Source organism: Ursus americanus, chromosome 33 (assembly GCF_024610735.1).
Source record: "Ursus americanus isolate L20-20 chromosome 33, mUrsAme1.1.p, whole genome shotgun sequence".
In the NCBI taxonomy this organism is placed as follows: domain Eukaryota; kingdom Metazoa; phylum Chordata; class Mammalia; order Carnivora; family Ursidae; genus Ursus; species Ursus americanus.
The window spans coordinates 31,014,497-31,158,675 of NC_142159.1; the positions used below are offsets into that span (position 1 = coordinate 31,014,497).

A 144,179-nucleotide genomic window follows, 5' to 3' on the forward strand; every position below is an offset into this window, starting at 1 on the left:
TTCCCCACTCCCCTCCACCCAGAAAGCCCTCTGTTCCTGGGGGCAGGCTGTGAGGACAGCGCCGGCTGCCTGAGGGCCCCTCCCTGGGCAGGACAGATTCCGTGGTCACTGAGTGCCTCTTCCTCCTGGCTGCCCGCCCCCTGTGGCCAGAGCTGCGAGCAGGACAAAGGCGAGGGGTTCAGGCCCTCGTGGCTCTTCTGTGTTTCAGGCTGAGGCCCTTTACTTCCTACAAGCTGAGCCTGAAAGCCACCAATGACATCGGGGACAGTGACTTCAGTGCAGAGATGGACGAGGTGACCATGCTGCAGGACGGTGAGCCAGCTGGGACCCAGGCAGGCATGCACACACGGGCATCTTCCATAGCTGCCGCCTTTGGACCTGAAGACATGGGCTCTCACAGAGAGGCCCCGCTTCATCCCGAGCCAGGAAGGGGTCACCCCGGGGAGAGAGGGCAGTGGCTGCTGAGCAGTGGGGTTCCGTGAGCAGCAGACAGCTCGGAGCACTCCGAAGCCTCTCGCTGTGAATCTACTTCAAGGGCTCACAAGTGGAACAGAGGTTCCTTTGATTGGTTTCCAAACCCCTATGATTCATTAGCATCCTAGAACTTGAATAATTTATAAGGTCAAAGGGTAACCGGGTGGTTTTTTTTTTATAAGAATCGTTTTTTATTATATTACGTTAGTCACCATACAGTACATCCCTAGTTTTCGATGTAAAGTTCCATGATTCATTAGTTGCGTATAACACCCAGTGCACCATGCAATACATGCCCTCCTTACTACCCATGACCAGCCTACCCCATTCCCCCACCTCCTCCCCTCTGAAGCCCTCAGTTTGTACTGGGTTTTGAGAGGTTTCCCCGTTTTTCTCATTCACGAACCACTCCTCAGTTTTGCCGTTTGACAGAAGCACAGGGAAGTGATTGAGTTGAGATCCCCTGAAAGCTCCAGGTGGTTCTTACCCATTGTCTCCCACCTCAGGAGCAGACCCCAAGATCCCTTGTGCTTTTGGGTGCTGATCCTGCCAGGCCCGGTGGCAGGCCAACTTTTAGGAGAGGAGGGTTGCTCTTGCTTCAAGATGCTGGGGCTCAGATCCCGGGCTGCAAACCTGAGCCCTCAGCTCACCCAGCAGCGCTGGGTACTCATTCCACACGTTTCCGTCTTCCTCTTTTATAACCTGGGAGCATGGGTCCTAACGTGAGTCCTTGGGTGGGCTGGGGACCAGCAGAGAGGTTCGGGGGACCCTTCCAGCTTCTCCGCCTCACACGGAGATTCCCCTTCTGCACACACAAGGTGCCTGTCGCCAGGACAAGCCCCTAGAGAAACTGTGGTTGTCTCTGTGGCTCATACTTTAATCTTACATTTAACACAACTGGGGTTCTGTTTGGGAGTAGCACTGATTTTTAGCACATGGAAGCAAACACAGCAAGCTGATTTTGTTGGCGAGTCTTTGAGGAAATTGCAAGCCAGTGAGCAGGACACCGCAGACTCCCTTTGCCCTTACAAGGCTCAGGCTCCAGCAGACCTGGCTTGTTTTGGAAAAAACAAAAACTAAAACATTCAAGGGCCTCTCCAGGTTCCTAAAGGCCTGTCCTAATCCTTTGATATTTAATCCTTTCTTTTGATGCACCTACCTGTTACCTTCCTCCTTTGAGATTTGCAGTTTCTCTTCACAGTTGACTGCCTTGTGTTTGCATGGTACCGCCCCCAGAACCACAGAGCCACTGAGCTGCACAGACTCCGGGGCTTGGGGGGCCCTGGGCTGGGGTGGGGCGGCGGGGGCGCTTTCCATGTGTGGGTGGTTTGCTGATAAACATTTTCTTGTTATGGTGGTTGGGATACTGAGAGGCCATCAATCCAGTGTGATCTGGAAAGCTGGGTAAGGGTCTACCATGGACTTCAGACAGACCAACAGGAGGCCAGAGAACATGCAGTAGAGGGCTCCCCAGAAGGCAGGATGGGGGGCTGCAGGTGTGCTGATACCGCCATGTCCCCGGTGCTGGGTGCCCTGGCAGGTGCAGAGGAGACTCACAGAGCAGGTGACCAAGAGGCCAAGTCTCAGACAGTCAGTGGGTATGGGGTGGGGAGAACAGCCTCAGTCATTCCACTCAGTGACTCTTGCCAAACATTGGATGTACCGTCTCAGGATCTGACAGTGGGCAGCCATGCAAGGGCCAACTCAGTATGCCTTTTGGGTTCAGTGGGAGCAGGGGTAGGGAAGGGGTGTCTGAGGAGGCCCGCGGGACAAGACGGATGGTGCAGGACTGAGTTTCCAGCATGTAGGGCACGGCCAAGGCAGAGCCAAACTGACCTTGGCCCTCCAGAGAGCAGAGCTGAGCCCCACCATTGCCCAGAACATGCAGCTGTCCCTGCACCCCCAGAAGTCAGCCTCCCTCCCTCAGAGTCTGAAACCAAGACCACTCTGGCCGGGGTTGACCCTCTATCCTGTTCAGAGCCTCTTTGAATTAAGTCCCTCCAGTAAATGATGCCTCTCCTCCAGGGATGGGTGCGTGCCCCTGAGAAGATGTGGGAGAGCAGGAAGGCTCCCCAGGCAGGGTTCCCAGGGAAGACAGCCAAGCGCCTTTGTGTGTGTCCATGTGGGTCTGCTGGGGGGTGGGGGCGATAAAGGCGTGATGTTATCTTGTCATCTGCATCAGAATCTGGTCCCTTCTATCCTGGCAGAAACAGGCTCCACAGGCAGAGAAGGGCATCCACAGGGAAGGGAGGCCAAGGCCAGAATGTTGGTTTGCCGGCTTGCTTCCCCAGCAACCCCCCGAAGCCAGTCTCTGGTCCTGCGTCCTCACCAGAACCAGGAGGGAACTGGCATTCCTGAGGAGTGGTAATGCATCCTCCCGCGTAAAGGATGAGAAGTACACCTCTACCCTCCCTGCTCTGTGGCCGTCGAAGCCCCCTCTCTAGAGGCAGCAGCTGCTTGAACACTTACAGAACACTTATTTTTTTATAATATTTTTTTATTATGTTGGATGGATAATCCTTTTAATGTACTTTTGGATCCTATTAGCCAGGATCTTGTTGAGGATTTTGGCATCCATATTCATTAGGGAAATCGGTCTGTAATTCTCCTTTTTGATGGGGTCTTTGCCTGGTTTGGGGATCAAGGTAATATTGGCCTCATAGAATGAGTTTGGTAGCTGACCTTCTGTTTCTATTTTTTGTAATAGCTTTAGGAGAATAGGTATTATTTCTTCTTTGAATGTTTGGTAGAATTCCCCAGGAAAACCATCCGGGCCTGGAGTTTTGTTATTTGGAAGGTTGTTTATCACTGACTCAATCTCTTCATAATTAATTGGCCTGTTTAAGAAATCAATTTTTTCCTGTTTCAGTCTTGGTAGTTTATAGGTTTCCAGGAAGGCCTCCATCTCTTCCAGATTGCTTAATTTATTGGCGTATAGCTGTTGGTAAAAGTTTCTAATAATCCTTCCAATTTCCTTGGTGTTGATTGTGACCTCTCCTTTTTCATTGATAATTTTATTAATTTGGGTCCTTTCTCTATTCTTCTGGAGAAGTTTGCCAGTGGTTTGTCAGTTTTATTGATTCTTTCAAAGAACCAGCTTCTAGTTCTGGTGATCTGCTCTACTGTACTCCTGGTTTCCTGCCTCTCATGGGGCCCAGCACCATTTGAAATCTAAGGATTGGAGTGTGTTTTCTAGACAGTGGCGGTATTGTGGTCACACTGAGTACAACTCATAACAGACACCAGTGTTTCTCAATTGGTCACAACATTTAATCCGGCTGTTCTGAAACTTGCAGTGGCTCATACGGTCTGTCGCTCAAGTGCAGTTCCCTTTCTGTGGCTGTAGACTCTCCTAAGTGGATTTTGAGGCCATTTTTAAGCAGCGGCAGCAACAACAATAACAACAACAACAAAACCCCAAAAAACAAAACAAAACCACACAAAATCTTAGCAATAGATCACATCACGCACATTGGCCTCAGCAGAGGGTGGACCCAGTGTTGTAAGAGGCACCTTCCTAAGAGGAGCACGACTGCCACCTGGATGGGGGGGAGCAGCAGCGGGGCCTCTCAGGATGTATTTGGGGTTTGTTTCTTCTCTCACGCGGGCTCCATCACATGCAGAAGACCAGGTCCTGTGTAGGGTGCCGATCGACCAGAGGTGGACAAGACAGACGCCAGGCCTTAAAGAGCTCCTGTTTCCTGGGCTGAGCCCTAGGACACATCAATGGGAAGACAGTGGAGGAGGAGCTGGGAGGAGACCCTGAGCGGGTTTGTTCACCTCCCTGAGCCTCGGATTTCTCACCTATACACAGCACTCACACCTCCAGAGCCACAGGGGACTGAATGGCAACGTGGCCGTGGGGCACATATAAAGTGCCCTGCATGGTGTGCTCTCAGGGGACAGGTAAATGCAGGTGCTGCTGTGGCCGTGATGCTTCTGGTAATGGGCTGCTTTTTTCCACCTCTTTTTCCCCACAGGGCCATCAAGGAGATCCTGCTCACCAGCTCAGAAGGCCTGTGCCCTGGAGCCTCGAGTGAGAGGAGCCGTTTTGATAGTGACTCGCAGCTGGCCATGGAGCTGTCTGCCAAAGAGCTGGAGGAGTGGGAGCTCCGGCTCCAGGGGAGGAGGAGGAGCTCCAGTAAGTCTTACAGCTGTCTCTCACAGAGAAATAGACCTTTCTGCTCATGGGCTGCACAAAGCAGGGCTTCTGGGCTGCACGCAGGTGCTGCATCACTCGTGCCCTGGGGCTGAAACAAATCAACAAATCATAAAATGGGCAGAAGATATGAACAGACACTTTTCCAATGAAGACATACAAATGGCTAACAGACACATGAAAAAATGTTCAAAATCATTAGCCATCAGGGAAATTCAAATCAAGACCACACTAAGATACCACCTTATTCCAGTTAGAATGGCAAAAATTGACAAGGCAAGAAACAACAACTGCTGGAGAGGATGTGGAGAAAGGGGATCCCCCTACATTGTTGGTGGGAATGCAAGTTGGTACAGCCACTCTGGAAAACAGTGTGGAGGTCCCTTAAAAAGTTAAGAATTGAGCTACCCTATGATCCAGCCATTGCACTACTGGGTATTTACCCCAAAGATACAGACGTAGTAAAGAGAAGGGCCATATGCACCCCAATGTTCATAGCAGCACTGTCCACAATAGCTAAATTGTGGAAGGAACCGAGATGCCCTTCAACAGATGACTGGATTCAGAAGTTGTGGTCCATATATACAATGGACTATTACTAAGCTATCAGAAGGAACGAGTTCTCAACATTTGCTGCAACATGGACGGCACTGGAGGAGATAATGCTAAGTGAAATAAGTCAAGCAGAGAAAGACAACTATCATATGATTTCTCTCATCTATGGAACATAAGAACTAGAATGATCAGTAGGGGAAGAAAGGGATAAAGAAAGGGGGGTAATCAGAAGGGGGAATGAAACATGAGAGACTATGGACTCTGAGAAACAAACTGAGGGCTTCAGAGGGGAGGGGGGTGGGAGAATGGGACAGACTGGTGATGGGTAGTAAGGAGGGCACGTATTGCATGGTGCACTGGGTGTTATATGCAACTAATGAATCATCGAATTTTACATCGGAAACCGGGGATGTACTGTATGGTGACTAACATAATAAAAAACCATTAAAAAATAGAATGACAATAAATAGAGGTCCATAAAACTATAAAACTCAGCCCTGGGGGTGCCTGGGTGGTTCATCGGCTAAGCGACTGCCTTCAGCTCAGGTCATGATCCTAGGGTCCTAGGATGGAACGCCACATGGGGCTCCCTCCTCAGCGGGGAATCTACTTCTCCCTCTCCGTCTCTTCTCCCACTTGTGCTCTCTCTCTCAAATAAATAAATAAAGACTTTAAAAAATTTAAAAAAAAACACTTAGCCCTGGCCTTTACTGTTTGGGGGGAGCATCAGAATGACTCAATATGGGATGTGAACAATCTCAAAAGCAGACCAGAATTCCCCTTCCTTATAAGTGCTCACAATAGGAAAGGGAAAGCGATGGATGTGACCATGCCTTTGAGGAAGAATCCAATGAAGTTAGTTCTTGGCACTGTGCTAGGCACTTTGGAGGAACAGGAAGGTCAGAGGGGCTGCCCAGAGGGACCCTCGGCTCTGTCAGAGGGAAAGAAGATGACACAAAGGGAACAACTAAGTGCTAACCTGACTAGCACAATCTCGAGAAATGTTAGTAAAGCACAGGATGAGCTGGGCCCTGAAGGATGTGCCATATTAAAACATCAAGCACACAGGAAGGAAACTTGTGGCATCAGGGCAGAGAGGGACACACCTCTTGAGGGATGGGAGAAAGCAATCCTGACACCATCCGAGGATACTGGAGACCAATGACGATTCATGGTTACTGGGAAAAGGTGGAGCTGAGCGTGGAAGACTCTGGAAACTACCCATGAGGCATGAAAAGGTTTGGGGTCAACCCACATGTGCTGATGTAGAACAATCTTCAAGAGGTAGGAGTGAATGAAGAGCACAAAATACAAAACGTTGACTGGACACCACATACCACTTCTTTAACAAGGAAAGGGGCCTGTATGTTTCCACGTACAGAGGAATTTCTGAAAAACCCCAAGCAAACTATTAATCATGGCTGCTTCAGAGGAGCAGTGCCAGGAGTATGGGGTGGGAGCAGGAGACTTATTTTTTTTACCTATTTGAAGGCAAGGGGTGGAGGCAGAGAAAGGGAAGGAAGAGGTTGGGGGCGAGACGCCAGCAAAGGAGTTTGGGCTTGAAGCAGTAGGCTGGTAACCTTCCCTCTCCACTTCATCACAAATGTTGAAGATCGGTAAGTCGAGTAGCAGGTTAGATCAGAAAGCTCTAGAAATGGATGAAAGAAATGTGATGAGAGAGGCATGAAAGAGCAAATTTGGGTTAAGTGAGTATAAGGATTGAAAAGAAACAAGTTCTCTTATTTTAATATAGAAGAAAAGACCACTGTCTTACATTAGTGGTCACGCACAGAAACTGCAATTTATCAAAGCAACAAAAAAAGGGGGAAACAGTAATATTGAAATCATTACCAAAAGACATTTTATTTTTGCTGCTTTTTCAGTTTTGTAGGCCACATTATTTAGAGTTTGACAGAAGGAAAATGAAGAGTATAGAAGTAACGTCTACAGGGCAGATCTTCCCTCTTAGAAGGAAATGTATACACATACGAGTTATCATTCAGGATTTGAAGCAGGAATTACCATTCTCAAACACAACCCTCCAACCACCTGAACAATCCTGGAAGGATCCATTTGATGACAACACGTAGAATGATTCAGCAGACCACCAAGTGCAGCTCTGTCTTGTCAATCCCACGGCAAATGCTAACATGCTCTCGGGTTTCGGTCAAGCTGAACTTCGCTGGGGCATGCTGGTCTCAGCAAAGACATCGCAACAAGGATCTTATCGTGTACCCACACATGAGCATTCAAGAAGGCAAACCCTCAATGGTTTACAGTATTTGGCCCAGTGTTCTAAAGACCGCCACATCCAAGGCAAATCAGGAGGTATAGAATAGGGTGACGGGGCTGTTGCTGTGGCTTTACAGGAGATCCCCCAACCCATGGCTGAGCCCTGGGACTTCCTGTCTGGGTGCCAGTGATTATCTTCAAAGCTGGAGGCCAGCTGGGAGGAAAAGTGGTCTGTTGGGCCACTTGATTAAGTGTTAATTGGAGAATTTTCCACTGAGCATACATTTTGCAGTGCAGCTAAGGAAGGAGGAAAAAAAACAATGTCACTCTTGCAAATAGTCTATGGGGAAACGCCTGTTCTATGAAGAAGCCCACTGCCCACAGGCCCACCAAAATGGACAAAGCGTTAGTCTACAAATGTGCAAGGAGTGGGCTCCTAATCCATCCCGGATGGTGGCGTTCTTCCCCTGCCGCTGTGAGAGAGCTGCCTGCATATGACAGTCCTGCCCTCTATTAAGACTTCAGAAGCTTCCAGGGGCAACAGTTGGCCCTAATGAGGATTTGAGCAAGGTAAGCAGATATCTGTTCTCTTTTATTCCCGGATCTTGGTCCGTATAGTCAGAAGGGTGCTTCATTGGCCATGTTTCTGTGGAGCCAGCGGGGGTGGGATGGTCTAGAGCAGGGGCAGCCAATGGTAGCCCACAGCGCCCACCACCTATCTGCATAAATACACTTTCACTGGGAACACAGACACTGCCGTTCGTTTACATGTTGTCCGTGGCTGCTTTCACAATACAATGACCAAGCTGAACTGTGACAGGACCATATGGCCTGCCAAGATTAAGATCGTTTTTATTAGTCCCTTTCCAGAAAAAGTCTGCCGACCTCTGGCTTAGAGGCTGGTAGCAGGACTGGTAAGTTCCTACTTCATCAAATCCCACCCTACCCGTCACAACTTCTACCTCCACTTTCATAGAATGGAGGTGGCCCTCCATCTGGGGAACAAAAGAGTCCAGGAACAGCATATTGGGAAAAAGTCTAAACTGTGCTGCCGTCACTTAGAAGAAGTTGGCTGGTTCCCTCTGACCCGTCCACCACATGGTCAGGACTGTGCTTGGCTGTTGGAGACCAGCTCAAACCCCGTGGTTTGATGTAAAATGAGAATACAGCACAGGTGCTCTAGGCTTTTGGTGCTATAAATGTGGGGGTCCCTAGGGGGACTGACTCACATGGCCAGGCTTACACGAACAGATACTGTAGAGTTATGGGGTGCCCTCACTGCAATGAGAAAGACAAAGAAATGAGCTCTTATTTTATTTTAGTCATGCAGGATTGGGGAGGGGGGTCAGATTCACCAGTGGACAAGGATGGTTGTACCTGGCTGGGAGGCTGGAGAGAGTCAGTCATTTGAAATGAGAAGTTTGGAGAAGAACAAGCCACTGTTCTGGCCAGCACCAAAGAACTTTCACGGGCCATGAGCTGACTTGGTCTTGGCTTGGGCTCAGCCTGGAACACTGGGTTTGTCTGGCCCAGCAAGGAATTTTTCCCAGAACTAAAGAGTGTAACCACCTCATGGGAAGGGACACAGAAACCAGGAAGAGGTTCCACTGGGCCCTGTTCCATTCTGCTGGCCACTGACATGACTTCTCCCGATCTTTGAGTATGAAAAGGAGCACCTGCATTACTGTGACTTCACAGGGTGAGCACACTGAGATCTGGCAACTTTAGGTTTTATTCCCTCAGCAAGATATAAATCTCCTAATTAATCATCAATCAAATCATCAAAGCCTAACAGAGAGGTGGGTTTAGTTTACACTCTCATAAAAGGAGCTCAACTTTTCCAGAGTCAATTTTGAGATCAGTCCTAGGTGTCTGACAGCATCTTTCTCCTGCATGTAATAGCTACAGATGAGGGGCGCCTGGGTGGCTCAGGTGGCTAAGCAACCGTCTTTGGCTTGGGTCATGATCCCAGGACCCTTGGATCGAGCCCCACATCTGCCCGGCTCAGCGGAGAGTCTGCTTCTCTCCCTGCCTCTGCCCCTTCCCCCGTTGTGCTTTCTCTCTCACTTGCTCTCTCTCAAATAAATTAATTAAACTCTTTAAAATAAAAAAAAGCTACGGATGAACACTTGATTTCCTACCAAAATCAAAATAGGAGCAAACAGTAACATAAAATTTACAAAGCTTTTATTTATTTATTTATTTTAAGATTTTTATTTATTTATTTGGCGGTGAGAGAGGAAACACAAGCAGGGGGAGTGGGAGAGGGAGAAGCAGGCTTCCCGCTGAGCAGGGAGCCCGACCTGGGGCTTGATCCCAGAACTCTGGGATCATGACCTGAGCCGAAGGCAGACACTTAATGACTGAGCCACCCAGGTGCCCCCAAAGCTTTTACTTTCTTGTTAATAAAAGAGTGTGCTTAATATTTAAAATGATCACAATTAATACAGTAGAGTTTTTTCCTTGAACTGGTGAAGCTGATCCACTGGACAGGTGTGTATATAGTGGTGCGTGTTAAAAGCCTTCAATAAATTACTGACCTTAGAACCGAAGCTACAAACACCGTATGTCAGAAAATACCTTCTGCTTTCTGTCTTACATTTAATTTCATTGGACACAGAAGATTCAAAAAGAATGTCTTTCTTCTTAATGAGCAGAAAACTGTAAAACTTTTCAGAGAGAGAAATTTTTTCTGCTTAGAAGTTTTTTTTACATAAATGATTAAACAAGACATACATAATATAAAATACCTAAAGAGAAGAAAAAGTATTAAAATATTAAAGTGTTTAATTCTGACTTAATATATTCTTTAGCAATTCTTATCGGCCAGATTCCTTCACAAACACCCTCACTTAAGTATCACAGAACCCTTGTGAAATGGGCTCCAGGCGCCCGTTTTACAGATGAGAAAACAAAATCTTATTAAATTTGCCCAGGGTCATCTACGTATTAAGTAGACTTCCCATTAAATCACACTGATTCAAAAACGATTCTGTAAAACCCAAACATGAAGAAAATCCAGAAACGTAATGTCTAAAAACCAACAGAATATTTAGATGTAATTTGCCTTCATTTTCCCAATTAATACTTCCCAATTCATAATTGTAAAGATTGCAAGTGCCAATACAAAGGATCAAATAACTGAACTCTGCCACTGTTAAAAACTATTATTGTTAATACCTGAGAGACCACTAGGTGAGAGAATGCAGAAAAACTGTAAAGGGCGTCTATTTCAACCATTTCATGGGCCTGTTGTGCTCTGCCCCTGGAGACCACTAGTCTTGTCCTGTTGCAAGAGACTGGGGGCTTCTTGCTCCCGCTGCTGGCCGATGAGCGCCCTCTAGGGGTAGTTTATGAAAGCTCGTCAGTCCTTAACATGGGGAGGAAATTCTATACCCCATTAATATGAAAGCCTCAAATCACTCTCCTCCAAAACCGTGCTACTGAAAACGGTGCACTTATTACTGAAAATTTGTAAATAAGGAGCTCAATGAAAGTACAAATCCGCAGGCAAGATGTGAAAAAAAACAAAAACAAAAAACCATAGACCGTTCCCCACTCCTTGTGGAAGCTGGACTGGGCAAGTAATCTGGTCATTGGCTAACTGAATAGCTTAAATAACACTTAATTTGAAGATTAGAAAGGGGTCACTGGTTATGGAAATGATAAAACCAGTTTTCAAGGGGTCCAAAATCACATCAAATCTCAGTAGCTACAGAGCATGTTTTCAGAAATAAAAAATGCCTTTCATTTTAGCAAATACCTTATTTCCTTCCTACCAGTTCTGAAACTACTTTACCATGAAACAGCCCTACAAGTGTTTTCTTTTTATTTCATAAAAGTAAATTCAATTTCTAAACATAAAAATAACTTTAGATCTCCCTTTCAGACTCCTGTACTCAGTTCGTCATTAAAGTTATGTATTTAAAGTTTAAACCTGTGTTTAAATACTCACGTAGTTTTTATTAAACAGAGCTTTAAAAAACACCTGGCAGCAATGCATTTTTTTCCTGAAAAAAAAAAAAAAGATTATTTTCAAACCATTCAAAAATTCTAAAACCCCTATTTATTTAAAACTCTTGGCAATTTGCATCCTCAAATTCCACAGGATAAGAGAGAAAAGAGAAAAAGAATAGGAGAAAACATTTTAAACTGTACAAATCCAGGAAATAAAAACACATATTAGACGAGAAGCTGTCTTTATCTTCCTGTTTATCTACATACCTTTCCCTTCAGAACTTGAGGTCAAAAATCATGTCTTCCTTATCTGTTGTTTCTGGAGGGTTCACTGGTGACAGAGTAACTCTAAGATGCCATTGGAAGTCTTCAGCAGAAAGCTAATGTTATTGGGAAAATCCTAATTTCAGTAGCTCCCCACGGCTCTATAGCTGCTCTGAGCAACCCTCTCTTCTTCCTGTTGTCTATATGCTAAACATGAGGTTTCCCACATTTTCACACCATTTAACGCTGCCTCTCGCGTAATTTTTCAGTCACAAATACTGCAGTGTGGTACTTATATATATGTGTATATGCCAATTAGTATTCCTCTAATACTTCTTATTATCATAAATTATTTTCTTCCTGTTATTATTGTTATTTTTTTCTCTTTAAGCGATTTCCTTTAAAAACAAAAAATCAAAAGACATCCCTTGAGGTAAGTTCAGGATAAGCCCACATGACTGCCTACTGCTCTACTCCCAGTCACCACACTGGACCTCCATCTCTTTTCCAACAGACATTTTGAGGTTCCTGGCATTTCTAGCAATCGCTATACGCAGGAAGCAACACGTCCTGAGTGAGAACGTTTGCTCTGTTTTCCTTAAGTAAATGAGGAGACTCCTAAGCAAGAGGGTGGCATTCTCATATTTTTGTCCCCTAACAGGAAAATAATTAGAGCCATTTTCCTTCATTTCCCTGAACTACCTTTCCAAATAGATACACTAAAGTGGGTGCCTTCGAGTTGCATGCCTGTGTCTGTAACCGTGCACCTGTACTGGCAATTTAATCAAGAGGGCTTCTGGAAAAGAAACCTATGACAGGTTGAAATCAGTGCCCTTCCCTTCCTTCAATTCTTCAGAAAGTTGCACAGAAATGGGGTCCTTATGCCCTGCACTTCAGTACCAGCAACCAAGACAAAGACACCAGACACACATTTATATGTGTATTTTATTCTAATTCTGGCTTTCCATTCCAAGAAGCAGGGATCATGCCCACTGCCTGCCCCCCATACATACCCCACCCCCACCCCTGAGGACTGCGAGGGGGAGAATGCCCACCTCTGGGTCCAGTCACTTAGGAATTTCTTATCCTAAGAAACTCAATAGATCAGTTGTCCATGATATCCCTGACCAGGTTCCTCTTCCTTCCTCACTTCTCAGCCATACCCCACAAGGGGCCATCACTCCCAAATTCCCATCTCTAGGTCAGACATTCACGCAGAGTTCCAATCCCGATGTCGGTCATTCAGGTGTCCCAAAAGCACCTCCAACTCCATGCGTCTCCACAGGCTCACTTGTGTCTCTGAGCCAGGGAGTGGCATCAACCTTCCAGAAAGTATCTTTCCACTAGAAACCTCCTTTCCCCACCTGACATTGTCAGCTCATCACCACATCCTGTGAACTTAAAATTCTAAGCATACTAGGAATCCCTCATTCTCTACCTCTCTATAGCCACCTCCCTAGGCCAAGTTTCAATTATGAGACAATTGGCCAACTGAAACACCCCCTAAGTCTGCCCAAAACCTGCCTCCCAAAACCTGTTGATGCTAAACCAGCATGTTCTCCTGCTGCCTTCACCTGCAGCCCTTTGCTTTTAAGGTGAAATCCTCAAGTGACCCGGATGCTTTGCATGGCTTCATGTGATTCATTCTCTTCTTGCTTCCAACCCACACACCCTGTCAATGCCTCATGCCCTCTTTCCCTTCCTCTCTAAGTCCTTCCTCTTACCACTCCATTTCTCTTGTCAGCTGCTACTCATCCATCAGACCCCAGCGTGAGAATTATTCCCGAAAATTCCCTTCCCTTGAGACCCTCAGACGCTTACAGCCCCGGCTACTTCTCCTCCATGGGATTGTCACAGCTGGCAAATGCAAACCAAAAAACTGATCCAGCTGACTATTCAGCTGATGTGTTTCCCCTCCATTCGACTGGAGGTCCTGTGAGGAGCGACCACGTCCGTCTTACTCACCGTTGTAGGCTATCTAGCCCAAAGTCTATACATAACTGCTGTGTGATGAATATTTGTTCAAAAAAATGTTTTTGTATGAGCAAAGTGTAGAGCTCATGAAACAAAATTGCTAATACGTGAAAAATAAGGAGATGGTGTTCTTGACCTCTTTTATAACTGCACCGTATACCCAACACACAGACCAAAGAGAAAAATTTGCTTAATTGTCAGAAGAAAATATTGATTCCTCACTAAATTCCAAGCATTATGTGCATTCTGCTATATGCTAAGCAGGCACTATCTTATTGAATCAGTTCAGGGTAGACTAACATTTGGGGGCACCAATCAGTATGCATGGCAGGGACACTGTACAAGTTTCCCTGTGTCATCACAGATGGACACAGCAGCTCTTTGGGACAGGAACCCTCTCCGTTCACCAAGTGATTAAACTGAAGCTCAGAAAGTTCATGAGCTGCTGAAGTGCATGCAAGCAGTGAAGTGGCAAAGCCCACGTGTCATCTTTGATCAGATCATTCGACGACTTCCAGCACTCGTTCCAATGCAACCGCTGGCCGAAACTGCGACAAATCATAGAAATGCGCGTCTTGGACTGCTAGCTAGACTCCCTAGAAGACTGATTTGGATGATCCAAAATACTTTATGTCCTAATTTGTGTTATCTACTATGGGAAGAGGACAGAGTCCTTTATAAACCCCAGCAAAACAATTAAACAGACCCATCGCCTCCCCCCAGAAGCCTTGATAGTCTCCCCAGGGCTGGGTGGGGCACCCACCACAGCCTTGTGTGGTGCTCTACGCTCTGCCATGCCCTGGGAGTTATAACAACGCTGGGTTATAAATGTTTCTAGGAAATTTGCTTCCTGGGCTCAATCACTATATTTTTATAACTCTTTTCAACTTACTCAAAAATCTTACAGAAAAGTTACTATTTTTTCTGCTTTCTAGACTTGGCAATTTATTTTCAGTCTGAGACCAGGTACAAAGAGACCAATTCAAAAAATATATTTATTCATCTGAAGCCGAAACACCTTTGGGATGTTTGGGTTTTGGCATTCCGAACAGGGCTGAACATTTCTTCATATTTAAATGCTCTTATAAAAAACAATCTGGTGCTTTAAAATCCAGGATGATTTTTAAAATGCCCTGTGAACTTTGGTGATATTTTTAACCAATTTTTTAAACAAATCAAATGAAATAAATGACAGGATTCAGGAGAAAATAGTATTTTCAAGAGATTTCTTTTACACATTAAGATTGTCTTACCGAAAACGATAGGAAGAAACAGCCACAGCTGTCTATGAGAGATGTGGGGCTGGTCAAGGAGGCATCCCTCATGTGCCTCTGCAACCCGAGCGAAGAAATGTCAACTCACTCTGCACCCAGGTTCAGAGCCCCATCATTAAATTGTTTGTCATTGTATCAATATCCCTCAATTGACAACCTTCCTATCTAGCCTGCTGTGGGGCTTTTGCCCAAATCTCTGTCACTGTTTTTAGTACTTGATCTACTGGGACTTTCTCCAAATATCAATTCTGACAAGGGAGCAAATAAACATGTTTTCCAACATATGACCTTTAATTTTCTGTCCTAGTTGTATTTGCTGTGGATATTTGGCTGAGCCACTTACTACTCCAGTCCTTGCTGATGGAGATCTTTCTGGAATTACTCTACTTCCCTACCTCAGCTAGAGCACAAGCAGTTTCCAACTTAATACAAACAAGCTTATTCCAAAAATTCTATTTTAATGGATTATTTAGAACTTTAACCATATTATCCCATAGAAACACAAATAGAAAGTGTTGCTTTTTCAAATTAGCCACCAAGTGATCATTTTTTCATCACATACCTGAGGTGATGTACTGTAACACAGAAGATGTCCACCCCAGGTCCTCCTCTCAGGAAGGACTTGTTATAACTCCTGACCTTCACTTAAATGAGAGGCTCCAAAAGGAGTGAGCCCAGCTTAGACTTGAGAGAAGAATTTGACCAAGCCAATCAAGCCAGACTGCTCCCTGAGTCCTGATTACCTATTATTCCAGCCTTGTAGTCATTCAAAAATTTCCGTTCAATAAATCCTTAGCACTGACTATGTGGTCATGTTGCCATTGCCTGTCCCGTGGTCACTGTCAGAAATAAGTCTGCTTTAGAGCTGCAATCTCAGACTTCCCAGATCGTGGTCTGTGCATTGTCCCAGTTGACTGCTTATTCTTGTCACGAGTATGTATACCACTAACCCAACTGAAGGATGGGCAGTAAATCCTGTTGGACACCAACCAGCTTTCTCTTCAGGGCTGCGACAATCTTTCTCCTGCTGCCAGGATGTTGTTGGTTTCTTGCTGGACCATAGCCAAGTCCTCCCCAGCAATTGCCTTTGGCTAAAGGGAGCTGCCTTGCCCAAGGTCATGACTCCTTGCCGGGGACACCCTGCTTACAGGGGCACAAAGGCCCAGGGCTCATCATTACTCAATCTGGAACATGGCCATTCCAGAGCTCCCTGAAGGGTTGGCTGAGGACAGTTCAACTTCTCCTTTTGCCCAAACCTGCTTCCCTCACCCCTAACAGGTATTGTTCCAGAGAGAACTGCCCATCCTCTAAAAAAATAAGACAAAATCCTGCATATGAATATGTGCCTCAGAGTCCTTTCCCAGGAGAGCTCAAACTAAGGCAACTGGAGATCTGGAGCCAGGAATAATCCTGGCAGGTCACTGGCACTCACTCATCTGCTGTCTGGTTGGCACTGAGGCCCCAGTGGAACCCTGCTGACCCCATCCAGTTGTAGCTGGGCACCTGCCAGAGGTTCCACTGGAGGTGATGTAGGCTGGCACCCCTGTGAAGGGGAGGCCGATGGAGATGCTAATTCACATGAATTCCAGAGGTTCCAATGAAATCAGTTCTGATGCTCTGTGGAATGAGGGAGCCACCAATGCACTGCAGAAAGACAATAAAGCTTGCTTTAAATTGACCTTCTATCTAAAGTAAAATCTGAAAGCTCCTGGGCCGCTATAGCAACACAGAAAGACTTCCATGTCCTCCAGACAGAGGGCAGGACAGGCAAAAGATCAGGTGCAGGACTTCATTTAAAATAAGCAAAGACTGAATGCTCAGCCCTGGCTCTGAAATATCAAAGTCAAGGCCCTAAATGGAAAGGGGGATCCTGAGATTGAGATGGAATCATCTTGGAGAACTTTGAATCCTCATGTTTCCCTGAGCCCCTGGGGCATGCAGAACTGATCGCTTCTCCCTATTGATGACTATGCTCCCAATTGCTTAAAATTGATGCTGGGGCCTCTGGCTTATGAGACAATATGTACCACCCACAAAATTTATCCCCAGATGTCACCCAACCAACAGGTCAGCAATAAAGTATCAAGTCACAACATAACAAGTGCTCTGCTGCTCTGCTGATGAAGTATGGTAGCTTAACGATGGCAGCAAACGCTTTGCTATTCTTCCCATTACAAAATGATGCCTTATCTCTTCTCCTTGAATCTGAGCTGGCCTCAGTGACTCACTTGATCAATAGGCTGTAGAAAAAGAGACACAATCATAGACTTCTGAGGCTAAGCCAGAAGAAGCCTTGTAGCTTCTGCTCTCTTGTAACACGCTGCCTGGGATACACGTAAGAAGTCTGCTACCCAGTGACACCATGCTGGGGAGGCCACTGTAGGCCCGCAGCCATCACTGTTAAGACATCAGGCACATGACTGAAGCTGTCTCAGATCCTCAAGACCAACCCACTATCTAGCTACATACCTCTGGAACCTATAGAATTAATGAGCCACCTGGCTGAGCCCTATCTGTATTCCTAACCCAGAAAACATGAGATATAATAAAAGAGTTGTTGTCTGAAACCACTAAGTTCAAGGACCATGAGCTGAGGTTGCCAGAGGACATGGACAACTTGTACAAGCAAGAGCCAGGAGAGCATATATGGGACTGGATACTGGGGGTGCTGGATCAAGAATGGTAGAGAATGAAGCTGGCAGTGAGAGAGTTCAGTACGATGAGAAAACTTTCCTGTTACACAGAATTAAACATCGAGCAAGGAACTTTGTAGGATAGTTCTTAGAAGCTTGGGTAGCAATGGCCCCACTAAATGAAGTAAAAATGTCAGATCTGCTGCAGCAGAGAATAAAGAACCCATTAGAAGTCTTGTGGAGGTCATCTCCAAAGGCAAGAGAAACAAAAGAAAAAATGAACTTGTGGGACTTCATCAAGATAAAAAGCTTCTGCACAGCCAAGGAAACAGTCCCAAAAACTAAGAGGCAGCCCACGGAATGGGAGAAGATATTTGCAAATGACACTACAGATAAAAGACTGGTATCCAAGATCTACAAAGAACTTCTCAAACTCAATACACAAGAAACAAATAAATCGACAAATGGGCAGAAGATATGAACAGACACTTTTCCAATGAAGACATACAAATGGCTAACAGACACATGAAAACATGTTCAAAATCATTAGCCATCGGGGAAATACATGGAGATACCACCTTATGTCAGTTAGAATGGCAAAAATGGACAAGGCTGGAAACAACAAATGTTGGAGAGGATGTGGAGAAAGGGGATCCCTCCTACATTGTTGGTGGGAATGCAAGTTGGTACAGCCACTCTGGAAAACAGGATGGCGGTCCCTTAAAAAGTTAAAAATAGAGCTACCCTATGATCCAGCAATTACACTACTGGGTATTTACCCCAAAGAGACAGGCGTAGTGAAGAGAAGGGCCTTACGCACCCCAGTGTTCATAGCAGCATTGTCCACGATAGCTAAATTGTGAAAAGAACCGAGATGATCTTCAACAGATGACTGGATTAAGAAGATGTGGTTCATAGATACAATGGAATATTTCTCAGCCATCCGAAAGAACAATTACACCACATTTGCAGCAACATGGACGGGACTGAAGGAGATTATGCTAAGTGAAATAAGTCAAGCAGAGAAAGACAATTATCATATGGTTTCACTCACTTATGGAACCTAAGAAATAGCAGGGAGATCAGTAGGAGAAGGGAGGGAAGAATGAAGGGGGGGGTAAACAGAAGGGGGAATGAACCACGAGAGACTGTGGACTCTGGGAAAGAAACTGAGGGCTTCAGAGGGGAGCAGCATGGGGGATTGGGATAGGCCAGTGATGGGTATTAAGAAGGGCACATATTGCATGGAGCACTGGGTGTTATACACAATCAATGAATCATGGAACACTATATCAAAAACTAAGGATGTACGGTATGGTGACTAACATAACATAATAAAAAATTTTAAAAAATAAATAAAACTGTCTGTTGGGGCGCCTGGGTGGCTCAATCGGTTAAGCATCTGAGTCTTGATTTCGCCTCAGGTCATGATCTCAGAGTCGTGAGATGAGCCCTGAGTCGGGCTTGTGCTGGGCATGGAACTGCTTAATATTCACTCTTTTCCTCTCCCTCTGTTTCTCCACCACACCCCTCTCCACAATAAATAAGTAAAAGAAAAAATAAATAAAACTGTCTGTCTTATTAATGGGACCATGTACCTGCTTCTCCGCACTAGAATGTCTGGCCCATAAAGGCACTGAATCCTGTTGTATCCTTAATACAGGGTTGCCTGGAAGACAGCGGTGCTCAGTAAATAGCTGCATGGGATGGATGGATGGATGGTTGGATGGGTGAGGAGTAAATAGGTGGGTGAATGGATGGATGCATACACGGGTACGTGGATGGATGGGTGAATGGGCAGAGGATAAAAGAGTAGATGTTTGGATATATGGATGCATGATGTATACACTGATGGACAGACAGGTGGGTAAATTAATGGGTGGGTGCATGGAAGGATGGAAGGATGTATGGGAGGATGGCTGGATGGCTGGATGGATCGATCGGTGGACAGAAAAGAATAGATGGGTAGATATAAGGATGGAGAGGAGAAGGAATGGAAAAGTAGACGGAGGGCAGATGGAAGAATCAATGGGGGACCACATCCTTTGGGTGCTTCTGACCATGTGTTCGTGAGTTCAAGGTCCTGAATTCAAATCTCTCATGAATACGGTTTTCTGAATGAGTGAAATGAAATAAAACATGTAAAGCATCTAGCAAGGGCTCAATAAACATTAATCCTATTATTTTAGTTATTGTTAAGCACTGTAATATATGTCTTGGTTCACATTTGGGTTGATTTCTGTGGGGTGTTTTGTTGTTTGTGTTGCTTGTGTTCCACGATGAATCTGGATTGTTTTTGCAATAAGAACCACCCTCTACAATAATTCTATATTGGTTTTGTAAGAAGAACCACCCACACAGTTACACTTAGAGCTTAGCATCTCTCTCCAGCATCATCTCGGGTTTCAGGCCTGGTCCAGCCATGTACCCTTCACACTACACGCACGTTGGAAGCTGAAATCCCCCAGGATTGTGTTCCCCGTGGAAACACTGTCGAAGAATCCTGTCTGGAGACAGTGGCATGTAAAGGCACAGCCAGGTCAAGGAGATGCCCAGGGCACAGCCCAAGCCGGCAGCACATAAGGCCAGGTGTCCTCCAAACACTGCCTACAAGCCAGACTCCCCTCTGTGGTCCACCCTCCAAAAAATACAGTTTCTGGCTGCGAATTCAGTACCACATCCCACAAGAAGAGCCAGATCACTCATTCCCAAGTTTGGGAGACATTTGGGATGTGCCAAGCTGTGGGTACAATATCTGATCTGGAGAACCCCAGGGGTACCCCCAGGATTCAGCAGCCATCCTCCAGAGCAGCTGAGGTGGGTGAACGGGGCCTGGGGGACCACTAAAGGGGGGCAAGGGATGATGCAAACTAGTAGTGGTTTTCAGGATCAGCCCCAGAAGAAACCCTCCCAGGGGTAGGTGCTCTCAATCACAGACGTTGGGTTGGGTTGTCTGCCTCGCGTACAAACAGCCCCGCGTGGCACCAGGAAAATAAAAATCGTGAACCACTATGGCTGCCTGTCATCGACCACTTCCTATGCACGGGATGTTCCATCACACAGTCAAAGGCGTGGAGCTCTGGTTAAACGTATTCTCAACCAGGGGCCCCCGGGTGGCTCAGTCGGTCGAGCTTCTGACTCGTGATTTTGGCCCAGGTCACAATCTCAGGGTCGTGGGGTGAAGCCCTGCATCAGGCTCCCTGCGTGGACTCTGCATGAGATTCTCTCTCTCCCTTCTCCCTCTGTCCCTCCCCCTGCTCATGCTCTTTCTCTATCTCAAATAAATAAATAAAATTGTAAAACAAAAACAAAAACAAAAAACTCCCAAGCAATGCGGAATCAGACGGCAATACAGTAGCGTTATCAGGAATTTCAACTACCGTTTATTACGAGGATTCAGGGTGACAATCACAGTAAGTACCCAGCACTTCTTGTTACAAACGTCCTAAATGACAATCATCGGAAGGAGGCCCTGACTGTGTGCCTGGCTCTGCCAGCAGCCTTCACAGACTGTGCCACAACTGTCTTATAAGAGGGGGGGAACCTCCTACTAGCCCCATTTTACAGACAAGGAAACTGAGGGTCAAACAAGTTGCCTAAATTACCCACGGTCCCAGAGCAAGTCAGGGATGACATCACCTCCGTCCATGGCTATCTCCAACCGGAAACTCACCTCTGAAAACCCTCCGAAAACCAGGCCCCATTAACCCCTTCCTCTCTCCAGCCCTCCGGGTCCCACTGGCATCCAGGTGACTTCCTAGTTTTCAGACCTTCTTAGAGGCAGCCAGCTGACCCTGCCTCTTGTTCCAGGGGTGGGGGGTGGAGGGGTGCTGAGCCCATCCCAAAGCCACAGCTGCAGCCAGGGGAGGAGGTGGAAGGGTTCCTGGTGAGCTCATCTTCCAGGGGCCACTTCCAGGCCCAGGGACCATCCAGCTGCTTTAACTTGGACAACACCCAGGCCTCCGTGGGGACAGGAAACATCCCTGAGTGATAAGGATCAGGATTGGCTTGTAAGAGCGTCCAGAATGCTTTGTGTGGGCCAACACACCTGGCCCAAGCCCCATCCTGAGCAGTCCCCATCTCCAACATGAATTGGAGCAGCACGGGGCACTCCCTGGAGGAGATGGTCTGGGGGACGGACCCCCAGCTTAATGTCCAAATCCACCAGCTGCACACTGCAACCTTCCTAGAAAGGGGCTCCCCGCCCAACCCCAGAAAAAAACACACATACATATAAAATGATTGCTAGGAGAAATTATGCACTTGCTATGTGCCAGGCACCTCTAATCCCTTCACATACATTAACTCACCGAATCCTCATGCAGCCTCCCTTTACAGAGGAGAAAGGGAGGCTCAGAGAGGGGATGTGACCTGCCTAAGGTCACACAGCTAGGAGGTCCCAGAGCCAGGATTTGAACCAAGCCAGCTGAAAATAAAGCCAACATTCTGAAACCCAAGACATGGTGCTGACAGCTTTCAATCATCGGTTCGTACACACGGTGTGACTGCCAAGCCTAGAAATCATACTTCAGAATATTACCACTGGTTATCTTTAGAAGTGGGGTTATAAGAGTTTTATCTCCTCCTTCTAGGTTACCTGTATTTCTAAACGTTCAACAATGGAAAAAAATGTATTGTATTATAATGTAAACATATATAATGTGTGTTATAATAAGGACAAAGAGGATAAAAATTATTTATTTGGAAAATGAAACGAGAGTCACGTAACAAGCAGTAATCTCAAGCCACTGCATGCCAGGCGTGGGCAGCCGAATAAGGCAGAAGGACCCACCAAGTGTAACTACAAAGGTATGAGAACCCCACAGTACTCTGGGGAGACCATGCACATGGTGGGGGCCTCACCTAACAGGGCCATACCCCCCCAAAGGGACAGCACAGACAGCGACTCGCCTTTCACCCTATGTTCACCCATGTGACCTCGCTGAGAGCTCCCCCCCCCAAGCTGGGAGGCAGGCATCGGCATCCCCATTCCACAGGTGTGAACACTGAGGCAGAGAAGGGAAGTCACGCCCGCGGCTAGGGACCCAACAGCCAGAGCCCCATGGCTCCAAACCTGGGCAGTGTCTTCAGACTGCTGCCGCCGTCCACAGAAGAGCCACCTTTTGGGGGTGACTCAGGCCTCAGAACAGGAACTGGGAGACACCCACAGAGCCTCCACAGAAGCCCAGCCGACCCCGACTAAAGCCAGGACAGATGGCTCACACTTGTGCTGCTGGGTCAGCCAGCATGCTGGGCATTCCAAAAATTCCTCCAAAGCTTTTTGCTATCCCCCCTTTTCCAACAAAACCCCCATTTTTAATGAACCGGAGGAAGGAAAAGCAGAGGGGCTGTGACTAAGGCCTGTGGAAAAGGCAATCCTGGGAGGCTTGACAGCCTTTCCAGGGTTAGTGCCAACAGTAATTGGGTGCCTGTCGCCTCTCCAAGAAGAAGGTGGTCTGCTAGATGCCAACACTTCCCCTCGCATCCAAATCCCACGTGCATCATGGGAACAGGTTTGGCTGCCAAGCTGACAGAAGGGTGACCAGGAGAACTGTGCCCCTGGGGCCCCCGCTCCCCCATCACACCCTGAGCACACCTCTCTCTGCCTCCTCTTCTCTCTCCCCTGAGAGGGCAGGGACCCGGCACAGGCCCTGGTATACAGGGGGTGCTTAATAAATAACAAAGATGGAAAAGATCAACTGTCCCAGGGGAGAAAAGGAAGCACTGCACTGAAATTCTCAGGGGAGGGATGGTATTTCCCACAGGGTCAGCGGAAGATGGGGAGAAGGCATCAGGCTGCCTTGAGTGTTATTATAGGGAGTCTGGGTTTGCAGGAGGCAGGCCTGAGTTCAAATCCAGACTCTGCCACTTCTACCTCAAGCCGAGTGAGTAAGAGGCTCTAGGAGCTACCCATCCAGTTCCCCTTCCCCAATGAAAGAGGCCCAGAGAGGAGAAGGGGCTCACCCAAGGACACACAGCAGAGTAGCTGGCATTAGAACCCAGAGTCCTGACTTCTGGCTCAGAACTCACTCTACTACACTCTGTGTTCTCTCCCATGAGCTAGGATCCCTTCACATGCCAAGTACAGTCCCTGGCATGCAGGTAATCAGTTCCAGAAACAAAGGCAAGAGTTCCCAGGGCTGGGGCCTAAAATGAAAGAAACGATCATGGGCAGCTTCCTAGACCAAAGGGTCCTGGGAGTTCCCCCACCAGTGATGGCCAACCCAGGGCCCAGGGCCCTGGGCAGCGCTCCACAGGCACAGCGCCAACCGAGGCCCAGCCTTCATGTCCGGGCAGGTCGGGCAGTGCCAGTTCACACGGTGACCTCAGTGTCCCCAATGCACCCACTGGCATCTCCTTCTGCCGGGAGGCCCCGCACACCCCGAGTTTCCCTCCCCCAGCAGTGTCGCCCCCCCCCCCCCCGGCCCAGGTAGACAGCCCGTTCCCAGAAAGGGCTTTCGTCACTGAGGACACAAAACAAAAAGAAAAGAATTATAAACAGTTGGTGGGGAGCTACAGCCTGACCCGGAGCCTTTGAAAGTACAGCTGGACACCACTGACGAGGACGACATTCACACACGAAGGGCCTCCAGTGCACCCTGCCTGCCACTAGCTGTGAAAGGGGTGGGGGGACAGGCGCTCCAGCTCTCAGAGGCTCAGCTTCCTCATCTGTAAAATGGGAATGACCCTAACATCTGTCTTCATAGGCTGAGGAAAGGATTCCGTAAAGGATGAGATAAAATAATGCACCAACCCACGTGTCCATCCAGGGAGCTGGAATATAGGAGCTGGAATATAGGAAGAAATATATTTATTATAGCTCCTGTGACTATTTCTGCTGCTACAACCAGCAAGAGAGATTTGGATCATGATTTATAAAGCAAGTACTTGGTGTATCTTACACACATTTGTTTTCAAGACCCTAAGGTGATCTTTTTGGTGGGAAGGGTTCCCATCTTTCAAGGGCCTACTACGTGCAGGAAGCTTTATATGGTTATCTTACCCAGTCCCACAAGGACCTCACAGGGAAAATCATAGCATTTTCTTTCTGCAGAGGAGGACTGAGACTCAGAGAGGCCAAGTCACTTGTCCAAAGTCATACAGCAATGAAGTGATGGAGAGAGGACAGAATGTTGGGACTGCCCAGCTCTGTCCTGCTTTACCACCAGGGAGATGGTAGGGGTTGGGGGTCACTACCCAGGGGCTAAAGTCAGGCTCCCTGGGCCTGCATTCACGCTTCCCAGGAGGGAACCTGGGCATGTGACTCCCTCTTTGAGTCTCAGTTTTCTCTTCTGTAAAATGGGGGCATGAGAATCAAATGAAACACAGATGAACACCATGCCTAGGAGAGAATGAATACTCTCTACTTCTTGGTTTTATTTTACTCTAAATAATAGCACTGTTCTCAAAAGCCGATCCTCAGCAAGTAGAACAAAGGCAGCCTCAGTCATTCACCCCTAACTTTTTTTTTTCTTTAAAGATTTTATTTATTTATTTTTTGGGGGAAGCATGCACAAGCAGGGGGAAGGGCAGGGGGAGAAGGAGAGGGAGAGAATCCCAAGTAGGCTCCCCACTGAGCATGGAGCCCGATGTGAGGCTTGATCTCACAACCCTGAGATCATGACCTGAGCCAAAACCAAGAGTCAGATGCTTACCTGACTGAGCACCTGGGTGCCCCAACCCCAAACTTCTGAAGGCACAGAGGCCTGGGCTGAAAGCCACCAGGCTCACACAGGTGAAAGACTAGCCTTTCGTGCCTCCAGTGACACCTTGGCCCTTCCGAGACTCACCTTACAGATGAGGAAACGCTCAGAGAGGTGAAGCAACCTGCGTGGGGTCACACAGGAATCCCATGTGTGGGGCACCCCAGAACCTCTACCTGCCACCCAGCTTCCTTCAGAAACCCACCCCTGACACCCAGCAGAAGCCTCTATAAATGGGGACCCATTAACAGACAGCCCTCTAACTGCAGCAAAGGGGGCAGAGGTCCCAGAAACATCCCTTTCCTCAACCCTTACCCCAAGGCCCTGCAGGTACCCAGGACCAGAAGCAACCCCTCGGGCCTTTTCAGACTAATAATTAGTTGAGATAATAATGAAGATAATGCTGACGCATGTACATTCACTAGCACGCACCATGTATTATCCCAGTGAATAAGGCAGACGCTAGTATTATTCCCATTTTACAGATGAGGAAACTAATGGAACAAAAGGTTTAACTGCCAGGCCCAAAGTCACACAGCTGGAGAGTGGTGGCGCTGGGGTTTGAACCCAGGCAGTCTGAATGCAGATTCCCCACAATATTCCCAAGGGGTACTCGGAATATCCCATTCTGCAGAATTCCACGTTCCACCCCAGTCCGGACTGCATTAGCTCCACGCTCACAGGCACCAGCAGCAGAGCGGCCACGTCGTGCCAAGTGTTGCACAGCCCTTCCTGCTAACAGTCAAAAGCGTGGATCCTACACTCACTTTACAGATGGGAAAACTGAGGCTCAGAGAGGTCAGGAGACTGGTGGAAGGTCACATGACCCACAAGGCCAGAGCTGGGATCTGACTGGAAATCTGACCCCTCCACAGCCTCCCCCTGGCCTCATGGGCTCCTGCCCCACTGGCTGCACGTACCACAGCCTGAGGAACTGTAAACCAAATCCAAAGCAAAAATCAATCAAGGGGCACCTGGGTGGGTTAAGTGTCCGACTCTTGATTTCAGTTCCGGGTCGTGGGATTGAGCCCTACGTCTGAGCCTGCTTGAGACCCTCTCTCCCTCTCCCTCTGCCCTTCCCCCTGTGCACTCTCTCTCTCAAATAAATAAATAAATCTTTTAAAAAAATCAGTCAAGACAATGGTGCCTCACCTTCACACCTCACATCACAGACACGAAATACCTGTTTACACATCTTGCTTGTGCTTCACAGCAGCTCTGCCAGAGGGGGCACATTATGCCCATTTTCCAGATGGGTAAACTAAGGCTCACCCACATGAACTGCCTGTTCAGGGTCATCAACTCTAACCAGGTCTCCTCCTGCAGAGAGAGCCCTGCTCTGATGTGTCCCACACAAATCAGGCTCCACAAGGCTCAACGCCCTCTCTGGGCAGACCCTCCACCTGGACTCCATCCTGCCCCCTCCAAAACCTGATTGTGATAGGCCATGTCACTGCTCGGGAAACATGTATTCCCGCCCTCTCAGCTGCCGTCGGGGCAGTACACGTCTTTGTGCCTGACGTTGGGCTTGGCCGTGTGACTTGCTTGGACCAACAGAGAGCAGAAGGAACACCACCCGAGTTCATAAAAGAGACTTTCTGACACACCACGGGTTCCCATTGAACTCCCGAGCATCTGCCGTCCACCAGAGAAAAGCCACTGCCCATCGGCCTGGTTATCATGATGAAGATATGTAGGGCAGATACGCACCCAACTCAAAGCCTGATGCCCAGCCTGTGCCCCAAAACCCAGCCAAGTTCAGCGGAGTCATCTGCAACCCGGTAGCATGAAACAAATGGTTCACTATTGAAGTTGAGAACTTGGAAGGAAGTTGGGAGATACTCGTTACACAGTATTGTCACATGAAAACGGGACTAATACACAGCCACCTATCTGTAGAGAGAAGCAGGTGGACGTGTGTGTACAATAGGCAAACATCTTCCAGGACAGGCCCCAGCAGGCTGGATTCAAACCCAAGGGCTGCGAAATGTGCTGCCTGCAGGAACGATCACCCTCCCTACAGTCACCCCAAATGCTACTCCGTGACCACCAGTAAGACGGAGCCATCCACCGTTCCCTCCCCCTGAAATGCACCAATCGGCTCTCTCTCTCCCTTGGCCTCAGGAGGAATGTGAAACGTTCAACAGCTCAGGAGGGAAACGGGGCAGGCGAGATCCAAATCCCAAACCCCCTTTACTCCAACAGCTCCACACCCTGGAATCTGCCGTCTGTTGGGAAGGCAGGAAGCGTGCAAACACACAGGAAAGCGATGTCTATTACACCCCTGGGCGTCACAGCAAAAGCAAGCCACTCAACGCCCATCCACAGAGGATCCGTCCGATAACCAACACCGCCCTCAGGCATTGGGGTATTATTCAGCTTTTTAAAGAGTAGGGTCAGTCAACACATTCTGAAATGGGAAAGGACCCAAATCTATTTTTAATTTATGTGTGAAATTCTTTGTTTTATCATCGCTGTGGTTAAAAGAGTATGTCTACATGTACGGATTCATTGTTTCTTCCACCACCATCTGCAGAGCAAACAAGTGAAGACAGATAGGGTCTCTGCTTTCCTGGAGCGTGAAGTCTAGAGGCGGAGGAAGGCAAGGGTAAGAACTCCACTACAACATGTTAACAAGTACAGTAACAATCAAGGCATACTCAGCACTGACCACGAGCCAGGCCCTTCTCCATTACTCTGCACAAAAACCCTCCGAAGGAAGACCTGCGGTTTACCCCTGGTCACTAACGAGGAAACTGGGGCTCAAAGAGGTTACAACAGCTGCCCAGGGTCACGGAGCAAATAAGTGGTAAAACCAAGATTCGATTCCTTCCATGTGGCTCCAGGGTGAACATAAAAATAACTTAATTAGCAGAATGTGATAAGGACTGACTGACATAAGCCATTACAAGGAAAGACATTTTGGCAAATCCTGAAGTTCTTAGACAAGGGGAGCCACGGACATTATCAGACCATTTAACAAGAGGCATCTGGCCAATCACTTTAGGAAAATGGGCTGTTTCATCAGAAGGTTTGCAAAAGGTTTCATACTTCCCAAACACAGTGCCTGAGAACAGTTCCACCTCGACACAGAACCAAACCCTTAAAACCCACTATGAACATCACAGAAGCTGGCAACCAATGCACTGAATTTCAGTTTTCTGGGTTCACATGCTGAGGCCTTGTCACCAACCTCCAAACCTCTTCTCGCTTTGCCTTTTTGTGATGCTGGGGGGCTCGGTGCCTGAGGTCAGAACCGAGGTGAATAGAGCCCGGGAAGAATCACCTCGGATGTTCAGGAGGTAGAGGCCAAGGGGTCAAGGGTCAGCTCAGGCCCTCTGGCTTCTCTCTCCTCCAGGCAGATGCCCCGTGAGGTGCACTGGCGGGGCTGACAGGGGACGCCCCAGCCTGCTGGTCGGGGTCAGAGCTGCGGCTGTGAGCAGGAGGGCCAACAAGCTGGAAGGTGAGTGGGCAGGAAGGCTCTGGCTCTGAGTGCTCATGGGCATGAGTCAACACCAAATACTCTGGCAGGGTACACGTAGCAATGCTGACCTCCAGAGCTGGGCCCCCAACAGGCTGTGGCCATTTAGAATCGGTTTATGATTTTCATTGAGTTTTTCTCTTTTTTTTTTTTTTTGGTTCCCAAAATACCTCAAATTACAAAAGCACACATTGGGCTTCCATCCATAGCTGACAGCAAATAAGGCCCTGCCTTGGTTGGAGAATCTTTTCTGGAACGACGCACCGTTTGTCTTATCCATAAGCCCTGTGCCACCATCTTTCTGCTGAGCCCAGGCAGCAGTGTGGGTGCTACTCCCCGGCCTGAGGGCTCTAACCCGGGCTGGGCTCCTGAAGCCTCTGCAGCCCCACAAGCTGGACCCTTTTGGGATGCCACACTGCCATCCCTCAGAGCTCAGTCTCTAAGGCGGGGAGGTTCACCCCTCTTCTCTCCAGGTACAAGAAGCAGGGTTCTCCCGCTGCATGGAGGTATACAGTCTCAGGCTAACCAACGCAAATGGAACTCATGCACGGAACCACCGGAGCTTGCACCATTCGCAGGAACAGTTTGGAAACTGGCACAAAACAAGGTGATCTCTCAGAAGGCCATCAGAGGTGCTTCCAGCTTGCCCGTCTGCAGCTGGAGACTCAAGCTGCGGGGGACGGGGGGTGGCCACACCAACTCCAGCCTAGGCTGGGCACTTGTGGACTGGGAGGCTGCCCTGTAGAGTGTGGCCTGGAGGAGAGATGATGCCCCGGAGGTGGTGGGGGCACAGGTGTGCAGGGAAAGGCAGCCAATGTATGAATGACCCCTCTGCATTATCTTGGATAGGGGACCCAGTCTGCTCAAAGGCACTTTTGCAAGGGTCGTGCCAGAGGCTCAAGCCCCCAAGAGAGGCTCAGGTCCCCATTATCCTGTGGATGGGGTATCAGTGAAGAAGAGGACCCAGAGCCCCAGGTTCCTTCAGTGGAATCCTAACTGGTAGAGATGCAGGTCCCTGCTGCCCCTGTGACCCCTGCTGCTTCTGTGCCCACTGATTTTCACTCTGGGCCTTCTGGGGCTGGACTCTGTAGGACTCAGGATGCAGGAATCCCCCAGTGTGTTGTGCTCCTCTCCTGCCCCTTCCCTGAGCCCAGGGCTGTCCTCAATGAGTAAGGAAATGCATTCAGGGCTCCGAGGCTGGGACTCTCACCCATGCTGCTTTTCCGGTCTGGGGAAGTCGACCTGGCTGGTGAGCCGAGTCTCATTGCCAGGCAGCGGGCATGAACATGGCGCTCTGCGCGGTGACCACGTTGTGCAGGTGCGGCCCTGCCTCCCTATGTGCCACTGCCTCGTACCTGTACCGGGCTTGCCCGCCCACGGCCTGCTGCTTCCACAAGTTGTAGTAGGTAGGGTGAGGAGTAGTGGCACCTGGAGCTTAGCAGCCTCGACGACAAGCACCACCACGGGCACACTAGCCGGGCTCTCACCAGTGATGTCGTACGCCATCCGGATGAGCTCATAGTGCCGCTATTTCTTCACACCTACAGGTGGAAGGAAACAGGGGTCAGCTGGCCCAGGACCACCTCCCTCTCTTGGAACCACACCGAGGGGCTGCGGGGCAAGCCGTGGGTGTCACCAGAGGGTCACTGAAATGTTCTCGTCCTCCTTGCCTGGCCCCAGGGTAACAGCCACCATGCGCCACAGCAGACCCGTCCCACTCTGAGCTCACGGTAAAAGTGGCAGCAGGTCACTTATAAGGCCACTTTAACAAACTAAAACTTAAATAAAAATCTGAAAAGAAATAACAAAGAAAAACCTTACGGACAATACATTTAGAGCAACGTCTCTTTACTGAAAAAAATCCACGTAATAAGCAGACTGCCCAGTTCAGACCCACGTTGGCCAAGCATCAACTGCAATACTGGAAATCCTAGCCAGAGCAATTACACAAGAAAACTAAATCAATAAAAGGCATCCAAACTGGAAAACAAGAAGTGAAGGTCACTCTTTTCAGATGACATGATATTATATGTAGAAAACCCCAAACACAACCACAAAAAAAACTACTGAACAAATTCAGTAAAGTGGCAGGGTACAAAATGCATAAAAATGTGTTGCATTTTTATACACTAACAATGACGTATCAGAGACATAAACGTAAAAAAACAATCATATTTACTACTGCCTCAAAAACCCGAAAGACTTAGGGACAAATTTAACTGAGGAGATGAAAGCCTCTCTACTGACAACTCTAAGATATTAAGGAGAGACACCAAAGACAACAGAAGTTAATGGACACTCCACGCCCATGGATTAGAAGAATTAATAGTGTTCACATGTCTATACCACCCAAAGCCATTTACAGATTCAATGCAATTCCCATAAAAATTCCAATCATATTTTTCACAGACATAATTATAGCACAGAATCTTTAAAATGTGTATGGAACCACAAAAGACTCTGAAGAGTCAAAGCCATCTTAAGAAAGAACAAAGCTGGAGGCATCATGCTCCTTGGTTTCAGATTCTATTACAAAGGTCTACTGATTGCTGGCATATTGGCATCAAAGCAGACACACAGCTCACCAGAACAGAAGACAGAGCCCAGAAGTAAACCCACACATCTACAGTCCAGTACTTTATGACCAATGAGCCAAGAATATGCAAGGGGGAAAGGACAGTCCCTTTACTAAGCGGTGCTGGAAAAACCGAACAGACCCATGCAAAAGAATGAATCCGTACCACTATCTTACACTTGACACAAACATTAACTCAAAATGAATTCAAGGCCTGAAACCTTACAACTCTTAGCAGGAAACATAGGGACAAAGCTGCCCTACGTACTACTCAGGCGTCATTTTTTTTTTTTTTTTGGATCATGTTCCAAAAGCCGAGGCAATAAAAGCAAAAGTAAATAAGCGAAGCTACAAGAAACTAAAAAGCTCCTGCCCAACCATGAAAATCACCAACTAAATAAAGAGGCAACCTACCGCCTGGGAGAAAAGACTTGCTACTCATAAATCTCATAAAAGGTGACTTTCCAATATATAGAATGAATTCCTACAACTCAATCACAACAACAACAAAAAACAAAGTGGAAGGATTTTCCAAACGGACATGCAGAGAAGACACAGAGACGTCAACAGTTCCGTGAAAAGATCCTCCACATCAATAATCATCAGGGAAATGCAAAGCGAAACAACACTGAGGTATCGCCTCACGCTGCTTAGAAGGTTCAGTATCAAAAAGACAGAAATAACAAACGTTAGCTAAGATGTGAAGGAAAGGGATCCCTGGTGCACTGTTGGTGGGTACAGAAGTAGGTGCACACGCTGTGGAAAACAGTATGCAGCCTCCGCAAACAAAAGAAAAATTAAAAAGAGAACTACCCTACAATTCAGTAACTTCTCTTTTTAGTTTTTAACCATAGAAAATGAAAATACCTATTTGAAAACATATTTACACCTGCATCTTTACACCTGCATCTTCATTGCAGCATTAATCATATGTAACTAATTTAACATATAAAGCATCATATTGAAGTATACAATATGGGTAGAATTGTCAGCTGTACCTTTGTAATTGTTTATGTGAATTTTAATAAATTAGAATTATCTTCAATGCAAAGTTCATTGGCACAGATCTTTTTAAGCTCCTTACAAAGTTCTGGGGAATGAATTAAGTTAAAAGAAGATAAAATAATCTTTAAGTATTTCCTTCTTCCAGTTTTGGCACACCTAAGCTATAATACATAGCAATGTATTCCAAGCAAATTACTGCAAAGAGAACTGCTCTAAATCCCTCTGTCTTCTGTTTAACATATTTTAAGTATCATGTGTAAAGTGACCAGGTATTACATAGATTAATTCAGAGTACCAAAAATAATCTGTTAAACATTAGTAAAGCTTACTTATTTTTTGAAATTAAAAGACACATAAATAGATGTTCTCATTTTTAACCTACACTTGATCAATTGGCTACAGACAGCTTAAAATGTGTTCACCCTCCTTTGGGACAATGGATTTAAATAACTTTTAATGACTATTTATTGCACTCTTCTCTTTTGGTTCAACAATGGATCTGACCCAATTAATACAGGCCCATACTTTCCACAGTCATAGTTCTTTACTTCTTGATTCCATATTCACCCTACATTGCTAACCAGGGTAAAATTATGTAATTCCTCAAGTATTCCTTTCTTGTCCTCAAATGTTTAATATTTCCAATTTCTGTTAGGTCACTGTGTATTCCTTGGTGGTAGGGATTGTATTTAGCATTCTCCCTTCATTTAATTTCTTACTTTTGACGAATTTATTGAGTAAATTTTCTTTCTGTTCTCTAATATCCTTCAACTCTCTCGTGTTGAATGTATGGTTCTTTGATTTCCTCTAAAGAATATTCTGGGGACAAAATTTTGGCGTTCTGTCTTTAAATTTGTTTAATAGCAGCATAAGTACTTATAGTGCAGATATTGCTCTAAGATATAAGGAAACTCTTTATTTACTACTAGCTCTCAAGTGAGTAAAATGAAGCCTTGAAATAGGTATTGAAGTCAGCTAGTCTCAAACTTTCTTGGGCCCATAATGTATGTCAGGAACCTGTCCTCAAGGATCTCAGAATCTTACTCTTCAACACTGACTCCAAATAACCCATTGCTAAGTGTGATGATACAGGTATGCAGTAAGGCAAATGTTGTTTTATGGAGTTTGCAAATTTCTCCTAAAAGAAGCTACCTTTCCCCAAAGAGGCAACTTTGTCTTTAATGATAGGCATTGATTGGCTGCACAGAGGAGCAAGAAGAAAATTTTAGGCAGAGATAATTATATGTAGGGAGGTATGGAAGCATAGAGTATTCTGACATATTGAGTGAACAGAAAATAGCTAGTATGTTTGAATTATGGTATAGCTTGGATGGTGAAGAAGGGAGAATTTTTGATGAGGACAGAAAGGTTAGAATGATAGCTTTGAAGGGTCTTAAATATGATTCAAAGTAGTTTGAAATATATTCTGTAATTACTTAGGAGTGCTTGAAATGGTAAAACAGAGACTGAAAAGTATTGAGGTTTTACAGGTTGATGGTAGTAACACCGTGAAGTAACTCCTATATTATTTTAATAACCTAGGTAAGAAATGATGAAGGTCTGGGGCACCTTGGGTGGCTCAGTCAGTTAAGCGTCTGTCTTCTGCTTAGGTCATGATCCTAGGGTCCTGGGATTGAGCTCCTTGTCTGGCTCCCTGTTCAGCAGGGAGCCTGCTTCTTCCCTCTCTCCCAGCTCTTGCTCTCTGTTGCTATCTTTGTCTCTGTATCTCTCTCTCAAATAAATAAATAAAAATCTTTTAAAAAATAAATAAATATTTAAAAAAAAAAAAGAAAGAAAAAGAAATGATGGAACTCTGACCTAAGGCCATGGAAGGTAATGAAGAAGAGGTTCAGATTAACTTGTCAGGTAGAATTGTGAAACTTTGGTAACAGAGGTTGTACAAAGGATGACACACGACAAAAGCACAATCTCTAACCAAATACTGTCTGAAAAATAAGCAACACCAACCCAAAGGCAACTCCTAGGGATCCAAGTTTTAAAAAGTTACACAAATTCATATTAGACTAGAAGAGAATATCAGCACCCAAGCCTGTGTACCTCCCTGGAAACACAGCAGAGTTAGCATCCAGGTATTAGTCCCTGGCTGAAGGTGAGACACAGATGAAAATCTTTGCACTGTGATAGCAGCTTCTAAGCCACACACACGTCTCCTAGTAAAGGATAAAATTCTACCTGGTCTAGGAGACTTAAGCAAAACCATTGACTGATAAGTGGCTTATGATGTCCCAATGGTAGCCAAATGGCAAGATGAGAAACAAGGAAAAAAAATGTCTCAGCAGGGACCTCAGAGGCAACACACTGCAGGGGCAATAGACTTCTGAGTTCATTCAGCCAAGGAACTAGACAAATCAAACAACTACAACCAACCAATCACATAATTACAAGAGCATCAACGTTGGAGAGAAGAGAGATCAGTTACCAGAGTCACTGCAATACATTATAAAAAGTGTCCAGTTTTAATCAAAACTAATGCGACATTGGAAGAAACACAGTTATGTCCGTACATGAAATAAAAGGTCAAGAGAAATTGCTTTTGTGGAGACTCAGCTGTTGCACTTAGCAGACAAAAACTTTTAAGTAGCTATTATAATTATTTTCTGAGAACTAAAGGAAAGCGTGCCTAGAGAAGTAGAGGACGGTATGAAAATATCAAGTAGAGGGTATCAAAAGAGATAGAAATTATTTTTTAAAAATGGAGATTCTGTTGTTGCAAAGTACAGTAACTCAAATGTGGAACTCACCAGAGGAACTTACCAGTCAATGTGAGCCGTCAGAAGAAAGAACCAGAGAATTTGAAGATATATCTGTAGCAGTGATGCAATCTCAAGAACAAATAGTACAATAGAAAATGAGGAAAAATTACAAAGCATTAGGAGAACGTGTGACACCATTAAATACACCAATATATATGTCATAGGATGTAAATTTTGACTTCTAGATTGGACCATTAATCTCATCAAGATATTATAAATTCAAATAGGGAGTTCAGGAAGAATAACAGGTTTGGGAAAGTAGGTAACTAATTTAGTTTTTACATATTGGACTTGAGATGTCTTCAAGATACCCAGGGAATGGTTCATTAGGAAGTTGAAAATAAAAATTTGCAGCTCAGAAATGAGCAGAAAGGAGAAAATGATATTACTGAGAGTAAGTATAAATAGTAACTACCACCTTGAAGGCCGGATGAGCAAGAGGAAGAGGCATTACCCAGAACCCATAAATGCTGCTGGGACAGTGTCACCATTTCTGATGTTGGAACCTCTATCCTATTACTGAATAAGAAGATAAGATGGGGCGCCTGGGTGGCACAGCGGTTAAGCGTCTGCCTGCGGCTCAGGGCGTGATCCCTGAGTTCTGGGATCGAGCCCCACATCAGGCTCCTCCGCTATGAGCCTGCTTCTTCATCTCCCACTCCCCCTGCTGTGTTCCTTCTCTCACTGGCTGTCTCTATCTCTGTTGAATAAATAAGTAAAATCTTTAAAAAGAAGATAAGAGCCCATGCACTTGATAAAACTTTAGGAGCCTTGAACCCTTCAACATTGCTGATGCTGCTGAGCCCCCCAAAATAATTCTGGAATCCACAGTTGCCCAATACTGCTGCTGCCTGATCCCAAAGCAGAGGAATACAAAGGCTCTCCTCTCTTCCTGCCATCCAGTATCACATTAGTGTCTTCCACTGATAGAACCTGATAGGCATATGACTGCAAGGGAGTTCAGGAAATGTAATTTTCAGAACTGTAGCTATCTCCTCTAGAGAGAGGACTATAGGAGAGCTAATATGGGGCTGAGAGTCAAAAGAGAAATAATCAGAATCATCTTCCCATTTGGTTGCTCAGCATCCATGCACATCACTCCACCTTTATTTAAATTTCCAATCAATGACAGTTGCTTCAGCATAAAGACTCATCTGTCCTGCCTACAAATTAAGATATTGTCCCTTTTTTCTCCAAAAGGAAAGCTAAACATTCTCATAGGTTACTATATTCATCTCAGGTTAGTGTTGGGATTTCCTCTAGTTTAGTTATAATCCCACAGGAATATTCTGTAACTTAGAGACTAAGTGGTAAAGTTAATCACCAACATCTCCTTGGTGAGGAAAAATCAAAGAAAGAAAGTGAATTTGAAAATTCTTAATAAATATCATAAATACACAATTTTACCATGGTACACAATTCAGGAGGAAAATATTCTTAGTTAATATAATCATCATTTTCCTACCAATGAGTCATGAGACCCAGTTATCCATTGTTGTCTTCTTTTACTGCAAGTCCAGTGCAAACACGATGGCTCATGATAGTTTTGTAATGGAGGGGTTTGCATACAGCACTGAATCTATCACTTGCCATGGCTACAAGCAACATCATCTCACTTCCACCTAAAAGGTGAAGAAAGAACATCTGGACCATGGAGACTTCGTAGGAGATAGCCTTATATTCACTAATTAGGTCACAGATCATTTTAGGAGTAGCAAAGGAGGCCAGGGTCATATCAATAAAGGAGAGGTTGACCAGTAAGAAGTACATGGGAGAGTGTAAGTGAGGGTCCAGTTTTACTCCAAAGGTAATAATGAGTTTACCTAATACAGTGGCTATGTAGATAATTGAAAAAAAATAAGAAAAAGCAAATCTGTAACTCATGAAACTCTGTGACTCCCAGGAAAATAAACTCAGACTCCATGGAGTGATTTTATTTCTCCATTTGTTTGAATATTGGCATATGTTACCTAAAACAAAACAAAACAAAACAAAACAAATTAGAATAAAGTCTGTGAATTAAAGTTGAGAGATGCAATACATATTCACTTAACTCTCCTCCTAAAATCCACTGAAATGTGCAAAAAGAATCAAAAGTGTTGAATAATATTGAATTAAAATTTTTTTGAATGAAACATGGACACAATTTCTTAGCAAAGGTTATGAGGGATTTCTGCCAAAAACTGAGACGTTTGAACAAGATTGATGCTGACAATACCTAAGTCATATCTGCACTAATCTTGAGAAAAGTGGTACGTGAGTTGGTGAAAGAATTTAGAAATTCCTTGCCCCTTTCTTTAGAGAATAAAAAAGATTTTTATAGATCTATCAGTCCATGGGAAAAGAAGAGGTTTCATCTTGAAATCTATTTCTACACTGCAAAATAGTGAGGGGCATAGCAGTGGAGGAGAGGCCAAATGGTTTTCTAACTAAAAAGCAGGACCAAGAAAAATGAAATTAAGTAGATGAAATATAGAACATGCAGAATGTAGGAGTCAGCTGGAAGTCAGCTGAGCAGCAGTAATAAACACTGAATTTTAGACAGTTGAATCTATTGTTGGCCAAATTAAGGTGGCTTCTCACCTTTTTCCATAAGGTGGAAAAAAGACTCAGATGTTTGGGTCTTCTCCCATGGGCTCTGACTTTACCTCCAGGCCTATGAACTTAGTAGATGGGAAGGTAGAGTGCTCAGTGATGGCACAAATGGATGCTTGTTGCTAGCTTACTACTGCCTTGTTTAAGTTACTTGCTTTGTCGAGTGGTTAAATATCCTAATGGATTTGGTATAACATCCAGATTATTTATAAGAGTATGATTGTAGAGTTCTTTTTTTAGATGGTTATTTATCTTCTTTAAAATTTTTTTATTTTAGTGTTTTTTTTATTATATTATGTTAGTGACCATACAGTACATCCCTAGTTTCTGATGTAAAGTTCGATGATTCATTAGTTGCATGTAACACCCAGTGCACCATGAAATACATGCCCTCCTTACTACCCATCACCAATCTATCCCATTCCCCCACCCCCCTCCCCTCTGAAGCCCTCAGTTTGTTTCTCAGAGTCCATAGTCTATCATGCTTCATTCCCCCTTCTGATTACTCCCCCTTTCTTTATCCCTTTCTTCCCCTATCGAACTTCCTAGTTCTTATGTTCCATAGATGAGAGAAATCATATGATAATTGTCTTTCCCTGCTTGACTTATTTCACTTAGCATTCTCTCCTCCAGTGCCATCCATGTTGCAGCAAATGTTGAGAACTCGTTCTCTCTGATAGCTGAGTAATATTCCATTGTATATATGGACCACAGCTTCTTAATCCAGTCGTCTGTTGAAGGGCATCTCGGTTCCTTCCACAATTTAGCTATTGTGGACAGTGCTGCTATGAACATTGGGGTGCATATGGCCCTTCTCTTCACTATGTCTGTATCTTTGGGGTAAATACTCAGTAGTGCAATGGCTGGGTCATAGGGTAGCTCCATTTTTAACTTTTTAAGGGACTCCACACTGTTTTCCAGAGTGGCTGTACCAACTTGCATTCCCACCAACAATGTAGGAGGGATCCCCTTTCTCCACATCCTCTCCAGCAATTGTTGTTTCTTACCTTGTCAATTTTTGCCATTCTAACTGGTGTAAGGTGGTATCTTAGTGTGGTTTTGATTTGAATTTCCCTGATGGCTAAGGATTTTGAACATTTTTTCATGTGTCTGTTAGCCATTTGTATGTCCTCATTGGAAAAGTGTCTGTTCATATCTTCTGCCATTTTAGGATTTATTTGTTTCTCATGTATTGAGTTTGAGAAGTTCTTTGTAGATCTTGGATACCAGTCTTTTATCTGTAGCATCATTTCCAAATATATTCTCCCATTCCGTGGGCTGCCTCTTAGTTCTTTTGACTGTTTCCTTGGCTGTGCAGAAGCTTTTTATCTTGATTAAGTCCCACAAGTTCATTTTATCTTTTGTTTCTCTTGCCTTTGGAGATGTGTCATGAAAAAGGTTGCTTTGGCCGATGTCGTAGAGGTTGCTGCTTATGTTTTCCTCCAGGATTTTGATGGATTCCTGTCTCACATTGAGGTCTTTCATCCATTTGGAGTTTATCTTTGTGTATGGTGTGAGAGAGTGGTCAAGTTTCATTCTTTTGCATATAGCGGTCCAATTTTCCCAGCACCATTTATTGACATTTATTGAATATGTCATCTGCAAAAGCAATTTATCTTTTTTTTTCTGATTTGATCCCTTTTATTTATTGTTTTGACTGATTGCTCTGGCTAGGACTTCCAGTACTATGTTGAATAGAAATGGTAAGCATGGACACCCTGACCTTGCTTCTGACTTTAGCAGAAAAGCTTTTGACCTTTTACCATTGAGTATGATGTTTGCTGTGGGCTTGTCATATATGGCTTTTATTATGTTGAGGTATGTTTCTTCTCCACTCACATTTTATGAGTTTTTTTTTTAAACCATGAAAGGGTGTTGTATTTTGCCAAATGCTTTTTCTACATCTATTGAGATTATCATATGGTTTTTATCCCTCATTTTTTAAATATAGTGTCTCACATATATTGATTTACATATGTTGAACTTTTCTTGTATTCTAGGGGTGATTCCCACTTGATCATGACATATTATCCTTTTAATTTGTTGTTGAATTTGGTTCCTAATATTTTGTTGAAAATGTTTGCATGTATATTCATCAGTGATATTGGCAGTTTTCTTTTTGTGTAGTGTCTTTTTTTTTTAAAGATTTTACTTATTTTAGACAGTGAGGAAGAGAGGAGAGGGAGGGACACAGGGGAAAGGAGAAGGACAAACAGACTCCACACTGAACGCAGAGCTCAACACATAGCTCTATCCCAAGACCCTGAGATCATGCCTGAGCCAAAACCAAGAGTTGGACACTCATCAGACTGAGCCACCCAGGTGCTTCTTGTGGTGTGTTTTTTGGCTTTGGTAATGCTGGCCTTGTATCCCCCCTCAGTAACAATAATTTGGCAGCCAACCATGGACAAAAGTGCCTTTGTGGGAGCTTTGGGATCTAGTTAAGAGATTGTGAAAATCCCAGTGTAACCCATGATCAATGAGGGCCATTTTGAGTAGGCAGACCATGCCCAGGTGGCAGACTCACTGATCTAGTGTCTGGGTACAGATTCAGAAACAGCTGCAGTCTCCCTGTGGACTTGGCTAAACCATATTTGGTCTTGGTCTCCCCACCAACACCATCTATCCACCAGGACCACTAAGAGTCACACTCGCCTGTGCCACAGGTAGCAGTCCTGAGAACCTCAGACCTTGAAGTGGCCTCTGACCCAATTCTGGTCCCTTTTAGCCACTAGTTGTGTATGCCAAGGGACCAGGTGGTAGACACATCTGTCCGTGTCCCTGAGGCAGGCCCCCTGAGCTTGGTCCAACTGTAGATCCTGATATGGCCCTTTAATTCAGTCACAGGCTGGGAACACTCCTGCTGCCAAGCATCAAAAAGTAAAAGTACTTAGGAATAAATTGAATCAAGGAGGTGAAAGATGTGTACACTGAAAACTGTAGGACATTGATGAAAGAACTTGAAGACACAAGCAAATGGAAAGATACCTTGTTCCTGGATTAGGAGAATTAATATTATTACAATGTCCATACTACTAAAAGTCATCTATAGATCTAATGCAATCCCTGTCAAAATTCCAATGGCATTTTTCACAGAAGTAGATAAAACAACCTTGAATTTTGTATGAAACCACAAAAGACCCAAATAGCCAAAACTATGGAATACCGTTCAGCCATAAGAAAAAGGAAATTCTATTTGTGACAACATGAATGAAACTGGAGGACATTATGCTGAGTGAAATAAGCCAAACACAGAAAGAGAAATATTGTGTGATTTCACTTACATGTGGAATCTAAAAAAGTTGAATTCATCAAACCAGACAGTAACATGGTAACTGCCAGGGGCTGGTGGCCAAGGATGGGGGTGGTGGTGGAATGGGGAGATGTTGGTAAGATGATAAGTTCTGGGGCTTTAATATGTAGCATGGTGACTATAATTAATAGTATTGTATTGCATACTTAAAATATGCCAAGAGAATAGATCCTAAGTGTTCTCACCACACAAAAAGTGTAATTGTGAAAGGTGATAAATGTGTTAATCAACTTGAGGTGGTACTCATTTCCTCACAATGTATATATATATTAAGGCATCATTACTTGTATAACCTCAAAAAATTCACTGTACAACTTAAATACATATAATTATTGTCGTTCATACCTCAATAAAGCAGGAAGAAGAATGAAGGAGAAATCTATACTTTCTCATAAGAACAAAACCGAGGGAATTCACTGCCAAGTAGACTTGCACTATGAATAATATTTAATGTTTTCAGGCAGAAGTAGTGTGATACCAGACCGACACATGGATCCACCAAAGAAATGAAAAGCAGTGGGAGAGGAATAAAAGAAATATGTATAGTAGCAATATGTTTTGTTGATGGCATAAGTAAAAGTAGAATTTATGACAAAAAAAAAAATCACCCAAAGGATGAGAGTGAGGAATTGGGGATATACTGGTGTAAATCTCTTTTACGACACATCAGGTAGTGATATTATTTGAAGTTAGACTTCGATTAAATGTTTTTAATCCTAGAACAACAATTTAAAATATTTTAAAAAGATATAAATAATAGGGAAATGATGAAGTTAAAATGGATTCATAAAAACTAACACAAAAGGGGGCAGAAAAAGAACTGATTAGATAGAATAAATAGAATGCAATTAGCAAAATGGTAATTTTAATCTAACCATATCAGAAATTGGATTCAATATAAATGATCTAAAGAAACCAAGAGACTGGGATTATAAATTAGAAATAAAAGGAAGACCCAACAATATGCTGTCTACTTAAAAAAAAAAGACTAAAAGTAAAATAAAATCTAAAAAATAATTAAAAAAGTAAAATACATACTATTCAAACATTAAACAAAAGAAAGTTGGAGTAGCTACATTATATTAGACAAAATAGACTTCAGAATGAGGAACATTACCAGAGAGGACATCTCATGATTCAAAAGGGGTCGTTTGCATTTGAGCAAAAGAGCAATTAATGACATCAAGAAAAACAAAACTTTATGCAAGAAATTGTAGCAAACTCTGCAGCTACAGATACTATTTACAAGGTCATAATAATATAAATGTGAACACGGATCTAACAAAATCATATTACTGAACTGGGAGGCTCCCAGGTCCTATATATATAGGCTTTCCATGAAAAAGTCATTCCAACCCCTCAGGAACGCTGGTCCCATTAAAACCACGGGAAAGCACGTGTGTCTCGGCACATACCAGTTTGCTTCTCTTAAAGGCGGTTTCCGATGCTCGTGCAGGTGGAGCAGCGAGAAGGGACGCTATTCACGTGCTCAGTAACCTCAGCAAGCGGCCCTACTGGTTCCACTTGGAGTAGCTGAAGAGTCCGAAGGCAGTTCACCTCGAGGCTGGCTGGTGGAAGCGATCTTATGCTGGAAGAGAGCACATCCCGCATGTGGAGCGTGTATCACAGACCCTACTTCATGTTACTCAGTGGGACCCCGAGGGTGAAGCTGATATCTTGATATTTGGTCGGCCTTATTACCAGAAAGATGTAGCCAAGATGATCATGAATTTAGCCGACTATCACCACCAACTCAGGGCACAAAGCTCAGAGGAGGTCCCTGCCCAGGACGCATCCACCCAGCGGTCCCCTGAGGCTGCCCGCGAGGCTGCGACCCCGCGGTCCCCTGAAGGCTGCCTGTGAGGCAGCCACCCGGAGCCCCCCCCCCCCCCCCCCCCCGCACTGCCAGCAAGGCAGCCACTGGGAGCTACCCCCCGCCTGCCTGCCAGGAAGCTACCGGGAGCTACACCCTCCCACCCTGCACTGCCCGCCAGGAGGCCACCTGGAGCTCCCCCGCCCCGGCGCTGCCCGCCAGGCTGCGACCCAGAGCTCCCCCGGCGCTACCCTCGAGGATCCCCACCCCCCCCACCCCCCCCACCCCCAACCCCCCCCCCCCCCGCGCTGCCCGCAAGGCGTCCACCCAGAGCTCCCCCCAGCGAAGCCCGCGAGGCTGCGACCCGGAGTTCCCCCCCGGTGCTGCCTACGAGGCTCCCCTCAGCGCTGCCCGTGAGGCGGCCACCCGGAGCTCCCCCCAGCGCTGCCTGAGAGGCGGCCACCCGGGGCTACCCCCCCCCCACCCGCGCTGCCCACGAGGCGGCCACCCGGAGCTCTCCCCCCTCCCCCCGCGCAGCCTGCCAGGAGGCTATCCGGAGCTCCCCCCGCCCCGGCGCTGCCCTCGAGGCGGCGACCCAAAGCTCCCCCCAGCGAAGCCCGCGAAGAGGCGACCCGGAGTTCCCCCCGGTGCTGCCTATGAGGCTCCCCTCAGCGCTGCCCGAGAGGTGGCCACCCGGGGCTACCCCCCCCACCCGCGCTGCCCACCAGGAGACTACCTGAAGCTTACCGCTGGCGCAGCCCATGAGGCGGCCACCCGGAGCTCTCCCCCTTCCCCCCCCCCCACCACAGCCCGCCAGGAGGCTACCGGGAGCTCCCCCAGGCGCAACCCGCCAGGAGGCTACCCGGAGCTCCCCCTGCCCCGGCGCTGCCCGCAAGGCGGCGACCCTAAGCTCCCCCCAGCGAAGCCCGCGAGGCGGTGACCCAGAGTTCCCCCCCGGTGCTGCCTGTGAGGCTCCCTTCAGCGCTGCCCGGGAGGCGGCGACCCGGAGCTCCCCCCCACCCCCCCACCCCCGCGCAGCCTGCCTGCCAGGAAGCTACCTGGAGCTCCCCCGCGGCACAGCCGGCGAGGCGGCTACCCCGAGCTCCCCCCCTGCGCAGCCCGCCAGGAGGCTACCCGGAGCTCCCCCGCGGCACAGCCCGCGAGGCGGCCACCTGGAGCTACCCTGCAGCAGCCCTGGAGGCAGCGACCCAGAGGTCCACCAACGCTACCCAGGACCCGGTTACCAGGTCATAAAAGCACTTCAGGCCCGGGAGCAGGAGCCAGGCAATGATAAAGTGGAAGACCTTGCTGCTACTCTATTCATCTAAGTCCCGCTTCTTCAGGCAGAAGCTGGGGAAAGAATGGTGTGGGTAGTTCTCAGTCCCTGTCCCCAGGTAAATGTTTGCAAACACTGATCTAAAGAGTTCTAACAAAGAATCGAATTTCCCTTAAAAATAAAATAGGTGATGGGGATTAAGGAGGACATGTGATGAGCACCAGGTGTTGAATAAGTGTTGAATCACTAAATTCTACACCTGAAACTAATATTACACTACGTTAACTGAAATTTAAATAAAAACTTTAAAAAAGAGAAAGAAATGAGCTATCAAACAATGAAAAAACATGGAGGAACCTTAAATGCTATTACTAAGTGGAATAAACCAGTCTGGAAAGGCTACAAACTGTATGATTCCAACTATGACATTCTGGAAAGAGCAAAACTATGGAGACAATAAAAAGATTTATACAGGGTAAGAGGGAAAAAACGACCCACACAGAAGCATTTCCACCATGTTTCCCAAGATTCAAACTTTACCGCTTAGGTTTGATACATTCAGCAGGAGAATATCAGGGACAAGAAGGAAACCTTAAAAGTGTTCAAACAGCAAGATTAAAAATTCAAACAGTGAGTTGATGTGGCTGGCCATGCCTCCCTACCTTGGGCTGACCGAGTCTCTCCCTGGAGATTTACTTGGGGCTCAGGAGCCCGGCTCGGCGCTGCAGGACCGGAGGCCATTCCCCACGCCAAAGTGGACTCCAGAGCCAGGCGCCAGGCGGGGGGCGGGGAAGTCTGTGCCTGAGCATGCGCCTTATTAGCTCCTGCCCGGAAGCCGTTGGGGAGAGTGCACCTGCAGCCAGTTAGCTTGCAACCGTGTGCATGTGCTCTTGGTGCTAGGGAGGCCTGCAGGCAGCTGTGCTGCTTCCTTGTTTGTTACTAAGGCACTGTGATTGGCAGCCCTGGAGAGTCTACTTTTTCCAACTGTATTAAGGAGACCCAGGGAAAAAAAAATAACGCTTGCCAGGGGTGGAGGTGGAGGAAAGATTAACAGAGGACACAGGATTTTTAGGGCAGTGAGAATACCCTGTATGCTATTATAAGGATGGCTGGATCATTATATATTTGTCCAAAACCATGGAATGTACTCCAAGAGTGAACTTTAAGGTAAACTGTGGACTTTGGGTGCTTATGATGATGTCAATGTCCACTCATCCTTGGTAACAATGTACCATTCTGGTGAGTGGTCAGTAATGGGGAGGCAATGGAGGAGTGTGTGTGTGTGTGTGTGTGTGTGTGCACTCACGCAGGGGATATATGGGAAAATCTCTGTGCCTTCCTCTCAATTTTGTTGTAAACCTGAAACTGCTCTAAAAAAATGGATGTCTTAAAAAAAGAATGCTGTTAGATGTCTGTTAGAAGATATAGTAGGTATAAATACACACCCAAATAAAGTACAAAAAAGCTTAATAAAATATATGACACACCAGCACACTCATCATACATAAGAAACATAATATTGTGAGAAACAACAGATCAGTAAATAAAACTTCAATTTCAGAATAAACATCTTTGAGCATCCCAGAATCGAAAGCAAGAAAGGAAGCTAAATAAATTATAGTGTTCTAATTGTATAATGAGACAATATAAATCAGAGAAGCAAAATTTTACATAGCATGATACTTGGAAAAGAATTGATTCAATTGGGTTCCCCATGGTTTTATTTTAAAAATTATTTTACAACTTTCCTATAAAATACAACATGCAGCATAAAATGCACAAAACATATATGTAAAGTATAATAAATATACAGCAAACATCCAATAGCCACTACCAAAGACAAGTAGGGCATCGCAAGAACTCTGGAAGTCCCTTTGTTTTTATCACCCCTAATTCTCCCCCTAACTTCTCGTGTAAACTTCTTTGCTTTATACTTTTTATTCATCCACTAAAAAATAGATTTACCTGTTTTAAAACTTATATAAGTGGAATCATCTTTAATATATTCTATTTTAAATGTATTTCTTTTTACTTTATATACAGTAAAATTCACTCTTTGAATTAATTTCACCTTGATCAGATTTTGCAGAAACGTGGATGCGTCCTGGGCAGGGACCTCCTCTGAGCTTTGTGCCCAGAGTTGGTGGTGATAGTCGGCTAAATTCATGATCATCTTGGCTACATCTTTCTGGTAATAAGGCCGACCAAATATCAAGATATCAGCTTCACCCTCGGGGTCCCACTGAGTAACATGAAGTAGGGTCTGTGACACACACTCCACATGCGGGATGTGCTCTCTTCCAGCATAAGATCGCTTCCACCAGCCAGCCTCGAGGTGAACTGCCTTCGGACTCTTCAGCTACTCCAAGTGGAACCAGTAGGGCCGCTTGCTGAGGTTACTGAGCACGTGAATAGCGTCCCTTCTCGCTGCTCCACCTGCACGAGCATCGGAAACCGCCTTTAAGAGAAGCAAACTGGTATGTGCCGAGACACACGTGCTTTCCCGTGGTTTTAATGGGACCAGCGTTCCTGAGGGGTTGGAATGACTTTTTCATGGAAAGCCTATATATATAGGACCTGGGAGCCTCCCAGTTCAGTAATATGATTTTGTTAGATCCGTGTTCACATTTATATTATTATGACCTTGTAAATAGTATCTGTAGCTGCAGAGTTTGCTACAATTTCTTGCATAAAGTTTTGTTTTTCTTGATGTCATTAATTGCTCTTTTGCTCAAATGCTTCTTTTTCTTTTAAAATGCTTATTTTTCTACCTCCTCCTCTATCTCCATACTTCCCAGCTGTGTAAATTTCTTCTCTGGACCTTCACGCACAGCAGGAACTTTATCATTTCATCTTGAGAGTACTGCTCCTTCAGTCTTGACTGCTCCAGTCTGGGTTAGCTGCTTTCAGGCCCACAGTCCTGTGGGTTACTATAGCCTTTCCTGGTCTTAGATCCTGGGCTCTCTGGATCCCGTGACTTCCTTTCTTTTGTGTGCGTGCATATTTGGTTTTGTTGTTGTTTGTGAAGTAGATTTTACAGTAGTAGCAAGAGCACCCAGGCAATGATTCCTGAGTTACTCTGTGATCATCTCCAAGAGGACCCTCGTTTTTACTATAGTTCTCTTTCCCACTTTATTTCTGATTAGCTTCCAGGAAGCTGAGGATGAGGTAGCTGAATTCCAGGAGGGAAGCAGAAAATGAGAGACAGAGTTGTGGGCACAATTAGTTTAGGCTGAATGAAGAAATAGAGACTTGCAGGCTGGTAAGGAGACTGCAGCTTGAAGTGGAAGCTTTGAAGGCAGTGGTGGCAGTGGGTGCCGATGCCTAATGTGCTAGGTTTATCAAAATGAGAAATATACTTTTTCAGGTGAACTGAAGAGCGGTCATCAACAGCAACAACAACAACAACAGAATAAGCGTCAAGTAAATTTTTGAAATAAAATGTTTTCTTTCACGGAACCAAGGGAAAGTGGTTTAGAGTTTAGAAGTTCACTTAGAAACTTCATAGCTGTCAGTTTTCTAGCTATAATGTTCCTATAATTTTCAAAGGCTGATTGTTTTGACAGAGTGCTTCCTTCTACAGGACTTTATTTTTTTATTTTTATTTTTTTAATTTTTTTTATTACATTATATTAGTCACCATACAGTACATCCCTGGTTTCTGATGCGAGGTTCGATGATTCATTAGTTGAGTATAACACCCAGTGCACCATGCAATATGTGCCCTCCTTACTACCCATCACCAGTCTATCCCATTCCCCCACCCCCCTCCCCTCTGTAGCCCTCAGTTTGTTTCTCTGAGTCCATAGTCTCCCATGCTTCACTCCCCCTTCTGATTACCCCCCTTTCTTTATCCCTTTCTTCCCCTACCCATCTTCCTAGTTCTTAATGTTCCATAGATAAGAGAAATCATATGATAATTGTCTTTCTCTGCTTGACTTCTTTCACTTAGCATTATCTCCTCCAGTGCCGTCCATGTTGCAGCAAATGTTGAGAACTCGTTCTTTCTGATAGCTGAGTAATATTCCATTGTATATATGGACCACAGCTTCTTAATCAAGTCATCTCTTGAAGGGCATCTTTGTTCCTTCCGTGATTTAGCTATTGTGGATAATGCTGCTATGAACATTGGGGTGCATATGGCCCTTCTCTTCACTATGTCTGTATCTTGGGGTAAAGACCCAGTAGTGCAATGGCTGGGTCATAGGGTAGCTCAATTTTTTAATCATGACATTTGCTTACCATCATATTGTTTCACTCATTACTTAGTAACACTAAATATAATTTTAAATTTAATGTGTTACAGGTTGAATTGTGTCCTCTCCAAAAGATATGTTCTCGTCCTAACCCCTGATGTCTCAGAATATAGCCTTATTTGCAGATGGGGTCTTTACAGAGGCAATCAAGTTAAAATGAGATCGTTAGGGCTGCCCTAATCCAGTACGATGATGTCCTTTTAAAAAGGGAAAATTCAGACCTAGAGACAAACATGCGTAGGAAGAAGAAAAAATTAAGACCTAGGGAGAAAACAACTGTCTATAAGCCAAAAAGAAAGGCCTGGATCAATTCTTTCCCTCATGACATTCAGAAGGAACCAAACCTGCCAACATCTTTATCTTGACTTCTAGCCTCCAGAAATATGAGACAATTTCTGTTGGCTAACCCACTCAGTTTGCAGTAATCTGTTACAACAGCCTTAGGAAAGTAATACAAGTATATTCGTTCCAATTTTATATGAAAACTTTCCATTCTAAAATCCAGTATTTTATATTATCTTAATTTTTAATTCTTTAAAATATCAGTTCATAATGATTAGTGGTTTAGTACTGTATAAACATTGTTTAAACATATTTATAGACATGAAATTTTTCCTTGCCTTTCTTCCATGATATTTGCCTTTACCTGTTATAATTCTTCCTCTCTGCCCATTTATTTCCTAAATCTTTTACTGACTTCTTTACTAAACAATTCATGTGAGAATTCCTGTCTTGTCCATCTCCTCTTTCCCTTAGGCCATCTTGTATATATATCAACTACGTCCGTATAGCTGTGTAGGTATATAGTCAAGTTATTAGTAGGTCACCTAGGCAACCCCAAATACTGACTCATCTAATGGCGTGACAGAGCAGCAGGGCCAAAGATTTCATAGAAATGTGAATGTACCCCGAGTGACTCAGTACCAGAAGCATATGAAGAATGGAGGAGAAATAAATTTTGAAATGTACATAACTGAAAATTCTTCTAATGTTCAATGAATAACATGCAATTAGAGAATTTGGTTCTCAAGTAATAGAAGTTCTTTCTTTTTGGGTATATGCAAAGATAAGCACACTATTTTTTAGTGGCAATTACACAAAATAGAATTTATCAGAATTCCTGTGTTTGTAGGGTACAAACCTGTGAAGTCAGTGAGTATGAAAGTAACAACTTGTGTGAAGGAAACTTGAGATTTTTCCCAAATTTGAAAACAATCCTTAAAGTTATATGATATTGCATTAACAAGTTATAATGCTAAAAATATTTTTTTAAACAACCAATGTTTTAAAAAATCAACCATGCTAGTGGAAAAGTAGAATTTTCTTTTTATTATGTGTATAGAAAATTATACTGAGGCACCAAGGTGGCTTAGTTGGTTAAGTGTCTGATTTTTGATCTCAGCTCAGATCTTGATCTCAGGGTCATGAGTTCAAGGCTCGTGTTGTGCTCTAGCTGGGCTGGAGTCTAGAAGGAAGGGAGGGAGGGAGGGAAGGAGGAAGGAAAGAAGGAAGGAAAGGGAAGGGGAAGGGGCAAGGGAAAGGGAAAGGAAGGAAAAAGGGAAGGGAAGGGAAGGAGGGAGGGAGGAGGGAAGGAGGGAAGGAAGGAAGGAGGGAAGGAAGGATGAAAGAAAGAAAGAAAGAAAGAAAGAGAGAAAGAAAGAAAGAAAGAAAGAAAGAAAGAAAGAAAGAAGAAAGAAAGAAAATTATATCACCAAAGCACTGGAATTTGAAGAGGAGGTCAAAGAGTACCCAGCCAAAAATATCAGAAAAGAAGTGTTACAGAAGTACGTCAGAAATAAATAGCATAAAAATACGTTATTTCTCTGGACTTTGTGATGTTTAAGGTATTAGTTTTTTAAAATTTGTAATTTATTATTTCTTTTCTCATTCTAAGTAAATATCCCTGTCTGTATGTAATTCTGCATTTATGTTTTTTTATTTTGCGAACTATATAGTATCATCCTTTAAAAACCAAACTAAATGTATCCCAACTTAACTTTTCAAGCCAGATTTCAAATATGCCTTTTTCTTTTTAGACTTTTTTTTTTTTAAGATTTTATTTATTTATGTGACAGAGACAGCCAGCGAGAGAGGGAACACAGCAGGGGGAGTGGGAGAGGAAGAAGCAGGCTCATAGCGGAGGAGCCTGATGTGGGACTTGATCCCGGTACGCCGGGATCACGTCCTGAGCCGAAGGCAGACGCTTTAACGACTGCGCTACCCAGGCGCCCTCAAATATGCCTTTTTCAACATCACCTGACATGAGGAGGGTAGAGTAGAAAAGGTCAGAGTTAAAAAAAGATAGTACTTTTACCATGGTTAAAATATCTTATTTTGTGAATTTCACACACACACAAAATCTGATTGTGTGAACCCATTGCTAGCAGCTCTCCCAGAGCTGTAGAAGGGGCTTGGACAATTGAAACTCCCCAGTAAGTCTTCTTGTGCCCCCCACTGAGTATCAGCCCATCCTTTCTCCATAATTCCATGGCCATAGGTTCAGTCATTCATTGAATAAATTTTGGCAGGGCATTTAGTACATATGAGGCTCTGTTCTAGATGTGGGTGTAGAAACAGCGAATAACAATCCATGTTCCCACAGAGCTTTTTTGTCAGGTGGGGAGAGGGCAACAACCAATTAGCAAGTAAATACATAAATAACCAAGACTATTTTAGATAGTCATATAAGCAATGCAGGAAATAAAATAGGAATTGATAAAGATGACTGGGGTAATGAGCAACCTGAGATAGTACTAGAAGGTGATTCTAAGAAGAAAATATTCTGAGACATAATAATAAACATAAACCATTGCTATAAATATTTTAGGAGAAATAATTTTAGAGAGAGAGAGAGTGAGCACACATGTGAGTGGGGAAGAGGGGCTGAGGCAGAGTGAGAGAAAGAATCTCAAGCTGACTCTCTGCTCAGCTGGGAGCCCTATGTGGGACTGGATCCCAGGATCCTGAGATCATGACCGGAGCTGAAATCTAGAGTCAGACACTCAACAGACTGAGCCACCCAGGCACCTTAGAAATTATTTTTTTAAATAATTTGTTATTTATTTGAGAGAGAGCAAGCATGAGCAGCAGGGTGGAGAAACAGAGGAAAAGAAGCATGCTCCCCGCTGAGCAGGAAGCCTGACGTGGGGCTTGATCCCAGGACCTCAAATTCATGACCTGAACTGAAGGCAGATACTTAACCGACTGAGCCACCCAGAAAATGTGCTCTTTGCACACCAGAAAGTCACAGAGAAATAAAACACATGATCATAATACTAAAGCAAAGTTAGAAAAGCCATACTGAAAGTGTGAATAAATCAAGAAGTGCATGATTCTGGAAATCTCTTAGGAAAGAGTCACCAAGATTTTTAGAGAAGATTATATTTGAGCTATACATTCCTTCATTTATTCATTCATTATTATTCATTTATTTATTATTAATGAGCACTTAGCTTGTTAATAACAAATTTTTTAAGAAGACGAAACTAAAAGATGAATCATTAAATAACTGCTCAATCAGTGTTATTTTTAGGGGCAGCTTGACTTAATCTCATTGACAGTGCTGCTTTATTCATCACACCATGAAACTAGATTCAAGTCAGTGATATTCATATGCCTATAAAATTCAGAATTATTTCAATTTTTATTTTATTTTTTTATTTTTATTTTTTTTAAGATTTTATTTATTTATTTGAAAGAGATAGAGACAGTCAGCGAGAGAGGGAACACAAGCAGGGGGAGTGGGAGAGGAAGAAGCAGGCTCATAGCGGAGGAGCCTGATGTGGGGCTCGATCCCAGAACTCAGGGATCACGCCCTGAGCCGCAGGCAGACGCTTAACCGCTGTGCCACCCAGGCGCCCCTATTTCAATTTTTAAAATCGTATGTTTTATTACTTTAGTCTTGAGTGTTTCACCTTTAAAGTTTAATTTTAATTTTCTCTCTGTGGTCTCTGAAACTGGAGTAAGTCCAGAATTCTTTTGTGATTCCCCCTCTACCGATATGAACAACATGCTCATTTCGCTTGCCACAAGAATGCTGCTACGATGAGTTCTACAAAGAATAGTTTGGGAAATTGAAATAAAGTAAAAATCTTCTGCTCTTATAATGAGACTATCTCCTATTTCACAGTATAACAAATTTGACAAATGGCTATTTCATTCGGCTTTTCATATTTGTTTGCTTGGTCTGTGTCTAAAGGTAAATACGTACATGTGCAAACATATTCTTACTGTGTCTCTTAGTCATCCAAACCCTGGATTTCTGGAAGGCTAAAAAAGAAGCAATCATTCGATGTTGCCAGTTTGATTTCCAAACATAAAAGTTTATAAGGTTTTACAAAAACATCCCAAAGTTCTAGCCATGCATTTTAATTTGTTTTGTTTACGGTAAAAATTCTCTGATAGCTTTTCAACATTTTTCAACTGTCATTTTAAAATTTTGAACAAATCTGCCTCTTGTTATTACTCTTGGAAGAGAAGATCCTATAGGACTTTTCTTCCTTTGATATGAAGAATATTTCATAATATTATAAAATATAATCAAATCTAAAAATTAAATTTTTTATAAGTACATGTATACTTGTGTTTAACATGGAAATAGGAAAGTATAGCCATCATTAGTTATGTAAATAACTCCTGTCTATACATATAGATGTAGGGATATAAAGATATCTTACAATTTTTAAAATAAGGTATCATGGACTTGCTTTGTTATTTTTATGATTGTTGAATACATGCCTCACTGTACCCTCACAAGTCAGTTATTTATATGCGCACACTGAAACTAAATGACTCACCCAAGATCACACAGCTAGATTACTTACTAAACTGGGTTGCAATAAAGCAACATTTAGGCCATGTGATAGATTATTTTTTTGCATGTAAATTTACTCCTTAGGCATGATCTTTTGTTTTGTGATTAAATTTCCAAAGGGCATTTTTGACATTCACATTACCTTATTTCAAGTGGAAATTAATTTCCCCTTGACAAGTGTTGTGAGTTTCAAAATATCCCTGTGCACACGTTTGCTGAAAAGGTTATTTATATTACAAATGTTTGCGTCAAAGATATCTAAGCTTTTATTATGCACACATATCTTTATATACATAGTACTCATTATAAGTTTATGAGATTAGTTTTTTCTTTTTTTTTTTAAGATTTTTTTTATTTATTTGACAGAGATAGAGACAGCCAGTGAGAGAGGGAACACAAGCAGGGGGAGTGGGAGAGGAAGAAGCAGGCTCATACCAGAAGAGCCTGATGTGGGGCTCGATCCCAGATCGCCGGGATCACGCCCTGAGCCGAAGGCAGAAGCTTAACCGCTGTGCCACCCAGGCGCCCCATGAGATTAGTTTTCTGTAGTGACTTTTGGAAACTAGTCTACTGCTTTATGATTATGCTGTGTATTTTGCATCCTATTTAAATGTTATTTTGGCCTTTAATTTTTAACCTTGTAAGTTTCATTACCATGTTATACAATTTCATCTGAATAACAACGCCAAAAAAAAAAAATTAGAGATCTTCAGCTCTAAATTCCTGTAACTGAAAGTAGCTCTCCTTGTCTTTGTTATTATGATCAGCACATTGAAACTCGAGGCAAGGTTGTTGATGGGCAGAGATCCTGAGGGCGGGAACTGCAGGCAGCTCTGTGGCTGGAGGAAAGCATCTGAATGCAGGCCCTGGCACTTCTGCAGAGCAAGTTTCTTCATTCCGAATCTGTGGAATAGACCAAAAACCCGAAGCATCTGGCAGGATATGTGGCAGCTGGAAAATCCCCTAACCACATATTTTAAAGCCCGTAAGATGCTTGTGGTTTAACACGTATATGTCGTTATTCTAACATTCACTAAAATAAAATGCAATTACACATTACTGAGTACTATTGATTTTCTCTTATATCAGGATAATTTCGGCTGTCTTAATTCCCTCAAATAATATCTTAGAACTCACTTGTGTGCTAAATGGAAACCCAGAGAATAATTTACATTTTTCTTTTTAGTGAAGATATAAATGAATTAAAACTTTAGAAAAAATAACCCAAGGCCCTCAAGAACTGATTATCCCCCTTGCTTTAACCTGAATTCTCCTTTTATTAAGAAAGATTCACCATTCAAGGAACATTTTATCTTCATTCATAAAATGGAGTCTTTCATTTCTCTGGACTCATGACAAATGAACAAATGAAGGGACAGATGAAGACTCATTAAGGGACTTGTTTGAATTTAAATGGGGGAAAAGATTTCAAATAGGTAAATTAAATATGCAGATATATGTGCATATATGTATCTGCATATACATATACTTGCCTGTGGTTTTCTTCAGTAAGTTAATTTATAGCTTTTTTTTGTTTTACTTTAAGGAATAGGAAATGGGTGTGTATATGAATGGGTTTTAATCTTTGCAGCAGTTCCACGATGTCTCCATTGCTTTTCACTTAAGAAAACATATCCAGCCTTTGCCCACCTAAATCAGGATATTTCCATTAGAAGAAGGAGGAGGAGGGGAAGAAGAAGGAGGAGGAAAAGGGGGAGAAGAAACACCTCACCAGGTCCAGTGTGATGCCTTGTTTTACATTAGGTGTTATAGAAATCTGTACAAATGTGTGCAGCTGTTTCCCTTCAGTCAGTGATAGTATTTATTCGGAGACCTCCTGCAATTTCATGGCCAATGACTCCTGTTGCCATAAACCATTCAGAGGGAAAGGAAAACCCAATGAGTAATCACTGTGCACTGAAAATGTCATTGTAAAAGTAAGGTGGCAGAGACAAGGCCTCTAGAGTTGAACTCTGAAGACCCAAACCAAGTCTAATCAATCTGTTAGATTTTGTTACTCAAACTTGGTAGCATTTTTATGCTGCTTGAGCCATTTAATATTATTTTAAACTGAATGCCTTTACTTTAACATGAAATACTAATTAACCATTGTTAATTCCATAAGATATTTTTTTTATCCCCTTTCCCTTCCATTGGCTATATAACAGTGATTATAGTTCTGTAAAATGCCTTGTTTTCTTCATTTTTATTAGAAAAACTAAATTAATAAACTTGAAAACTTTCATTAAAAGAAGTTCTTCAAAATTTAGTATCTTAATGTTCAAAATAAGTAACTAAAGGGTAGCATAAGAAAAATTTTTAAAAAAGGGATAATCCTTGATATATAATGTGTGTGCATATATACACAAAAATGATAGATAGATGATAGATAGTCATAACATTATTAAAGCAACATTTTCTAGCCTGGGATATATTTTCAAAAGAAAATAGAAGCATACGCACCTAATTTTATTTACATGGTAATTTTTCACTTTTTTATATTAGGCGAAAAGGTAATAGGTTTTTTTGTAGAGTTTTTTCAAAAGAAATAATTAAGGGGCACCTGGGTGGCTCAGTTGGTTAAGCATCTGCTTTAAGCTCAGGTCATGATCCTGGAGTCCCAGGATCCAGCCCTGCATCAGTCTCTCTGCTCATCAGGGAGTCTGCTTCACCCTCTCCCACTCCCGCTGCTCATGTTCTCTCTTTCTCTCTCACTCTCTCTCAAATAAATAAAATCTTTTAAAAAAATAAAAATAAAGTAAAAAAAAAGTTAAAACCCATGTTAAGAAATCCCCTTTCTTTTAATATGAAAGTGACTTTTTATTTTATTCTATTTTAGTTCAATATAGTTAACATACAGTGTTATATTAGTTTCAGGTGTACAATATAGTGATTCAGCAATTCCATACATTACTCAGTGCTCATTGTGATAAATGTACTCTTAATCCTTGTCACCTATTTCACCCATCCCCCCACCCAACTCCCTTCTGATAACCATCAGTTTGTTCCCTGTAGTTAAGAGTCTGTTTTTGGTTAGTTACTTTTTTCCTTTGTTTTGTTTCTTAAATTCCACATATGAGTGAAATCATATGGTATTTGTCTTTCTCTGACTTATTGCACTGAGCATTTTACTCTCTAGATCCATTCATGTTGCAAATGGCTAGATTTCATTCTTTTCTATGGCTGAGTAATATTACGTTGTATATATATATCCCACTTCTTTATCTATTCATCTAGTGTTGGACACTTGACGATATTTGGCTATTGTAAATAATGCTGCAATAAACATAGGGGTACATATATCTAGCCGAATTGGTGTTTTTGTATTACTACATCATATGGTAGTTCTATTTTTAATTTTTTGAGTAACTTCCCATGTCTTCTGCCAATTTTTAATTGGATTATTTGTTTTTTTGGTGTTGAGTTGTATCATTTCTTTATATATCTTGGATACTAGCCCTTTGTTGATTATGTCATTTGTAAATATCTTCTCCCAGTCATTAGGTTGTCTTTTAGTTTTGTTGGTCATTTCCTTTGCTTTTCATTTTGATGTAGTTCCAATAGTTTATTTTTGCTTTTATTTCCCTTGCCTTAGGAGAAATATCTAGAAAATGTTTGTATGGCCAGTGTTAGAGAAATCACTGCTTGTGCTTTCTTCTAGAATTTTTATGTTTCAGGTTTCACATTTAGGTCTTTAACCCATTTTGAGTTTATTTTTGTGTACCAAGTAAAAAAGTGGTCCAGTTTCATTCTTTTGCATAGAGATTTCCCAACATCATTTGTTGAAGAGACTCTCTTTTCCCCTTTGCATATTCTTGCCTCCTTTGTCAAAGATTAATTGACCATATAATTACAGGTTTATTTCTGAGCTCTCTATTCTGTTCCATTGATCTATGTGTTTATTTTTATGCTGATACCATACTGTTTTGACTACTACAATTTTGTAGTATAACTTGAAATCTGGGATTGTGATACTTCCTCTTTGTTTTTCTTTTTCATGATTGCTTTGGCTATTCAGGGTCTTTTGTGGTTCCATACAAATTTTAGGTTGGTTTGTTCTACTTCTGTAAAAAATGCTGTTGGTATTTTGATAGGGTTTGCACTTAATGTGTAGATTTCTTTGGGTAGTATGGACATTTAAACAATATTTGTCCTTCCAATTCATGAGCATGGAATATCTTTCCATTTGTGTTGTCTTTGATATCTTTTATCAATGTTTTCTAGTTTTCAGAGTATAGACTTTCATCACTTTGGTTAAGTTTATTCCTAGATATATTTTTTTAAAGATTTACTTATTTATTTGCCAGAGAGAGCGCACAAACAAGGGGGAGGAGCAGAGGTAGAGGGAGAAGCAGGCTCCTCACTGAGCAAGAAGCCCGATATGGGCCTCCATCTCAGGACCCTGGGATCATGACCTGAGCCAAAGACAGACGCTTAACTGACTGAGTCACCTGGGGGTCCCTAGTCCTAGATATTTTATTATTTTTGGTGCAGTTGTAAATGGGATTATTTTCTCAATCTCTCTTTCTGCTGCTTTATTGTGTATAGAAATGTAATGGATTTTTGTATATTGATTTTTATATCCTGTGATCTTACTGAATTCCTTTATTAGTCCAATAGATTTTTGGTAGTCTTTTGGGTTTTCTGTATGTGGTATCATAAGACATTCCTTTCTTCTGAGAGGAACTGAAATAATCATCATACTTGCGTTTTCTATAGCTAAATAATTCCTTAGTTCTATTTTCTCTCACATAAAGCATTGGGTTATTTTCCTTAGAGAAGATAGGTTTTTTGTTTTGTCTTAGTTTCATTATTAAGCAATTGAGAGAATCACTTGTATTCTCTGTATCTCCGTCATCAGATGGATCTTCTCAGAAGATGATTATTCCCCAAAGGTGGTGCATGGTTACAGAGATGTTAAGGAGTGAAGGGACCATACCTTCTATTTTTTGTAACTCCCAGACTTTCCAGTTCAGATTCCTGTATCTAAAGAGAGTGCAATTTCAAAGCATCCCAATGATATTGTGCTAACTAACTTTTTGTGCTGTTTTAACTTCAACTAGTGCTTATTAGGTCTGTAGGAAGCTCTATTTTTAAAAACTATCTTTTGCCATTCCAGTATGAACTTCCCCAGATGGAGTTCTTCATCCCCTCTCAAAAATAATCATACCTACTTCTCTATTGTTGTTGATAGTTCCGTTTGTCTCTCCTTCTCTGCAACATCATTTCATTTATTTATCGATAACCTAATATTTCAGGTCCAGTTTGCAGTTTTGAAAACACAAAGATGAATGGGCCATATTCTCTGACTTTAAAGAATTCATGGAATAGTCAGAACCAAAACACATGGTCAAAATCCAATACCGTAAGGATGATGGCATGTGTAGATCAAGGGGTATGACGGGAACAAGGATGCAGAATACAAACTAAGATTTGAATAATCAGGAATTGCTAAGTAAAATCACCAGTTGTGTTTTAAAGAATGAAGAGTAATTATTCAAGTAAGGCAGAAGGAGGAGATAGGGCATTCTAAACTAAGGATAAAGCTTTTCTTTCTCTTTTTTTTAATGAACATGAAGTACAGAGCTTGTATCGAGTATAAAAAATTGCACATATAACTAGTGTATCAAATCCATCCTCCTTGGAATGAAAGTATACATGACCCTGATCCTCCTCTTATTATTCTTTATATTCATTTGATGAAGCTAATCATTTCTCTTTTCTCCAGCTGAAACTCAGATGGAGTTTCCCTCATGATTTTTCTAGTCAGTTCCTTCAGTCAATTATTAAAATGCCCAGTCCCATAAAATAGTCAAGATTCCTAGTTGATTTAAAGTTAAAATTTCCCTTTCCCATCTTTTTCTTCCAGTTGAAGAAGGGGATGTGGAAGTATCTTCTCTTTTGCACATAATATAGGAAGATTGGAGTTAATTCAAAGGATATGTAGAGTCATTGAAAATACCTGATCATAACCGTAGTATAGTTATATTTCAGTTTGTAACTATGCTTTGTTTAGAGAATGGATTTAAAGAAATAAGACCAGAGGGAGAAGAGAACAAAGGAGATTTCCCCCCAATTACCCATGATAGATCTAGTAGTGATGCAGAAGAAAGAAAAGGGAAACTAAGAAAGTAAGATCTGTGTGCACTGGGTGATTGTTTAGATGTGAGTGGGGAAGAAAAATGTGAGATCAAAGGTAAATCTCAGTTTCCATATTGGATGGGATGGGTGGAATCTGTTGTTTCTGTGGAGGTATATAGAAGGTGGAGTTTTAGACAAGATGTTAAGCTCAGTTTTAAATGTGTTGACTTCAAGGTGCATATGAGAGAAAGTGAAGATGGCCATTGGACCCTTGTATCTATTACGGAAGTCTCAAGTAGAGAATGATTATGGTTGAAAACTTTACTATAGATAGTTATAAATGTAGATATAAGTACATGGAGTATACATACACATAAGATCTATGTATCTATACTTTTTTCTAGAATTTCCATTTGGTTCTTCAATGAACATTTCAGTTTATCTGCTAAGATTTATGTGTTTAATCATTATGTGTGTATTTTAATTTACATACTGAGCCTAGTTATTATAAATGCTTTTAAAATCTTGTCTGCTAATTACATATGGATCATCTCAGAAACCCCAGTGATTGCTTGTTATTGCTGAAATAGTTTGAGAAATTACTCATATGATAGAATTTATCATTTAAAGTCTATAATTTAGTGGGTTTTAGTATATTTATAGAGTTGTTCATTGATTGCCTTTTATTCTGAGTATTAGTTACATTTTAAGGTTTCTTTGTATAGCTAATAATACGGGATTATATCCAACATTGTGAATGATACCTTACAGAGACACTGGATTCTGATATATTCTATATCTGTATGTATACACACACACACACACACACACACACACACACACACACATATGGCTAAAGTGTTAAATCCACAGAATGGGAAAAACAAGTAGTCAAGGGAAGAAGACACACCTGGGCAATGCCAATGTGTATAATGAGTGGTCTACACAAAGAAGACAGAAAAGAAAATGAGAATAAGTAGAGGTTATGTTATCACAGAAACAAGACGTATTATTTCTAACTTAGAAGTTTTGATTTATTAAAAATCTTAACTTCTCAATTCTGTCAAGATTACTTATTTCCATTTCATTACAAATATCATATACGTTTGCTAAAACTTATTGTAAGTGCATTCATCCTTCCAGAAATTAAAAGAAAATGCAATATAAATAAATTAAAAACAAAAAACAAAAAAAAAACTTCCTTTAAAAAAAATGTCCATGACTGCCTGATAAATCTGGATTACTCCTTTTTTTTTGGTGGGGGCGGGGCAGTGAAGGGAGTGTTGGTAACTATGTTGTGATCAACGTCTTTTCATTCTCTGCTCCCTGCTTAGCCATTTAGGATGCAGGGTTTCTGCCAGAGTTATAATGCGGGTGTTCTCTGGCACATTATCATTCCATGATTATGTATACAGACCTTGGATTTACCTCTGTTTCTGGAACTCTCTGTCATTAGGAACATAAGTTTATCACTTTGACCTTTATCTGTGATGGAGTTTTGTTGAAATCCCCACCATAAATCATACTGGTGTTAACTATTTGTCTTAAAGTCTTTGGGGCCATTATTTTATAAATGGAAATTGAAAGCATCTTTATCTCAGTTAAATGAGGTACGCATTTTTGTATATGAGAAGAGATATTTAGAGTCACCTAACAGAAATCTTTGAGTAAGATTGGGATAAGTCAACTACTTTTCTGGTTGAGTAAGTATTGTCAGCTTTATTGTTACTACTAAGAATTTTATCAGCTTAGAACTTGAATTTTGATTTTAACCATGTTTTCAGAAGAAATTTATATCTTTTCTCCTATAATTTTTTGAATGAATTATTGTAAAATGAAGTATTTACTGAGTGAGCTATAGTAGTGGCATCTACTATTTATATAGCACTTACTATAATTTTGTTCAAGTATTTAAGGAATAAAATACCAAATTTAACAATAAATACAGAAATATTGAAGTTCACTTGTATCCATATCAGGTATAGAAGATCTGGGATGGATGGATGGATAGATAGATGATAGGCAGATAGGCATAAATGAAACAATGAGAGAACCAGTCTATTTCTCAAACTGGTAAGTAGTATTTCCAGACCACAGTGTTATAACTGACTGAAAACTGGTACTAAGGAGAAGACTAAGACCTTATTATTGTCCTCAAGGATATTTTTTCCAACTGTACTGAGATATAATTGACATATAACATTGTATAAGGTTAAGATGTACAAGGTGATTGTTTGAACACATATTTTGTGAAATGACTACTATAATAAAGTTAGTTAACACCTCCATTATCTCACATAATTACCATTTTGTTTTTTTGGTGAGAACACTTAAGATCTACTCTCTTAGCAACTTTGAAGTGTATAACACAGTATTGCTAACTGTAATCATCATTAGATGCCCAGAATTTATTAATCTTATAACTAGAAGTCTGTACTCCTTGACCAACTCCTCCCATTTCCCATCCTGTGGCAACCGCCATTCTATTCTCTGATTCTGAATTTGGCTTTTTCAGATTGCACATATGAGTATTTGTTTTTCCCTGTCTGATTTATTTTACTTAGCATAATGTCCTCAAAGTCCATATAGGTTGTCATACATGGCAAGATTTCTTTCCTTTTTATGTTTGCATAATATTCCACATTGATCAATTTATATGGAATATATATATATATTATAATATATATATAATATATGTATATATATATTCCATATATATGGAATATTTGCTATTTTTCTATCCATTCATCTATTTACATGGAATATATATATATGGAATATATAAATAAATAAATAAATAAATATATATATATATATGTATATTTGCTATTTTTCTATCCATTCATCTCTCATTGCTTTAGGCTGTTTCTATATCTTGGTTATTGTAAATAAGGATGCTATGAACACAGGAGGGCAAATATCTCTTTAAGATAGAGATTTCATTTCCTTTGGCTGCATGCCAGAAGTGGAATTGCTGGATCATATGGTAGTTCTATTTCTAGTTTTTTGAGGAAACTCTAAACTGTTTCCCATAGTGTTTGAACCGATTTACATTCCTGCCAACAGTGTATGGGGGGCTTCCCTTTCCTCCACATCCTCACCAACACTTGTTACCTCTTTTCTTTTTGATGACAGCCATTCTAACAGATGTGAAGTAATATCTCATTGTGGTTTTGATTTGCATTTCCCTGATGGTTAGTGATTTTTTCCCACGTAACTCTTGGCCATTTCCTCAATTATATGTTAACCCAATAGAAAGACAAAGCTAATGTATGAAATGAAAGACAATTTCTGTTAAACTCTGTGGAAACAACTATAAGAACAACAGAAGACTAGACTTCATTTTTACTAAAAATCTAATTGCTGAGAGCTTTCACATGCATTCTCTTATTTAATCTTCACAAGAATGCTCTGTGGCGACATTATTAAGGCCATTTTGTAGGTGAGAAACTAAGAAACCTGTGCTAATTCACAAACATGACTCAAATGCAGATTTATCTCATTCAAAAACCTGTGATCTTTCCATTATTCCACGGAAGTAGTGCTGAAGGACACAGACTATAGTTTCTTTGCTCTGTTTTTAACATGAAAGTAGATTCTGCATGCTAAACTCTGTTTTGTATCAGTGAAGCTCCTTTAGGTGGCATTATTTTACATTTGTAAAGGTTAAAGTAATCTGTTTTTTCTGGGGGGGGGGAGGAAACTTTTCTCTTTCCAAGGATGGGTGATAACACTCTCAATTTAACCCAAAAGTAGTAGACCAGGAAGGTTTTACATAACACAACTTCCCAGCTTTGCCAACCATGGATATCTTTAGGAAAGTTAAGTCAATATTTAGACCTCAAATATATAATCCCACTATGAAGTTTCAGACTTCTAATATGAAGTTTCAGAATTTCTAATACATGTTCAAGCAAATGCAGATATCTCTATTTTTTCCTTGCAGAAAACAAAATTGTGATCGTCATAAAAACAGACTGCATTATGCACTTTTTATACCACTCATCGAATCTAATATGATGCTAAGAGAGTAAAAGTTATGGTAGTTGCTAAATAAGTCTGGAGGCAAGAGCCTCACTACTGTCTAACCAAGTAAGTATTTTACATTAAGGAACTTCAAGCCAGGCAGGAACTGTAGACAATCATGAAATGCTATTGGTGAGAAACGTAGGCCTGTCTCATATGTCTAAACTTGGAGTTATCTTTCTCACCCAAATATATGTAGTTATTTTCCATATTTTTCTTTTCAAACTGTTGTTACCATCAAAACATACTGAATATATACAGAGCTTGGTAGCCTCGCCAGAAGTGCTGCAAACGATGAAGAGGTCAAAGTTTCAAGAGGTGGTTTATACCATTGAAAGGTGTTAATAATTTTTAGAGCAAACTAGGCCTGAAGACATCTCAGATCACACTACGTGTTAACTTCAGTATCCCCTAAAAATAGTGACAGAGCCAATCTCAGTGGACATTCAAGATTTGGCTCATTTGTAAATACTATCTGGACTATGTGTGTAGAGTGAATAAGAGATTGATGTTTACAGACTTCTGTTAGATGCCTCTCCAACTAGATTATACTGCTTATTATCATCACCCTTAAGATGTTTTTAAGTCAACTTTTAGAGAAAAACTGATCCATTTGTTCAACACATATATATTTTTTAAATTTTTATTGAAATTCCAGTTAACATACGGTGTAATATTAGTTTCAGGTGTACAATTTAGTGAGACAACACTTATATACAACACCTGGTGCTTATCCCCAGTGCATGTCTTAATCCCCATCACCTGTGTAACCCATTCCTGCACCCTCAACACATATTTTTGAGCACTATGAAATAAACCTTAATCTCAGTGCAAAAGATACCACAGAGAACAAGATACACAAAGTTCACACTCTCATAGGGTTTATGTTCCTATGTAATACCCACGTCTGCATTGCATCTTCCCTGAAAGTCGGTATTTATTTTTATTGACTGATATTATAAATATCTTTAACAAAATATATCAAGTGAATTATAATGAAAGAAAATTAACTTTTGTCACCTCATTGGTATATGATATTGATCAATGAATAAGTGAATTAATTACTTTCATCAAATATGACTGTTAACATAGTTCTGCTTTCATTTTAGGTTTGGAGTACGAGTCAAAATTTACATCCATGCTGGATTTTACTAAAACTATAACCTCATTTGTGGCAATTAGTTTCATGTACCATCCAGTTTCTACTAAAGGACATTCTGGAAGGTATTCTGACAAAGAGTGGAGCATTACTTCTTTTCATCTGACCGCTAATAATCAAATTCCAGCCAGTCTGCAAACTTTGGTCAAAAGTAAGTGTCACTTAATTTTCTAATAAATTATTTTCTGTGGTGTTTCTTCCCCTCATAGTTGTTTGTTTTTTTTTTTTTCCCCACTATGAACTTTTCCCGCTTTTCAGTTTTTCCTTATCTTAGTAGTCAAGTTAGTGTTATAGGAAGGGTGTATTTCTTAACTGCAACCCAAAAGACTAAAAATAAGACTGATAGTGGAATTCTTAATAGAATGTTTTTTAAAAAATGGCAATTATCACTTTAAACAAAATAATTTAAAATATATAATTCTATGCCTACTAAAAATATCCTTCAAAGTAAAGGTGAAATAAAGACATGTCCACAAAATTATAGTGAAGAGAATTCACTAGTAGTAGATACTAAAAGGAAGTCTTCAAGAAGAAGGAAAATACTCCTAGAAATAAATACAGAAAAGAGTAAAAGTGCTAAAAAAACTAAAGAATGGAAAAACATGTTATTTCAGCAGTATCCAAAAGAAGTCTTATGTAGTTATGCCAATGTCAAATAGGGAATATTTTAAGGCAAGAAGTATCACTAGAAATAAAGAGAGAGCAAAAAAATAAATAAATAGAAGAAAAACATTTCATAATGAAAAAGGTCAATCTACCAAGAAGATTTAATAATTCTAAAATTGTGTGCATCCAACAATATAAGTTCCAAATATATACAGAACAAAGTGGCAAAAGTAAAAGGTGGAGTGCAAAAATCCACAATGAAGAAGATTTTAACACACATTTCTCATAACTAAGTCCAAGCAGGAAAAAAATTCAATAAGCACATAGAAGATCTGTAGAAGTTATTAAGATATTTACCTAATTGATATATATGAAGTGCTGCAGAACAAAATAGATGAATGCACAGATTCTCTTGACATTCACATGAACATTTATCAAAGTGTATTGTAAAAAATTTTATATAGGCTGGAGTAAAAAGAAAATCTCAACAAATGTTAAAGTACTAGATAATTCAGAAAGTCCTTTGACCCCAATGTAGTGAAACTGGAATTCAGTCATAAAAGATGACTAGAATATGTCCTTATATTTGAAAATAAAGCTATATATTACTAAATAATCCACAGATCAAGCATTATACAGTAAAGCTATATATTACTAAATAATCCACAGACAATATTTTGAACTGAATTACAATTTTTTAAAAATCTAGTATTGCCTGCAGAGGCAGGCAAAATTGTTTAGACAGAAGGTGTTACATTAAATGTATATATACAAAAAATGAAAGGCTAAAAATGATTATTCTAAAGGAGTTAGATAATATCAAATTAATTCTAAGAAAATGGAAGAAAAACATAAAGAGCAGAAATAAAAATTTAAAAATCTTAGTCAATAAAAGTATTAAACAGCCAAAAGTTGATTTCTCTATAAATTATAGACTAATAGATTTGATACACTCCTAATAAGATCTACTAAGAGGGGCATCTGTGTGGCTCGGTCAGTTAAGCGTCCTACTCTTAATCTGGGCTCAGGTCATGACTTGAAGCTTGTGAGATCAAGCTCCGTGACAGGTCTGTGCTCAGCGTGGAGTCCGCTTGAGATTCTCTGTCTCCCTCTTCCTATGCCCCTCCCCCACCCTTAAAACTATAATCTGTGTGACTATATAAAGGAAGAAATGTTTTCTCTAAACAAAACTTCGTTCAAGCTAAAAGACATCACAGACCAGCTACAAAAAAAACACAAAAAACAAAAACAAAAAAACCCCAAAAACCAAAAAAAACGAAAATAGTTTAAATTATGTTCTATTTCAAGAAAACAAAGTAAGAGATTCATCTAGCATTCAGCAGTTAGAGATTAGGAATATAATAATAAAACTATTTATGGAAATCTGTATCAAAAACTGATTTTCAACCTTTCCAGTTTCATGGCGGTCTCATAAATAGCTACCGTATTTTCATCCTTGCAGATGCGAGAATGCTCAATGCCTATCAAAAAGGAATGATGAGGCAGAACAGATGAATGAAGTAGGGAAGTCTTTTGAAAAAACAAATCAATACGAAAGACTTTCTTTAATAATAGAGTGTAAATCCAACCAGGAAGGCAGTTGTGCCAGAGCCGCCTTGGAATTCCCCCGGGAAAGACAAGGCAAGAAGGAGTCAACACTTTAGGCTCAGCCGGTTCGAATTACTCTGGTGCGTCTGGGGCCACAGAGGTGGTCTCTAGTTGCCTGAAATCCATTCAGGGCAGAGAAAGCACCAGGCTCTGCATCTTCAGCTCCCCACTCGCACCTGCATCAGGGAGCAGCTGTGGCTCCGCCTCCTTCCGGTCGGAGCGTGAATAGTCGGTTGCCCACGCTGCATCACATGGCGCGCCCGCCTCGTTCGTCCCACTTCCTGTCCTGCTGTGGATGTTTCATAGTACATCACAGAGACAAGGGTGAGTGCAGTGTAATAAGGGATTTGGGGAGAGGGGGACCACGTTCGTGAGCTTTTGTGAACGTATATTGCTATAATGACGCTATTTTATTACTGGGTACTGCTGTGTCTCTTCCGGTGCCTCCTGTAGGCATTAAGCTTTGTCAGAGGGGCTTAGGTATAGGAAAGGGCGTCGTGTCCGCGGGGTTCGGTACTCTCCACGGTTTCCGGCACCGCTGCGGTCCTGGCACGTGTGCTCCCCAGCAAGGGGACACGACCCTACGGGCGTGGGAGGGAGAGCTGGGTAAGAGGTAGTTGGGGCAGGGACAGTGCGCTGCTTGGTGTGTACGTGAAAACGTGCTTGTGGGAAGGTTGTCGTTATCTTCAGGAATCCTCTAGCTCCGGGAAGGGCAGTTTCTTCCTGGGTCTGAAGGCTCCCAAGAGAGGTCAGAACGTCATAATATACAGAAAATAACCAAGCACAATTAATACACATACTGAGTATTGACAAGGGTGTGGAGGAACTGGAATTCTCATACACTTGGGAAAACAGTTTGGTAGTTCCTTTACAATGTAAACATTTACCTGCTTTGTGACCCGGTGATTCCACAGTTAGGGGTCTCTCTACCCAAGGGAAGTGAAAGTGTAACTCCATACAGATATTTGTACACTCGTATGAGGTATATAGCTGGTGTATTTCGGATAGCCAGGATTTTGTAAACCATCTAAATGTATGTCAGCAGGTGAGTGAATGAACTGATGGTGGTAAAGTCATGTAATGGAATACTGTTTGTTAACACAAAGGAGCAACAAGTGAATGTGCACGTGAATGAACAACACCATGAATGAGTCTCAGAATAATTACACTGAAAGAATCCAGTGCATGCCATATGTCTATATTTCATATCATTCTAGAATTCTTATAAATTTATGTAAAATATATGTAAAATTGTAGAAAATGCAATCTAGGATGACAGAAAAATGTTCAGTGGTTTCACGGGGATGGGGTGAGTGTTAGGGAGATGTCAATGGCAAGGGGATCATGTAACTTTTTGAGGTGATGCATTTGTTTGCTATTTTTGTTGTCAGTTTCCTGACTGCAAATTTTATTAGTTTCCTAGGGCTACTATAATAAATTACCACAAACTGGTTGGCTTAAAGTAACAGAATTTTATGACGTCAGTTCTGGAGACTAGGAGTCCAAACTCAATGTGTTCCAGGGTCATGCTTCCTCTGAGGTGTCTACGGGAGGATCCTTCCTTGCTTCTTCCAGTCTGTAATAGTCCTGGGTGTTTCTGGCTTTGGGGCAACATCCCTGCAGTCTCTGCCTCCATCTTCATATGGCCATCTTCCCTGCATCTGTGTCTTTTTCCGAAGTTCCCACTTCTTAAAGGAAGGGAAAAATGAAGGGGGGGGTCATCAGAGGGGAGACGAACCATGAGAGACTATGAATTCCGGGAAACAATGTGAGGGTTTCAGAGGGGAGGGGGGTGGGGGGATGGGTTAGCCCGGTGATGGGTATTAAGGAGGGCAGGTATTGCATGGAGCACCGGGCGTGATACACAATGAATCATGGAACAGTACATCAAAAACTAATGGTATACTGTATGGTGACTAACATAAAAAAAAAAAAAATAAAAAATAAAAAAAAAACAAAAAAAAACACTAGTCATATTGGAATTCCAATACGACCTCATATTAACTGATTACATCTGCAGTTACCCTATTTCCAAATAAGGTCACATCCTGAAGAAACAAATATTTCAACGTATCTTTTTAGAATTTGACCAATATATGTTTATTTACATACTCAGAACTTATCAAATTGTATTCTTCAACAGGTGTGGTTAATTGTATGTCAATTAAACCTCAATAATCTGTTCAGAGTTGCTGAAAAGAGAGTCCTATAAGCAATACACTACAGTAGGCCAAATTCTAGATCTGAATTTTTACAAAAGAAAAAGAAAACAGCATAATAAGAATAGGCTGTGTATCATATGAAGGAAATTGAAAAAAACATTCAAGACACTGGAGTCATCCCATTAGAAGTTCCCTCAGGAGAGAAGAGAATGCTGTCAGGAAGATGAAGCATCATGATTTTATCCACAGGGTGTCCATTACATGGGTGAAGTGTGGCAGGCTTACTGCTTAGAAGACATTCAGTTAAAAAGGGTCATAGGCAACACCAAGTTTTGAAAGTACAAAATAATAGCTATGTTTTCAAAGTTTAAAGGGTCCTTTAAATTTACAGAAATGTGTTTCAAATACCCACCCACAGGAAGGAAATAGGACTATTGGCATATTTAAGTATCTTTACAAATTAACATATTCGAGTGTTAATTAAAATTCAAATAAATAGATTTAATAAGAAAATGTATATTTTAAAATAAAAGAGATTTAAGCACGGTGGCCATTGAAATAATTTTCATATAAATTTCTGAATACATTTTAGAAATTGGCAGAGTGAAATTTAAAATACCTTTTATTTGATTCAAAAATTGTATTTCTTTTAGTAGGGTACATTCGAAGACTAAAATATATTATTGAATATGACTTAATTAGACAGTACCTGCAGTGATTTAGTACAATTTTTTTCTTACACTGGACATAGAAAAATAAGAGAAATCAAATATAATTTTTCTGGTATACAAACCTATTCAAAACTGCATCTAGATTCATTTTCTAGAAATACTTGAAATAGGGGAAAGATTTCTTCTGAAAATTGCTGAATTTTTAAAATCATTATTAGCATTTCTGCCCATTAATAATTACCAAACCCTTTTTTCTCCCTTCAAGACCTCCTCTGTTCTAATTTTATGATGTTACTCCTAAAATCTTTGTGTATCTACTAACCTAGTTCTTGGGCTGGTAGTGAATTTATTTTCTAATTATAGGTGGCCTGGTTTAGGTCAGACAGTGATGGGTCTCCACCTATATGTTGAGTCAGGAATGAAGTCTTATCATCCTGGTGTGCTAGCATGGAGTCCAGTGAGCTATCCAAAGATACGCTTTTTTTCCTAAATGAATTGAAGCCAAGGGGATGAGTGTCTAGCTCTCATTTGGTTGGAGGTCTAGTGTGGAACCATGCTGAGCTGATCACTGAATGAGTCTTTGTGGAACATCCTTCCATGTGCCACTTTCACTGGACAAAAATCCCCTGGGGGTTACATGAGAATAAATGGAAAAAGTATTTTACCTTTATTAGTCTTATGAGACTAAATTTTAGATTCAGCATTATTTTCTTTTCCTAGTTCTTCTAAACTTAAGTGATCATGAAAGTCAATTTGTTCCACTTCTCATTCATTTACCAATGGAAAACAATCCTTGGGGGCCCTTTTAAGATTACATTAAACGTAATTATCTGGTTTCAGGTGAGTAAGACCCTAATTACTTTTGAAAGAAGGTGCCTGAATGATATACCTTGAACCTACGTCCAATTTGTTTTACTCAGACAACCATCAAGGAAAACATTCAGTGACAGAAATACAATGTGTAGTCTAATTTGGTATGGAATGAATATTTTCTGCAAGGCTAATTACAACCTCCTGGAAAAAAAGACTAATCTCTTGTCACTGACACAGTAGGTCAATAACTATATTTACATTCCCCATTGGCACCTGCTATGTTCTCTGGTAATCAACTCACCAGTAGATAGGACACACTTACCATGCATAATGTGGTTTTAAATGTACTATTATATTTTATTTTTTTATTAAAACATTTTTAATTTAAATTCAATTAATTAACATGTAATGTATTATTTGTTTCAGGGATACAGTCTGTGATTCATCAGTCTTATATAATACCCAGTGCTCATTACAACACATACTCTCCCCAGTGTCCATCACCCATGTACTATTACCTTTTATTTATATCTATTTTTCAAAGCAAGCACATAAGCTAAACTATTTATTTTCATTCATTAATTACATTTAGGTACAGAGAACTCATGAATTCATCTAAACAAAACATAAATTACAACTAGCGCTAAGACTAAGCAAATTTTATTGCAGCAAATACTGCTATAAAATCTGCAGTTTAGTGTGAAACTGTGATTAATGCCCACGTTTGCCAGGTAATACCTAGGGAAGTTGTTTGGTGGGGTTGTTTGTTTGTTTGTTTTTATTGACATTGGATTTTTAGTCCTTGTCTATAAGAAATTGAAAGATTTTTATATTTCTTTTATTTTTGCTTGTTTATATTCTTTTTACTTTTTCTGGTTTAGTCTCACAGACTGATTTGGTCTTACAGCCAGCAATCATGTGTGAGTGTACATCTGCATGATAGCAAAGGAGTGACTTTTCCTTCCTTTGAGTATTAACCTTAATGTGTCTTATTTTAGTTTTCGTTTTCCCTTGGGCAATGTTCTGAGTGCATACTTTGACGTCTACAAATTCTCTTGCAAAACTACATGTGGCTCCTTTCAAATTGAGTCTTCCCCTCCCCAGCCTCCCAAAGATAATTTCAAAAATTTGATCAGAAGTCATAAACTGGCAGCCTGTAAGCCAAATTCATTCAGCAGATTTGTTTCTATTGCAATGACTGTTGTGAGTTGTACTGTTTTGTTTTTAACCTCTGTAGTATTTTTTAATTGAATAACTTTTAAAAATCAGGAAATTTCATGTAACCTGGCTTTTGAAAATTGTGGGATTTGCCAACATGGAGTTCACTTTCTACAGGGAAGAAATCTTCTGGAGTTGAGTCCTTTTAGCCATGGCAAGTACACATCAGTTTACCATAGATTTCAACAATCATGATTTTTCTTATCTTGGCTTGTTTCATTCATGTATTACTTGCTTGGTCCAAGTAGCCATTTGAGAGTGTAATATGTGATTAATATGCATTCAAAGAGCATATATATTGGAGGACCATGCTTGTGCTTATGGCTACAGTTTGGCTTAGTTTCCACTAAATGATGTAGCTGCTTGACAGACAAAAGCAGTGCTCTGAGAAAGTGTCCTTTATATGGTCATAGTTTACTAAAATTCAAAGTGTTTTACCTATATAAAAATAGCTGTTTATTAAATATAAAGGCAGATATGGATAAAACATATATACATTTCCATTACAAGACAAAATGATGTTAAAGCAAGATGTGAGAGGCACCTCACCCCGCAGTTGGTTAAGCATCTGACTGGCTCCGGGCACATTCTCTGAGTCCTGGGATCGAGCCCCCACATCAGGCTGCATGCTCGGTGGGGAGTCTGCTTCTCCCCCTCTCCCGTTGCCCCTCCTGCTCACTCTCTATCTGTCTCTCAAATAGTCTTTTAAAAAATAAAAGAAAGCAAGATGTGAAAATAAAAAGATATAAGTCTAGTTTTAACTTGCCCACTATGAGTGAAGTTTTTTTCTTACTGGTTTATGAAGACAGATTTACTTTCAAGTACACCTTGGCTATATACAGCCCTGGGGCAAGTCTTGTCTCTCTCCCCTATGCAATAGTTCTTCTGCTGTTAGCCAAGTGCCAGAACCCACCCATGGAGAGCACAGCAGTACCGGTTTTACCTCTGAATCTCAGAACTGAGACCAAGTCCTCACTGAATCTGTAGGGACTGAGCTGTGTCTCATTCTTCTCCTGTCATCTGACTCAGAAGCTGCCCTTAAGGGTGGTAGCTGAGCCCACTAAGGTTGGCATGTCATACCAAGTCCGCCTTCTTCTTGCTGTCTCTCTCTCCAGCTTCTCTTTGTGCCTTATCCCAGTGCTCCGCTCTCTTTACCCTGAATGCTCACATGAAATCTAAACCCTTCGAACCCTACATCTTCCATTGTTACATTTCTAAGTAGCAAAGCATCAAAACAGCTGTTTCTGGAGAAGTTTTTAATGATACTCTCTTGTATGCTTTAAACAGGATTAAACAGTGTTAAACAATTTTTTAAAATTCGGTGTAATTTTTTTTATTTTTTTATTTTTTTTTATTTTTTTTTAAAGATTTTATTTATTTTATTTGACAGAGATAGAGACAGCCAGCGAGAGAGGGAACACAAGCAGGGGGAGCGGGAGAGGAAGAAGCAGGCTCATAGCGGAGGAGCCTGATGTGGGGCTCGATCCCATAACGCCAGGATCACGCCCTGAGCCGAAGGCAGACGCTTAACCGCTGTGCCACCCAGGCGCCCCTAATTTTTTTTAAAGCATTTCCTACTTCATCTTTCCCATAGCGCTAAGGGATGTAGGGACACAGCTGCAATCTTCACTTGCTCCAGCTCTACCTTTGTTGTTACTGTTGGGTTTCCCCAGATGCCGCCTCCTGTCTACAGTGGCTCTCCCTACTACTTTTCATAATGAGTTGGGTTTTAGTATTCTCTGTAGGTGTCACCGATGGCCTAAGTGGCCTTGAGAAGAACTCCATGAAAGGAGAGGATGTCTGAAGTGGAGGAGAAAGGGACGCCATTGAAGTTAATCACACGTGATGGCGATTCAACCTTCCTGTAATTAGTATTATTTGCTAGAATGAAGCTGAGAGTAGAGAGGACGATAGTGATCCTTTCGTAAAATCCCAATATAGGTAAAAATACAACTTTATTTCTATCAGTACAAGGTGTATGTAGAAACATCACATAATCCCTGATACTTCATGTAGCTGATGAAGTGAAATATGCCTGATTTCAAATTACCACTTCAGCGCATGTTTTCAATATGTGTTTTCATCTAGAACTTTTATTTCTTGAAATCGAGATGTCAGAGAGTGGCCAAGCAGGATGATTAGCTCAGATCATTTAAGGAGTAGACCTTGGGCAACCTTGTTAACATTTTGAAGATAATTTTTTTAAAATATAGCTTTATAATAATGTGGATTGAAATAATAGAAGCACTTCATTTTAAAAATTGAACATATCTGTACTTTAATGATTTTTCTTCAGTATTGCAAATTAAATTTTTATTTGTAGAATTTAGTAAAAGCAGAGTGGGGCATAGTACTTAAGCCTACAGTCTTATTCAAATTAAAATACCCGGATCTTTTAATTGATAATATCACTTAGAAAGGGTGTGATCTAATTAGTAACGTTGCTGTGCCTGGTTTTCTGATTTGAGAGATGGAAATGATAATAGTCATATATTAATACTAACAATGGAAAAAGAGGCTTTGCAGATGGGAAATACTCCTATCCATTTGACTGATGCCCTGATTTAGTTAATTCTAGGTCCTTCTTGCAATTAACAAATATTTACCAGCACATAGGTGTTCTGGTGCCTGCTATGGAATGTGTACTGCGTAGACCTCCCATCTCTCCTCATGTGACTGCCTGGTAGGTGGCAGGGTAGAGGAGCCCCTTATGACTGGGTTGCAAAGAGGAGTTCATGGGGAATTTGGCATTGACAAAGCAGTTACTAAGAATTTCTTATCTTCCAATCCCACGTCAGTTCCCACGGTTTATTGTCTCCGGTCAATATTATTTGCTGTGGATTAGGTACACGTGGCTTTTATTATTTAGCTAGTAATGTGGACATTTTCCTGCTTTACACATTGGCAAATGTACATCACATTCTGTTTCCTGATGGCCTCAAATGTCTCCACTAATTCCTTAATGTAAAAGTCAGCAGTGGGAACAAGGCTGACCACACTACTATGTCAGGAGGAATCCTAAAATTCCTAAGAAAGATGACATAAAGGTATTGTAGCTTATTCAAGAAGAGCGTGGGGATTGGAATTGTATCCCAGTTTGAACACAGAAGCTTCCATTGGGTGACTAGCTGGGCTTCTTTAAACAAATCAGTCAAACTTATCTATGACTGATTTTTCTTGTTCTTAGAATAAAGCAAATCTGGACAGATTGAGAGTGATGTTGGATAGGCGAGGAAAGTTAATATATGAAAAGCACCTAGCAAAACACCTGGCATACAGCACTCATCCAAGGAATGATAACAAACTTTATCATCATCAAAATCATCTTGGGGATAAAGATCAACATTACAATGACTTGCAATTTTATGCCTTTTAAGGCCTGGCTTTTCAGAGATCCTGTTACCCTGTTTCAGGTCTTTTATTTACAATATTAAAACAAGCGGTGTTTTGGGTTTTCTCTGTACGAACCAGCTTTAAAAAGTGGTAACAAGATTGGTAGATCATAGGGTGTGAAAGGGTGAGCCATCATTCTAAATGGTGTATCCACATTTCATCAAAAGAAATTGAGATGTAATGTTTTTCCTGCTTTAATCAATATAAATACCAAAGTCAATATTTGCATTCTTGAAATAGAAGCAGACAAAGGACCCTAACACTTCCCTGGTAAGGTGGCCTTTAAGTTCCAGTTAGCCTGAAATAGGCCCAGATTATGTTTGTTTTCCCGGTATCCTTATTATCGGTGTCCCTTTTACTCTTAAAAGTTCAGTTTGGAAAATAGTATATAACTTACATGGTTGCAACGTAAAATGGTAGACTTGTTAGGCTGTGGCAAATTTATGTAGCAAACTGAGAAAAGCACCTGACTGTCCAAATGTGATTTTTGAAATTCTGCTACCTACCTGTCTGACATGAGGACCTCCATAGTTCTCCTGGATCTAGTTGAAAACCTTTGTTATTCTGAGAACCTCCAACATAGGAGGAAGAACTGTAAACCTAAAAGGTGATGTCGTGATTGAGATCTAGTGGTTTTAGTGATTGACTAGGATTTAATGCTTTGATGGCGATCAGATTCCCATACGAAATAGTTTTTTTGTAAACCACAGTAAAGTGCTCCATGCATATCCCACTTAAAGAAAACATATGAACTTGACTCAAAAAGAAATCAAGGTTATTTTATGAACTAATAATTGCTAAAATACTTCCCATTCTGATAGCCCTACTGCTGCATTTAATTGCCAAAGTACATGTTCTTGGGAACGCAAGGACAGATTTTGATTTTTTTTTAAATAAAAGATAATTATCCCAAGTTACACAGAAAAGCATCTCTTTTATTTTAGACAGAGTCACAGTTTAAAAAAATGAGTAGTTACATTCACATTCAATGTGTATTAACTTTTGAGAGACTCTTAATATGTTTGTATTTTCTTTCTATTCCTTCTAGGCAAACTCTTACCTTCACTACCTATCCACCTGTTTTCTAGCTAGTATTTTTATTTATTACTTACAGCTCACTTACTTGATCCCAAAGAAAGATCAGATTTAATTGGGAAATTGAGCAGAAGAAATGCACTGGCTTAGAAGCAAGCAGTGGATACTAGCCAACTTCAGGGAGTTAGGCGGCCTTTCGCTTACAAAAGTTGTGGCCAAGAGGCAGGTAAACTACTCCGTAGTCATCGTCTAAGGAAGTACTGCCTAATAGGGTTCTTCTGTACTTGCAATTAACCATCTTGCTGTGGATCGAAAGTAGAGTCCCTTTATGTCAAAGCTACACTCTGCTATGGAATGTTAAAGTGAAGTTCCATCACACTTACAGTATAAAATCCTGCACAGGATATGTCTGGGAGTGGTAGGTGCCAATCACCCACCCAGTCTACCCCACACTCCCAGCCACAGGGCTTCTCTCCTGCTTTTCCCACCTGGGTTGAAAGACCTACCAGATCATACTCATGGATAAACAATGCCATATACAATTACTCCTCAAAACTTCCTATTTTTTGGAAATATTTGATTTTATTCCTTCTGTTGTTTAAAATCTTATCTCTGTATGTAATAATAAAAATAGAAGTAAAAGACAAGATTTTCCTGCATCTCCATTTATATGTCACTAACACTGGAAATTTGTTTCATTCAAAGCAATTCATTATATAAAAAGGTATTTATTTGAAGTCTCTTATTTAGGGTCTTCCATATTGCTCCGTGTGGGATAAATGTTCGAATTTTCCATTTTACTTTCCACATTATTATAGGGACATCAATGAAATTGAAATCTTGGTTAAAAGTACATCATTTAAGTAAATTATAGGGACAAATGAACTTTTGGGTAGAATTACACATTTTAAGTAAGTGAATACAATTTACAATTGGTATGGGTGGACTGTTTAGATAACTATATTGGAATTTTATTATTTTTTTTATTTTTTATTTTTTAAAGATTTTATTTATTTATTTGACAGAGAGAGAGAGACAGCCAGGGAGAGAGGGAACACAAGCAGGGGGAGTGGGAGAGGAAGAAGCAGGCTCATAGAGGAAGAGCCTGATGTGGGGCTCGATCCCAGAACTCCGGGATCACGCCCTGAGCCGAAGGCAGACGCTTAACCACTGTGCCACCCAGGTGCCCCTATATTGGAATTTTAAAATCTGATTATATTATTCATGTACAAACCCAACTCCTCTCTTTTATGTTGAGAATTCTTGGTATGCTTTGACTTGCTCTGGAGATTCACATGAAGTCCTTGGACTTGAGATAATTACTTTACTTACACTAACTCACGTATACTAACTGCAAGACTACGTTGTAGTCTCTCCTGAAAGAGTTCTCTAAAACTTACAAAATGTTCTTTCTCTGATTTAACTACACAGAGTTGCCTTACCGAGAAATGTGAGTATAGTTTTCTTTTTTAAAAAGGGAAAATCTTTTCTCACAAAAGAGCAAAGCCATGAATCTATAGAATATCCCTTCAAAATATTACTGTTGGATATTTCTTGTATACTTTTTGGACTAAATGTATATATCAATATAAAAAGAGCATATAGGTTTATGTATAGATACTCCCCATTTAAGTCACTCAAAAAAATACAGTTTCATGTCATGAAGAACATATGTAAGGCGTTTTCAACATACATGATTAATTACGAGGCTATGAGTCCACAGATAGAAATATCACCAGAAAACTGTAAAATCTCAGTAAAGATACAAAACCACAAATGCTTTTACTTCATGAGAAGTAGCTTCTAGTTTCAGCTAGAATAAACATAGGAAAAATATTTTGACAAATACAATTCTAATTCTGGTCAAAGGGATGTAAACTACATCTCCTACATCTTAATTACAGTTGGATCCTTTAGGGTAACTACTAGATGACTTGGAGGCTGTCAGTTTCTACTGAAAATGAGAACAAAGTATCCTTGTTTGTGTCAAAGATGTGGTTTTATCATTTAGAACCAGAAATAGCTTTAGAAACAATTAGGCCTGTTTTCCAATGCCTGTGCATTTGAATATTAACCATGCAAAAAGCAAAATGTTGACTATCTCAAACTCCAAAATTTAAATAGGAGATATTTTTTTCCAATAGGATAATTCATTCATCTGCATGATACATTTTATATAAAACATACCACTAGTTAACTTATCAAGGCAAAGCTCAACTCAAATGCTATGGTGTTGGATTGGAGAAAGCTTTTTTAAAATGACAAAAAGCTCAAAAATATATAAATAGCTGTGTTTAATTACATTAAAGTAAAACTGCATATAAAATTCTACAAACAAAAGATAAAACTGGAAAAAATTATAATTCCTTTAACAGTTAAGGAATTCATATTCTTAACATGTCCAGCATCCATGTGAATCAGTTGGGAAAAGACCAATGTCCAATGAAGGACTGGGAAGATGACATGCATGTGGGGAAAAATCTCATCCTCACTTATACAAATTGAAATTCAGCTATGTAACATACCTATCCTATTCCTATAGTTAAAAAAAAAATTACTGACACAATGTATCAATGGGGTGTCAGGAAAGCATGCATTTTCATGCATTGCTGGTGGAAATATAGATTAATACAATACAACAGGCAGTTTGGCAATATTTCTCAAAATTGAAATGTATAATTCATTTTGCTTAATAATTCACCTTCTAGGAATTTATCCAGTGACATACATGCTATCTAAATGATGTCTGTGCAAGATTTATTTGGAAATAACTTAAATGTCTCTGTAATAACTCTGCCTCAGTCCGAGGAGCCCACTGAGGCTCCGGGAAGTTGGGTGGCATTCCCCAGACTCCCAGGCAGGAGGTGGGCAAATCCCACTGGGCTGTGGAGGGGCACGGTGCTCACCTTGTCACCAGCTGGTCCAGCACCTCCTGGGTGGTAGCATAAGCTCTGTATGTGGCCAGGAACATGGAGACGTAGCCGAGGTCTCTGTCTAGGAAGGCGGGCAGCAGGTGTTCTACTCACTTCTTCAGCAGCTCTGCCCGTTGGGGCCGCACCACGCAGGTCCCATTGCTCTTCACGGTTGAGGCCTTTCTAGCCTGAGGTGGGACAGGGGAGACATGCGGTCTTCACTGCAGTCACCGGGAGGGTTGGGGGTTGGAGCCCAGAGCAAACCCCCAGGCTCTCGGTGATGTAGGCAAAGAGGTGGGACAGGAGGGCCCACAGTAGACAAAAGGAGCAAGGTGCCTGGCTGGTTCCGTGGGTTCAGGGTCCGCCTCTTGGTTTCGGCTGAGCTCCTGATGCACGCGCCCTGAGATCGAGTCCGTCGTCAGGCTTCGCACTTAGGGCAGGGTCTGCTTGAGGATCCTGTCTCTCCCTCTGTGTCTCCAACCCCCGTCTCTGTCTCTATCTCTGTCTGTCTCTCAAAAAAATAACTCGTGCAATCTTTTTAGGGAAAAAGGAGAATGGCAACAATACGGGGATGTGAGGTGGGGGGTGTGTGAATGGACGTCAGTATCTCAGGTCAGATCGTTAGCTGAGTATTGACAGCCGCTGCCTGCACTAACGGCATCGTCCCTGTGATTTCTGACGATGTATCTCAGGCTTGAGAACACAGAGACTGCTTCATGGGTGGGGGTGCTCAGGATTTTAGGGCACGTAGGATGTTCCGTGCAGCGCTGTGAGTTGGCAACAGAAGGGAATCACATGAACGTCCTGCATCTGTGAAGGGCTCAATGGCTGCGGTAACAGATGGGCCTTCTGGAATGTTGTGCAGCACAAGGAGGCGCCTGCTCCGGACCCTGGAGGGGCCCCAGGGATGGGTTCCTTCACAACCAAAGGGCAGAGCAATAGGCATAGTACCATGAGCCCCATGCCCCTTTGGGGAAAAGTCTCCCAGCTCACCAGGATCTCGAGCAAGGGATGAGAGGTGGTTTAAGGTGGCTTTTCTGATATTCGTACAGATATGTGGATAGGGACTGTGCATGGGGCCAAGGCCGTTGGCAGGGCCCTGAGGGCAGGTTTGGGGAGGAGATGTGGATCCAGGTTCACATGGGAGCAGGAGTCTAGGAGGGAGCCCCGAGGAGCCCAGAGGCTGGTTTCTGGGATCTGGGTCCCTTATGTGCCGCATCAGTGCCCTGGGTGCTGGGTCCCTCCGGCACCTCCACTCACCCTGAGCCAGCGCTGGACTTTGTTGGCAGTAGGGGACTCCTTCCTGTCCTTCAAGGAGGTGGGGCAGGGGATCCCATCGTTCAGCTCCTGTCCTGTCTCCTGTGTGGAGCTCTGTAAAGACAGTGCCCGGCAGCCAGGTGGGAGGCCTCAGAGGTCTGTCTGGCTGCCTTTGCTGGTCCTCAGACCCAGGGGACTCCCTTGCAGACCCACCACACCCCAGGATGCACGCAGCTCCACCATGGAGAAAAAAGTGACACAGCTCGAGGGCCTTGGATTCACTCTGGCCCTGGTGAGAGGCACCTCAGGAATCCTCTTTCCACCCTGCCCACCGTGGCATTGGTGTGAACATGAAGGCATCCCCAGGGTATCCACTGCCCTGCAACCTCCTCCAGCCCAGGGCGGGACCTCCGCCACATACCCCTCTTTCCCTGAAACTGGGGGGATGGGGCTGCCCAGGGATGGCTCGGAGAGGTGGCCTGGCCTGGCCTGGCCTAGGCCGCTCGGTATTACCTTCCGGCACCTCCTGGCAAAGGCCCTGCGGCGTCGGGGGCGCGGGTTGAGCCAGTGTCTGCAGCATGTGAAAAGTCCCTCAGCTTGGGGTTTCTGGAAGCCAGAGCCCCGGAAAATGGGCACACAGCAAGAGAACATCTTTCACTATCGAATGTCTCCGGCCAAGTGAGCCTGATACGGGACCGCACTAGAATGTGGGTGCCTGGTGACTGGGGTTCCAAGTTCTGTGGGGGTCGGTTATCAGGGAAGTGACTTCACTTCCTGGGATCCCCTCCCCGAGTCCACACCTGGACTAGCACCTACACAAACAGTGCTCTGGGCTGCCGACTGCTCATCCCCTTTCTGCATGCCATGCCACATGCGTACCCAGTGACACCAACACAACCCTCTCCACAGGCCCTAGGGAAGGTCTGGGTGCAGCCAGGGCCCCAGCTTAGAAACACCCCGGGCTCTGATGCAAGTCTCCATCTTCCCTGTTTTGGACCCTGGAGAAGCCGTTGTGCCCGTCTGGGATGGTCGGTGTCTTGCCTGTGCCATAGGGATTATTCCAGCATGTACTTCTTGCATAAGTCCACAGGCATAGGTGGGATACCATCTAAGAAATTGGGGGAGTGGTGTCGCATGTAGGGAATACCTGCCACCACATTTTCTTCCTTTCTCACCTTCTCTTGAGTCTGTAGCTCCTCCGATGCCACCCGCAGTCCCTATTGTGTTGTGTGTGTATCTGTGCACATGTGTGTGCCCCAATACTATTGTGCAGGCCCAGAAGATGAGAGTCCCACCTAGCAGTGGATGGGAAATAGCTTTCCCAGGTCTTAGGCTTTCTAATTTCCAAGGCAAACCCTGCAGAAGGCATTGGAGCCTTGGCTTAGAGGGGCTGAGCCCACCCTTACCCCTAGACGCTGCCAGTAGTGTGTCACGAGCCATCCCTCCTTTCCTCTGGGTGTCATGCAGGCAGGGGTGCCGTCAGTGGGTTGCCCTGGCCTGGGCTCCTCCTCAGACGGGTATGTGCTGGGATGCCTCCTGCCTGGGATGTCTATGCTTCTTCTCACCCCCATACCATGTCCAGGTCTACAGCCAGTTCCAAAACACAACCTCTTCCCGAGCTCCCAGTGAGTAGCTAGGTCCAGCCATGGCCCCAACGTTGAGGACACTCGGAGAGCTGGTTTGAGACCTGGTTCTGCCTTCTTACCAGTCTGTGATTCTGGGCAAGGCACGGACCCTGCTGGGGACTTCCCGTTCTCTCCCCAGTGGCTCCCTGTGATCCCCATCTCAAGTGTGCACTCCTTGTGTAAACCCTCCCATGAAGTGTAGCCTGGACTTAGTGATTCACTTCCATCACACCAAAGATGGCAGCTTGACCGAAAGCCCCTTCCGAGATTTGGTTCTAATAGCTCAGTGCCTATCCGTGAATCACTCTGACCCCTGTCCTCGCTCAGATGCCCACCCAGGGGCTGGAACCATGACACAGACCCGTGTGTGTGGCCTGGCCCTGAGAGATAACAGACAGAGAACTCAGGCCTTCGATGGGGACTGAATCCTACCAACACCACTGAGTGAGCTGAGGTTTTAAGTGAAGTAGGTCATGTTTCGCAATTGACAACAGCCCCAACCTCCTGAGAGGCTCTGGCAGGAGCCCCCAGCTGAGCACTTCTTTATTCCTGGTCCTCTTAGACTGTGAGACAGTAAGGGTTTGTGGGTTAAGGCACTGAGTGTGGGGAAAAAGGGGTCTCACAGCAGGAGGAGCAGGGCACTGTGAGTGTCCAGCTGCTCTGACCCTGCCCCTCTGCTCCCCCCCCACCCCGTTCTCCTCCTCAGCTTCCTCCAGCCACCCTGGCCTCCTGTCTAACCTCCACTCCGGCAACATCAAGTTCTGCCTCCAACAGTCTTCTGCACCACGGTGCCCTCTGCCGGGCTACGTAGAATGGGATTGGTGCAGGGCTGGCTTCTCCTTCCCCACTGCAGGAAATCTCACTGTGGCCTCAGCACAGCCTTTTCAGACCCCTCACCTGGCGGGAGTTCAGGACCCAGTTGTCGCACTTTGCTCTTTTTCTATGGAACAATTGCTCTTTTCGTTCACGTTTTTGTTTCATGTTTTGTCCATCTTCCCCTCTAGACCCTGAGCTCCTTGAGGGAGGACCTGGTTGGCTTAGCAGCATTAGCACTGAGTCCTCAGGGCCCAGTGGCTGAATGAACAGGGGAGAGCATCCATCCCACCACTGACTAGCTCAATTGTTAGAGCCCAAGTGACTTTGGTCATTTGTATGTATTCTTCTTTTCTTTTCTTTTGTTCTTCAAGAAAACTCTGTTCCTGTTGTGGGACTCAAACTCATGACCCCGAGATCAACAGCCATATACCCGACTGACTGAGCCAGCCAGGTGCCCCTCTGGTCATTTTTTTTTTTTTGGTTATGTTTGAAATTTTTTATTATAAAAAGAAAAAATAAGGAACAAAGCACATTGGATTATTTTTACAAAGTCATTTTAAATTAGTAAAACAAAGCAAATCTTCCTTCTCCAGACTTTTTTGTAAGTAGATGGAGCCAAGTGAGAAATTCCTTTTTTTATAATAATATTTTTTTATTATATTATGTTAATCACCATACAGTGCATCCCTGGTTTTTGATGTAAAGTTAGATGATTCATTAGTTGCGTATAACACACAGTGCACCATGCAATACGTGCCCTCCTTACTACCCATCACCAACCTATCCCATTCCCCCACCCCCCTCCCCTCTGAAGCCCTCAGTGTGTTTCTCAGAGTCCATAGTCTCTCATGGTTCATTCCCCCTTCTGTTTACCCACCTTTCTTCTTCCCTTTCTTCTTCTACCAATCTTCCTAGTTCTTACGTTTCATAGATGAGAGAAAACATATGATAATTGTCTTTCTCTGCTTGACTTATTTCACTTAGCATTATCTCCTCCAGTGCCGTCCATTTTTAAATAATAATATTTTTTATTATGTTAGTCACCATACAGTACATCCCTAGTTTTTGATGTAAAGTTCCATGATTCATTACTTGCATATAATACCCAGTGCACCATGTAATACGTGCCCTCCTTACTACCCATCACCAGCCCATCCCATTTCCCCACCCGTCTCCCCTCTGAAACCCTCAGTTTGTTTCCCAGAGTTCATAGTCTCTCATGGTTCATTCCCCCTTCTGTTTACCCGCCTTTCTTCTTCCCTTTCTTCTTCTACCAATCTTCCTACTTCTTATGTTCCATAAATGAGTGAAACCGTATGATAATTGTCTTTCTCTGCTTGACTTACTTCACTTAAGAAGATGTGGTCCATATATACAGTGGAATATTACTCAGGCATCAGAAAGAACGATTACCCAACATTTGCAGCAACATGGACGGGACTAGAGGAGAGTATGCTAAATGAAAGCAATCTCTTGATTCTTTTCCCGACGTGTCTTCAGGTAGCAGATGCTCTTCCAATTTTCGTTGGGAGAACACTGTTCCGGGAGACCAGAGTCTAGACCTGGATCAGTCACACACTTTCTGTGTGACCATAAACAAGTTGTATATCTTTCTGCAGCATCTGCTTTCTCTCCTGCAAAGTGAATGGACAAAGCAGGTACTATGGGTTCTTCTAGCTCCAACTTTCTGAGATGATAAGAATTTATTATCTTGAATCTCCTCCCTAATTAGACCTCAGATGACAGACCATTTCAGCTGGAAATGAAGAGAGTAAGTGAATTGTATGGACGAACTACCCTTCCAGGGCCCTGGTGAAGTATTCAGCTGTAACGTAGATTAAAAATTCTCTGTGCACACTGTGTTTTCTCTTCATAATGAAGGGAGCTGTGCACAAAGGAATAGGGTTGTAGGGTATTAATTTGCTTCTGTTCTGCTGGGTCAAATGGCACTCAAGAGGTTAGGTGTTTGTAATCTAAACATGCACAAAGTTCAGGAAAGGAAGAAGCCTAGAGTTTGGTTACTTTGGACAAATTACAGGTCCATAGGTACCACTTCTTAAGATGACCCAGAGGAGAATTCAACTTTTTAATGGTCCTCTTGCTCATGCCAATATCACATAAAGACCAGAGGTTGTCTCTAGAGAGCCATGATAACTCTTGTCTCACTGATTACTCTATTGCTAAATGTTTCTCTGTGGTAAGGATAAGTAGTTAACAAAGGCATGTTGGATATTTCAGTGAACCTTCTGAAAACTGTTGTGGTTACAAAGTGATTAACTTATGTAAATGAATCAATGTGGCCAGTGAACCAAGCTATGCACACAGAATGTATGCAGAAGGCGGAGAATCCCAAAGCTTAGTCACACTCAGGAGAGCAATGTGTAGTATTTAAAGGTGAATTCCAGAAGAAAAATGAAAAAAAGAACCTTGAGAATGATGTCTTTGATTCAAAAAGGCTTAACGTGAGATGACAGACTGTTGAAAGATGGTTCTAGAATTTGTACATGTTGCTTTCGCATAGATTCCTGGAGCAAAAGTAAAAAATCCTTGCGTTTACGGGAAGCTGGTCAGCTCAAGAGGCTGTCCTCAAGCTTCCACTGTGTACCTGGTACCCATCCTATCTGCAGTCAGCAAATGTCACCAGCCCCTTTCTTGTGCCAGTTGTTATGTCCCAGGGGCAGATGAATTTTACTCTGCTATGTAGAATAATAGATCGGAGGGGTGAGTGAGTTAGCCTGAGATTTAAAATCTACGTGATTGTTGGAAACAGTTATAGAGGGGAAGGTCAGAAAGAGAGATTTCGTGTGAAAAGGATAAGTTAGATTTGGCCTGTTTCATAATAATCATATGTCTTGAGTATAGAGCATCAAATTTTTTCCATTAAGAGATCATTAGTTTCCTTCTTAGCCCTAACTCACTAGGAATATCAAAATCAGGGTCATTGTGGCACTTTTATATGAATTACAATTAGTTATGATGTGGTTGCAATTACTGATTTTTGGGAAATAATGTAGCTTTACTACCATTAGGTGAAAAATCGGAACGGGGATCCACATCTGTAGGTGTGTGATGTGAATAGTTCTCCTGGGGTTGGGCAGTGCACACCTGTATGATCTTGTACAGAGCCCTGTCAGAGGAGATAGTGATTTAAAAAGAAATGGCTTACCTACTTCCCCAGAGCTTTATCTTTGAAATGACTACCAGAGATATAGGTACTGCTAAGAGATCAAGGCAAGAGGGAAAGGTCTGGAAATGGGACCTTATGAGATGCCCAAGCAAAGAGAGAAAGTCGGGGAAGGAGAATAAAGAGGAAGAGCCTGTGAAGTTTTAGGGGAATTACTTTTGGGCAGTATCATGAGTGTCTCAGGATTCATAATCATGAAGATGGAAAGCATTACCTTCTGTTTTGCTTTTTAGAAGTGTTTGTGTGGGATTGGAATTGATTCTTTAAGTGTTTAGTATAATGCACTGTGAAGGCATCTGGGTCTGCGTTGTTCTTTCTGGGATATACTTTAAAAATATATTAGTAGTAGTATTTTTTAGGAGGCTTGTTTTATTTTAGGAAGTCAACACAAAGGAACAAAGTCAACACAGAGGAACAACCAACAAAAAGTAGCAGGAAAGAGACCCAGTTAAGAGCAGCTTCCCGAGCCCAGCAGTTCTTTCAGTCATGGTTAACATGGGACCCAGCGTGGGGGTCCATCTGTCCAGTCTGTCTGTCCATCCTAGATGCATCTGGTATCTGCTCTAACACAGAAAACCTGCAGATGTCATCAAGTAGCTCCATCTGCACATTAACAGGGCAAACAAACGGAAATCATTCCATGGCTGAGAACAGAAAACAAAAACAGAACTACATTGTGTCTTTTCCCCAAATGAAATCAAGAGTGAAGGTCCTGTGTAATTCCAAAATCTCCAGGGTACAAATGGAGTGAGATGAAAGGTCAAAGACCCCGTTGTTTTGTAAAGACAGTACACCTCAAAATATTGTAATTGCACGTGTGAACCACGAACTACTGTCTCATCTACCCTTGCCAGCCCCAAGGGTCCTGGGAGGGTGGTGGAGACTGTCCCTGCCTGTCCCAGCATCTTGCTGTGGAGTGACAAGCTGAGCTGGGGATGGGGAGACACTGCCGAACCAGGTTTTGTTGTCTGAGGTTTTGTTCAGGTGTGACTTCTGTCTTTTAGGAGTTTTGAGGCCACCTCAGTTGTGTGTTTTCAGTGCTGAGGTGAAGTCCAACGGCAGGACCCTCTACCCACCGAGACAACATGCTCCGAGTGTCAGTGGGAGGTGGTGTCTCCTTTTGGCACCACGGAGTTGAATATTAAAGTGAGAAAAGCTGTCCCAGTCGCTGGTTTTGGACACCTTTCTCCCTGCCGGCTGCCACACACAGGGTGATGATGATGATGTCGCCGCCGTCTTCCGTCTGGACCTGCCTCAGCTCCTGCTGTTCCGTCTTGTCGCCATTCTGGCGCTTTGTGGGCAGGGAGGTCGACACCGATGCACGTGTGGCCATCGTGTCCAGAGGACTTGCCACATTGTTCACCTGGTTACGGCCAGTGTCAGGGATTGGCATCAGGCGAGTCCCGTTTCGCGGGACAGTTTTTGTTGGTTGCTGGTGCTGACCTAGAGGTGCCTGCTGCACTGTGGTGACCGTGTGGACAGGGGTGGTCTGTGGCTCCTGAATGATCCGGCCGGCAGCGCCCGCTGTGGCATGGGTAATGGCAGGAATAGGTTCCACTTTCACTTTTACTTCTTTGTGATCTCCATTGTCTTGCGGCTCTGCCTTAGGAGGGGCCAGCACGGCCACCTGAGTGACCAGAGCCTGGATGGCAACAGTGTCCGTGCTTCCCAGGGCCAGGCCTGCCATGCTGATGACAGACACCGTGGGGATCTGGTGGGCGACGTGCGCCATCTGCACTACAGGCTGCTGGGAGGTCGAGGTGGTCATGGGAGCAGCGACTGTGTAGGTGATGGGATCGATCGATCGTCGGTGGCAGCTGCCACTGCCCGGCCATTAAAATGGGCTGACGAGACAGAGGGGAGCCTGGTGCACCCTGGGCAAACCGTGCCTCCTGGATGATGGCCAGTTTGGGCTGTGAGGCACTGGGCTCAGGCTCCAGGGGGGCCGATGAAACTTCCCTTGATAGGCTCTTGGGGGTCTGGGCACCACTGGTGAGTGCAGACAGCACTCCAGCGTGATTGGGAGGGGCTGGGCCACTTCTGGAGAAGAGGGGTCCCAGAGGGTTTCTAAAGCAAGGCATGCCCGTGGACCGTCTTTTCCTAAAAGCCTGCTCTATGAATTTGCTTTCAGAGGCAGGATCTATCCTCCAGAATGATCCCTTTTGCCTGGTTCTTCCTGGGAACGTGGTGCTATGATGAAATAAGGATTCAGAGAGAGATTGTGGTGAATTGGATTCGGCCAGCTCTTGTCCGCTGTCTTGTAGTAAGGATAATTTTTAGTGATGTGAGTATAAATTCCATTTAGCGTAAGTTGCTTCTCAGGAGCCATTGTAGTTTTCTGTCCTATGAATTCTGCATAGGAATAAGGTGGCTTTGAATCATTCTTGGGGCTGTCTCCACCAGAAGCTTCCTTTTCATTTTCTGGCTGCCAGTTGTCGGCCATTCACTTGAGGTCAGCTGGTATCACCCTGCTCCCCGGGGGCTGGATGGGCAGGAGTTGGCAGCACTGGGTTCCGGTGGGGGAAGGAAGGGGGCTGATGAGGGAAGGGGGCCATGGCATTTGGAATGTGGATGGTCAGGGCCAAGATGTGGGCCTGCACAAGCTTCACCCGGGACCCGGGAGCCTCCTACTTCTCCATCTTCTCACTGGACGGGGCAGTGAACGGGATCCTGAGATTTGTGCTCGGGAACCTGGAGGTGCATGCGCGCGGCCGTTATCCGGTGGTGCCCTGCGCCTCTGGAACACGGCGTCCACCAACGGGACAAACATCCATTCTCGCCGGGGCAGCGCAGGTAGAAGTCGCTGCTGGCGTTGGGCCTGGGCTGGCCTGGAACGCTCTGGGGCGCCCAGCCATGGCCGCTGCTGCCGCTGCCGATTCGGGGTGGGGGAGGGAGGGCGTGAAGATCTCGAGGTGCCCCGCGAGATGAAGCTCAAGGGCAGGTGCTCACATCAACCGAGGCCTGCCAGGAGTTGCGCCGGCTGGTCACCCAGCGTGTCTTCCTCAGGTACTCCAACACCTCCTGGCCCTCCAGGCGCGCCGTGGCCCAGCCACCCCATGGGGACCCGACGCCTGCCCCCGGGCCGCCCCCTGGCGCCACCGCCTGCGGGAGGCCGGCCTAGGGCCCTGGAGCACGGGACCTAGCGCCCTGGGCCCATGAGAGCCAGGCCGTCCCCGCCGCCGCCACCGCAGCCATGGTGCTGAGGGTCAGGCGAGGCTGCTGGCCGAGGAGTTCCAGGCCTGGGATATACTCTTTTCATTGCTCACTTGATCTTTTCGCTTGTTACAGGTCTGTTCAGATTATCTGTTTCTACTTGAGTCAGGTTTGGTAGTTTGTGTCTTCTTAGAAATATGTCCATTTCATAGAGGTGACCTACTTTGCTGGCTGTTCATAGCATTCCCTTATAATCCTTTTTATTTTTGTAAGGTGGACAGTAATGCTCCCATTCCAAAATTTAATCATTTTAATGATCTCTCTCTTCCTTCTTGGTCAGTCTAGTGAAAGGTTTGTCATTTTTGTTGATTTTTACAAAGAACCAACTTTTGGTTTTGTTTGCTCATCTCTCTTGTTTTATACTATTTCATTTATGTTTACTCTGTTATTTCCTTCCTTATGCTTGTTTTATCCCCCTTATGCTTGTTTTAACTTAATTTGCTCTTTTTTTAAAAGATTATTTATTTATTTATTTGACAGAGATAGACAGCCAGCGAGAGAGGGAACACAAGCAGGGGGAGTGGGAGAGGAAGAAGCAGGCTCCCAGCGGAGGAGCCCGATGTGGGACTCGATCTTGGAATGCCGGGATCACGCCCGGAGCCGAAGACAGACGCCTAATGACTGCGCTACCCAGGCGCCCCTAGTTTGCTCTTTTTACTTTACTCTTCCTATACTGGAAAGTTAGGTTCTTGACTGGAGATTTTTTTTTAATACATCTGTAACTATATAAACACATCTGTAACTATAAACACTATAGGTGTTTGTTTACAGAGAGAAATTTGATGAGATGTACATAGACCATTTCGTAGATTCTGTTGAGTGTATTCCAAGGCATTCTGGCTGGCTAATCCCCATGAAATCATCCACATCTCCCTCTTCCTCCTTTCTTTTTCCTTCCCCTCCATATCTGAATTCCTTTTTCTCCATTCATAAATGCGAGACTGTTTTTCATGATTTGGAGCATGTAGCATCTATCATGGCTACAGTCTGCCGTATGTTTACTCTCCTGCGACGATGGAACTCCGCCAGGGCCTGGGACACTTGCTGCCTCCGTATCCTTTTCTCCTCAATATCATCAAACCTCACGGTCTCTTCATCCTCACTGCAGAGGTGGATACATGTTGTATCATGGGTCGCTATCTCATTCCTTTGTATTACTGAACAATATTCCACTTTATGGACATGCCACTTTGGTTTAACCATTTGTCAATGGATAGACTTGTTGGTTTTTTCCACTTTTTGGATCATATGAATTATGCTGCCATGAATATGTACAAATTTTTGTGTGGACATATACTTTCCTTTTTCTTTGAGAGAGAGAGTATGAGTTGGGGGGGAGAGGCTGAGAGAGAGGGTAAGGAAGAATCTTTTTTTATTATTTTTATGTTAAAATTTTATTTTATTTATTTTATAAATTAATTTATATTATATTTATAGTGTATCAATTAATGAACATATAGTGTAATATTCGTTTCAGAGGTAGAGTTTAGTGATTCATCAGTTGCATACAACACCCAGTGCTCATTCCATCAAGTACCCTCCTTAATGCCCATCGCCAGTTACCCCATCCCCCCACTGACCTCCCCTCCAGCGACCTTTGGTTTGCTTCCTATAGTTAAAAGTTACTTTAGTTTGTCTCCCTCTCTGATTCCATGTTATTTTATTTTTCCTTTCCTTCCTCTATGATCTTCTGTTTTGTTTCTTGAATTCCACATATGAGTGAAATCATAGGATTGTCTTTCTGTGATTGACTTATTTCAATTAGCCCAATACCCTCTAGTTCCATCCACGTCATTGCAAATGGTGAAATTTCATTTTCTTTCACAACTGAATAACATTCCATTGCATATCTACACCACATATTTTTTTAAATTTTATTTTCTGAAGATTTCATTTGTTTATTTAAAAGAGAGAGAGAGAGAATGAGTGGAGGGAGAGGCAGAGGGAGAAGGAGAAGCAGACTCCCTGCTGAGCAGGGAGCCTGATGTGGGGCTTCATCCCCGCCCCGGACCCTGGGATCATGACCTGAACCCAAGGCAGACACTTAACCGATGGAGCCACCCAAGCACCCTGTACCACATCTTTATGCATTCATTTGTGGATGGACATCTGGGCTCTCTCCATAGTTCGGCTATTGTGGACATTGCTGCTATAAACATTGGGGTGCAGGTGCTCCTTCAGATCAGTATATTTGTATCCTCTGGGTAAATACCTAGTAGTGCAATTGCTGGGTTGTAGGGTAGGTCTATTTTTAACTTTTTGAGGAACCTCCATACTGTTTTCCAGAGTGGCTGTATGGGAAAGAATCTTAAGCACGCTCCACACTCAATGAGAGGTCATAACCTGAGCCAAAATCAAGAGTCTGATGCTGAACAGACTGAGCCACCCAGGAGCTCCGAACATATGTTTTCAGCTCTCTTCAGTATAGGAGTGGCTCTGCTGGATTATGATAACTTGTGTCTTTAACATTTTGAAGGGCTGCCATTTTTTTTTTTTTTGCAAAATGCCTGCATCATTTTATCTTCCTACCAATAATTATTGAGGGTTCTAATTTCTCCACATCCTTTCTGACACTTGTCATTTTCTGTCTTTTTGGTTACAGTTATCCTAGAGCATGTGAAGTGGTATCTTATGGCTTTGCTTTGCATTTCCCTGAAGGCTACTAATGTTGAAAAGTTTTTCATGGGTTTACTGGCCATTTGTCTATCTTCTTTGGAACAATGTCTATTAGAGTCCTTTGCCTATTCTTCAGTTGGGTTGTCTTTTTATTGAGTTTTAAGAGTTCTTTATCTATTTTGGGAACAAGGTAGACCATATACATTTAATGTGATTATCGATGGGGTTTGGTTTAAAACTACCATTTTGCTCTTTGTTTTCTATTCTCATTTTCTTTTACATATATATTTATCATTTGGATTCCCTGAGCTTTTTTTTTTACTATTTTTTTATAATATTTTTTTCTTATGTTATGTTAGTCACCACACAGTACCTCCCTAGTTTTTGATGTGCTGCTCTATGATTCATTACTTGCGTATAAAACCCAGCGCACCATGTGATAGGTGCCATCCTTAATACCCATCACTGACTGGCCTATCACTGAGCTTTTAAAAAAATGTTTTATTTCATCTTCAGTATTGCCTTATTAGCCATGTCACTTTATTTGAGCTGTTTGTCAAGCATTTAGAGAATACATCTTTAATGGAGTACATCATCAAATAATGTTATACCACTGCCTGCATAATATAAGAATCTTTCCAACTTCCATCTTCTTCCTCCCAGTCTCTTGGTTATTATTTTCATATGTTTTATCCCTGCATGTTATCAGTTCCACAACGCATTACTATTGTTTCTGCTTTAGGTAGTCACAGCTGCTTTTTGGGAGATTGAAAACCCACTGGTACAAACATTATGATATTTTTGCCTTATGTAAAGAGGTTATCCTATGTGGACAATCTGTTAAGAACAGATTGTAATTTTTTGCTTTGAATTTTCCTGAAACAGTAGAAAAGACAAATGATGAGGTGTTGAGTCAGATATTTCTGGAAACTTACTGAGTTCCAGGCTGCCTGTTGGGCATTTTGGGAGCCCGTGGATTGATAGCAGTTCATTTAGGATTCACGGGTGAGGTTTCATTTGTCAGTGGACTTGGACTCTCTGGTGGATGTTGCAGTGGTTAGTACAGTGGCAGAACAAACCGATGTCCTGCTAATTGCCAAAGGTTTGGAACTCTGTCCATATTTGGAGGCTGCCGGTTTTATTGTCTACTTATTAAATTGCTAAATGATGGAGATTAATAACAGGAAATTCATTGAAATGGAAAACTCATAATAGTACCCCTGGGTATTCATTGATGGCAAATTCCATTCTAGTCATCCAGTGATCACTTCAAAATGCTGTGTCAGGCAGAGGCAGATAAAAATCCCAAAGCTTTCAGGACTGCAATTCACCCTGTGTAAAATGGTGTGCTCTAGGATTTTCCATCCTGGGCTTCTGTAACAGGGCATAAGAGGACAATTGAATCAGGAGGAGATATAAGAGGACAATTGATGTCAGTGGGAAGTCTCTTTCAAACAAGCAAGATAAGTCTGTGAGGTAATGTGACTGATCATACGTTGGAGAATATTGCTTTGGCCTTTAAAAGAGAACCAGAGTTTAATAGAGTTAGTGGGTTGATCGATTTGGTTGATGACACTGAGTTTTCCTATCCTCTTCCTGCCTCCCCTTTATAAAGTAATAATGACTACTGTTGCTTATTTAAGGTAGATGTTGAGGGAGGGAGAGAGAGTATAATAAGATCTTCAGGAGAAATTTATCCTGGGAGTGATAAATGAACAGTGGTCTTCCTCTCTACCTTAACTTTCCTAAACCTAAACCACATTCCCGTCTTTAAGACAATTGCAAGGGAGGAAATTGTATTAGTCAGGGTTGTCCAGAGAAGCATAACCAATAGACCCTCTTTCTGACTATCTCTCTATCTCCAAAATAAATTGTATATACAGAAAGAGAGAAAGAGAAAGAAAGAATGAGAGAGAGACTGAGAGAGAGAGATTGATTGGGATTATGGACGTAGTGGAAGAAAGAACATGATAACAGTTAGCTACATCAGCCCTGTGTCATTGAAGAACATTGGTGAGTTTTACCACCTCTTCACTTGCATTGCCTGCCATGCCTTCTATGGGGTATGTACCCGTATGCATGTGTGTTCATGGTCCTGAGCAAGACCCATTCTCAAACACTTGTCTGTTATGTTGCAAGAGTGTGTAGTATTTATACATTTAGTAGAAGGCCTTTTAACTTATGAGAATTATTTTAACCTCTTTGCTGTCTCAGGACTCAGTATACTTTTTCAATATGTTGCTTTCTGCAGAGGCACCCCCGCACCCCCAAGATACCACAAATACACACACCCTCTAAGATTCCTCAAAATGTCTAGGATCATGCCTTGCCACCTTTTAGATTTTGCCACAGCACCTGTTCCTTCTCTCTAGTCATCAACAAAGTCATAGAATTATGGAGTGTTGAGGTTGGAAGGGATCAATACCATCACTAGCACAGTGCCTGCTAGGCATTCACAAATGTTTGTGGAATGAATGTCGAGTAAGATACACTGTCAAAGAGAGAAGGAGCCTCTTCTACTGGCAGACGGTCATTCAGTCTTTGCTTGTTTGTGGAAACAAGGGAGTCTTTATTACCACCAGAGAAAGCCTGTCTTTCCTGAGCTCTGAAAGTCAGCATACAGATTCGATTTGGGCTGTTCTGGAGAAGAAATGGCAGAGTACAGCTGAAGCATGAGAGTTCTGCTCCCCTGGGCTTCCCGATCCAGTGTCACTCTCTGAGACATAACTCACCAGGACCGCATCCTTGGAATATCCGAGGGAGGTGCTTTTGAGTCTTTCTCTAGGCACAGAGAAGAGGACACTATTTGGTTCTTACCTTAAAGCATCCTCACCTTTAAAAGCCTCAGAGAAGGGGCACCTGGGTAATTCAGTGGGTTAAGCATCTGACTCTTGATCTCAGCTCGGGTCTTGATCTCAGGGTTGTGAGATTGCGCCCCACATCAGGCTCTGCCCTGGCGTGGAGTCTGCTTAAGATTCTCTCTCTCCCTCCCCCTCTGCCCCTCTGTCCCACCACCCTTAGAAAACAACAACAACAACAACAACAACAACAACAACAACAACAACAACTTAAGAGCCCCAGAGAAGTTTTCTTTCTCCACTTGTTTTGGTTGGCAGCTAGGTAGATATCATAATATACTATGAAGAATAAGATCTTTTTTAAAGAAAAGATTTAGTTACTCCTGTGAGAGAGAGAGAGAGAGAGAGAGAGACATGGGGCTTGATCTCACAACCCTGACATCATGACCTGAGCCAAAACCAAAAGTCACACACGTGACCGACTGAGCTACCTAGGTGCCCCAGTAGTTATTGATTTTTAGGAAAATTTCAATGCAATGGAAAACAGAAAGAAGTGGTTTTTTTTTTTTTAATATTTCAGTACCATAAAATAGGCATGAAAGACTAGACATAGGATTTGATTGTATCAGCAAAGTTTTCTTTTTTTTTTTTTAAAGATTTTATTTATTTATTTGACAGAGACAGCCAGCGAGAGAGGGAACACAAGCAGGGGGAGTGGGAGAGGAAGAAGCAGGCTCCTAACTGAGGAACCTGATGTGGGACTCGGTCCCAGAACGCCGGGATCACTCCCTGAGCCAAAGGCAGAGGCTTAACGACTGTGCCACCCAGGCGCCCCCAGCAAAGTTTTCTTAAAGGTGGGGGTAACATGGCAGAAACAGTAACCAACCGGCTTGCAAAGAGGAGTAAGTAGCGGAAAAAGGAGGATTCCAGACTGGAAAAATAAACAGGTATTAGTCTGTTCCAGTCTTTGGATGTACATTTAATTTGATGGGAAGAGTGAAATGGTGAAAGACTTTAGTTGGATGTCATATTTTGGAAGATTAATTTGGTGTTATCTGTGGGTTAGACCGAAATGAAAAAAGCCAGCTAACTAGTGGCTAAGAGTTTTGGCAACTTAACTTATTCTTGTCAGATTCATGTATCTCATCTGCAAGCCAGGAATAGTAATGCCTATGCTATGGTGCAGTTGTGGTTAATAGAAATGTGTATATAAAACGCTGGGAATGGCTCCTGGTACGTAATGGGTGTATTGTAACAGTCGCTATTAGGTTGCTCTTCTATTTTATATGCCCTGATAATAAATAAGCAATTCATAATGGAATGTAGAATCACTTCAGTGAGTTCTAGTCCTGTAATCTTAAAGCTAAATTAGCTTTCATGGTCCCCCCCCCAAGGTCCTTTGACAATTCATTGAATGGATGCTCTAAATCAAACAAGAGTGATTGAATTTGTCTCCTTGGGACTCACTGAGAACTGGGTGCTGGAGGTACTATTTTCTGTAGCATTCTCCATCACATATATACTGACCCTTTTGGGGAACACTCTCATCATAGTTACTATAGTTTTTAGTCTGCGTCTCCATACCCCCATGTACTTCTTCCTGATGAATCTGTCCTTTATTGACATCTGCCACTCATCTGTCACTGTGCCCAAGATGCTAGAGGGCTTGCTTTTGGAGAGAAAGACGATTTCCTTTGATAATTGCATCACACAGCTGTTCTTTCTACATCTGTTTGCTTGTGCTGAGATCTTTCTGCTGACCATCATGGCTTAGATCGTTATGGAGTGTGCTCCGCTGCACTATCCCAGTGTGATGAACATCAGGTCTGTGTGCAGCTCGTGTTTGCTCTCTGGTTGGGAGCTACTGTCCACTCTCTGGTGCAGACCTTCCTGACCATTCATCTACCTTACTGCGGCCCCAACATTATTGATAGCTACTTCTGCGACGTGCCCTCTGTCATCAAGCTGGCGTGCACAGATACGTACTTCACGGGAATGCTCATTGTGTCTAACAGTGGAACCGTCTCCCTCACCTGTTTCCTCGCTTTGGTCACCTCTTACACGGTCATCCTGGTTTCTCTTCGAAAACAGTCAGCTGAGGGGTGCCGGAAAGCCCTATCTACCTGCTCAGCCCACTTCATAGTGGTTGGCTTCTTCTTCGGACCATGTATCTTCCTCTACACTCGGGCAGACACCAACTTCTCCATGGACAAGGTGGTGTCCGTCTTCTACACGGTGGTCACCCCTCAGCTAAATCCCCTCATTTACACCTTGAGGAATGAGGAGGTAAAAAGTGTCATCAAGCATTTCAGATAGTAACAGGTTTTTTCATGAAGTCAGGCACACAATGGATTTGGAGTCACAAGTATAATTATGGCCATATCTTTAACGAGACAGTGGAAGTGAAAAAACAGAATCAGTAGATGAAATGGCACAGAGCAGAACTTCTTTTTAAAGGGAAGGACTTATTAACTTTTACTTACATAGAGGAAACGATCATGGTGGAACCTAAAGGAAAAAGAATCTGGGGCTTCCTTGGTGGCTCACTCGGTTAAGTGTCTGCCTTCGGTTCAGGTCAGGATCCCGGAGTCCTAGGATGGAGCCTGGAGTGCAGCTCCCTGCTCAGACGGGACTCTGCTTCTCCCTCTGCCCCTCACCCTGCTCGTGACGCTCTCTCACTCTCTCAAATAAATAAAATCTGGAAAAAAAAAGAATCTGGAAAACTTTAAAGAAGCCTTCTGGTTTCACTAGTAAAAGATCACAATTTGGGGCATGGACTGAGTTTCAGGAACAGGTACACTTGTGAGAGAACTTATTTTCTTGATTTGTGGATTCTGTGGGTTATTGCCTCTGGGAAGCGATATCACACTTAGGTTCTATAAATTAAAGTGGTTTTAATTTTGCCTTTAAATGTAGATTCAAGGTGTTTATTTAAGCCGTCAATGATTTATAGTGAATTAAACTGTTACTTTGAACGTGATTCCTCATTCCTGCATCTATTTTGTATTTTTCATAATACTTTGATAAGATCAAGGTGGAAATGTATAAAGAACTTACTGTAAAATAACGTTAATTGGTGTAGAATTTAGTTCCATAACATGCATGCATTTTAATTGGACGGTTTGAGAAATTTTGACAAAGGTATGTATACACCCACGTAACCATGTGTCCTGTCAAGATATAGGGCATTTCCATCACCCAGAGAGTTTCTTCAGTCCCTTCCCAGCCAATCCCTCTATCTCCACCCAAGCATGCAAGCATCTGATTTTTGTCGCTATGAATTAGATGTGTCTTTCCTAGAGCTTCATATCCATTGAATCGTACAGTACGAACTTTTCTGTGCCTGACTTCTTTAGCTCTGCATGCTGCTTCTGAGATTAACCTACGTCTTTTGTGGGTATTAGCAGTTTGTTTCTTCTTATTGGTGAATAATATCTCATGGTATGGGTATGCCACAGTTGTTTATTCAATCATTTACTGGTGGACATTTGGGTGTTTTCAGTTTTTGGCAGTTGTGAATAAAGTAGATATAAATGTTTACTTACAGGTTATTTTGGCCACAGGTCTTCATTTCTCCTGGGTAAATACCTAGGAGTAGAATTCTTGGATCATATAGTAAGTGTATGTTCAACTCATAAGAAACTAGAAGGCTGTTTTTCCAAGTGGTTGTATGATTTTTTGAAGTTGTTTATTTTTAAATAAGCTCTCCCCCTGCTGTGGGGCTCAAACTCATGACCCTGAGATGAAGAGTCTCATGCTCCACTGACTGAGCCAGCCAGGTGCCCCCAAAGTGGTTGTAAGATTTTATGTTCTCATCAGAAGTTGAAGAGTTTAGCATCCAATAACTGTTATTGTCAATATTTAATTTTGGGCCTGAAATTCCTGTGGTTTACTCTTCATTTTCCTAATTACTGATGATGCTGAGAATCTTTTCATCTGCTTATTATCCTTTCCTATATCTTGTGTTGTGATGTGTCTGTTCAAAAATATTACTCATTTATTATGATTAGTTTTTTCTTCTTGTCACTATGTTGTAAGAGTAAACAAAGTATTCTTTGTATATTCTGGATACAAGACCTTTGTTGGATATATGTCTTGGTAATATTTTTTCTCATGCTGTGGCTTGCAGTTTTATTTTCTGTATGATATATTTTGAAGAGCAGAAGTTTATATTTGGATTAAGTCTTACTTATCATTCTTTTACTTTTAAGATTGATGCTTTTTGTGTCCTAAGAAATCTTCACGTCCCCCGAAGTCTCAAAGATTTTCTCCTAGTTTCTTTTAGAAATTTTACAGTCGGCTTTAAATTTTAGGTTTGTGATCCATCTTAAGTTTCCTTTGATACATGGCGTGAGATGAGGGTTGAGATTAATTTTTCCCATCTACCTAGATGATCCAGTACCATTTAAAAAGACTTTCTTCCCCCTTGTCTTGTCTTGGCACCATTTTGAAAGTTGGTTGACCCTTGAGAGGACACGAAAGTATTCTTTTGACCTCTTCACCGTCATCTCTCACCATTCTCTGCCTTAGGGTCTAAGCTGTAACCACACTACCCTTTCTGTGCTTGGACCAAGCCAGGGTCTTTCCCAACACCTGCCATTTCCTCTGCCTAGAATGTTCATCACCTGTCTTTTTTCATGCAGGCCTCCTCTTTATCTTTCCGATCTTAGCTTCTATGTCATTTGTCAAAGAGACCCTCTTAGCTTCCCCACTCTGAAGACAGTCTTTTCTGAAACTCTCTATCAACATTCAGTGTGTGTGTGTGTGTGTGTGTGTGTGTGTGTGTGTGTTTTATATGATTTGTTAGGATCTGTAATTAAATGTATTTGCTTATATTTTTGTTTCCTATTTTCACTAGACTCTAAACTACATAAAGGAGGGACGTGTGTGTGTGTGTGTGTGTGTGTGTGTGTGTGTGTGTGTGTGTTATTGTAAGCCTGGTCCTTAGCACATAATAGGTGCTTGGTAAAAATTTGTCAAATGAATGAATAGTAAGATATCCCCATTTCATTGCTCTGATGACAGATTTTTCCTGGTCACTTGAGGATATCAGTACCTTCAGTGACTCAAAGTCTTCTTTCTACATGACTGAAGTCATAAGCAAACTCACTTGGTCTGAGTCACTGGTGTTTGCTGAGCCGTTTAGGCAAGCATCTGAGTGAATGATGTAGTCAAGTGCTGCCCAGCAATCTAAAGGTTCATTTCAACATTAGTTACCACCCTAAGACAAAAGCCCGGAGAGGCGACACGGTGTAGTGAGAATAGCATGATTTTGTGTTGATGCACTTGGCTTAATACCTGCTTCCAGCATTTCCTAGCTGGGTGACCTTGGGCATGCCGTTGGCTCTCTCTGAGCTTCCGTTCCATCATTGTAAACAAGCATAAAACCTACCTCTCAAGTGGCTGTGGGCATGGAGTAAATATAGAGTGCCTAGAACAATTTCCAGCATATGGAAGGTCCTGAAAATCAAAGCTACTGGTACGATTGTTAGATATTGGACCGAAGAGAATTTATAAGTCGTAAAGCCCGATAAATGTTAGGTGACTTATTCTTTGCAAGGCATTTCTTGGATGTGGAGCAACAGGCCTCTTAAGAGCCTAGACATTGTCATTTTTTCCTCTCCCCTCCAACCTCCCCATGAACTTGTTCAAGGCATTCTTCATGTCTTCATTCCTGAGAGTATAGATGATGGGGTTCCACAGAGGGGGCGCTGCGGTGAAGAACACAGACACCACCTTGTCCTCCAGGAGGCTGGTGGATGGACGGGAATAGATGAAGATGCAGTGTCCCAGGAAGAGTGTGATGACGGCGAGGTGTGCTGCACAGGTGGATAAGGCCTTCCGCCTGCCTTCGGAGATCTGCTGCCTCAGGCTCACCAGGATGCCCACATAGGACACCACGAGGACCACGAAACAGACCACCGAGATCAGCCCACTGTTGGAGACGATGAGGATTTCAATGATGTGGGTGTCTGTACAGGCCAGTTTGATCACCTGAGGCACATCCCAGAAGAAGCTGTCAATCTCATCAGGACCACAGTGGGGCAGTTTGATGGTGAGGGAGGTCAGCGATATGGAGTGGATGGTGCCCCCCGTCCAGAGGGCCACAGCCAGCAGCACACATACTTTCCAGTTCATCACTGTCATGTACTGCAGGGGTTTGCATATGGCCACGTACCAATCGTAGGCCATGACAGTGAGAAGAAAGATCTCGGTGCAGGCAAAGAGGTGCAGGATAAACATCTGGGTGACACAGGCCTCAAAGGAGATGAGCTTCTCTTCTGACCATGTATCTTTGAGCATCTTGGGGACAGTGACCGTGGAGTGGCAGACATCAATAAAAGATAGGTTACTGTGGAAGAAATACATAGGGGTATGGAGCCGGCGGTCATAGATAATAGTTATGACAATGAGGATATTCCCAATTAGTGTGAGGACATAGAGTGTGAGAAACAGGACAAACACAGCCATCTGCACCTTCTGATTGACAGATAAGCCTCTAAGCCGAATGTATGTCACGGAAGTGGTTTGATTGAGTAGGTCCGCCTCTTCCATTCTCTTTATTGGACACTCTGCAAAGAATTAGGAAAAAAAATAACATTTAGCATCTGTATCAATCATCTGGTCACTTAATTTCTTCTGTGTTTGCTTTTCCCTCCATCTGGAGCTTACAGTCCACTATCTTATTTTAAAAACCCCATTCAGCATCTTCAATCATGCTGCATACACAGTAGGCACCACACAGACGTTTTTGGGAAAATAGTGCAGAGAACCATGATTCACCAAGAGATATAAGGCGGCCTTGGAGAGCGGAGGGCTTATATTTACTCATAAATCTTTAGCAGAGAAGAAACCAGGCTTTTTCTACCCCAAGCCAGTAACATGTTCAAAGTTGTACACAGCCTGGCCTTGAGCATGGTTTTCTCTATTGCCTGCATTTTTCACTCGTCCAAAGGACTTCCACCCCTGTGGGCTCTGCTGTGACGCCCTGGGACTGTCATGGCAATGACCTGGTCTGCGGCCAGCAGAGGCTTTTCCCCAGTCGGCTGGACAACAGGCAGTGTGGTTGGGGTGTCTTAGAAAGGGCTGAGAGTTTTCCTCATTTCTTTCTTTTCTTTCTTTTTCTTTCTTCCCTTCTTCCTTCCTTCCTTCCTTCCTTCCTTCCTTCCTTCCTTCCTTCCTTCCTTCCTTCTTCCCTCTTCCCTCTCCCCTCCCTCCCTCCCTCCCTCCCTCCCTCCCTCCCTCTCTCCATCTTCTCTCTTTGTTTGTTTGTTTCTTTTTTTCATTTTATAGAAAGAGAAAATGAGGCACAGAGAGGTAATGCAATGGGCCTTAGTTCACAGAGAATTGCAGTAATAGCTGTGTCCGGAGCACAGGCCTCCTGAGTCCCGGCCCAGGCTCTCTGTGCCCCCACTCTGACCTGAATCACTTATGTGACGGTTGGCATAATTAGGGCGCTAAGTGGAATGTGTCTTGGTGAGTTGCCTCTTCCTCTGCTGGGTACACCCCACCAGCCTGGTTGGGCTCTGTGGGGAGTCTCTCTTCTCTCGCTTGTCTTCATGTCACGGCCTGGATGCACAGTCTTCCAGGGGTGCCCACCATGCATGCCGCTCTCTTGCTTCCTGGGGTCCACTCATCCTGTGCTATCTTCTTCCCATCACTGGTCACTACTGGAGCGTTCCCTCATTCCTCAAGGGCAGGCTCTCTGCCAGACAAATGAATCAGCTCCACATTGCTTATGAAAAAGGACTAGAGAACTCTTTCTCTTCTGCTTCTAGTCATCTCTTCCTTCTCCAGCATTTCCTATTACTCATCATGCTGGTCTTCTGCAGACAGTGGCCCCTGTGATAGTCTATATCAATAGAGGGGAGATTAAGTTAGTGTCAAACTAGGAAACTAGCAAAGTAGAGCCATGGGAAAAGAAGGTATTTCTGAGCCAGGAGAAGTCTTTTAGTTAACATTTGAATTAAACTCATGGTGTCTAGAGCTTAGATTAATATTTATTGTAACATCTTAATGTAGTGATGGATTAACTTTACTCTTAAGCAGTTTTTCTTAGTGGGGGTGCCTGGGTGGCTCCGTTAGCTAAGCGTCTGCCTTCGGCTCAGGTCATGATCCCAGAGTCCCGGGATTGAGTCCAGCATCCGGTTCCCGGCTCAGCGGGGAGTCTGCTTCTCCCTCTGACCATCTCCCCTGTCCCCTCTCATGCTCTCTCTCACTCTGTCTCTCAAATAAAGAAATAAAATCTTTAAAAAGAGAAATATTTCTTAGTATTCACTTAAAGCTTCTGCTCTAGAAAGCTACTTTATTTCATTGTTTTCTAGATTTATTTATTTTTAGAGAAAGAGAGAGACAGTGTGTGTGTGTGTGTGTGTGTGTGTGTATGTATGTATGTGTGTGAGTGAGGGGGGAGGGGCAGAGGGAAAAGGAGAGAGAGAATCTCAAGCCGACTCCACACCTAGCACAGAGCCCGCTAGGGGCTTGATCCCACAGCCGTGTTTTCATACTTGAGCTGAAACCGAGAGTTAGATGCTCAACCAGCTTAGCCATTCAGGTGTCCCCAGAAAGCTATTTTAAAAGTTGAATGATTTACATCTGTTCCCTTTTTAATTTACTAATCAACCGAAAGGATGATTGCAAACTTGAAAACTAAAGAACTGAGCAAGAATAGAGCCAGGGGTTTATTTTAAATTAATCTGGAGAATTTCCCCCACACAGAGTGTGTGGATGGAGAACTAGGTCTGTAATGAAGACTTGTGTTCCATCATCATCACTTTTTTTTTTCTATTTCTTTGGAGCTGCAGGAAGAAATTCTTTGAGAAATGGAGATGTGCCCAACTGCAGTAGAAATTTGGTGTCAGTTTATGTTGAGGATATGGTGCACAAAAAGAAAATCGAATGTCTGTGGCATACGCTTCCGAAAAATGTAGGAAAATAATTAAGAACAAAACCAGAGTAAGACAGAGTGTCTGTAAAACTCACCCTGGGTTGTTTCCGGTGCTCCCGGCCCCTCCAAAGAGAACTGAATTGTCACGGTCTGGTAGTTTCAATGTCAAGTTTTGATAGTGAATTATTTTCCAGTGGAAAGAACTAATCAGACAGATTTAAAGTTGGGCACATCAGAACCCTGTTTACCTTGATTTTTCCATAAGCATGGCCAGAGCCCTCAAAGTTCTCCTGGGTCTTGTTCAGTTTTTGGTGATCAGTCACAGTAAATACATTTGGTGATACTTTACCAGAAGTGCTCCAGGGTTTTTGCAAAATTTTACACCTTAGCGCCTATATTATTATCATCGTTTTCAGTATGTAGAGCATGTAACTCTGCCTTAAGATTTTCTAGAATTGGTTTCCAGTCAGCTGTAGATGTGGCATAAGAATGGTATATTTTTTTTGCAGTTTTTCAGATGATATTGGTGGCAGAATGATTCAAAGTGTCTTTAAACCACTTTTATAGGCCATGCTAGCTTACCAGGAGATTTCTACACAAACTTGTCCTAATTATTCACAACCAGTGTGATGGAGGCATTGTTTCCTTGGCAGCACACTCTCTGGGTGTAAGTTTTATATGGCTAGTTTCAGACGGATTATTCTACCGATTACTGAAGGGAAATGTGTACAGAAAGAGGGCAGCTGGGGCTGGCAGCTGCAGGGTTGGCTGTTTTGTTTTGTTTTGTTTTGTTTTTTACCTGAATTATATAGGTTTTATGTCCTTGGGACCTTTTAAGCAATGTCGTCAGCTTACCCTAGTCACTAGTTAGAAAAAGTTAATTCTGTGGGGACTAAAGTTACAGACTTTGAAATTGTCACTAGGGGAATTTAAAGGGAAAGCAGGGCTTCCACATCTAAACCTTTAGGATGTGTTTAGACATGATTAAATGAACTACTAGTGTGTGCTAAGTATTAGGTGAGGGGCTTTCATGGTTTCTCATGTAATCCACATACAAACAGAGAGATGAGGCATGGGCCATGGAGTTAAGATTTTAATCAGCTCTCTGCCAGAGAGGTCAAGGGTTTGGCCTTGAGGGTCAGGTTGTGTGAGTGCAAATTCTAGATGTGTAAGTTTGGGCAAGTTCCTTAACCTTTCTTGGCCTCAGCTCCTCATCCATAAAACATAAAGAACAATGGTCCTCTCTTTCTTAGAACTCTTGAAATCTTTGCAAAGCCTGTGGCACTTAGTGCATATGTTGCTTAAGTTAATGCAGTTACACAATATGCAATTCAAACAAACAAGAAAGCCACCACCCTGTAACAGCCAACTCTTTTGGCATCACTATTCATCGTTTTGTCTACAGTGAAAATCGAGATCCTCTTGCTCTAATGAACCTTGGCTTTCTCTGTTTAGATGTAAGAGCTTGGTAGTTTGAGTTGGAGAAAGAAGAATCCCAAGGGGAAGACTACAGATCATACTTGGGGTTTTTCTTTTCATTTTTACTTACTTAAGTAATCCCTACACCGGACATGGGGCTCGAACTCACCTCCCTGAGATCAAGAGCCACACACTGTTCCGACCGGGCTCGTCAGGTGCCCCTATAGTTTGAGTTTGAATTTAAGATTGAAGAGTTCTGTGGATTGGTTAGGATATATGAAATCAAAGGTGTGGAAGGAGGCCTTATAGCTGATTCTTCAGGAAACAGTGTGTAGAAGAGAAGATGGTAATGGGGGAATGCGTCAGAAATTACCAAAAATTCTTACTCCTAAGAACTTGTGTCTTGGCCTCCTTTCCCCCAGTTTTCTTGTTGCGTTTGTTACCATTGATCAGAGGCCAGACTTGAAGGTATTGCAAAACTCAGAGCTTCTAGAACATAGAGATACTGCTACTTGATCCATGTGGGGCTTGCATTATATTGTGACGTTGGCAACTAGGGTATGCATAAGGAAGAGGGCTATACTGCCCGTACTCATTCTCAGGTAGTTTTGGAATTGAGATCTTTTATCCTAGGCATAGTACACCAAGGATAATATAGAAAATGATGTTCAGTTGATTATAGGGCAATTCCTATCACCACCATCACTGATAATATACAAGGGTGAGAAATTAATTTTTGGCCTAACCTACAGTGTCTATTTCTCACTTCTTCTGGGTAGCCCTCTCCCCTGGCCCACTACTTCCCTCTCTGACTGTATACTGAATGTCCCACTCAGGCTTTTTCTCCCAGGAAGTCCCTCATGCTCCAAAAATTGTGTGTTCCCATTTCCTCTGCAGAATAAATGAGAAGAATTGTGGACACTGGCATAGCACTTGCGAGCTTTAAAGCTCTTTCACACTCATTAACTTATTTGATCTTCACAATATCCCTGTGATATAATGGGGAGCTTTATAGAAAAATTAGACTTGGCATTAAGTGATTTTCAGAGATTATATATCAGGGAAGCAGCTGAACCAGGTCTTCTGCTGCTGATTCTGATATTTACTCCATTACTTCACTTGGATGCTGTATTTCTGAGAGAAGCCACACTTAAAAGAGTTGCTTGTTGAATCACCTAGAAATGTTTCATTGGTTTTGGGATAGGTAACTTCTTGGTATTTTTTTTAAAAAGATTATGTATTTATTTTTTGGAGAGAGCATGGTGGGGGAGGGAGATGGAGAGGGACCAGGAGACTCCCACTCTGGTCTCATCAGGGGGCCGGATCCGGGTACCCTGAGATCATGGCCTGAACGAAATCCGATGCTTAATCGACTGAACCACCCAGGTGCCCCACTTTTTGGTATTTTTGATCCTCCTGACTGACTCTTTCCTTCTTCCCATTCCATTCTGTCCACTCCAAAAGATCAAAGTGCCCTACTCCTCCCTTCTAAAAGGTCACTGACTCTCTGCTAAAAGCAGACAATAAGGGGTTTATAATCTAGGGTGTGTGCAATATCGCACTTATTGTAGAATGAGATAAAAAGATCCTATGTGGAATTTACAATACAGTGAATTAAGGTGACTTATATTTTAGGAATTTGAGTTGAGAGTTCTGTCCCCTATAACTGGAACCATCCTGACTGAGAAAACATTTGATCAGTTTTGACTCACTGGACAATGTTATTGTAAAGAATGCATTGGAGACAGTGAAGAATACTGTTACTGTGGGTTTCATTCTGATTGATAAGGAAGAATTTTTTAATGTCATGTGTGGTGGGCAGAATAATTCCCCCAAAGATGTTGCTTTTGGAATCTGGGGAATCTGTGAAAAGGGACTTTGCAGATGTGATTAGGTTATGGACCTTGAGGTGGGGAGATTCTCCTGGAATATCTGGGTGGGCTCAAAATAATGAGAAGGGTCTTCCTGAGTGAAAGAGGGAGGCTGGAGAAGCAGAGTTCAAGAAGGAGATGTGACCACAGAAGCAGAGGTAGGAATGATGAGATTGCCGGTTGGAGGTGGGGGAGAGAAGCCAAGGAATGTAGGGTACATTCATTCTAGAAGCTGGGAAACTCAAACAAACAGATTTTCTCCTAGAGTCTTCAGAAGGACTGTAGCCCTATTGACATCTTAGTTTTAGCCTCATGAAACTGATTTAGACTTCTGATCTGCAGGACGGTAAGATAATACATTTGTGTTGCTTTAAGCCACTGAATTTGAGGTAATTTGTTATAGCAGCAATCAGAAACTAACACATTATGGAAATTGTCAGAAACATAGAAGAGATTATGTATAGAAGGGAAGGAAAAATTCTCCCTCTACCCCATGGTATTCTGGCTGGACCAAGAATTAAATTTACATGAGACAGATTAAGAAAAAAAAATCAAAGTTTTATTACAGGTGCATGGCAAATTGAGACCAAAAGAAATAACCAAAGCAGGCAGTTTTATGCTTTTTAGACAAAGACAGTAAATCAGAGAGGAATTGGCAGGAATAGGAAACTTAACATTAGGAGCTTCGATTCGTAAGGAATTTGAACAGAATTTGGGCTAGTGTAGTAAATTAGTAAAAAGGAACAAGGTTGTTTATGCAGCTTTCTTGGCTCTTAATTTCCTATCTCTTGTGATAAGGATATTTCTTTGCCTCCTGGAACAGGAAGGATGTCTTTCACATGGTAGATTTATATCCTGCTTTCAACAGGAAAAGAGAAGGGTATGAATGTCCTTCTTACATAACCTGTCTCTTAAGTGACTTATTTTATTTTATTTGAAAGATTTTCTGTGTTGGTTTGAGAGAAAGAGTGTGTGTGGGGGAGGGCAGAAGGAGAGGGGAGAGAGAATCGCAAGCCTACTCTGTGCTGAATGTGATGCCCAATGCTGGTCTTGATCCCAAGACGTGGATTTCATGATCTGAGTCCAGATCACGAGTCGGAGGCTTAAGCAACTGAGCTACCCAGGCGCCCTGGGAAAAGAACACTTTCGATATATTTCCAGGCAATGCAGGGAAGTGACTAAGGCAAGAGGAAAGACAAACATGGGGGACTCTGCATTTCCCTAACTTACTGCCTAAAGAGATTTAGTTTCCAGTCTACGGGTCAGGGATGAAGAATACAGGCGAAGCTCAGCCATTTCCATGAGTTGGAGACAGCAAGGTGGAAGTTTGGAGAAGTCAGTATGGCTGTGGTTTACAGTACAGAATACTGAGGAGAGCTGCACAGAGAAAGAGGACCTCAGAAAGCCATCTAGGATCACTTTTGAGTTTTCATAGAATTCCGCAGTAGGGCACGTGTGAGGAACGTAGGTGGCATGGGGAAAATAATAGCCCAGGGGAAGCAGAGAGGAAAATGTCACTAGCCTTCACACACAATCAGGAAAAGTCTGTGCTACCGGCAGCAGGCAGAGTGGAAAACCTCGTAATTCGTGGGACGTTGCAAAGAGAGCTCAGAATACCAACAGAATAGTAGCAAAATACATTGAAGACTACTGTGATACCACCTACCAAACCTTTGGAAAGCTAGTCTGGAAGGATAAAATAGTTTTCCAGGAACCTCCCCATCAGAACAATCCTCAAGAGTATGTGTAGAAATAGAAGCCATAGTTAATATCTAACAATTAAAATTCACGATACCTGCCTTCCAACAAAAGATTACCAGGATGCAAAGCAGGAGAAAAGTTCACCTCGTACTGAGGAGAAAGATTAAACAATAGAAACCTACCCAGAAATGAAAAAGAAGATGGAAGTATTGCACATGGGCATTCAAACAACTGTTAGAAAGAGGTTTTATATACGTAAGAATGTACACAAAGGAGGAAGTGAAACAGAGATATAGAAAATATGAAAACAAGGAAAACCCAACTTCTGGAGCTGAACAGTAGCACGTCTAAGATGAAAAATGTAGTAGATGGCCTTTCTCTCACGTTAAACACTAAATAGCAAAAAGAGAGAGAGAGACAGAGAGAGAGAGAGAGAGAACGTGAATGTATGATCATTGCAGTTGTCCAGAATAAAGCAGAGAAAAGGAAGGGTGCAAACCACGCCCTGCACACAAACACTAGAGTATGTGTGAGCTTTGTAGCAATTTCACGTGGCCTGGTAGATAAGAAATTGGCTGAGGTACAGAAAAAAACTGTTTGAAGAAGTAATGTCTGGTTATTATCTGAATTGTATGAACCCTCTACACCCAGAGATTCAAGAATTCAGGAATCCAGCCAACAAAACCCCCAAACATAAAGATCATGAAAAAAACCCTCCTTATCAACCTACATCCCAATAAAATTGCTTCAGACCAATGATAAAGAAAAAATCTAAAAAGCAGATGGAGATGAGTCCATTGCATTACCTGTCACGTCCCTAATTCTGTAGATGGTCTCTGTTTCTTTCTGGTCTGTGGTACTCTTGGAGTGTCTCTTCACTTATAGGATCCCCCTTCCTATTTCTTGCAGGGTGGTTTAGCGGCCAAACCCTTTGAGTTCCTTTCTGTCCTGGAAGCTCTTTATCTCTGCTCCTATTCGGAATGCCTCCTTGCTGGGTAAAGTATTCTTGGCTGCATGTTTTTCTCATTTAGTACCCTGACTCGATCACGCCAGCCCTTTCTGGTGTGCCAGGTCTCTGTGGATAGGTATGTGGCTAGAAGACCCTCTTGTCTCAAGCTGCTTTCAGGATTTTCTCTTTCTGTCTGAAATTGCAAACGTCACTGTATGTGTTAGGGTGTTCCTCTATTCCTGTGGATTTGGGGAAGAGTCCTCTCTACCTCTTGGACTTGAATGCCCGTTTCCCTCCCAGATTGGGGAAGTTCTCAGCTACGATCTACACAGATAGATCTTCTGTCCCTCTGTGTCTTCTCCCTCGGGGCCAGAAGTAATTCCAATATTGTTTCCTTTTGTGGCATCACTGATTTTTCGATTCCTCCACCCATGGTCCATTCGTTGGCTTTCTCTCTTTTCCTCAGATTTCTTCCTTTCTGTCAGCTTGTCTTTGGTGTCACTGACTCTGTCTTCTGCCTCATTGACCCTGGCCGTTAGAGCATCCACATCCAATGTAGACTGCATCTCAGTTAGAGCCTTTGGAATTTGGGCCTGATTCGATTTCATTTCTGCACTATGAGAGTCTCTCGTGTCATTTAAACTTTTTTCAAGCCCAGCTAGCAACTTTGTAATTGTCATCCTGAGTTCCAGCTCTGACATCTTACTTAAAACTGTATGCATTAGATCAGTGGCAGAGAGTGTTACCTCTGGCTCTTTCTTTTGCTGTGAATCCCTCCCTCTAGTCACTTTTCCCAGAGAAGAATGGATGGGGGAGAGAGAGATTAGGATCTCACAGGGTGGACAAAACAGGGTGAGCCACTTGGTCCCGAGTGTCTGTTGGTCCGTGTGTTGGAAGTCACTAAATCCCAAAATGGTAAAGAAAGCCAAACTCATATATACACCAAAATCAAATTGAATATAGCGACAGGAATCCAAGAATGAAGAATATGTGTATCAAATGTCAATGTAAAAAATGAAAGTTAAGAAAAGATTGAACAATGAAGAGTTGCTAAAATAAAAAAAAAAGTAGTTGGAAAAAAGAAAGAAAAAATGAAATGGAAAATTTTGAATGGAGAGAGAAATGAATCATGAGAAAAAGCCTCGAGCTCTAGGTGCTATTTTCCCCTAGCGCTGGAGTTTGGCCATCCTCTTTGGTCTGTAAACTTGCTGTTCACTTGTTCTTTCACCTCGTTTTCGGGGGGCAGGGGCCTAGTGCCCTGTTTCTCAGGTGTTTTTGCCTGGACGGGGATGCACTGCCCCTTGCCAGGGGGCCCGGTGGGGCTCAGGGTCAGCGGGTTGCTCTGTGTGCCTTGCGTTCCCAGAGGGCTTTCCCCGCCTCTTGAGAGGGTGAGAATAAAAACGGCCGCCCGCATCTGTAGGCGCGGAGGTGTGATGCTGTTGTGCGCCAAGTTCTGTAGACGTCTGCGGTGCTCCCCACACCAAAGCTCCTGGGGGAAGGCGGAGGGTCACAGCATTCCTGTCCTTTGCAGGGCTCCCAGATGGAGAGCTTCTGATCAAGTAGTGGACTCCCCGTCAAGTGACTTCGTGTGAGGAGAGGGATCTCTCCCTTCTCCTCACTTGGGTCTCGAGCAGGAAGCGTAGGCACTGCTCTCACAACAACTGAACTGGAGGGTTATCAGGAATTGGGGCTGGCAGGGGCAGGGGGTCACTGCTGGAGGAGCCTGAGGGGTGTGGAGGGGCTATGCCCAGTGCAAAAGCCGCCGGTTGAGGCTCTGTCCATCCTGCAGCTTCCACGAGCACCCAGTGTGCTTTGGAAATGAGGAGGTTGTGGAATATAGGTGAGGTTCAGTGGGGTGGAACCCGGAGCCGACGACCAGGAGAGAATTCTTGAGACGTCTTTGGTGCAAAATTGGTGGTTTATGACAGGACCCGTGGCAGAAAGAGCTGCTGCCCCGGCTTGTGAGGGGTGGCTGATGATAAGACTATGGGGTTGGGGAAGGTAAGGAAAAAGGGAGGTTGAGATAATACTTGCATATGTTAAAGAAGACTCCCAAGGTACAGAGGCCTTGCCATTGTCTAGGGAAGGTGGTTTTGCCCTCTAGCAAGGCATGAACATTAAGACGGTTGGAACTTCCTGGAGGCTGCAGATTAGAAGGACATTTCATTGTATCTACTTTCCCTTCAGGAAGCTAAGTAATTGATAGAAAGGCTTGGTTCTTGGAAAGTGCTAAGACATTGGGAAACTGAGGGAGACTTAAGTCTTGCAGGATTGTGGTGTCTGTAGGTGAACTATTTCTTTGCCCTTTAGGGCAGCCGGGAGTGCCTGAGGAATGTCACGTCCACCCCATGGTGGGGGGTGGGTGTGGGGTGTCAGTTCCGGCTTTGTCCTCAGCTAGCCTTCTCTTGCCTCCTCAGTAAAGGTCCCTCCTGTTCACAGAGGTTCAAGCAGTTCTCGCTGTTGCCACCTAGTGGACATATGGATGAACACATTCAGGTCATGTCTGTGACTCACTGAGCTGAGCTGCCATGAGAGGTTGGTTCCTTCCTGGAGGACAGGGCCCAAAAAGGATGGACCCGGAGCAAGCAGACAAGTGTGGCCCAGCCGACGCCCCTCTGCTGGCCTGGAAGCAGGACCCGGTTGCTCTACTTAGAAGCTGAGTTCTAGAGCAAGAGGGGCTGGAGTGGCTGGGGTGTGTCCCGGGACGGGGTCTGGATGAGGGGTGTTCCAGGACGGGGGTGGGGGGGGTGGGGGGGCAGGGCTGCTTGTGGAGGGAGGATCCATGAGGGCGGTATGGACAGGCTCTTTCCTGCTCCACGGGTCCCGCCCAGGTAGCCTGATGGCCTTACTGCTGGCTTGTCTTCCTCATGATTTCAGGGTTCATCTCTAGTCTCCGGGGACCCTCCTTTCCCGAGCAAGGCTCCACGGAAAGAAAGAGAGTATAGCTAGAGGACCCTACAGCCAATACTCCAACAAGGGGACTAGCGTGTGTTCCAGAAATTGTGCTTTTAGGAAACAGCCCTAAAGCAAAAGAGATTTACGGCACATTGTACTCTTCACTTTAAGGAGGAGACTCAAAGAATTGGAGAGGTCTCAGTTGTTGGGCAGGTGGTGCTGCTGAGTAAATGATGTGTAGCCCCTGAAAATGCAGAAGGGGACAGGAGAGGAGTAGCAGTGCCTGTCCACTGTGGGGACCTCAGGCCGAACAAGAGCCCAGCTGTGGAACCCTCCCTGCCCCACCCTGTCCCCCACACAGGCAAACCCCCTCCCCCGCTCTCACTCACCCATACACTCCGAGGGAAAGGACTGGAAGAGGGACGCCATGTGTTATGGGCTATCATGGTAGAAGGTAGAAGGAACGTGTCTTCCTTTCTTCATATTTACATCACTCTTTTGCTACCAAAACGTAATCTGGCTGAAACCTTAGAGAACTTTTAAATTACCTGATACGTTTGTAATAAGGAGGAAGATTTAATATGCAGTCTTAATATTTTTATAATATGCACATTAGAATCATTGAAACCTGGCCTATCCAGGAAAATGAAAGATTTTGAAGGTGTCTCCTGGACCCAGATATTTCTGGCTCCTGGGTCACACTTACAAAAGGGAAGCCTATCCCAGATCATGAAAACATTTCATTTTGGGGCTTCACATGTGCAGTATTGTGTCAGGAATATTCCTTTGTAGTAAAATGGGGTTTTTTTGTTTCTGTTTATGTTTTTGTGTGTTTGTTTGTTAAGAGAAAACAACCTGAAAAAAAAATGAATCACTCATAGGTTACGTAGCTAGATATAAAAAGGCCACACTGCCTGATCCCACACACATGAAAACCCAGAAGTAACTCACAGAGGCGGAGAGGAGAGGGGAGCCGTGGCTGCAGGGACTGGGCTGAGGGAATGAGCAGTATCTGACGAGTGGCACGGGAGTCTCTGGGAGGGAAATATTGTAGAAGGAGGAGGTTGTGAAACACTGTGTACCTAGTGACACCTGGATGTACAATTTAAAAGGATCAGAGTAAAATTCCACGAAAACTCAATTTATCCTTTATTTATAGACAAGAATATATTAAGCTATGAAATAGGTGCATGAACAATGCAAAAATTAGAAAGACTGGAATGACAAGGGAGGGGAAGCCATCCTTTGGGAATTCAGTGAGCAGGAACTGCTGCTCCGGGGCCGAGGCCGGATGCTCCACTGAGATAGGTGGTTGATGGCGCCCTTCAGCAACCCCGATAACTGGTGCTGTAGCCTGCTTGGACTCCGGGGCTGCCAAAGGTGCAGGTGGCTCTTGTAGCTGCTGACAGGGAGTCAGAGCTCTGTGTATATCCTCCGCTGGCTCTGACAGGCAAGTGACATCAGGGGCCCTTCAGGGACCTCCATAGCTAGTGCTGCAGCGTGCGCAGGCACCGGGGCTGCCAAAGGTGCAGGTGGGTCTTCAAGTTCCTGACAGGGAGTCAGAGCACTGAGTATATCCTGCCGTGGCTCTGAAATGGGAGGTGTCATCACGGGCTCTTCAGGGACCTCCATGGCTGGTGCCGCAGCCTGCTCGGGCTCCGGTGCTGCCAAGGGCGGTGGTTGCTCTTGGAGCTCCTGACAGGGACTCAGAGCAGTGATTATGCCCTGCCTGGCACCGACAGGGCAGGTGGCATCAGGGTCCCCTCAGGGACCTCCATAGCTAGTGCTGGAGCCTGCTCGGGCTCCAGGCTTTCCAAAGGTGCAGGTGACTCTTCTAGCTCCCGACAGAGAGTCAGAGCTGTGAGTATATCCTGCTGTGCCTCTGAAGTGGCAGGTGTCATCACGGGCTCTTCAGGGACATCCATGGCTGGTGCCGTAGCCTGCTCAGGATCCCGCGCTGTCAAAGGTGCAGGTGACTCTTCTAGCATCTGACAGTGAGAGCTGTGAGTATATCCTCCGCTGGCTCTGACATGTCACGTGGCCTAAGGGGCTCTTCAGGGACCTCCATAGCTAGGACTGCAGCCTGCTCGGGCTCTGGGGCTGTCAAGGGTGCAAGTGGCTCTTGGAGCTTCTGACAGGGAGTCAGAGCTGTGAGTATATCCTGCGCCAGCTCCGACAGGGCAGGTGGCATCAGGGGCCCTTCAGGGTCCTTCATAGCTGGAGCTGGAGCCTGCTCGGGCTCTGGGGCTGCCATAGATGCCAGTGGATCTTCCAGCTCATGACTGTTCGTCAGAGTTGTGAGTGTATCCTCCGCTTCCTCTGACATGGCAAGTGGCATCAGGGGCCCTTCAGGGACCTCCAGAGCTAGTGCTGCAGCGTGCTCAGGCGCTGGGGCTGCGAAAAGTGCAGGTGGGTCTTCAAGCTCCTGACAGGGAGTCCGAGCTGTGAGTATATCCTGCCGTGGCTCTGAAGTGGCAGTTGTCATCACGGGCTCTTCAGGGACCTCCATGGCTGGTGCCAGAGCCTGCTCAGACTCCCGCGCTGTCAAAGGTGCAGGTGACCTTTCTAGCTCCGGACAGAGAGTCAGAGTTGTGAGTATATCCACTGCTGTCTCTGACATGTCACGTGGCCTAAGGGGCTCTTCAGGGACCTCCATAGCTAGGACTGCAGCCTGCTCGGGCTCTGGGGCTGTCAAGGGTGCAAGTGGCTCTTGGAGCTTCTGACAGGGAGTCAGAGCTGTGAGTATATCCTGCGCCAGCTCCGACAGGGCAGGTGGCATCAGGGGCCCTTCAGGGTCCTTCATAGCTGGAGCTGGAGCCTGCTCGGGCTCTGGGGCTGCCATAGATGCCAGTGGATCTTCCAGCTCATGACCGTTCGTCAGAGTTGTGAGTGTATCCTCCGCTTCCTCTGACATGGCAAGTGGCATCAGGGGCCCTTCAGGGACCTCCAGAGCTAGTGCTGCAGCGTGCTCGGGCGCTGGGGCTGCGAAAAGTGCAGGTGGGTCTTCAAGCTCCTGACAGGGAGTCCGAGCTGTGAGTATATCCTGCCGTGGCTCTGAAGTGGCAGTTGTCATCACGGGCTCTTCAGGGACCTCCATGGCTGGTGCCAGAGCCTGCTCAGACTCCCGCGCTGTCAAAGGTGCAGGTGACCTTTCTAGCTCCGGACAGAGAGTCAGAGTTGTGAGTATATCCACTGCTGTCTCTGACATGTCACGTGGCCTAAGGGGCTCTTCAGGGACCTCCATAGCTAGGACTGCAGCCTGCTCAGGCTCTGGGGCTGTCAAGGGCGCAAGTGGCTCTTGGAGCTTCTGACAGGGAGTCAGAGCTGTGAGTATATCCTGCGCCAGCTCCGACAGGGCAGGTGGCATCAGGGGCCCTTCATGGACCTCCATAGCTGGAGTTGGAGCCTGCTGGGGCTCTGGGGCTGCCATAGATGCTGGTGGCTCTTGCAGCTCTTGACCGTTCATCAGAGCTGTGAGTGTATCCTCCGCTGCCTGTGACATGGCATGTGGCATCAGTGGCCCTTCAGGGACCTCCATAGCCAGTGCTGGAGCCTGCTCAGGCTCCAGGCTTTCCAAAGGTGCAGTTGACTCATATAGCTCCCGACAGGGAGTCAGAGCTGTGAGTATATCCTGCCGTGGCTCTGACATGGGAGGTGTCATCACGGGCTCTTCAGGGACCTCCATGGCTGGTGCTGGGGCCTGCTGAGGCTCCTGGCTTTCCGAGGGCGCAGGTGACTCTTGCACGTCCTCACGGTGGATCAGAGCCCTGACCACCAGCTGCACCGGGCCTGACATGGCAGGAGACGTCCGTGCTCTTTTGAGTTGCTGAGCTCCAGCAGCAGTGATGGGATTTTCCAGCTCAGGCTCTGAAGCTGCAGCAGGCACCACTGTGGGAGCTGGGACTAGCTTTCTGCGCAGTTCTGGATCTCGCTCTGGGGCTGCTGCTGTCGCTCCAAGAAGAGAAAGTATGGTCATCGTGATTGTCTTTCCATGTCCCTTCCAAATGAAGGCAACTTTGCCCACCACTCAATATTGTCTAAGAACCCATCCCTGGGTGCTCTCCCCAAACTGTAGCCCATGGGGACAGTGATCTGAGACCACTCCTTGCTCCCAGCCACACTGCAGTCTGTGGAGGCTTGCTCTGTGTGGCCCACTCTCTCCCCTCCACAGGCCTCCATCAGTCACCCCCAGTCCTCCTCACCCCCACCGTCTGGCTCAGCGGGCTTGAGGTGTCGCAGCTGAGAGAGGAGGAGCCAGGTACGTTGCTCCAGGTCTGAGCCTGGCACGAGGAGCTCTACGTATGCCAGTAGTGTCTTTAGGCAGGGAAATTCTGGGGGCTGGAAGAAATCTTCAGGGTAGCGGCCCAGCCAGGTGCCCAGGATGGAGGAGATGGCCCTGGGGACAGACAGGTGGGCAGAGGAGTCAGAGGACAGGGCAACTCCCACACGGATGCCCCAGGGAACCCCTGTGGGAACCTGGGCCCCTGGGTCCCTGGCTCCTGGCTGTCAGAGCCCATTCCTACTCCATGTCCACCTGTGATGTGGCAGTCCTGCCTGAGGTAGGCCTGGTCACTGAGGAGGGGCTGGCCCAAAGCCTCTGTGAGGGGGAGCCCTTGACCCCTGGTGTGACCATTTCTGTCCTCCAAGCGGAACCTGGACCCCCTGCTCAGTCTCCCTGCCCACTTGCCGTGTGACTTCCACTGCATGTGGGCAGGGAGAGTTGGCGTGTCTGGCATGGTCATTGCCCTCAGTGCACACTAGTGTTCTGTGACTATCCAACCAAGGAGGGAACTAAGGGACTCTGTCCCATCCCTGACCATCCCAGGACCCTCCCGATACCTCCCACTTCCCCTCCCGTGCCTACGTGGTGCCTCGTTCAGTAGGTTCCAGGAGAGGGTGTCCTTCCATGGACACTAATCTCCCACTGGGTGGGGGATGTCTAGTCCCCGAGCCCTCCCTGGGCCTCTGAGTACCTGCTGAGTACCCAGTGTCGACGTTCCACCCGATGTGTGGAAGCCATGCCCTTTGTTCTGGCTCCCAGGATTGGGGTAGAGACAGGGCTGGGAGTCGGCGGGGATGGGGAATGACTCTGTTAGGGGCTGAGGCTGTCCCTCAGCCCCCTCTGCTCTCCTACAGTGCCCACACCCCACCCAGGCCTTCCAGGACCCCTTTCCTCTCCTGCAGAAGCAGCTCTCAGACCTGGACCCTCTCACAGGAATTGCAGATGTGTGGGATGAGGGTCCAGCAGCCCCCAGATCGCAGTCCCCTCACTGCCCTCTCGAAGAAGGAAGGGCCCTGTGCATTAGCCAAAGCTCACTCACATTCCCTGCTGCTCCTGGGCTCCGCCGATCTCGTCCCAGGAGGAGAGGACGCATCTGTAGCTAGAGGAGGCTGGAGGGGTGGTGGGGGGATTGCATGAAATGCCCTGTGAACCCTCCCTCTCATCATATCTTGTGTCACTATCTGACTGCCGACTAGAATGGAGCCCTGGGGTGCTCCTGGGTGCTGTCTGCTGTGTGCGTGGGATCACAGTCAGCGCCCAGGGAAGCGTCTGCAGGTCTGCACCTAGAAGGGCATCCTTTATGCTCCCTGAATGAAAGGGCCCCCACCAGCCCCATCCCAGAGAGCTGAGTGGGCCTGGGGTCCCCTGCTCATCCCTGGGCATCCCTGCTCTGGTCTCACGCAGGACACAGACCCTAGATGAAGTGTCAGATGTCCTTTTCCAATGGGGAAAGAGCCCAGTTCAAGACCGTGGTGATGGTGAAGGGTGAGGCCGAAGTTTCTTCATGGGGAGTGAGATGATGGTACATGAGTATGACCACAGCCCCTGTAGTGGACCTTTCCACAGGGCCAGGCACCCAGGTGTCCTTACCCTACAGGACCCCACTGAGTCCCTATAATAACTCTGTCCCAGTCAGAGGAGCCAACCGAGGCTCCAGGAAGTTGGGTGGCATTCCCCAGCCTCCCAAACAGGAAGTGGGCAAATCCCACTGGGCTGTGGAGGGGCAGGGTGCTCACCTTGTCAACAGCTGGTCCAGCACCTCCTTGGTGGTAGCAAAAGCTCTGTATGTGGCCAGGAACATGGAGACGTAGCTGAGGTCTCTGTCTAGGAAGGCGGGCAGCAGGTGTTCTACTCGCTTCTTCAGCAGCTCCGCCCATTGGGGCCGCACCACGCAGATCCCATTGCTCTTCACGGTTGAGGCCTTTCTAGCCTGAGGTGGGATGGGAGACATGCGGTCTTCAGTGCGGTCACCAGGAGGGTTAGGGATTGGAGCTCAGCACAAACCCCCAGGCTCTTGATGACGTAGGCAAAGATTTGGGACAGGAGGGCCCACAGTAGCCAAAAGGAGCAAGGTGCCTGGCTGGTTCCATGGGTTCAGGGTCTGCCTCTTGGTTTCAGCTGATGTCATGATTTGCACGTCCTGAGATCAAGTCACTCATCAGGCTTCACAATTAGTGATGAGGGAATAGAAGGTGGCTGAAGACAAAGGAGAAGCTGACATTCTGCAACCCCCCCTCATGTATGCAACATTCCTCGGCACTCCTGGCTGCCCTAAAACTAAGGAAAGGAAAAAAGAAATGCTTAACTGACAGAGATCACAGCCCTGCAAGACCCATAATTCAGTTTCCTGAAGCCCTAACGTTACCACCCCCTCCATAAAATTGAGGGAGGGTGAGGCAGAAGGAAATGTAAATTAAATGGAATTTCTTTTAAACCTGGAGCCCATTGACAGGGACATGTGATAGGAGGAAAGTAACATTGTCCTGGGAAGCTCCCAACCATCTTATTATTAACACTTTCTAGAGGGGTCAACAACCTTAATTTGACAATAGCAAGGCCTCCAGTGTCCTGGGAGTCTTCTTTAACATATGAAAGTTCTTTGTCAAACTCCCTTTTTTCCTTACCTCCCCATGGTATATAATAACCTAGCCCTCACAACCTGGGGCAGCAGTTCTTTCTGCCCACAGGTCCTGTCCCCTGAAAACACCCCTGGGCTCTGACACAACTCTCCATCTTACCTGTTTTTGACCCCAGAGAAGCCGTTGGGCCTGTCAGGGATGGCCTGTGTCTTGCCTGTGCAATAGGGAGTGTTCCAGCATGTACTTCTTGCAGAAGTCCACAGGCATAGGTGGGAAACCATCTAAGAATTTGGGGGAGTGGTGTCCCATATAGGGAATACCTCCCACCACATTTTCTTCCTTTCTCACCTTCTCTGAGTCTGTAGGTAATCAGATCCCACCCAGACCCTAGTGTTGTGAGTGTACACATGTGTGCCCCAATGCTCATATTTTGCAGGCCCAAAAGATGACAGCCCCGCCTAGGGGTGGATGCTAAATAGCTTTCCCAGGCCTTAGGCTTTCTAATTTCCAAGGCAAACCCTGCAGAAGGTATTGGAGCCTTGGCTTAGAGGGGCTGAGCCCACCCTTACCCCTAGACGCTGCCAGTCGTGTGTCACGAGTCATCCCTCCTTTCCTCTGGGTGTCATCTGGACAGGGCTCAGAAGAAGTAACTCACAGAGGCAGAGAGGGGAGCTGTGGCTGCAGGGACTGGGCTGAGGGAATGAGTAGTATCTGACGAGTGGCACGGGAGTCTCTGGGAGGGAAATATTTTAGAAGGGCAAGGTTGTGAAACACTCTGTACCTAATGACACCTGGATGTACAATTTAAAAGGATCAGAGTAGGAGGGAGTTAAGATGGCAGAGGAGTGGGGGACCCCTTTTTCAGCCAGCACACTGAGTCGAGCTGGATAGGTACCAGACCAGCCTGAACATCCACGGAATCAGCCTGAGATGCAGGAAGATACATCTGGATCTCTACAAATGAACATCTCCAGTGCTGAGTATTGAGGTACGATGCGGGGAGCCGTGAAACCGCGCACAGATATTGGAAGATAAACGGAAGGGGGAGGGAGCTGCCGCAATCGGGCGCCAGGAAGCGCTAGCCACCTGCACGGAGCGGGCGGACTCGCGGAACAGCACCTGCGAGAGAGCAGACTGAGAACATGAGCCAGGAGCACGCGCCACCAGACTTCTCACGGAACTCCGTTGTGCTGACTGGAACCAGACTGAGACCGGGAGCAAGCAGGGGTGGCTGGCGGCTGGCGGTGTTAGAAACACAAAGGACAGAGACGTGCCGGCCCTGGAAGTGAGGGCAGGGACGCCTGGTGTGGGGCGCACATCCCGGGGCACTGCAGGGTTGAGCAGCACCAACAGTAACAGAGTTAAAGTGGCCAGAATATTGGTGGAGAACGGGCCACAATCCCTCTGTTCTGAGACAGAGGCTGGGATTCGGCCGCTGCTTCTCTGACTCAGAAGAGGCACAGCAAACCGCCAGGGAAAGCCGCCAGAGAACAAAAGCCTGGAAAGACCAGCTCACAGCGTGCCCATCCCCATCCCCCCTCGCAGGGGACACGGAGACTCTACCCAAACAGGGTTGCCTGAGTTTCGGCGTGGCAGGCACCTCCCCCAGAAGGCAGGCTGAAAAATCAAGAAGTGCACATCCCGGGGTGTCTGGGTGATGCAGTCATTGAGCGCCTGTCTTCGGCTCAGGGTGTGATTCCAGCATTCCAGAAAGGAGTCCCTCATTGGGCTCCTCTGCTGGGAGCCTGCTTCTTCCTCTCCCACTCCCCTGCATGTGTTCCCTCTCTCGCTGGTTGGCTCTCTGCCACATAAACAAATAAAATCTTTAAAGAAGGAGCCCACAACCCTAAGATCCCTATAAAACAAGGGCGCACGGCCTGGGTCCCAGTCAATAATTTGGGCTTTGGACAACCCCGCAACCTCTCCTCATCAGAATGATGAGAAGCAGAAGTCCCCCCCAGCAAAGAAAAGACACTGAGTCTGTGGCCTCTGCCACAGAAATAATGGATATGGATGTAACCAAATTATCAGAAATGGAATTCAGAGTAACAATGGTCAAGATGATGAGTAGACTTGAAAAAAGTATTAATGAAAATGTTACTAAGAATATAGAATCCCTAAGGGTGGAAATGAGAGCAAATCTGACAGAAATTAAAAATTCTATGAGCCAAATGCAATCAAAACTAGAGGCTCTGATGGCCAGGGTCACCAAGACAGAGGAACGTATTAGTGAATTGGAGGATTGGTTAGTAGAAGAAAAAATGAAAATAGAAGCTGGACTTAAAAACATCCATGCCCATTAATGTAGGTTACGGGAGATTACTGACTCAATGAAACGATCCAATGTCAGAATCATCGGCATCCCCGAGGGGGTGGAGAAAAACAGAGGTCTAGAAGAGATATTTGAACAAATTGTAGATGAAAACTTCCCTAATCTAGCGAGGGAAACAAACATTCGTGTCCAAGAGGCAGAGAGGACCCCTCCCAAGCTCAACCATGACAAACCTACGCTACGCCACGTCATAGTGCAATTCGCAAATATTAGATCCAAGGATACAGTATTGAAAGCGGCCAGGGCAAAGAAATTTCTCACGTACCAAGGCAAAGGCATCAGAATTACGTCAGACCTGTCTACACAGACCTGGAATGAGAGAAAGGGTTGGGGAAGCATTTTTAAAGCTCTTTCAGAGAAAAACATTCAGCCAAGGATCCTTTATCCAGCAAGGCTGTCATTCAGAATTGATGGAGAAATAAAGACGTTCCAGAATCGCCAGTCATTAACCAATTGCGTAACCACAAAACCAGCCCTACAGGAGATATTAACGGGGTTCTATAAAAGTAAAAAGGCTCCAAGAGTGATACAGAACAGAAAGTCACAACTGATACAAACAAAGACTTTACTGGCAACATGGCATCATTAAAATTCTATCTCTCAGTTCTTAGTGTCAATGTAAATGGGTTCAACACTCCCATAAAATACCACAGGGTTGCAGATTGGATAAAAATAAATGACCCATTCATTTGCTTTCTACAAGAGACTCATTTTGAACCCAATGATGCATTCAGACTGAGAGTAAGTGGATGGAGTACCATCTTTCATGCTAATGGACCTCAAATGAAAGCTGGGGTAGCAATTCTCATATCAGATAGATTGGATTTTAAACTAGAGACTATAGTTAGAGATGCAGAAGGGCATTATATTATTCTTAAAGGAAGTATTCAACAAGTGGATATGACAATTATAAATATATATGCCCCCAACAGGGGAGCAGCAAGATACACAAGCCAACTCTTAACCAGAATAAAGAGACATATAGATAAAAATACATTAATAGTAGGGGACCTCAACACTCCACTATCAGAAATAGACCAAACACCCTGGCAAAAACTAAGCAAAGAATCAAAGGCTTTGAATGCCATACTCGACGAGTTGGACCTCATAGATATATATAGAACACTACACCCCAGAACCAAAGAATACTCATTCTATTCTAATGCCCATGAACATTTTTAAGAATAGACCATGTTCTGGGACACAAAACAGGTCTCAACCGATACCAAAAGATCGAAATTATCCCCCTGCATATTCTCAGACCACAACGCTTTGAAAGTGGAACTCAACCACAAGGAAAAATGCGGAACAAACTCAAACACTTGGAGACTAAGAACCATCTGCTCAGGAATGATTCAATAAAGCAGGAAATAAAAAATCAATTTAAACAATTTATGGAGACCAACGAGAATGAAAACACAACGGTCCAAAACCTATGGGATACTGCAAAGGCAGTCCTAAGGGGAAAACACATAGCCATCCAAGCCTCACTCAAAAGAATAGAAAATCTAAAATGCAGTTTTTATATTCTCACCTCAAGAAGCTGGAACAGCAACAGAGGGACAGGCCTAATCCACTCATGAGGAAGCAGTTGACCAAGATGAGAGCAGAAATCAATGAATTAGAAACCAAAAGTACAGTAGAGAATATCAACAGGACTAGAAGCTGGTTCTTTGGGAAAATCAAAAAAATTGACAGACCACTGGCAAGACTTATCCAAAAGAAAAGAGAAAGGACCCAGTTTATTAAAATTATGAATGAAAAAGGAGACGTCACAACCAACACCAATGAAATTGGAAGGATTATTAGAAACTTTTATCAACAGCTATATGCCAAAAAACTAAGCAATCTGGAAGAGATGGAGGCCTTCCTGGAAACCTATAAACTACCAAGACTGAAACAGGAATAAATTGATTTCTTAAACAGGCCAATTAATTATGAAGAGATTGAGTCAGGGATAAACAACCTTCCAAATAACAAAACTCCAGGCCCGGACGGTTTTCCTGGAGAATTCTACCAAACATTCAAAGAAGAAATAATACCTATTCTCCTAAAGCTATTTCAAAAAATAGAAACAGAAGGAAAGCTACCAAACTCATTCTATGAGGCCAATATTACCTTGATCCCGAAACCAGGCAAAGACCCCAACAAAAAGGAGAATTACAGACTGATTTCCCTAATGAATATGGATTCCAAAATCCTCAAGACCCTTGCTAATAGAATCCAACAGTACATTAAAAGGATTACCCATCATGACCAAGTGGGATTCATACCTGGGATGCAAGCGTGGTTCAACATTCGCAAATCGATCAACATGATACGTCATATCAACAAAAAAAGACTCAGGAACCATATGATCCTCTCAATTGATGCCGAAAAAGCATTTGACAAAATACAGCATCCTTTCCTGATTAAAACCCTTCAGAGTGTAGGAATAGAGGGTACATTTCTCAATCTCATAAAAGCCATCTATGAAAAGCCTACAGCAAATATTATACTCAATGGGGAAAAGCTGGAAGCCTTTCCCTTAAGATCAGGAACACGACAAGGATGCTCACTCTCCCCACTATTATTCAACATAGTACTAGAAGTCCTTGCAACAGCAATCAGACAACAAAAAGGGATCAAAGGTATCCAAATCGGCAAAGAAGAAGTCAAAATATCTCTCTTCACAGATGACATGATACTCTATATGGAAAACCAAAAAGAATCCACTCCAAAACTATTAGAAGTTATAGAGCAATTCAGTAATGTGGCAGGATACAAAATCAATGCTCAGAAATCAGTTGCATTTCTATACACGAATAATGAGACTGATGAAAGAGAAATTAGGGAATCCATCCCATTTACAATAGCAACGAAAACCACACGTTACCTTGGAATGAACTTAACCAGAGATGTAAAGGATCTATATTCTAGAAACTATAAATCATTCTTGAAAGACTTTGAGGAAGATATAAAAAGATGGAAAAATATTCCATGCTCATGGATCAGAAGAATTAACATAGTTAAAATGTCCCTGCTACCCAGAGCAATCTACATTTTCAATGTTATCCCGGTCAAAATACCAATGACATTTTTCAAAGAACTGGAACAAATAGTCCTTAAATTTGTATGGAAACAGAAAAGGCCCAGAATCTCCAAGGAACTGTTGAAAAACAAAGCTGGGGGCATCACAATGCCGGATTTCGAGCTGTACTACAAAGCTGTGATCACAAAGACAGCATGGTACTGGCACAAAAACAGACACATAGACCAATGGAACAAAATAGAGAACCCAGAAATGGACCCTCGGCTCTTTGGGCAACTAATCTTTGATAAAGCAGGAAAAAACATGCAGTGGGAAAAAGACAGTCTCTTCAATAAATGGTGCTGGGAAAATTGGACAGCTACATGCAAAAGAATGAAACTTGACCACTCACTCACACCATACACAAAAATAAACTCCAAATGGATGAAAGACCTCGATGTGAGACAGGAATCCATCAAAATTCTAGAGGAGAACATAGGCAGCAACCTCTACGACATCAGCCAAAGCAACCTTTTTCATGACACATCTCCAAAGGCAAGAGAAACAAAAGATAAAATGAATTTATGGGACTTCATCAAGATAAAAACCTTCTGCACAGCCAAGGAAACAGTCAAAAAAACTAAGAGGTAGCCCACGGAATGGGAGAATATATTTGCAAATGACACTACGGATAAAGGACTGGTATCCAAGATCTACAAAGAACTTCTCAAACTCAATACATGAGAAACAAATAAACAAATAAAAAAATGGGCAGAAGATATGAACAGACACTTTTCCAACGATGACATACAAATGGCTAACAGACACATGAAAAAATGTTCAAAATCATTAGCCATCAGGGAAATTCAAATCAAAACCACACTGAGATACCACCTTACGCCAGTTAGAATGACAAAAATTGACAAGGCAAGAGACAACAATTGTTGGAGAGGATGTGGAGAAAGGGGATCCCTCCTGCATTGTTGGTGGGAATGCAAGTTGGTACAGCCACTCTGGAAAACAGTGTGGAGGTCCCTTAAAAAGTTAAAAATTGAGCTACCCTATGATTCAGCCATTGCACTACTGGGTATTTACCCCAAAGATACAGACGTAGTGAAGAGGAGGGTCATATGCACCCCAATGTTCATAGCAGCATTGTCCACAATAGCTAAATTGTGGAAGGAGCTGAGATGCCCTTCAACAGATGACTCGATTAAGAAGTTGTGGTCCAGGGGCGCCTGGGTGGCACAGCGGTTAAACGTCTGCCTTCGGCTCAGGGCGTGATCCCGGTGTTATGGGATCGAGCCCCACATCGGGCTCCCTGCTCTGGTGGGAGCCTGCTTCTTCCTCTCCCACTCCCCCTGCTTGTGTTCCCTCTCTCGCTGGCTGTCTCTCTCTGTCAAATAAATAAATAAAATCTTAAAAAAAAAAAAGAAGTTGTGGTCCATATATATAATGGAATATTACTCAGCTATCAGAAAAAACGAATTCTCAACATTTGCTGCAACATGGACGGCACTGGAGGAGATAATGCTAAGTGAAATAAGTCAAGCAGGGAAAGACAATTATCATATGATTTCTCTCATCTATGGAATATAAGAACTAGGATGATCCATAGGGGAAGAAAGGGATAAGAGGGGTAACCAGAGGGGGGAATGAAACATGAGAGACTATGGACTATGAGTAACAAACTGAGGGCCTCAGGGGAGGGGGTGGGGGAATGGGATAGACTAGTGATGGGTAGTAAGGAGGGCACATATTGCATGGTGCACTGGGTGTTATACGCAACTAATGAATCATCGAACTTTACATCGGAAACCGGGGATGTACTATATGGTGACTAACATAATATAATAAAAAATCATTAAAACAAATAATAATAAAAATAAAAGGATCAGAGTAAAATTCCATGAAAACTCAATTTATCCTTTATTTATAGAGCAAAATATATTAAGCTATGTTATAGGTGAATGAACAACACAAAAATTAGAAACACTGGAGTGACGGGAGGGGAAGCCATCCTTTGGGGATTCAGTGAGCAGGAACTGCTGCTCGGGGGCTGAGGCTGGTTGCTCCACTGAGACAGGTGGTTGCCAGTGCCCTTTGGCAACCCTGATAACTGGTGCTGCAGCCTGCTCGCGCTCCAGGGCTGACAAGGGCACAGGTGGCTCTTGTAGCTGTGACAGGGAGTCAGAGCTGTGAGTATGTCCTGTGTTGGCTCCAAAAGGGCAGGTGGCATCAGGCCCCCTGAAGGGGACCTCTCTAGCTGGTGCTGGAGCCTGCTTGGGCTCCTGGCTTTCCAAAGGCACAGGTGACTCTTGCACGGATCCACCAGCTGTGTTGGCCCCGACAGAGCAGGTGACGTCCCTGCTCTTTTGAGTTGCTGAGCTCCAGCAGCAGTGATGGGATTTTCCAGCTCAGGCTCTGAAGCTGCAGCAGGCACCACAGTGGGAGCTGGAACTAGCTTTCTGCGCGGTTCCGGATCTCGCTCTGGGGCTCCTGCTGTCACTCCAAGAAGAGAATGTATGGTCATCATGATTGTCTTTCCATGTCCCTTCCAAATGAAGGCAACTTTGCCCACCACTCATTATTGTCTGAGTCTAAGAACCCATCCCTGGGTGGTCTCCCCAGACTGTAGCCCATGGGGACAGTGATCTGAGACCACTCCTTGCTCCCAGCCACACTGCAGTCTGTGGAGGCTTGCTCTGTGTTGTCCACTCTCTCCCCTCCACAGGCCTCCATCAGTCACCCCCAGTCCTCACCCAGCCTGTGGCTTAGCAGGCTCAAGGTGTTGCAGCTGAGAGAGGAGGTGCCAGGCACGTTGCTCCAGGTCTGAGCCTGGCACGTGGAGCCCTACATATGCCAGTAGTGTCTTTAGGCAGGGAAATTCTGGGGGCTGGAAAAAATCTTCAGGGCAGTGGCCCAGCCAGGTGCCCAGGATGGAGGAGATGGCCCTGGGGACAGACAGGTGGGCAGAGGAGTCAGAGGACATGTCACCTCCCACAGAAGATGCCCCAGGGGACCCCTGTGGGTACCTGGGCCCCTGGGTCCCCGGCTCCTGGCTGTCAGAGCCCATTCCTACTCCATGTCCACCTGTGATGTGGCAGTCCTGCCTGAGGTAGGCCTGGTCACTGAGGAGGGGCTGGCCCAAAGCCTCTGTGAGTGGGAGTCCTTGACCCCTGGTGTGACCATTTCTGTCCTCCAAGCGGAAGCTGGACAGCCTGCTTAGTCTCCCTGCCCACTTGCCGTGTGACTTCCACTGCATGTGGGCAGGGAGGTGTGGCGTGTCTGGCGTGGTCATTGCCCTCAGTGCACACTAGTGCTCTGTGACTATCCAACCAAGGAGGGAACTAAGGGACTCTGTCCCATCCCTGGCCTTCCCAGGACCCTCCGATACCTCCCACTTCCCCTCCTGTGCCTACGTGGTGCCTTGTTCAGTAGGTGCCAGGAGAGGGTGTCCTTGCGTGGACACTAATCTCCCACTGGCTGGGGGACGTCCAGTCCCCGAGCCCTCCCTGGGTCTCCTGAGTACCTGCTGAGCACCCAGTGTCGACATTCCACCAGATGTGTGGAAGCCATGCCCTTTTCTGGGTCCCAGGATTGGGGTAGAGACAGGGCTGGGAGGCGGCGGGGATGGGGAATGACTCTGTTCGGGGTGAGATATATCTCTATCTTGAATATGTGGGGTCATCTCCCAATTCTTTGTTTGAATAGGTTATGAATTTTTGTGGTAAATGTCTTCCATTCTCTTTTGGAATCAACACCATCAATTGCTTCCCAAGTCATTGACACCTTTATTTTATTCCCACTGAATCAATCCTCTCAGTCTGGAAACATGCTTAGAACTTCCCTACAAAAAAATATCTAATCTTGGTCCTGTTGCCTGATTGGGCTACTTTCTTATTTCTTCTTTCTTTCGTTGATAAATTGCGTGCTTCCAATACCTAAATATCCACTCTCTCTTTACTTTGTGCAATTGGGTTTCTAGATGTGCTTTAGCCTTGTCTGGGCTGGCATAACAAACATTCCGTAGCTGGGTGACTTAAACAAGAAGCATTTATTTTTCACAGTTCTAGAAGCTGAGAAGTCCAAGACCGAGGTGCTGGCAGATTTGGTTTCTGGTAAGAGCCGATTTGTGGTTTGCAGCTGGCGCATGGTGGAGAGCAGATGGGGAGATCTTGTGTCTCCTCCTCTTTTTATAAGGGCATTAATCTCATCATGAGGTCCCCACTCTCATGTCACTAATATAACTCTAATCACCTCCCTAAAGCCCCACATCGAAATATCATCATATTTGGGTTTAAGATTTCATCATATGCATTTGGTAGAGACATAGTCAGTCCATGACACCTACTATGTGTGGATCCCATGTTTTCCAAGGTCATCAGTGACCTCATAATTGTTTGTTCACAATGTGTTTTCTTTTTTTCATAATAGCCTTACTGAGGAATAAGCTTATATATAAGAAGCTGAACATATTTTGAGTGTACAGTTTGATGAATACTGACATGTATATACACTCATGAAACTATCCCCACAATCAAATTAGTGATCATAACCATCACTCCCCGAACTTTTCTTGTGCCCCTTCCTGCCTCTTATCTTCCTTTCCCAGGCCTCCACCAATGAGCTTTCTGTCGGCCTCAATTAGTTGTCCTTTCCAGAATTGCTAGAATTTTCTATAGATGAGCAGTATGTATGGTCTTTTTGTCTGGCTTCTCTCACTCAGCATAATCATTTTGAGATGCACTGATGTTATTGCTTGTATCAGTGGTTCATTCCTTTTTATTACTGAGTAGTATTCAGTTGTGTGGATCTACCACTGTTTGTCTTCCACTTTATACAGATGTGGTTTTCAGAACAAGTGGAACAGAACACTTAACTGAAAGATGAATGAAGCATCAATAGCAAAGAGCCATCGTAGATGATTCCATATCTAAGAATTTCACATGTGATTAAAATGGAAATCATAAGTCAATGAATTAGATGAATATTTTTAATTTTTACAAAGTATTTTAATTATTTATATGACAGAGAGAGAGAGAGAGAGCACACGTAGGGGGAGCAGGAGAGGGAGAAACTCCCCACTGAGCAGGGAGCCCAATGCAGGGCTCAAAACCTGGACCCTGGGATCATGACCTGAGCCGAAGGCAGATGCTCAACTGAGTGAGCCACCCACATGTCCCTAAATTAGATGAATTTAAGCAAATTATTTTGGAGTCATTGAACAGGAGTTCGGAGCAAAAAATATAAGTAGATTCTCCCCTCACTTGATACAGCATAGTAACTAAGTAGAGTAATGACTTCAAAATTATACAGTTTATTTTCTTAAATAGATTGGGACATGATCTTCTTTTAAGATTATTTGGCCGTGGTATGCAGGGTAGATTAGAAATAGGAAGGGTTGACATATAGACGCCAAAGCTAGGAGGCCATGGTAACATTTAGGAGCATGAGTTAATAAGAACAATGGCAATGAGAGTGGAGAAGGGGAAACTAAGAAATAGATTTCCAAATTTCCAAATTAGATTTTTCTAACCAGAATTCAATGAAAGCAATCTCTTAATTCTTTTCCAGACTTGTCTTCAGGTAGCAGATGCTCTTCCAATTTTCGTTGGGAGAACACTGTTCCGGGAGACCAGAGTCTAGACCTGCTTTAGTCACACACTTTCTGTGTGACCATAAACAAGTTGTGTATCTTTCTGCGGCATCTGCTTTCTCTCCTGCAAAGTGAATGGACAAAGCAGGTACTATGAGTTCTTCTAGCTCCAGATTTCTTATATGATAAGAATTTATTATCTTGAAACTCCTCCCTAATTAGTCCTAAAATGACAGACCATTTCAGCTGGAAATGAAGAGAGTAAGTGAATTGTATGGACGAACTACCCTTCCAGGGCCCTGGTGAAGTATTCAGCTGTAACATAGATTAAAAATTCTCTGTGCACACTGTGTTTTCTCTTCATAATGAAGGGAGCTGTGCACAAAGGAATAGGGTTGTAGGGTATTAATTTGCTTCTGTTCTGCTGGGTCAAATGGCACTCAAGAGGTTAGGTGTTTGTAATCTAAACATGCACAAAGTTCAGGAAAGGAAGAAGCCTAGAGTTTGGTTACTTCGGACAAATTACAGGTCCATAGGGACCACTTCATAAGATGACCCAGAGGAGAATTCAACTTTTTAATTGATCTCCTGTGGTCCTCTGACTCTTGTCAATATCACAGATAAGTCCAGAAGATGCCCCTAGTGATTCATTATAACACTTGTCTCATGGATTACTCCATTTTTAAATGTTTCTCTGTGGTAAGACTAAGTAGTTAACAAAGACATGTTGGCTTCCCCAGTGGACCTTATTAAAACTGCTGTGGTTAAGAGGTGATTAATTTATGTAAATGAATCAATGTGGCCAATGAACCAAGCTATGCACACAGAACATATCCAGGAGGGGGAGAATCCCAAAGCTTAGTCACACTCAGGAGAGCAATGTGTAGTATTTAAAGGTGAATTCCTGAGGAAAGATGAAAAAAGAACACTGAGAATGATGTCTTTGATTCAAAAAGGCTCAACATGAGATGACAGACAGTTGAAAGATGGTTCTAGAATTTGTACATGTTGCTTTCGCATAGATTCCTGGAGCAAAAGTAAAAAATCCTTGCATTTATGGGAAGCTGGTCAGCTCAAGAGGCTGTCCTCAAGCTTCCACTGTGTACCTGGTACCCATCCTATCTGCAGTCAGCAAATGTCACCAACCTCTTTCTTGTGCCAGTTGTTATGTCCCAGGGGCAGGTAAATTTTACTCTGCTATGTAGAATAATAGATCGGAGGGGTGAGTGAGTTAGCCTGAGATTTAAAATCTACCTGATTGTTGGAAAGAATTATAGAAATGGAAAGTCAGAAAGAGAGATTTCGTGTGAAAAGGATAAGTTAGATTTGGCCTGTTTCATAATAATCATATGTTTTGAGTATAGAGCATCAAATTTTTTCCATTAAGAGATCATTAGTTTCCTTCTTAGCCCTAACTCACTAGGAATATCAAAATCAGGGTCATTGTGGCACTTTTATATGAATTACAATTAGTTATGATGTGGTTGCAATTACTGATTTTTGGGAAATAATGTAGCTTTACTACCATTAGGTGAAAAATCGGAACGGGGATCCACATCTGTAGGTGTGTGATGTGAATAGTTCTCCTGGGGTTGGGCAGTGCACACCTGTATGATCTTGTACAGAGCCCTGTCAGAGGAGATAGTGATTTAAAAAGAAATGGCTTACCTACTTCCCCAGAGCTTTATCTTTGAAATGACTACCAGAGATATAGGTACTGCTAAGAGATCAAGGCAAGAGGGAAAGGTCTGGAAATGGGACCTTATGAGATGCCCAAGCAAAGAGAGAAAGTCGGGGAAGGAGAATAAAGAGGAAGAGCCTGTGAAGTTTTAGGGGAATTAGTTTTGGGCAGTATCATGAGAGTTCTCAGCATTGTTCCTTCGTAATCATAAGATGGAAAGCATTCCCTTCTGTTTTGTTTTCTAGAGGAGTTTGTGAAGGATTGGAATTGATTCTTTAAGTACTTAGTGTAACTCACTGTGAAACCATGTGGGTCTGGGTTTTTCTTACTGGGATATGCTTTTTGTTGTTGTTGTTGTTGCTAACTTGATCTTTTCATTTGTTATAAGTCTATCCAAATTTCCTATTTCTACTTGAGTTGGTTTTAGTAGTTTGTGTCTTCCTAGAAATTGTCCATTTCATATAAGTTACCTATTTTGCTGGCGTATGATTGTTCACAGCATTCCTTCATAATCCTTTTTATTTTTTAAGGTTGGTAGTAATGCTCCCATTCCAAAATTTAATCATTTTAATGTTCTCTGTCTTTCTTCTTGATTAATCTAGCGAAAGGTTTGTCACTTTTGTTGATTTTTATGAAGAACCAACTTTTGGTTTCGTTTGTTAATCTCTTTTGTTTTATTCTATTTTATGTCTACTCTTATTTCCTTCCTTATGCTTGTTTTTCCCCCCTTATGCTTGTTTTAAGGTTAGTTTGCTTTACTTTTTCTAATTTCTTATGATGGAAAGTTAGGGTTTTGATTAGAGGGTTTTTGTTTGTATGTTTGTTTGGTTTGGTTTTTTGTATTTTGGGGATTTTTTAGTATAGGTGTTTACAGGTATAAGTTTTTCTCTAAACACTGCTTTAGTTGTATCCCATAAGTTTTGTTGTGGGATTTTATTATGTTTTTGTTTTCATTCATCTCAAATTATTTTCTATTTTAGGTTGTGATTTCTTTTCGGACTCACTGCTTAATTTTGGAGTGTCTTGTTTAATTTCCACATATTTGTGAATGTCCCAGATTTCCTGCTTTTATTGATTTCTAATTTAATCCCATTATGGTAAAAGAAAATTGTATAATTTCAATCCTTTTAAATTTATTAGGGTTTTTTTAATTCTATTCTTAAAATTCTCTTTATTGATATTCTCTATTTGGTATGGAATAATTTTTCCACTTTTCTTTAGTTCTTTATACATGGTTTTCCTAATTCTTTGAACATATTTAAAATACCTGATTTAAAGTCTTTGTCATGGGTTATCCTGGTGATGGGTATTAAGGAGGGCATGTATCGCATGGAGCACTGGGTGTTACATGCAAACAATGAATCCTAGAATACTACATCAAAAACTAATGATGCACTGTATGGTGACTAACATAACATAGTAAAAAAAATTAAGTCTTTGTCTGATAAGTCTAATATGTAGCCTCCTCTAGCTCTTCTTTTTTTTTTTTTTTTGACTCTTCTTTCTCTGTATGAACCATATCTCCTTGTTTCTATGTGTGTATTATAATTTTTAACATCAAAAATAAGACGGCTGAAATAACATAATATGGCAATATTGGAAAGCAGATTTTGTTGCTGTTCTTTGTGTTTATGTGTTCATTTGTCCACTTTCCTGAACTAATTTGTGAAGTCTGTATTTTTTGTCATTTGTGGCAACTGGCATTTCTGTTTGATTAGCTTAATAGTCAGCTAGTGACTGGACAGAGATTTCTTTTTTTTTTTTTTTTTTAAGATTTACTTATTTATTTGACACAGAGACAACCAGTGAGAGAGACAGCCAGCGAGAGAGGGAACACAAGCAGGGGGAGTGGGAGAGGAAGAAGCAGGCTCCCAGCAGAGGAGCCTGATGTGGGTCTTGATCCTAGAATGCCCGTATCATGCCCTGAGCTGAAGGCAGACGCTTAATGTCTGAGCCACCCAGGCGCCCCTGGACAGAGATTTCTTAAATGCCTGGAACCAGTAGGCCTCCTACGCTTTGCCAGTGGGCTCTGTGTGCACGTTTGGGCACTCCTTCAATATTTAGGCTTTACCACTCTTTCTTAGCCTTTACTTCTTGCTTTCAGAGAGCTTTCAGGTCAGCCCTAGGTAAAAGAGTAGGGCCTTTGTCGATCTTTCAGGGGACTTCAGATGGCCCTTGGCATGCATGCAGCTTTCTCTGTGCTTGTGTGTGACCTTGTAGTTTCCCAGGAATAGGTTGGGTCTCAGGGCTCCCTAAGTACATCTCATTTCTTAGTTTTTCCCTTAGTGTTTTGGTCAGCTTCTCGTGTGTCCCATTGTTATCATCTTCTCAGGCAGTGGCAATATTAAACAATCGGTGCCGATTACTTTCAACAAATGCCCCTGAGGAAAAGGTTGTTTGCAACGAGAGACCTCTGAGTCAGGACAAATAAATGCAAGTGCTAGCAGTGGAGGTTTGAGGGATGTGCCCGACACAGCAGGTAATGACGGTTCTTTGTGAATATGTTTTTGCAGAGTTCCAAACCAGTGTCCATTTCTCTGGGGCTTCTAGGTGGCTGTTGTTTGTTTGTTTGTTTGTTTGTTTGTTTTTACCACGTTGAGAGGTTGTTGGCTTTCAAGGCTATTGCAGAGCTGGGGAGAAGGGGATGAGCTCATAGGACAAGTTAAAATGCCACAGACGGTGTTGCCTGTTCTTAGCAAAACTCAGCCAGTTTTCTTGAATAAATGCTCCTTCAATTGTTGCAAGCCTGAGGTTAATTTCCAGAGTTCAACAAAAAATTTGATTAGATAATTTTTTTTTTTTTTGGTCAGTCTTCTCATTGCTTTTAAGGTGTGCCATTTTGGAGGTCTTTACTCTGCCATTTCTACCAACCTCACTCATGCTGTTTAGTTGTGTCTCAATCAACCTGGGTCCTAGAGCAGAGTCTCTTCAGCACTTCTCACAAAAAAAAATCCAATTATAATCAGTAATTAATTTTTAATAGGCTTTATAATAGGCTATTTGAAGAATCTGAAGAATTCACAGATAAGGTCACTTTCCATGTATGCTGCCTTTTGCAAGCTGAGGACTTCATCATTATTTCCCTCTCTTTTTTCCTTCAGTTACCTCTCACTTCATCATTGTGGGTCTCTCCCTGTAATAATAAGCATATTCTTTTCCCTCTGAAACCTACTTGATGTTATTTTTTCCCCCTCTAATCATTACCCTAAAGAATTGAAGTTCTCTTAGGAAGAATTCAAATGGACTAACATTTTATCCTGTTATAAATATTACATTTAAGTCCATTCTTGGATGAGATGTACATAGACCATTTCATAGTGTCTGTTCAGTGTATTCCAAGGCATTCTGGCTGGCTGCTATCCATGAAATCAACAACATCTCCCTCTTCCTCCTTTCTTTTTCCTTCCCTTCCATATCTGAATTCCTTTTTCTCCATTCATAAATATGAGATTTTTTTTTTGTCATTTGCAGAGAGAAGAGCAAATTTTGCTCAGCAAAGGGGCTAAGGTAAAGAGAAGAGTGGAGGGGGAAGCCATAGTATCTGTTCTCCACTAGTCTTCTCGTACTGATTTTGAGTTCTCTGTAGAGACAGGAGTATAGAGATAGAAGCTGATTGAGATATATCCAAAGGGAACTATGTGAGATATACAGAAAGTGTACTCTTTTCCAAAACACATGGAATAGTCTCAAAAATTGAGCATATCCTAATCTACAAAAGAAGCCTCTATAATGGAGACATTTAAATGCATTCTCTTTATGTCATAAGCAAGACACGGATGGGCCACTTACTATTACTGTTCATTATCATTCTCCAGTAGTAGGTTTTCAGATGTATCCTTTAGTGTGTATAGCAGGGTAGCAGTCTAAGAACTTTGGATATTCCGTACTGAGTGTCTTTATTGCTGGTTGAGTGAATCTGTAGTGCTGGTGTTGAGCAGCGATGATATTTGATTGCTTGATTAGAGTGTTCCCTCTGGTGTGTTTGAGAATTGATTCTGGTTGTATAGCATTGAGTCCTCATTACACACACTGCCTCGTCTGGAGAGTCTGTGATCTACTTCATGCTTCTTAATATATTCTTTGCCTGCTTAAAATGGCTAGAGTGGATCTCATTGAATTGCATCCAAAATTCTGACTGATTAAAGGGGGGTCTTGATAAAGCACATTGCTTGATAAAGCTAAGATAATAAGAATAGTAGGTAATGTTGCCAAAAGAAACAAACTAGGTCAGTGAAACGAAATATAAAACTCAGGAATAAACTGAGTTCATAGGTAACTTTATGTGTTATAAAGATGGTACCACAAATCTGAGGGGGAAAGGTGGATTATTTAGTAGATAGTGTTGGGAAAATTGTCTTGCTCTATGGAGAAAAATAAGGTTGCATCTTTATACTATATTCATATGCAAATTTCAGATGAATTAAAACTAAAATATTAAATAAAAACCTATGAAGATATTAAAATAAAATGGGGAAAAATACATTTGTGGCCTTAGAGTGGAGAATGATTTCTAAATCAAGATCCCTAAAGCTCAAATCATAAGTGAAAAAAGGGATAACTTTGACTTCATCAAGATTAAGGATTTCCATTAAAAAAAAAAGGACACCATAGACAAAGTTAATAGACTAAGGGTATACAGAAAAAGGTATTTGTGATGTTGAACACGTCAAGGAATTCATCTACTGAGAATTCCTGCAATTTACTAGGGAAAAACTATAGACTTAATTTAAAAATGGGCAAATCATTTGAATAGGTAATTTTGGAAAGAAAAAGATGAATGGCTCAATTTCATTAATAAAGAATGTTAATTAAAATGAGACTCTGAACTCAGCATATTGGTAAAATTTAGACAGGTTTAATTTTTTCATAATTTTTAATACCAAATATTGTTGAGGATTTGGAGAGACTGGAATGCTCATGCACTGCTGGTGGAAGTGTAAATGGCTATCACTGCTTTGAATGATTATCACTCAGTGAAATGGAGTAAGTGTATATACTGTGTTTGGACAATCCTTGCTGGACACATACCCCAAAGAAATTCCTATATAGTTCATAAGGGGAAATAAAAAAATGTGTTCATTTCTGTGTTGGTGGGTTAGAGGCAGCTTTATGAGCCCATCACTAGGGGACTTGTATCAGTAAATGTGGAGGAAGCACATGCTAACATATGGTGCAGCAGTGGGAAACTTTCCAATCAGGAGTACATAACCAGTGACCTAAGAAGTGTTTTAAGTTATCAATACCTAGGCTTCAGGTATTCGCTTGGCTTCAGGATGAAGCTGCTTGAACACTTAATTAGTTTATTTGTATAATTGTATTCCCTTTCCATTTCCTTTTACATTTCAGTTGTCAGGAATTTCAGAGGTCAAATTAATCACAGTAGTGGGGTGTCTGGGTAACTCAGTTGGTTAAGCATCTGACTCTTGAACTTAGCTCAAGGCTTTTTTTTTCTTCTTTTTTTTAGAGAGAGAGAGAGAGCAGGTGTGTGCCTGAGTGGTGGTGGAGGGGCAGGGAGAGGGGGAGGGGGCGAATCTTAAGCAGACTCCACACCCAGCGCAGGAGCACAAGGAGGGGCTCAATCTCATGACCCTGATATCATAACGTGAGCTGAAATCAAGAGTTGGACACTTAACCGACTGACCCACCCAAGGGACCCTCAGCTTAGGTCTTGGTCTCAGGGTTGTGAGTTCAAGCCCCGTGTTGGGCTCCACACTGGACTTGGAGGTTACTTAAAAAAAAATTGATCACAGTAGTTATATTAGTCCTTACATTTAATGAATCTGTGCCCACTTATGTTTGATTTTTCTCTCCTAATTTTACAGCCATATTGGTATTCTCTATTTGGAAATTTGGGGAGGTTGAAAATATAAATAAAAGTTCTCTGTTGGACCTAAATAATTGTCTTATCATTGTTAAGGAATCTCCTAGTTAAAAACAGAGAAAATATTGGGGAAGAAATGAATTTTTCCCCAAAACAGAGGATCATAGGGGAAGGGAAGATAAAATAAAACAAGATGAAACCAGAGAGGGAGACAAACTGTAAGAAACTCTCAATCCTAGGAAACAAACTGAGGGTTGCTGGAGTGGAGGGGGGTAGAGGGATGGGGTAACTGGGTGGTGGACATTAAGGAGGGCATGTGATGTAATGAGCACTGGGTATTATATAAGACTGATGAATCACCAGCCTGTACCTCTGAAACCAATAATACATTATATGTTAAAAAAAGAAAGAAAGAAAAAAGAAAGAAAGGAATTTCCCCTGACCTAAAAGGGAGACTATTAAAAAAAAAAAGAAGAAAGGAAATGAATAAAGCAACCATCTTTAGAGAAGTATTTCCCTGCATGGAAGCGTGTGTTAAATAACCACTCACCTGCACAAAGAACATCTTTTAATAACCAGAACGCTTTCTGAGAAGGCAGCTATTTCCTCTGGTTAACCCTTCATATCTCTATGGAAATTGAATAAAGATGAAGTATTTGAAGGAAAGCAAAGGTCATGAAATGACTTCAAGACAGGAAAAGGTACTGACTGTCAGAGGCCATCCAGGGGAAATAATGTTCCATTAGTTCCCACGTCGTCCACTAGGTGGTGGTGCACATAAAACTCTTTATTGAATAAACTTAATATTGCCACAAACTTTGTTTACTTTTCTTTCAAAAATAAAATCCAAAGAAAATCTGTATAAAACAACAAAAACCAGGGGGAGAGCTATTAAGTCTTGCATTAATAACAGAGGGGACAGTTTCAGGCTACAAAATGAGAATAGGTACCATCCAAAAGAGATCATCTCCAAATGCAGCTTTTGGGTCTTCCTTGACCCAATTTCTTTTGGTTACAAAAATGTATAACTGAGAGTTTCTTTCCATACTTGTTCCAGAAACTATCTTGGATGCAGGAGTACATAACAAATTTTAATGACTATGTTTGCATAGGAATTTTTGTGCCTTAAAAATTTCATCTCTCACCCATCACAATTACTAAGATTTCATGATCATTATTTTTAACACATTAGCATGCCATCGTATCCCATGTGATAAGTTCAGCATACTTGTTGTGTGAATACATCACTTTAATTTGAATGATGAAGCCATCTTTCATCGATCCTGGGACCCCTTCTGACACTCCAAGAGAAGGAAAGCAAGCTTCTAGAATGAAATTGCCGAACTGTGGTGACCTCTGAAACGTTAGACTGCCTTTAAGACCATCTTCTCAGAACAGGGGTGCCTGGGTGGCTCAGTCCCTTAAGCGGCTGCCTTGGGCTCAGGTCATGATCCCGGAGTCCTGGGTGGGGTCCTGCATCTGACTTCCTGCTCAGCGGGGATCCTGCTTTTCCATCTCCCTCTGCCTGCCACTCCCCCTGCTTGTACTCTCTCTCTGTCAAATAAATAAATAACATCTAAAAAAACCAAACAACACAAAACCACCTTTTCAGAACAGAGCACAGTTGAAGCCACTAGGAAGTAGCCTCACGGCCCGAGTCACTCTTCTACATTTGGCAGATTCTGGCTGATGATGTCACTGACACAAAGAAGAGAATGCAAAACAGGCAGCCTTAAAACCAGCTTCCTGGGAAGCATCACACTTACAGCTGAGGCCTGAGAGCAGCTGCACTCTGGCCATGGCTTTGCAGAACACTCTGGAAGCACTGTGGCTGGGGCTCCTCCTCAGCTCTCCTTGGAAGGGTGAGTAGGGTCCTTCGCTGTCTGGTCTTGGGAAAACCGGTGCCACTGTTTTAAAAATTGGGCTCACTTTTTTTTTTTAAACAGAAAAGCCAGATTTATTAATACTCCCCTCACCTAAAGGGCAATCAGACAGCCCAAGAGTAGCATAAAAGTCACAGCCTTCTTTTTTTGTTTCCTGCAGTTGCAAGGGGCAAGGACCAAGTGTTTCAGCCATCGGCTGTGGCTGCTTCAGGGGACTCTGTGGTGGAAATCTCCTGCAATCACTCTATATCCCAAGCTTACGGCTTCTTCTGGTACCTTCACATCCCAGGAAGGGCTCCAAGACTCCTGATTAAGGGCTCAAGGCCTTCTCAGCAGGGACACTACAACATGACGTATGAGCAATTCTCGTCCTCGCTGCTTGTCCTCCAAGTGCAGGTGGCGGGTGCTGCCATTTATTACTGTGCTCAGAGGGGCACAGAGGCATGGAGCCTATGAAGAGCTGCACAGAAACAGGGAGGGTCACAGCCTTTGCAGGAGGTGGAAAAGAGATGAGCAATAACTGCTCTCCTCCCTAATGCAGCGTTCCCCAAGCATTTCCATTCGGCACGATCAGAAAACATTTTGAGAGCAGACACACTGTACATGAGCAAATGTACCTAGGAAAATATACTTCTAAGGAGGGAATCAATAAGTATGCTGCAAATCTGCATTTCAAATAGTTTTTGTGATAATTGAAACACTCTTGATGAGTTTCTCTTGAGATCTGACTACTAGATTATTTTTGCTTTTAAATGGCACCTGCTAGCTTCAGTTTCTTTGCAGGAGTACCTTCAGGACACATGTCCATCTTGTAAAGAATAGTTTAGTTGACATTGGATAATATCATAAGATGCTGAAAAGGAATAAATGAGTGAGTAATTCTACCAACAGCCGGGAGTGTGGAACCTCAATCCTTCTGTCAGGATATCTTGCTTGTAATCTAACATACAGACCCAGTGAGGATGCCAGTGTCAATCAGTATATAAACTACTAGTAAAGCTCAAGCTCTTTCCTAATTTTTAAAGTAAAAATAGATACAAAGGGAAGTTGTAGTTTATTCTTCTCATATCCTTGTTAAATTATCTTGGGGCTCCTACCCCAGATGTGACCCTCCCACTTTAGACTGATGCCTGAGGGTAGAACAGTGGTTTCTAAACCTTTTTTATCAGAAGTATCTGGAGTTTTGAGGGGGTGGCTATTTATTTTATTTTATTTTATTTTATTTTATTTTATTTTATTTTATTTTATTTTATTTATTTATTTATTTATTTATTTATTTATTTATTTATTTGCTGTTTTCCAGATCAACTGAATTAGTTTTTAGGGGTGTGGCCCAGAGTCTGTATTTTCCACAAAGGTCTCTCTGATAATTTTTCTGCTCAGTCAAGTTTGATCTGGGAATCCCAGACTCTGGACCCCAGGTCTTGAGTTTTAACCACTATTCTCTACTTCCTTTCACTTAGAATTCTATTAATAGGGAAGGGTTTCAGGCAGTGATCCCTACAGTGCCACCGTTTGCCCACATAGTAGGTGTTCAGCAGATGTTTACATATGGCACAAAAAGTAATGGGCAGATTGCTAATGGAAGAAAGGAACGTTCTAATAATCATAACTATCATAAAGCTTTACCAGGATGTCTTAAATAGCTTGGATCTGAACTCGAGAATTTAATAATATCAAAATATTGCCATTTGATACAAATATAAATTGGTATATGCTTATACCACTTCTTTAGGCATATTCTATTTTGAGTTATTGCTTGTTTAAAAGTGTGTTGTCTCATCTTTTTAACCAAACAAAGTATGTGGGAAGAAGAACCATGCGTTCTTCTTTAGGAGTCCTACAGAGTGCCACGTGTACTGTCGTTGCTCAGCAAATAGGGAATAAGTGTATAGCCCTCTCATTGCTTTGGCAAACGAGAAAAGAGGCAGAACCTTCCCTTTGGTCATATAGAAAGTTCTTTTCAGTTCACTGAGGAGTATGTGTGTAGTGTATTGAAAACCCTTCCTTTTACATTGGTGTTTTGATTCTATTGTTTAAGCCATCAACAGCTAGTCTTCCTACCAGATTTTTTACAGCTCCCATGTAGACACTAAAAGCATTATTACCCAAAGAGGAAAGTAGGAAAAGAATGAAATATAAGAAGAAGAAAATGCAGTTGATGGGAGGGGAATTATGAAGAGAGTGGCAGTGATGGCTCAACCTTAAAGGAATAACATCATGAAGTTCTCACTCTGTTTGATGGTGACGAGGAGAGAAGGATCCACAGGAGAGTAAAATTTCCTTTACTCTCAAATCCTGGAAGTTTGCATACATGTAAAGATTGCTATCTTTTGTTTTGTTGTTGTTCACTTCCCATGAAAACAAAATAAAATAAAAAATTCCTAGGTGAAAAAGTTGTTGTAGGAATCCTGAGAATAAACATGGGGGGCAGAGCTAAAGAGCTTACGTGACAGGCAAATGCTGGTGGCATGGAGACGTGTGAGGTCTTTGTCTGGATTGGTCTGCTCTGTCAGCAGCTGGCTATGTCTGCACTGATGGTAAAATTTTCTTGGGGGCAGTATGGAGACTCATCCAGTCTCTTCAAATATGTGAGGATTGCCTCAGAGGGGTATGTGTCTGCCATTGGCTCCATGGGAGACCCAAGACCCAAAATCACTCTCAAAGTAGGGCTTATCTTGCCTCACAAAATGGGCCGTGCCTTCTCTAATCTCACTGTTTCTTATTCTTCTTTTGGGTGAGGCCGCAGGGGTATTTTTCTAGGGTATTTTTCTGCACTTCTGAGGATCAGGGCACCACAGAGACTGAGTGGGGATTGGGATGCTGAGTAGCATTCATTTTCTTCCAAGGGCTAGTGTTATGGGTTGAACTGTGCCCCCCTAAAAAAGATATGTGGAAGTCGTAGCCCCCAGGACCCTCAGAATGTGACTGTAGTTGGAAATAGGGTCTAGAGATAATAATAAAGTTAAACTGAAGTTATTAGGATGGGCTTTAATCCAATATGACTGGTGTCATATTGGATTAGAATAAGGGGAAATTTGGACGCAGAGAACAGATACGTATAGAAGGAAGACAGTGTGAAGAGACACAGAGAGATGGCCATGTGACTGCAGCGATACGTGTGTAATTTCAGGAACACCAATGATGGCCAGCAAACACCAGAAGCTCAAAAAGGCAGGCGCCTGTGCCCCTGCAGGTCCCGTACCTTTGGGAACCCAGAACAGTTCACATGTCTCCTTTACACATTTTGAACCAGAGCTGACATTGCCACTGAGTAGTTTTTTCCCATATTAAATATTTCTGTTTTCTTAACCATTTATTATATGTATGCCACATTTTTTAAAAAATAATAATTTTAAGGGGCGCCTGGGTGGCACAGTGGTTGAGCGTCTGCCTTCAGCTCAGGGCGTGATCCCGGCGGTATGGGATCGAGCCCCACATCAGGCTCCTCTGCTAGGAGCCTGCTTCTTCCTCTCCCACTCCCCCTGCTTGTGTTCCCTCTCTCGCTGGCTGTCTCTATCTCTTTCAAAATAAATAAATAAAATCTTTAAAAAATAATAATAATAATTTTAAAAAGAAAGATTTCACTTTTAAGTAATCTCTACACCCAACGTAGGGCTTGAACTCACAACCCCAAGATCAAGCATCACACACTCTGACTGAACCAGCCAAGTACCTGGTATGCCATGTTTTTGAGTCCCCTCTCTATTGTACACTTCATACAGCTTCTGGTTGGCTTATTTTCTTTAAAAATACAGTTCCTAGAACTTACAACACACCTCAAGGGTAGCTTGAGCTATTATTAAACTACAAGGCAACAGTAAGGAAACTGGCTCCGGGTAAGGGAAAGTATTAGACCCAGAGAAACCAGAAAATCTCTTCTGCTCTTGGAGATGTGGGAGGGTCACTGATTTATGGTCTCCTCTACTGGACGGACAGCAGAAGTGTAAATCAGGGGTTTCCCCCTTTTCTTTTGAGAGTTCCCTAATTTATGTGAAAATACACAATTTTCTTAGTTGGACTGTGTTCCTTGTCAGAGTTTCATATAAAAACACGCCAACTAATTATTGAACACTACATCTGAAACTAATGATGGTTAATTGAATTAAATAAAAAAATTTGGCACTGAAAAAAAAAGCAAAAAAAAAAATCCAAAAGAATGCCAACTTTCCTCTTTTTGCTTCAACAACTTTATTTTGTGCTGATTTTTCTCTGATACTTCTATAATGTATATAAGCTACATTTTAGAGTCTGATGTTTGCAAAGCGTTTTCTAATTATTTTTCATGAGCCATCTCTTGTTGTCTCCAGGGAAATCAGTGACACTTACAGAGTTCTGATGTTTATAAATAGCTTATTGGAAAAGGCGGTAGGCAGTCTCAAAGAAGTTCCTGGAGTCTAAATTGAAGCTCCTGGATATCGCTGTGGGCCTCATCTTCTTTCCTGTACTGAAGCCTGCAGGTCCTGCTGGGTGGTATTTGCCCTCAGTCACAGGCCTCCCCTGGTGACCATCGTTTCTTCCTCCTCCTTCCCATCAGGCCTAGAAGCAGTGAAGTCTTCTGGCTGTTGCTAACCCCAGGGTTCTTCACTTTCTCTTACATGTTTCCTTTAAATCTGCCCACAGAAATTTTAAAATGTCCCTTTCGTTAAGCTTTGTTCCAGTCATCCTCTTGGGATGATTGCCAGGGCCCTCAACTCATCTTAGGCTCTAGGCAGAAAGAGAAATTTATTATATGTTTCCTAATCATCACAGGCCTTCTGGGGCTTGAGGATGAGTGCTTTGAAGATAATTTACATATTCCAAAGAAAGACATTATCATAGGGTCAAGGTTTAAACTATTAAAGTATGAGATACTTAAATACTTAGCAAAACTTTCGGAAATAGCTATGGTCTGCTTTTTTTCTGATTCAAAGCAAAGATTGTCTATCCTCTTTCTAAAGTATATTGTTTG

General features: G+C 43.2%; 1 protein-coding gene, 3 long non-coding RNA genes and 2 pseudogenes across 5 annotated transcripts; 2 read left to right on the forward strand and 4 right to left on the reverse strand.

Annotated features, from left to right (window-relative positions):
* Positions 1-1,152: 1,152 nt before the first annotated feature.
* On the reverse strand, positions 1,153-44,830 carry LOC123776153 (uncharacterized). 2 transcript variants are annotated; one of them, XR_015722682.1, is made up of 5 exons: positions 44,720-44,830; positions 42,384-42,556; positions 11,376-11,430; positions 4,479-4,724; positions 1,153-4,187 (listed from the first exon to the last, which is right to left on the reverse strand). It is a non-coding gene; the product is annotated as an uncharacterized LOC123776153 (long non-coding RNA). The 2 variants fall into 2 exon arrangements; XR_015722683.1 differs by lacking the exons at positions 1,153-4,187; positions 4,479-4,724 and adding an exon at positions 6,018-6,836.
* Positions 7,027-8,833, reverse strand: LOC148107263 (uncharacterized). The gene is made up of 2 exons (XR_015722685.1): positions 8,650-8,833; positions 7,027-7,717 (listed from the first exon to the last, which is right to left on the reverse strand). It is a non-coding gene; the product is annotated as an uncharacterized LOC148107263 (long non-coding RNA).
* Positions 44,831-46,166: 1,336 nt separating the features above from the next.
* On the forward strand, positions 46,167-66,905 carry LOC148107264 (uncharacterized). The gene is made up of 3 exons (XR_015722724.1): positions 46,167-46,534; positions 64,343-64,543; positions 66,461-66,905. It is a non-coding gene; the product is annotated as an uncharacterized LOC148107264 (long non-coding RNA).
* Positions 66,906-86,833: 19,928 nt separating this feature from the next.
* LOC123776135 (forkhead box protein K2 pseudogene) lies at positions 86,834-90,108 on the reverse strand (annotated as a pseudogene).
* Positions 90,109-95,733: 5,625 nt separating this feature from the next.
* On the forward strand, positions 95,734-96,653 carry LOC123776136 (olfactory receptor 4E2-like; annotated as a pseudogene).
* A 3,264-nt stretch (positions 96,654-99,917) lies between these two features.
* LOC123776137 (olfactory receptor 4E1-like) lies at positions 99,918-100,940 on the reverse strand. Its single transcript, XM_045771955.2, has one exon. The coding sequence runs from the start codon at positions 100,872-100,874 to the stop codon at positions 99,918-99,920; it is 957 nt and encodes a 318-aa protein (XP_045627911.2). The 5' UTR covers positions 100,875-100,940.
* Between the last annotated feature and the right edge of the window lie 43,239 nt (positions 100,941-144,179).

Bases quoted from the DNA above. Each gene is read 5' to 3' on its own strand.
- LOC123776137 (XM_045771955.2), bottom strand. From the start codon at position 100,874: ATGGAAGAGGCGGACCTACTCAATCAAACCACTTCCGTGACATACATT.